The sequence below is a fragment of the Monodon monoceros genome, unplaced genomic scaffold (assembly GCF_005190385.1).
Source record: "Monodon monoceros isolate NGI ecotype Baffin Bay Population unplaced genomic scaffold, NGI_Narwhal_1 Super_Scaffold_6, whole genome shotgun sequence".
Lineage (NCBI taxonomy): Eukaryota > Metazoa > Chordata > Mammalia > Artiodactyla > Monodontidae > Monodon > Monodon monoceros.
Window position 1 is genome coordinate 24,533,449 of NW_021703783.1, and position 144,179 is coordinate 24,677,627.

The following is a 144,179-nucleotide window of genomic DNA, read 5'->3' on the forward strand; positions in this document are numbered from 1 at the left end:
CTACCTCATGAGGCTGTATTACCATTATTCCATTTTTGGAGTAAGGAAATAAACTATGTTCATACTACCCCTAAGTGATAAAGCTGAAACTTGACCCCAAGAACTTCTGACTCTAAGAGGCTAGCTGTGTACCTAGTCACTAAGCTATGCTACCCCATCATTATTAAAGATAACCAAGAAAGGAAATACCAGGACCATTTTTCAGAAAAGAAGCCCACCAGTACAACCCTTCAAGTCCTGATGCAATTTTCCTTATGTGAAAACTAAACTCTGTTTCTTACTATCCAAGCCCTAATTCAAAGAGCTTTGATACTAAAAGCCTTGTTGTATAATCTTTTTTTTTTTTTGCAGTACGCGGGCCTCTCACCGTTGTGGCCTCTCCTGTTGCGGAGCACAGGCTCCGGACACACAGGCTCATTGGCCATGTCTCACGGGCCTAGCCGCTCTGCGGCATGTGGGATCTTCCCGGACCGGGGCACGAACCCGTGTCCCCTGCATCAGCAGGTGGACTCTCAACCACTGCGCCACCAGGGAAGCCCTTGTCGTATAATCTTGATCAAAGTGAATTCTTGACAATTAATAGCTTTAGTCTCATACTGAGCTGCACCTGCTACATCATTTAAGAAAACGATCGACATTAGGTTAAAGACCTTCTTAATGATCAAGCCAGAAAAATATATTTATCTTACATGTGTCCATTTTCTTTTCCAAGTAAATAAGCAATCATCTCTTTAAGTACAAAGTTTACCAGCTGTCTGGAAGCAACAAGCATGAGTTAAATTCCAAGCCAAACCACAAATCGGTTGGGCTTTATATATCAACCAGGTACACAAGAATAATACAGATAGAAGTATGTTTAATAAATGGCCTTTATTTTAATTTTCACTGGCAGACCACTAATGAAATACAGTCTCTATTCTTTCTCCCCGTTCTTCAAGGGAATTCAGATGTACCTTTATCAATATAAACTAGCTGCCATTTCATTATTATAATACCATTATCAAAACTGGATAAAACGAACTTTGAAAATGAGGCTATGAATGCATAATGTGTTTGTAACAACAAGACATTACTGCCAATGTATTCATTCTACTTCGAATTATCAATTTTGTGAGGACATGTTTCTTCTCTTCTAAGGTCTCAAATCTCTCTGGCCAGTAGACAGCTCTCATTTTACCCAAATATATCCAACTGTGAGTGTTCAGAAGTGGCAAAATTAACAAGAAGCTAGAAATCAAATTATAAACAGAATATTGTGATAAGAAATTTCCCATCAGTTTTTATATTCTTTGGAGGGAAATGAAAATTTTTAGAGGCTCATTTCAATTAATAGGTATAAAAACTGGTATAGTTTCTCCATCCTGTGTGATAAAATTGCATCCTGAAGTCTCCTAATGCCATTTTTTAAATATTAAAATTCTTTCAAGCTACAGATAGGTATAAAGAAAATTTTATTGAAGAAATCGTCAATGTTGAGTTTTCACAGATATGCAGGATTCAGTTACGGTAAAAAAATCTCAGAACTGTGGCTTTGGCATTCTCAACCATTAATTGTCATTGTCAGTTAATTAAAAAGCAACAGTTAATATCAAGTGGCTTGAATATTTTTAACCTGCACACTCAAATAATATTTTCCTTCTGACTTTCGTCACTTTTTGCCACATAGGAATCTAACTCAAAGATGCGCATGCCGGGCTTCCCTGGTGGCGCAGTGGTTGAGAGTCCGCCTGCTGATGCAGAGGACACGAGTTCGTGCCCCGGTCCGGGAAGATCCCACATGCCACGGAGCGGCTGGGCCCGTGAGCCATGGCCGCTGAGCCTGCGCGTCCGGAACCTGTGCTCCGCAACGGAAGAGGCCACAACGGTGAGAGGCCTGCGTACCGCAAAAAAAAAAAAAAAGATGTCCATGCCACTGCACTTGTTGCCACTGACAGGAGTCCCCTTGGCATTTCCCTCAACTTCCTCCATGACAGGGCTCTTCCCTCTGTCTCCCACCTCATCCTGCTCACTACACAAATCCTGAGCTGTTTGTTGTCACGCGCACACATTCTGCAGCTGCATACCTCTCATGCTGCTCATGCCGAGACTTTCCCACCTTTCTGCAGCTCCCTATCTGTTAGGATGCAGCTCCAGCTAAACATCGTATGTTGGATAAGATGCTCCAAACTGTGGTCCCGTAGCACCTTGTGCATTTATCTATCAGTGCACTCTTTATTTACATAACTCTCCCACTAGAGAGACATCCAACCCATGTTGGGCCAATCAGTCTCTTTGATGAGAATCTGGAATCAGGACAATATAATTCTAGTTCATCTCTTCTCAAGACAAATGGAGAGACCATGCAAAGCTTAGAGGGAGGCAACGCTGCATTTACCAAATTAGGGAAAGCCGGTCTTTGAAGAGAGGGGGAAAAGAAAGACAACATGGACAAAAAGCAAAAGGGAGGTGACAAATCCCTGACAAGGTGAAAAATAAATCTATTTGACCTCCAATTGCTTGTGTCCAAAAACCACGATCACATATGCAACCTTGGGTTCGGTGAGATTCTCATGTATCCTTTCAATAAAACTTCAATTTTTGCTAAAATAATTTTGAAAATGATTTTGTTTCTAACAAGCAAATGATTCCTAGGACACTTACATACAATGAGTGATGAATATATGTCTGTTAACTAAATGAACCAATGACTGCCTTTTAATTTATTGGGACAGAACAAGGATTCCCTCTCAGCCACCAACACACAGTAGAACCTCCAATTTTGCACCCAACATTGCAAGAATAGCAATTTTAAAAAGAAGAAAAATGACAGTACAATTTTATAAGATTTTGGATATAGGACCTTAAAAGATATTTAAAACTTTTAACCTCCTCCAATTACCACCATTTTAAAGATGAGAAAATAGAGACACATATAGGTAAAATAATTGGCCCAAGGTCATATAGCAAGTCAGAATCACAATGGAGCTCATTTCTCCTCTCCCACCTAACATGCTTTTTTATACCTTTGACTTGAAGACAACCAGGAAAACACCTGTGCTATGACATGAGCTTTCAGAAGAACAAAACCAGTTGGTGGTTTTATATCCTGCAGATTTTTCAAAAATAGCAATGAGAGCCAAAGAAAAGAATTCAGGTCTTTGAAGACACCCTGTTCTCTTAGTCTTTAACCATGATAACACCTTAAAGAAGGTGTTGAAGAAGGACCAGAGGGGCTCTCCATCTCAGCTGTAAATTAGGTGATTTAATGAGGAATCATTAGAGACAGAAAAGACAATCTCTCATTTTGTTTGCATAAAAATCAAAATTACAGTTATCACTTTAAATAAGTAACCATTTTAAACAATAATATACGTCTTATACTTGAAGTATACATCATAATTCTTTTCACAATCAATCACAAAGAAAAAATACTTAAAGCTGAATGCAAAGTGTAAAAGAAAAATCTTTGAGAAAGACTTAACTCTCAGTCACATAAAGCTCTATAAATCAATAGCTAAAATGCATGGATTATTCACTAGTTGCAGTAGGATGCCAGCCCTTAACCTCAACACGAGAATTATCTTCTCACTCACCCAACTATGGATGGTTATTTGAATTTGTTTTCTTTCTTTTTCAAATTATGATAAATTAGTTGCCTCCATACCCTAGAAATCCAGATTTATGTTCCCTTTAAATACTTCAGCAATACTTTTGGAGGTTAAATCTTTAAAGGTAAATCTTTAATGTCAGTCTCCTCATAAGAACTGCTGCTTTAGAATGATTACAAAATCAATATACATTTTCTAGCTTATATGTAAATGATGACCATGATTTGCATAATGCAAAAAGTATTAATATTTGTAAATTTTCCATACAAAAAGCATAACTTCCTATATGAAAATAGTTGATTCATCTAGAAATTGGTAAACTATGTCTGTTTATTTCTTGCATTTCAACTTAATGAAATTGAAGCTAGTTGTCAATTGTTTATTTAACTAACGCTCTTTGTTCAGCAGAGACTCTAAACATCTCAAAAGAATATTTTTCTTGACTATTGTTAGTCACAGAAAAATAAAGAATAAACAGAAACAGTTCTTTTCAATCAATTTATAATGAGGATGGCATTCATCAGTTAAATAAATACACCCTTTGGTTAGGAATGAGTACTAATCCAGGCATTCTCTGAGCATCCTAAACACTGATGAACTTTACAACATTACCCTAAAATACTTTTTATTTTTTATTTCTTTATACTCTGTTTTTGTTCGCTTTCAAGTGTTATAAGCTCATTAAAAAGAGCAAATAACTTATAACAGGTCAAATCAAGATTATCCTATTTTCCCTGATGCACACAACAGAGAAAACAGGAACATTATAGGAAGAATATGGTTTTCAATAATAATTAAACACTGATTTGCCATAAAATAAACATGGGAAAATCCTAGCACTACCACTAATGAGTTGTCTCTATATATTGGATTATTTTAAGCCTTTTCATGCATTACTTCATTTATTCCTCACAACAAATGGGGTAGGTACTAGTATTTTTGCCTTGTGCACATGAGGACCCTGACGCAGAAAGAGTTTAAGGAATTTGCCCAAGATCATACACTTGATAAATAGTGGAACAGAACAGGAACCCAGGCACTCGGCATGAATCCATGCTCTAAACCACCCTGAGTACTGAAATCTTCATATGCTTTTGTAATAGTAAAATTAAAAAATATATGTAAAATAATTAGCATAGTTCCTGCCCTTTACTAAGTACACAGTCAAGTGTAACTATGTTGGTCACCATAACGCCATAATGGTTATTGCTTGCTACTGAATTCTAAAATGGTTTTTTAATTCTCAGCTATTTTTACATGTACAATCCTACTTTTTGGCTGAAAAAAAAATGGTCTTCTGAATTCTTCATTTTTTAAAAAAATGTTTCTAACATGCATTTCTGGTATTCTGTCATAAACATTCTACAAAACATAGATTACTCAGTGTTCCAAATGTGTGACATATGGTTTTCAGGGGAAAATATTGGAGCTTTTACCAAGTAATTAGGGATCATAAGGATTTGCTACCTGGTCTATAATTATGATCTCATGAGTGAACTACTACTATATCTTCTGAATTTGTACAATACAAAGATATGATGAGACTGCTTTTATTATAACCACAATCTTTTAGGAGGATACATTACAAGAAAGGAAGGAGGAAAAGAGGAAGACAGGGAGAGAGAAAGAGAAAATGCTAATTTGTGTTTTACAAAAGAATGGAGACATGTTTGGTGATCTTGAAATCATAGCTCTTAATCAAAGACAGAGAATTCCATATGGTGATTGTTTGATGGAAAAACTCAAGACCTGGAATATTCAACAAAGAAGCTGTTGACAGCGACTGAATTGTCTGTCAGTTAGAAATGCCTATATTTTGTTAGTATCTCTTTCAACATATGATCCTGGCCATTTATCAGATAGCTACATTTGATTAGTTTTAACTGAGAAAAAACTAATTTACCTTCTATTGATTGAAATTCATATGGGTGATCAAAAGTTGCCAAGCACCAGTACCCAATTAACGTTAAGCAAAATGAACCAAGGACAGCAGTAGCTAGAACTACCGCACAGATTACAGAAATTTTGCTACCAATAAATTAAAGAAATTTAGTCTCCTTAGCAAGTGATTTATTTGGAAGAAGCTTTTAGTGCTAATTTCTGAATGAAGCCAAGAAGATAAAACATTTTAGTGTAGAGTTCAGTTCAAGTACAAACACAGTTGCCAAAAAGCTTTCAAATGAATACTTTAGCATAATTCTTGTTTTACTACATATTCTGGGGACTCAGAAGATATATATAGAGAGTTTCTGCATTTCACCATAAAGAAATTTGAGTCCAGCTTGGGTTAAATCAACCAATCCAAAGAATAATAGAGGCAAGTGATTTTAGAAAAAACCCTTTTTCCTAATGATAATCCCCAATGGAAAGCGGTTGATAATTTAGAAAACTATCAATACTAGTCTAATATAGTTTCTTTTATAAATTTCCCAATGACTCCCATCATCTCTGCTTCTCCTATGCTAAAATTAAGTTATTTGATCATGTTCCTAGTTAAATATTTCCTTCCCTACTAAAGGACATTTGCCTGGGCATCAGTATACCCAACTACATCTCCAGTGCTTTAACATGCCCTAAGAATGTCTACCTCAGGGTACTCACAGTTAAAATCTATGGACAGTTCATTGTGTTCAAAAATTTAAAAAAAAAATATTTTGTAGTGGAGCTTCAAGATGGCGGAAGAGTAAGACACAGGGATCACCTTCCTCCCCACAAATACATCAGAAATACATCTACACGTGGAACAACTCCTACAGAACACCTACTGAACACTGGCAGAAGACCTCAGACCTCCCAAAAGGCAAGAAACTCCCCACGTACCTGGGTAGGGCAAAAGAAAAAAGAAAAAACAGAGAAAAAAGAATAGTGACGGGACCTGCACCAGTGGGAGGGAGCTGTGAAGGAGGAAAGATTTCCACACACTAAGAAGCCCCTTCGTGGGCGGAGACTGAGGGTGGCGGACGGGGGGAAGCTTCGGAGCTGCGGAGGAGAGCACAGCAACAGGGGTGCGGATGGCAAAGAGGAGAGATTCCCGCACAGAGGATCAGTGCCGACCAGCACTCACCAGCCCGAGAGGCTTGTCTGCTCACCCACCCAGGCGGCAGGGGCTGGGAGCTGAGGATTGGGCTTCGGAGGTTGGATCCCACGGAGAGGACTGGGGTTGGCAGCGTGAACACAGCCTGGATGGGGCTAGTGCGCCACAGCTAACCGGGAGGGAGTCCGGGAAAAAGTCTGGAGCTGCTGAAGAGGCAAGACACTTTTTCTTGCCTCTTTGTTTCCTGGTGCACAAAGAGAGGGGATTCAGAGCGCTGCTTAAAGGAGCTCCAAGATGGGCGTGAGCCACGGCTATCAGCGCAGACCCCAGAGACGGACATGAGACGCTAAGACTGCTGCTGCCGCCACCAAGAAGCCTGTGTGCAAGCACAGGTCACTGTCCACACCTCCCCTCCCGGGAGCCGGTGCGGCCCGCCACTGCCAGGGTCCCGTGATCCAGGGACAACCTCCCCGGGAGAACACACAGCGCGCCTCAGGCTGATGCAAAGTCATGCCGGCCTCTGCCGCTGCAGGATTACCCGGCACTCCGTGCCCCTCCCTCCCTCCGGGCTGAGTGAGCCGGAGACCCGAATCAGTGGCTCCATCAACCCCGTCCTGTCTAAGCGAAGAACAGACGCCCTCAGGCGACTTACATGCAGAGGCCAGGCCAAATCCAAAGCTGAGCCCCCGTAGCTGTGCAAACAAAGAAGAGAAAGGGAAATTTCTCCCAGCAGCCTCAGGAGCAAAGGATTAAATCTCCACAATCAACTTGATGTACCCTGCGTCTGTGGAATACCTGAATAGACAAGGAATCACCCCAAATTGAAGAGGGGAACTTTGGGAACAGCGATATATATATATATTTTTTCCATTTTTCTCTTTTTGTGAGTGTGTATGTGTATGCTTCTGTGTGTGATTTTGTCTGTATAGCTTTGCTATTACCATTTGTCCTAGGGTTCTGTCTGTCCTTTTTTTTTTTAACTTAAAATTTTGTTTTTCTTAATACTTATTTTTTATTTTAATAACTTTATTTTATTTTATCTTCTTCTTTCTTTCTTTTCTCCCTTTTATTCTGAGCCGTCTGGAGAACAGGCTTTTGGTGCTCCAGCCAGGCATCAGGGCTGTGCCACTGAGGTGGGAGAGCCAAGTTCAGGACACTTGTCCACAAGAGACCTCCGAGCTCCACATAATATCAAACAGAGAAAACCTCCCAGAGGTCTCCATCTCAACGCCAAGACCCAGCTCCACTCAACCACCAGCAAGCTATAGTGCAGGACGCCCTATGCCAAACAACAAGCAAGACAGGAACACAACCCCATCCATTAGCACAAAGGCTGCCTAAAATCATAAGACCACAGACACCCCAAAACACACCACCAGACATGGACCTGCCCACGAGAAAGAAAAGATCCAGCCTCATCCACCAGAACACAGGCACTAGTCCCCTCCACCAGGAAGTCTACACAACCCACTGAACCAATCTTAGCCACTGGGGGCAGACAGCAAAACTACGGGAACTATGAACCTGCAGCCTGTGAAATGGAGACCCCAAACACAGTAAGTTAAGCAAAATGAGAAGACAGAGAAACACACAGCAGATGAAGGAGCAAGGCAAAAACCCACCAGACCAAACAAATGTAGAGGAAATAGGCAGTCTACCTGAAAAAGAATTCAGAATAATGATAGTAAAGATGATCCAAAATCTTGGAAATAGAATGGAGAAAATACATGAAACCTTTAACAAGGACCTAGAAGAAATAAAGAGCAAACAAACAGAAATGAACAACACAATAAATGAAATTAAAAATTCTCTAGAAGGGATCAATAGCAGAATAACTGAGGCAGAAGAACGGATAAGTGACCTGGAAGATAAAATAGTGGAAATAACTACTGCAGACCAGAATAAGGAAAAAAGAATGAAAATAATTGAGGACAGTCTCAGAGACCTCTGGGACAACATTAAATGCACCAACATTCGAATTATAGGGATTCCAGAGGAAGAAGAGAAAAAGAAAGGGACTGACAAAATATTTGAAGAGATTATAGTTGAAAACTTCCCTAATATGGGAAAGGAAATAGTTAATCAAGTCCAGGAAGCACAGAGAGTCCCATACAAGATAAATCCAAGGAGAAACAGGCCAAGACACATATAAATCAAACTATCAAAAATTAAATACAAAGAACAAATATTAAAAGCAGCAAGGGAAAAACAACAGATAACACACAAGGGAATCCCCATAGGTTAACAGTTGACCTTTCAGCAGAAACTCTGCAAGCCAGAAGGGAGTGGCAGGACATATTTAAAGTGATGAAAGAGAAAAACCTACAACCAAGATTACTCTACCCAGCAAGGATCTCATTCAGATTTGATGGAGAAATTAAAAGCTTTACAGAGAAGCAAAAGCTAAGGGAATTCTGCACCACCAAGCCAGCTTTACAACAAATGCTAAAGGAACTTCTCTAGGCAGGAAATATAAGAGAAGGAAAAGACCTACAATAACGAACCCAAAACAATTAAGAAAATGGGAATAGGAACATACACATCGATAATTACTTTAAATGTAAATGGATTCAATGTTCCAACCAAAACACATACTGTCTGAATGGATACAAAAACAAGACCCGTATATATGCTGTCTACAAGAGACCCCCTTCAGACCTCGGGACACATACAGACTGAAAGTGAGGGTATGGAAAGATATTCCATGCAAATGGAAATCAAAAGAAAGCTGGAATAGCAATTCTCATATCAGACAAAATAGACTTTAAAACAAAGACTATTACAAGAGACAAAGAAGGACACTACAAAATGATGAAGGGATCAATCCAAGAAGAAGATATAACAATTGTAAATATTTATGCACTCAACATAGGAGCACCTCAATACAAAGGCAAATACTAACAGCCATAAAAGGGGGAATCGACAGGAACACAATCATAGTAGGGGACTTTAACACCCCACTTTCACTAATGGACAGATCATCCAAAATGAAAATACATAAGGAAACACAAGCTTTAACTGATACATTAAGCAAGATGAACTTAATTGATATTTATAGGACATTCCATCCAAAAACAACAGAATATACTTTCTTCTCAAGCGCTCATACAACATTTACCAGGATAGATCATATCTTGGGTATCAAATCAAGCCTTGGTAAATTTAAGAAAATTGAAATCATCTCAAGGATCTTTTCCAACCACAATGTATGAGACTAGATATCAATTATAAGAAAAAATCTGTAAGAAATACAAACACATGGAGGCTAAACAACACACTACTTAATAACCAAGAGATCACTGAAGAAATCAAAGAGGAAATCAAAAAATACCTAGAAACAAATGACCATGAAAACAAAATGGCCCAAATGTATGAAATGCAGCAAAAGCAGTTCTAAGAGGGAAGTTTACGGCTATACAATCCTACCTTAAGAAACAACAAACATCTCAAATAAACAACCTAACATTACACTTAAAGCAATTAGAGAAAGAAGAACAAATAAAAACCCCAAAGTTAGCAGAAGGAAAGAAATCATAAATACCAGGTCAGAAATAAATGAAAAAGAAATGAAGAAAACAATAGAGAGTGTCATACAGAGTGTAGTAGGTCAGAAAGAGAAAAGCAAATACCGTATGCTAACACATATATAAGGAATCTAAAAAAAAAAAAAAGAAAGAAAATGGTCCGAAGAACCTAGGGGCAAGATGGGAATAAAGATGCAGACCTACTAGAGAATGGACTTGAGGATACAGGGAGAGGGAAGGGTAAGCTGGGACAAAGTGAGAGAGTGTCATGGACAAATATACACTACCAAACGTAAAATAGATCACTAGTGGGTAGCAGCCGCATAGCACAGGGAGATCAGTTCGGTGCTTTGTGACCACCTAGAGCGGTGGAATAGGGAGGGTGGGAGGGAGGGAGACACAAGAGGGAAGAGATACGGGAACATATGTATATGTATAACTGATTCGCTTTGTTATAAAGCAGAAACTGACACACCATTGTAAAGCAATTATACTCTAATAAAAATGCTTAAAATTTTTTTAAACAATATAAAATCATTTTTATGCTATTGGATAAAGATTGCAAAAGGTCATAGAGGTATGTAAGTTATTAAATTCAAAAAATAATATATATTATAAAGGTTTTTTAATATAACAAATTAAAGCAGCCATTGAAATCCAATGGATGACAAACTCCTCTGCAGAAAGCTGAGACACACAGACTGTTTCACCTTTGGGATTATGGGAGGAAGAAATCACCACCATAAAAGTGAGAAAGAAAAAAAAGGTGAAATTTTAACAAATTCTGAAATGCTGAGTATGGAGTAGCCTGTCAGTTTATATAGCCGGGAGCCTCAGATATAAGGAGAGTCTGTGTTCATTCACCAGCTTTTAGCCAGGGGCCTCTACTGGGTGTTCACAAGATGGGATAGAGATGGTACCTGGCATAGGCGCCCTCACTGGAACACAGGCACTAAGCCACCTCTTGTTTGAAGCAAAACCTGGAAGACATGAGGAGTAAGGTAGGAAACCCTTTTGCCCCTGCTCTAGGACAAAGGTATGCTGCCAGGGAGGGAGGGCTAGGAAAAAAGTGATCTGCAGCTGAGGGAGGGATGAGACAGCTGTTTGAGCCCAGGCCCTTAAACTGAGTCCAGGACCCTAAAGCAGAGGCCTACTACCACTGGGAGAGGGCAGGACATGTGCCCACACTGGAGAGTTCCCTTCACGTCCCCCTCACTGATGCAGGGTAGACTATGGGAGAGGGCAGGACATGTGCCCACACTGGAGAGTTCCCTTCACGTCCCCCTCACTGATGCAGGGTAGACTATGGCTATGTGGCAGGGTAGGGTGGGGGAGGGTTGTAGTGAGGACAGAGGTCTGAAACACTAAGAGCACCCAAAATGCACATGAACAAGGCCTTCTAAGGACTGAGGCTACATCAAGAGAACCAAGAAACTCTATCTGCCCTGACCACAAGCCCTCACCAAATAACCAGCAATAGCAGTCTGCTGCTGGGGAGGAACAAAACCATGGGAAAATATCCACTTGTAGTTCAGGCCTGCTGGGCCTGCTGAGAGCTGAGAGCAGACGAGGAACCCTGAAAAAAGCCCTACAGTAATGGAGGCTGCATGCTAAGCACAAAGTGGCAGCAGCCCACCATTGGAGGAATTTGAAAAAAAAAATAGTGAAAAATAGAACAGATTATCCAAGAGATGCAAGACAATATCAAAGAGTCTAATGCACATGTACTTGGAGTACCAGAAGGATAAAAGATAGAGAAAAGGACAGAAAGATTATTGAAGAGATAACTTTCAAAATTAGTGAAAGACAACCATAGATCCAAGAAGTTCAGAGAGCTCTAGCAGTATAAATACCAAGAAAAACCCTACCTAGGCTCATCATGGTCAAACTGATGAAACCCAAAGATAAAGGGAAAATCTTGAGAGTAGTCAGAGAAAAAGACACATTTTCTAGAGGCACAAAGATAGGAAGCAGAACAGATTCACTGTCAGAAATTGGGCAAGCAGGAGACAATGGAGTCACATCTTTAAAAACTGAAAAAAAAAAAGAATTGATCTGGGGTTTCCCTGGTGGTGCAGTGGTTGAGAGTCCACCTGCTGATGCAGGGGACACGGGTTCGTGCCCCGGTCCGGGAAGATCCCACATGCCGCGGAGTGGTTAGGCCCGTGAGCCATGGCCGCTGAGCCTGCGTGTCCGGAGCCTGTGCTCCACAACGGGAGAGACCACAATAGTGAGAGGCCCGCGTACCGCAAAAAAAAAAAAAAGAATTGATCAACTCAAAATTCTGTGTCCAGTGAAAATACCTTTCAAAAATGAGGCTGAAGGGAAGATTTTTCCAGAGAAACAGAAACTGAGAGAATCAATTGCCAGCAGACTTATAGAATAAGAAATGTTAAAAGGAAGTTCTTCAGGCAGAAGAAATCTGATACAAGATAGACATAAAGAAATAAAGAGCATGGGAAAAGGAAAAATGTGGGTAACTATGACATACATATTTCTTGATTTTAATCTCTTTAAAAGACAACTGTCTGAAGTAAAAATACCTGTAAGGCATATGTTTCATAGAATATGTTGAAGTAAAATGTATGAGAACAGTAGCATAAGGGACAGGAAGGAGGAAATGAATAAATACTATGGTAAGATACTTGCACAATAAAGGAAGTACTGTAATATTATTTGAAGTGAACTCTCATAAGTTAAAACTATGTATTGAAAACAATAGAACAACCAAACTAATTAAAATGATGTATAACTAATAAGCTAGTAGGGAAGATAACATAGAATCATAAAAAAATACTCAAAAGAAGGTGGTGAAAGAGAGACAAAGGAATCAAGAACAAATGGGACACATGGAAAAGAACTAGAACTAGATAAAAAAATATATGGCAGATTTAAATACAAATGCATGAATAATTAAATTAATGTTATAAACACTTCAATTAAATGCAAAGACTGTGGGACTGGATGAAGAAAACAAGATCCAATTATATACTTTTTAAAGGAAACTGACTTTAAATATAAAGACATAGATTAAAATGATGGGAAAACTATGTCATGTAAATATACTAATAAAAGGAAAGCTAGTATAGCTATATTATCAGACTAATTAGATTCCTGAAAAAGAAATAATACTGTTGATAAAGAGGAAGTAAAGGGGTAAATTCATCAAGAAGACATGACAATCCTAAATGTGTATGTACTTAATTGCAAAATTCAAATATACAAATAATATAATGATATTACAATAGTTTTGTTAGTTGGTTTGGTTTGTACCAGTAACAAAGGCTGCAGCAAAGTCACTGTTCCCTTAATGCCCACCACCACCTTCCTGCTTTGCCGACTTCAGTGACAATGGTCTTGATGTAGCATCATAAGGTCTACAACAAAAGACTGGAATATTTCTATCTTCCAATAAAATAAAAACTTCCATAGCAACATATGTCCTAAGATATCTTTAAATAAAGAAACTTCAGGCTTCCCTGGTGGCGCAGTGGTTGAGAGTCTGCCTGCCAATGCAGGGGCACGGGTTCGTGCCCCGGTCCAGGAAGATCCCACATGCTGCGGAGCATCTGGGCCCATGAGCCATGGCCGCTGAGCCTGTGTGTCCAGAGCCTGTGCTCCGCAACGGGAGAGGCCACAACAGTGAGAAGCCCGTGTACCGAAAAAAATAAAAAAATAAATTTCACATGAAAATGAATAAAAGGAAATAGGAAGAAACTAGTAGTGACACAGAGGAGTTGGAAGGGGAAAAAGGCTTCAAAAAATCTGAAATTAGATCCCCTATTATGTCATCACCTGTGCTTTGAATTAAGAATATTTACTTATTAATTAGGCTTAAACTTTCATCGACACTTCAAAGTGAAGAGATTAGTCTATTAAGTAAATGACTTCACAAACATCACTTTAACTGGTGGCTGTATATTCTGTGTAGACTCATTATTTAACTTCACACTTTGTTCATTCCATTATTTCATTTTTGACAGGTAGCAGCTGAATAAAGTCAAGAACTACTCATCTGAATTCAGTCAACAAAGAAAGGTGTTTAAAATGTAGGAAGGAGGAATAATGGGTCAACAACAATTTCCATCAGAAGAAAATGTTATTATTTATTAACAACACATAATTTAGTCAAAGATTTTTTTTCTGTCTCTTACAAATCTCACTGCCCTAGCTCACCAAGTTTCTCTCACACCAGTATAATGCTATAAATAATGATCTGAAATGCATTTGGCCTCTCATAGCATCATAGGTATGGAATAAAACCTTAACATTCCCACTAAAGAGATTAAATAATATGAAGATAATTTATACAGTGTTTTCTACTTCAGGGAAAAAGAAAAAAGCACAAAGTCTATGAGAATAAAATATTAAAAGGACACAAAGGACTGAATGTTTGTGTCCCACCAAAATTCATATGTTGATGCTTAAATCCCCATGTGATGGTGTTTGTAGGTGGGAATTTTGGAAGGTAATTAGGTCATGAGGATGGATCCCTTATGAATGGGATTAGTGCCCTTATAAGGGGCTGAAGAGATGAGAGTTTCCCCCTTCCACCATGTGAGGACACAACAAGAATGAGCCAGGAAGTGAGCCTTCACCAGACATCAAATCTGTCAACACCTTGATCTTGGACTTCTAGACTCCAGAAATGTGAGAAGTAAATTTTTACTGTTTACAAGCCACCAAGTCGATGGTATCCTGTTATAGTAACTTGAATAGAACAAGACGGTTCCTCCTTACAGCAGTGCCAGTCAAAATATTTATATGCCTCCCTGTATCTCCTAATTTTTCAGACCATACAATTTCACCTTAGTGCCAAATGTATTACTGTTCTCTAAATCCAAACCTATCTCAGTAACTTGATTTGCATGCTTTTGTGCAAGGTAATTAAAATAAAGAGTTTTAAGACTCACTGAGTGGAAATTTAACCAATGTTTCATCCACAAAAGTTAGAAAATCAGCCAATTTTAAGCAAAACATCATGATCATCAAACAGCTAAGTTCCTTGAGGAGAGGATTTTGTTTCATTGACTCTGATATTTCCCCAACACCTGGAATGATGCCTGACATGTAACACACACTCAATACATATTGTTAAATTAATGAGGGAATATGAGAGACCCTGCAGCACAGACTGCTGCAGAGAAGAAAATAAATACCCATGAATTCTTTGAACAAAGAACTGTCTCAATGCATATTGTGGTGACTGTTGTTGAAATATGAAACATGCACTCACACATGGATCAGGAATAAGGAAAATAAAGATAAGACTTCATATACAAATCCCCAAGCTTTCTAATGTTAAAGGGAAAAGGTGTGTGCATTAATTTGACATATTGATACAGTGGGGAGAGAATATTTAAATACAAGGCATTTCTCATTTCACAAACAGCAATTCTCATTTCACAAACAGCAATTCACAAACCACAGTAAATGAATTTCTTCTGATCCAGAGCTGTGTATACCCACAGTCCAGGATTTCTAATACAATAAATTCTGCTTTTAAGCCAATCACAACAAAGAAAATAAAATTAGGCAACTAAATAAATGAAATGAGACGGAAAGGATTTTGCCCATACTTGGTGACATCTGTAACCCATATTTTATTTATCAGATAAAATATTTAGCCAGATTTGTGTCAGCCTTAGAGTAATGAGCTCCACATAATTTCACCCTAGGGTTTAACTCGGAAACAGCTCTCACAAATGAACTAAACAACAACAGTAACAAAAAGCCTCATACAACTTCATTACTTCATTCCCAAATTGTATAATCTCAGAATCTCAGAGCCACCATTACTCACAATGCATTCATGCTTTGCTAAGAACTGAATTGTGTTTCCACAAAATGTATATGTTTGAAGCTCTAACAGCCAGTGTGATGGTATTTGGGAGGTAGATAGATTTTGATGTGATCATGGGCTTGGGGTCCTCATGATGGGATTAGTGCCCTTATAAAAAGAAACACCAGAAAGCTTGTCTTCCCTCTCTCTGCCCTGTGAGGACACAATGAGAAGGTGGCCATCTGCAAGCTAGGAATAGAGCTCTCGTCAGGGAACTAAATCAGCCAGCATCTTGATTCTGGACTTCTCAGCTTCCAGAACTGTGAGAAATGAATTCCTATTGTTTAGAACACCCAGTTTATGGCATTCTATTACACCAGCTCAAGGTGACTAAGACACACTTACAGGAAAATAATAGGAATGAAAATAAAACAATGATAATGCTACGACCCCATTGCAGTATAGTTGTGCCTGGGTTAGGAGTTTAGAAATGCAACATCATATTTAGTCCTCACAGTCTCTCCTGAGGAAGGTCATATTTTCATTGTCATTTTACATGTGAAGAAACTGAATCTCAGAGAGATGAAACAAATTCCTAGAAGTACTGGAATCATGATTTAAGCCAAGGCCCTCTGCCTCCAGGCTCAGAACTGTTAAGTCTACATGTATCACCTCTTCAGACTTTTTATTAAGCTCAATTAATCCACCTCCTGATACAAAAGAACAAATAAAGAATCCCCAAATTACTTAAATCCTGTGACAATATACCCCAAATTTTGACAGGTTTCGTTTCAAAATAGGGCAGTTGCCCTCCTTGCTCATAAACATGACAACTTATAAACCTCTGTCCAGGTTTCAACATTGCTGTATATTGCAGTCCAGTTGGCTCGCTCTCCAGAATTGCTGGTGTTTGGGGTTAAACATGAAAGTAAGAATAAAAGCCCACCACCTGACTCCTCACCTATGCCAACTCCTTGCCAGGACTCTTTAGAATCCAACTGGCCTACACACAGCCTAACGGTAATAGCAGCTTCTAGATACAAATCCATGCTACTGCTAGCTCATCTTGGAACCTCACCTAGTGATTTCACCTCTCAGACCCTCAGTCACCTCACATGAAAGTGGAGAATATAACATCATCCCGAGTGGCCATTGCGATGGTTACATGAGAAAATACACCTAAGAGCCCAGTACACACCCTGGCCCTAGGGAGACTGTACCACATGCTTTTTCCCCTCCCCCTCTCCTCCCTTCTCCTTCCTTCTTTCTCCTCCCCCACCTGCTGCTCACCTTTCTCACCCCCTCTTCTAGGACCTCCTTCTATTAGTTGCCCTCCTGATCCAGCATCAGTTCTCCCTAGGGGGTTTCTTCCCTGAGACTATAGGAACCCCTTGTCCATTAAACTTGAAATAAATATAAAACCTGCCATTGCTCCAGCTAGCATCCTTTCCCTCATATCTTCATTGACACACTTAACTGAAAGTGTTCTACACTCAGTTCTCACACCGCCTTACCACCCTCCCATTCATTTATTTATTTTGAATATTTGGTACCTTCATTTGCCAGGCACTGTGCCAGGCCCTGGGTTACAACTGTGATCAGAGCCTGAGCTGGTCCCTCCCTGCCCTCACAGCGTTCACCATCCCCTTGCAGTATGACTTTCGTCTCTCATTCTGCTGAAATCCCCACACTGACAGCCACCAGCACCCTCCTAATTCCTCATTCCTCTCCTCCGTCAACCTCCTAAACAAATGAATGAGTCCCTTTTCTCTCTGCCTCAGGGATCTCACACCTTCCTGTGACTACATTCTCCCTCTTCCCCTAAGCCCTACCCCCCAAAATCCCTCCTCTAGTTTTCTGTCTCAATAAAGAGCTTCCCCATCCACCCAGTTGTTTGACCCAGAAACCCAGGAATTCTTGTTTTTTCCCTCCCCTTTCATCCCGTCCACTAGCAGGTCCTGTTGACCCTGTACCCAAAACATACCCTTCAACTATCCACATCCATTCGCTTCTCTCTCAAGCATGTAACTGCTTCCTACCTGGTCCCCTGCTTCATTCCAGCACATAGACTGCCCTCCGCCCCCCGCCCTCCAACTTGTCACACAGCAGTCAGAGTGATCTTTAAAGCTAATCAAGTAATGTCACCCCAACACTTTTAAAAGCTTTAAAAATATAAACTTCAAAGTCTTCTCCTTCCACTCAGAATAAAATCCAAACTTGCTTGTACAGTAAAATGGCCCAATATCACCTGGGCCTTCCACCCCCGAGCTCATTACCCTCAAGCCTGAGACCCTCTGACAGGTTCTTGCGGGGCTGGGCCTCCCCTCATTCAGTCTCAGCTCAGACCTCACCTGTTCAGGGCGGCTGACCCATCGCTCTCCATCACATCCTGTTTCACTCTCTTCACAGCACTTACAGTGGTCCCTCACTGTTGATTATTTAGTATCTGTCCTCTACTGGAAGGGAAGCTACACAGGGGCAAGGACCTTGTCCTCCTTATCTGCCAGGACATCCCTGGTGCCTGGAACATGCCAGACACATGGCAGGTGCTTAATAAATATTTGTTGAATGAATGGTCGATGGGATGGAAAAATAAAGGATAGAAATAGGCAAAGGAGGGAATAACTAGGAAAAAAGGCCCTGAAAAGAAGAGGTTTTTCTGGGACTTCACAGAAGACATAGCTTGAAGTGGTAAAGTACTAACACTATAAATAGAACTTTCATATTTATTAAAACTCTCGTCCCTTAGAAACAGCCTAATTTAGTGAGCACCCAAGCTGGTACATCTATGTCTATCTTCATAGCTGGATCACAGGAGACGACCCAAAATTATAAACGCTTTGGAAAATCCTGTGCTCTGAAAGCATCTCCCTGCCTGCTCACAAGCATGTCTTAAAGGCAGAGTCCTCTGGGCTTCCTTCCATACTTGTGCTGTAATAAATTCCTTTCTAACACAAGAAGAAAGGAGAGACAGCAGGGGAAGGTAGAGCTCTCCTTCCCCAGAGAATCAAGAGCACCTGCTCTCTAATGCTCGGGGCTCTTCCACCAAGGAAGCAGCAAAAGGTTTGTGCCTCCTAACTGAGGCTTCACAGACCCACACCTCCCCTTCCCTTGTTTCTAAGTAAGGCAGACAGCTGGGTTTCGGCTAGCTTCTCTTTCCCCCTTTCCACTACTCCTTTTTTCTCTAATCTAATATAGGAAAAGAAAGAAAGAAGGAAGGGAGATAGGGGAAGAGGTGGGTTAGGGAGGAGGGACACCACAAAGAACTGACTGAGAGCTTCACTCCTCGGGTCACCATGAGCTGCACTAAGCGCTGCTGAACACTGAAACTCAGGGAGATGCGGAGCCCGGCCCCGTACCTCATCGTGGAGCACACAGCTTTTGGATACACTGGGAATCCACTGCTCTGGGCTTCTGGTGGCAGTGGGGAGGCAGCCACCCCAAGCTCCTCTGTGAAGGGACCGCTGCTGCTTCCATTTTCCTGGAGAGGGTGTGCTGTCTATGACAAGGGACTGCGGGCTCCAGTGCTGCTGTGGGCTGTGCTGATGGATGACCACAGTGCCCCTGATTGCTCTTGAAATTGAGGGATAACAAAATCAAACAGAACAAGGCTTTCAACAAGAAACAGCAGTCCCCTGGCCCACCCATCCCAGTCTCAAGCTTCCTAGAAGCAAATATTTTCACATCTTTTCATCCCTTTATTTTTTTCTACTATTTACCTCCATGTTTTAATATAACACCATTATGCTACCAGTACCTGATTTTTCAGTTTTCAGCATTATCACATTGACTTTTTTTCTGTGGAAACTTGGATTTGGCCACCTTACATGATCATTACCAACGAACACCCCACATACATGCAAACACTCTTCCCTTCCCCTGCATCCTCCAAAGACTAATCTCTCAAGATATTCAGTTTACATTTCTTTATTATGACCATGTAAATATTGTTCACCACCGATCCACAGTTTACCCCACAGAAAATGTAAAAAATTACATTTTCTATCTTGAATTGCACTGGAATATAATTTGGTGCCTATCATATTGTCAAAAATTAAAAACCTGATATCACAAAGTATTGGTAGGAATGTAGCACAAAGGGAATTCTCACACAGTTCTGCTGTGAGGAGGAACAGCTACATTCAGACTGTGTGACTAGGGAGGTTATTTTCTTGCCTCTGTTTCCCCCTTTGTAAAAGGAGGCTAGCAACCTGATTGGGAGCATTCAGTGGCTTCATGCCTGAAATAGCGTGGCACGGTGCCGGGAATGTGGCCAAGACTCAAGAAATATTAACCTCTATCAGCCAAGTGTCCTGTTACATGCTCTCATTCTGCAATTGTAACAATGTAATCAAGTGTCCATACAGTTACTTATGTGATGTCCGTCTCCCCACCAGATCAAAAGCTCTTCAAGGATGAGAACCATATCTGCTTTGTTCTCATTTATACCCTTAATGCTAGCAGAGTGCTACACACAAAATAAATGTATTGAATGAATGATGAAGGAAGAAAGAATGAGTGAATGGGGGCCCCCACCAATGCAGAGATGCTGAATGTAAAGGCTAAAACTCTCTTTTGAAGTACAGATTGGAAACTCTGAGCTATGAGGCGCCTCAGCTACATATCAGCAGTGTAATTCCTCCCACGGACTTAATAGTTTGTTATGATGAAGGTCAAGGATGGTTCACAGAACAGAAGGAAGAATTATCCCTTTTTAAAAAGGAAGCCTGGCTCTACAGATATGGGGCGCGAAAGAGTAAAGAGCATAGATGCCATTTGGCTGGAGGGTCACAAGACCACAGGAGACACTAGTGCACAGGCAAAATTAAAACATCTCTGGACTGGACCAGCTGAGAGTGTTTGCAGTCCGTTGTCACATGCATTTGCTGTCTGAAGCAAAGCAGAAGGAAGTTAGGAGGCAGCTTTTGAGTGCATTTGAAAAGAAAGGGGAAAGCAAGGGAGATCAGTGGCTTGGTCTCTGGTAAGAAAGTGTGAACTGCCAATTTCTACATGACATTACATTAAATAGTTCTATTGGTTAAAAGGCAAGAAAGGAAAGAAAACCTAATGTGAGCACAAGGAAGGTCCTCGGACTCATGGCATTTGGATACTGGGGCATTTGGCATAAAATCCATGCTCAAGATGAGCTTGGGTTAAAGTGATAACTGGGCTTTTTGCCTTTTACAAATGGCTGGGATTTACAGAAAGCCAACAGAGCGGCAGGCTTTATTAAATGATCTCCAATTATCAGCTTCACAGGCAGGAAGATGATTAAAATTTAATGGCATATCCCAGCTTGTTCCCATTCAATTGAGCTGCTGTCATCTTCCTGTCAAGGAGGATAAAGAAGTGGGAAATGTTGAAAAGGAAATAAAAAAGAGGAATACTTTCAAGGTAAAATTCTTCATCTGACAAGGTAGGAGAATAAATCAGCCATGATAAGAAAAAGATCAAAAGTGATCTTTGCCTTATAATTACTGACTTAGAGTCTGCATGTCAAATGGTTGCTATTTATGGATTTAATAAGGAAAGAAATTCTCAGAAATGCTTCAACTCCTATTATCCTTAGTCAAGACTTTCTTGTCAATACCCCACATATGAAAATGCCTATGCTTTACACTTTGGTTTTGTTTTGTTTTTTAGTTAAATGGGCTACTGAATAAAGTTGTACTTCAATTTGAACATGATGTATGGCAATAAAATAACAGTGTGCCTACTTGCTTCAACTTGACCCTCTACAGAATTGCAATAGGAAACTCCCAGAACTGTTTGGGACAATTATTTTTCCAGCAGTGTCACTGGGGGAAGTAAATAGGCTCCAGGGTCAGCAACACTCCTTGTTGGACAGTACCCATTTGGAGGCATGAGTCACAGCTGAAGTGCCTGCCTGGGGCTCCACACTGGGAAGGCATAGGAGGCTCTAAGAAAGCCCATAAGACAATATATATCAGACTCTAGAGAAGGGCGGGGATTGGACAGTTGGCATGTAGAGCCGGAAGCAAAGGATGTGTATGTAGCAGCTTTCATTGGTGATCTTAAGCTATAAATTACATCAATTTGACGATGACATGTGAAAAACACGGTAGCTTATCCTGTGTGATCAGTTGCCTAAAAGGAATCTATACTGAATCTAATCATGCAGGCTGCAAGATGGATCTTTGAACGTCTTGATTATATCTAAACTTCATCCCAAGTTGTCACAGAGACAGATCTCAAGGCAACATCTACCTACTGGGAGCCAGCACCACCCAGTCTGGGGCAGCCATCCTTGCCCAGACCATGTGGTCCCTCGCCCAGCAGCAAATTGCTGCTCCAGTCAACAGAGGTACCTCTGTCTTTCTCTTTCCCACCCTCAGTCTCTCTTCCTCTCTGCTTGTATCTTGAGCCAATCAACTATCAGTAACACCTACAGCCTAGGCTTCTTAACCATACTTAGGTTTAGGAAGAGCCGTTGTGCCCGCAGAAAGCTCAGAAAGAGGATACAGAGCTCTTCAGTACAGGCACTGGTAATTAGTCACCATGGTGGTCAGTCTGACACGCACCAACATCCCCCTCTTTTTGTCCCTCTGGGACAAAAAAAGAAGCGTTTTTGTCCCAGCTGCTGAGACTGCCAAGGAACTCTTTAGAGATGGCTTCAGTGGCAGGCCTGCTAGCTAGCTCGGACCAGCTCAGGTGCACATGGAATTGTATTCTGAGGGTGCTTGGACAAGAGGGCCAGGACATAAAATTGGATAAAATGGAGATTATCATTTTAGTCACATTCTTCTGGGAAATAACATCTAATCCCTTTGCAAAGACTCCAGGGGATGGTTTGAACTCGCTACTAGCAAGCATGGAAAAAGCCACGCTCAATGCTAAATTAGGTAGAAATGTCAGAGTTGAATAACAGACAGTGGTGGAAAATGGCTTAAAAGGCTCAGAGAAGGGGCAAGCTGAAGTGGATACCCTATGTAAAACCTGAAAACCCATCAGATAATTATGTTCCCTAGGAAGGCCTGGAAGATATACCATTTGTTAAGGCCACAAAAAACAAACTAGTAAGAGGGTCATCAGTGTCTCTCCTCTGTGGGCCAGGACTGACAGGAGGAGAGGCCATTACGCAGGGAGCCTCACTGATTACAACGTGGAAGCTAGGATCTCAACGCAGTAGACGCCACTCGGCAGAGCGTGCATTTCAAAAGCCAGGTGAGAGCAATTATCATAATGAGCATGAAGTCTGGAGCCAGAGGGACTGGAGCCACAGAGAATTATTGGGATGGTTGATAGAAGGCAGTGTCCTAGGAACCAAAAAGATGGGCAGTTAACAAGGATACTACTCAGGTTTTACCATCAAAATAAATCAAGCATGGATCATCAGGAATCTGAAGGTAATGTCTCCAGTTTAAAGTCAGGATCCCTTGCAGAGTTTCCAGACATGAGCAAGTTTTCATACATGGAACCCGTTGATTGAAGAAGAGGGCAAGTCTCCAGAAGGAGGGAAATCTCCAGCACCTTCTACCACCACAGCCAAGTGAACACAAAAATGATTGCTCTGGGCCTTCCCCAAAGGAACCTATGGCTATTTACTTGGAAAAGTGTGCACTGAGAAAATGTCCAAACATTTTTGAGGACTGTTGGACCCAGTGTTAAATTGACACTGATACCTGGAGTCCTGAAGCATCATTATAGCCTATCTCTTAGAGTGAGGGTGTATGAGAACCAGGTAATAAGTGAATTCTTGGCCAAGGTTCTGCTCACAGTGAGTCTTCAGGATCCACAGACCCACCTTGTGATCATTTCCCAAGTCCTTGAATATATAATTGGAATAAACATACTTGGTAGGTGGCATACCACCCACATTAAGTCCTTGGCCAATGTAATAAACATTGTCATAATGGGGAATGCCAAGTGGACATAGACGTAGCTGCCTCATAGACAGCAGCTTTACTACAGCCCCATTCAGGGGTACCTTTTAAAAGTAGTGGAGAGAAAATCCTCCCAATGGGCAGAGCTTTGAGTAGTGCACCTGGTCATCTGCTTTGTGTTGAAGAGAACTAGCCCAAGATTAGAATATATATGGAATTATGGATAGTGGAAAATGGCTTGGCTTGGGTGGTCAGGAGGTTGGAAGGAGAAAAATTGGAAAATCAGGGACAAGGATGTCTTGGGTAGGGACATGTGGAAAGCCATACAGAAGTATAAAATATGATCATCATTTGCATAGTAATGCCCACCAGAGAGCAGTAAACAGCCAAGCACACACACACACACACACACACACACACACACAAAGATAACTCAGTAATCAGTTGACAACATTGAACCTCTGTAATCAACTACCCCAGGGTTGATATGACGGGCATAAGAGAGGAGTAGCCTTGGCAACAGAGACGGAGGCTATGTTGGGGACAACAGCATGGACCCAATAGCCCAACCAAGGCCGATCTAGCTAGTGCCACTAGCAAATAGAAAAAATCAACCTGACATCAACAGAGACCAATACTGAGTGGCAAGTTGACAACATTGGACCCCTTCTATCCCAGATGGGTAAGAAATTCATCCTGAGCCTTTCTTCCCACAGGGTCTCAGCCAGCATCACTATCTGAGGGCTTACAGAGTATCTGTTTTACTTGTACAGGATCCTACATATCACTGTATCGGACCAGGGGACACACTTTACAGTAAAGGAGACATGAAAGTGGACCCATGACCATAGGATCCATTGGTCATATCACATATCACAGGAACCAGATGTTGCCATCTTGATATAGGATTGGGATGGCAGATGGCTGGGATTAGAGGCCTAGCTGAAGCAATACTTTGGAATGCAATACTTTTACAAGAATGGGACACCATCCTCCAGGATGTAGTACACATGTTGAATCAAAAACTTACGTGTTGCTGTGTCTTCAAAAGAAGAACACAAGTTCAGACACCAAAAGCTGGAATCTGGGGTGACCCCACTTCCCATCAATCCCAGTAACCTACTTGAGAAATCTGTGCTTCTCTCCCACAACTGTAGGTTCTTAAACAGAGGTCCTGGTTCTTAAATAGAGATCCCTTCTGCTAAAGGATATACAAAGAATCCCATTGAATTATAAGCTATGACTGTTGCCTGAGCACTTCAGGCTCCTTGTGCCAAGGGACCAGCTGCAAGAAGAGTCACCATTCTAAGCAGGAGAAATTGCTCCAAGTCATCAAGAAGAGATAGTGTTGCTGTTTGCACAGAGAAGAATATATCTGCTGTCCAGGTGATCCACAAGGGTGCCTTTTGGAACTCCCTTGCCCAATTTTTACTATACCTGGACAAGTGTAGCAACCTGGAACTTAGAAGAGCATGATGATCAGGGCTCAGACTTCTGGGTGATAAGGGTCTGGGTCCTGCCACCAGGTAAGCCACTATGATGGGCAGAGGTGCTAGCTGAATGTAAGAGAAATCTAGAATGGGTACTGAGGGAGGGACATGAGTAGAAATTGTGGCCCTGAGGCCATCTCTGGCAGCGAAGCCATAGTTTTGTCCCACTCAGCTTTCTCTTCCAAGTTTCTCCCAGGAAGAGATCCACTGGAATCCTGAAGATCTGGTCCCAGAATGGATAGGCAAAACTGGATTCAAGTAGCATGAGGAATGGACCACCCAAATCTTCCCCCAGTGAGGAACTCACCTGATGCTGAGAATGCTGTCAGCAGAGAGCATTTAGCTGTCACACTGTTCAGGGATTGCTTTAGAAGCAGAACGCTGTCTCATCCAAGGTCATGTCCTTTCCCAGAGTGGCCCACACCCAATGACTGATTGATGCAGGGGTCTACAAGCATGGCCATCTCAACCCAACTCAGGACAACTCTGGAGGGCCACTCTAGCTAGAGAGCTCTCACCTAGGCTATCATTGGGCCTGCATCCCACATCAGTTGTTCCCTTGGCCCAATTCTCCTTCCTCCCCCTCCCTTCTGCAGGTATTAATCCCAGTGACACTCCTTAATAAACATCCTGCACACTACATTTTATCCCAGAGTCTGTGTCCCAGAAATCAACTGTCAGCAGGCAACTAACCTCAGTGTCCTCAGCTCTAAAATGGGGGAAATACCTGCCTTGTTCATTTCACAGGGGTAAAAGACAAATGACATAATCTATATGTAAGCACTCAATCAAGAGTTATACAATTAGAATGCTGTGATTACAGCATATTGTTATTATACGAATAATCATGTCCCCAATTCTTCCATTTCCTGTATTTTTCTAGTATGATCCAATTTTTGATAATGCTAAAACTTGAAAACTATTATGTAGCTCTAGCTCTAGGGTAGATTTGCTACACTGAAAAAGGCAAAAAGGGTTTTGAGTATAACATGAATCTTATTTCTCCTTCAGAAATTAAAAAGCTACCTAGTACCAGCATTTCTTTTCAGTTATGGGTTGGTATCATGTTGCTTATAAATTTCTATGGAGCAGGGAAAGAAATCTTTTATCTACCTTCATAGCTTTTAAAAATAAATAAGACAGGGGCTTCCCTGGTGGCGCAGTGGTTGAGAGTCCGCCTGCCGATGCAGGGGACGCGGGTTCGTGCCCCGGTCGGGGAGGATCCCACATGCCGCGGAGTGACTGGGCCCGTGAGCCATGGCCACTGAGCCTGCGCGTCCGGAGCCTGTGCTGCGCAACGGGAGAGGCCACAGCAGTGAGAGGCCCGCGTACCGCAAGAGAGGCAGTGAGAGGCCCACGTACCGCAAAAAATAAAATAAAATTAAATAAATAAATAAGACAAAGTATTAACCAAAACAAAACATATTAGCCTCAATCAGGTTGTTCTTTGCCATCAGTGCTAGCTCAGTGAAGCAGGAGTGCTCACCACCTGTTCTCTCCCTGGGGGTGATCAAACTGTCCAGCTCTGCTCTATTAATTAACTTATGGACAGGAAATGGGATGCCAAATAGGCTAACATGTCATCATTGTGGGCTGGTAATCTAAAATGGTAGCCTACTGGTTTGCAAATGGGTCCAGCTGCCTAAATCTATTACGGTTGCCCCCAGAGAGATGATGAGGTAAGAACTTTTTGGATGAGCTAGCTACTCTCAAAATATCCAATGGCCTGATAGATCACACATGAAGATGACATCATGCTACCCTTCACATTTGATTTAACTGTCATTTGTTTCATGCCAGACCCTGAGATCACAGACACTTTCCCTAAATTTAAGGAGCTCATAACTGAGCTGAGAATAGAGCCTCAGACATGATTTACCCATCTGCCAGACCACTTGATATTGAAACTCCCCAGAATACTCCCTCATTAATACTTTCCCATCCCCTGCATCACAGACAAGACAAAACCATCTGTGACGACAAACACTAGTCCTTACCCTCTCTCATCTGCACATTACAGGGTAGCAGCCCACAGTGGAGAATGGCAGCCGGTGGGAAAATGTTACTTAGAGTGTTTACCAGTACCCTGCACAGAGCCTGAATCATTGTAAGGGTGCCCATTAGAATATTCCACTGTTCATGAACAGTATCAAACCTCCATCCGCTAACAGCCAGAATCTCTCTAAAAACCTGGACAGTTAGTGACTAGTGATTGCATTAAATACTGAGAGCAAGCTGGAATTCTTGGTAGGTACTTCATTAACTAGTCTTGAAAAGAATTAGAATCAGATACAATAACTTTTTGTTAACTAATATTAATATTTTAGATCACAAGTTTTTAAACTGTGTTCTGTAGAAACTTTAGATTCTTAAATGTGCTCCAGATATTCTACACATTTTTCTTCCAGTTGTCTTGAGTTGTAATTGACATTTAGCACAATATAAGCTGAAGGTGTACAGCATAAGGATTTGACTTACGTACATCATGAAATGATTATCACAAGTTTAGTGAATATCCATCATGACATATGAATACAAAATTGAAGAAATGGGAAAACAACCCCTTATTCTGGTGATGACTTACTCTCTTAACAACTTTCGTATATAACATACAGGAGGGTTAGTGATATTTATCATGTTGTACATTACATCCCTAGTACAATACTTAGTTTATAACTGCAAGTTTGTTCCTTTTGACTGCCTTCATCCAGATCCCCCTGCCAACACCCCAATTTGGTAACCTCAAAACTGATCTCTTTTTCTATGAGTTATTTGTTTGTTTGATTTTGAAGTACAATTGACCTACAACACTGTGTTAGCTACTGGTACACAACATTCCATATTTCTACACATTTCAAAATAATCACCATGATAAGTCTAGTCAAAATATGTTGCACTGCAAAGATAGTTATTGACTATATTCCCCACACTGTACATTTCATAACTGTGACTTATTAATTTTGCAGCTGGAAATTTGTACCTCTTAATCTCCCTCACCTATTTCTTTCCTCCCCCTACCTTCTCCCCTCTAGCAACCACCTTTCTTTGAATCTATGACAATTCTCTTCTGTTTCATTTGTTCATGTGTATTGATTTTTGGGTTCCACTTATGAGTGAAATCACACAGTATTTGTCTTTCTCTGTCTGACATTTAACTTAGCATAATACCGTCTAGGTCCATCCATGTTGTCACAAATGACAAGATTTCATTCTTTTCTATGGCTAATAGTCAATATATATATATATCTCCCACATCTTCTTTATCAATTCATCTATCTATTGATGGGCACTTAGGTTACTTCCATATTTTGGCTATTGTAAATAATGATGCAATGAACATAGGGGTTCATACATCTTTTTGAATTTGTGTTTTCATTTTCTTTGTATAAATGTCCAGGAGTGGAGTTGTTAGATCATATGGTAGTTCTGTTTCTAAGTTTTGAGAACTCTCCATACTGTTTTCCAAAGTGACTACACCAATTTCCATTTCCGCCAACAATGCCCAAGTGTTCCTTTCCCTCCACATTCTTGCCAACACTTGTTATTTGTTGTCTTTTTGAAAATAGCCATCCTGACATGTGTGAGGTGATATCTCATCATGGTTTTGATTTGCATTTCCCTGATGATTAGTGATGTTGGGCAAATTTTCTTGTGCCTATTGGCCATCTGTATGTCTTCTTTGGAAAAATGTCTATTCAGGTCCTCTACCCATTTTTTAATCAGGTTGTTTGGGGATTTATTTTTGATATTGAGTCATATGAGTTTTTTATATACTTTGGATATTAACCCCTTTTCGGTTATATGCTTTGAATTATCTTCTCCCATTCAGTTGGTGGCCTTTATGTTTTGTTGGTATTTTCCTTCACTGTGCAAAAGCTTTTTACTTTGAGGTAGTCTCGTTTGTTTATTTATGCTTTTCTTTCCGCTTAACTGAGGAGATATATTCAAAAAACTATTTCTAAGTCAGTGTCAAAGAGTATACTGTCTCTGTTTTATTCTATGAGTTTTATGGTTTCAAGTCTCTTTAATCCATTTTGAACTTATTTTTTGTGCACGGTGTGAGAGAGTAGTCCAGTTTGATTCTTTTGCATATAGCTGTACAGTTTCCTAACACCACTTATTGAAGAGGCTATATTTTCCCCATTGTATTTCCTTATCTCCTTTATCATAGGTTAATTGGCCATATGAGTGTGGTTTCATTTCTGGGCTGTCCATTCTGTTCTGTTGACCTATGTATCTGTTTTTGTGCCAGTACCATACTGTTTATTACTGTAGCTTTGTAGTATAAGTTGAAATCAGGCAGCATGATCCCTCCTGTTTTGTTCTTTCTCAAGATCATTTTGGCTATTCGGCGTCTTTTGTGTTTCCATACAAATTTTAGAATTATTTGGTCTAACTCTGTGAAAAATGCCCATTTGATAATGATTGCATTGAATCTGTGGATTGCCTTGTGTAGTATGGTTATTTTGACAATATTAATTCTTCCAATAATAAGCACTATATATTTTTCCATTTGTTTGTGTCATCTAATTTCTTTCATCAGTGTCTCATAGTTTTATGAGTACAAGTCTTTTACTTCCTAAATTAGATTTATTCCTAGGTACTTTATTCTTTTTGATGCAATTATAAATGAAATTGTTTTCTTAATTTCCCTTTCTGATAGTTCATTGCTAGCATATAAAATTATAATAGATTTCTGTATATTAATTTTATATCCTGCAACTTACCAAATTCATTGCTGAGTCCTAGCCATTTTTTTGGTGGCGCCTTTAGGATTTTCTTTATCACAGCAAACCGGAACAGTTTTATTTCTTCCCTTCCAATTTGATTTCCATTTATTTCTTTTTCTTCTCTGCTTGCCAGGCCAGGACTTCCAATACAGTGTTGAATAAAAATGCTGAGAGTTGACATCCTTGTCCTGTCCTGATCTTAGAGCAAATGCATTCAGCTTTTCAGCATTGAGTATGATGTTAGCTGTGAGCTTGTCATATATGGTCTTTATTATTGAGGTATGTTCCCTCTATGCTCACTTTGTTGAGGATTTTTATCATAAAAGGATATTGAATCTTGTCAAAAGCTATTTCTGCATTTATTGAGATGCTCATATAATTTTTCTTCATCAGTTCATTAATGGGTTGATTTGCAGATATTGAATCATCCTTATATCCCTGGGATAAATCCCACTTGATCATAGTGTATAGTCTTATTAATGTATTGTTGAAATCAGTTTGCTAATATTTTGTTGAGGATTTTTGCATCTATGTTCATCAGTGATACTGGCCTGTAATTTTCTTTTATCGTGATATCTTTTTCTGGTTTTACTATCAGAATGATGCTGACCTCATAGAAAGAGTTTGGAAGTATTCCTTCCTCTGCATTTTTTTGGAACATTTTGAGAAGTATTGGTATTAACTCTTCCTTAAATGCTTGGTAGAATTCACCTGTGAAGCCTTCTGATCTTGGATTTTTGTTTACTGGAAGTTGTTTTATTACTGATCCAATTTTATTGCTGGTAATCAGTCTTTCATAGTTCCTGTTTCTTCTTGATTCAGTCTTGGGGAATTGTACATTTCTAGGAATTTGTCCCTTCTAAGTTGTCTATTTTACTGGTGTACAATTGTTCATAGTAACCTCTTAGGATCAATTGTATTTCTGTGGTATTGGTTGCAACTTCTCCCTTTTCATTTCTGATTTTAACTATACGAATTCTCTCTCTTTGTTTTTCTTGATGAGTATGACTAAAGATTTTTCAGCTTTATCTTTTCAAAGAATCAGCTCTTAGTTTCATTGATCTTTCCTATTGTTTTTTAATCTCTATTTCATGTATTTCTGTTCTAATTTTATGATTTCTTTCCTTCTCCTAGCATTAGGTTTTGTTTGGTCTTCTTTTTCTAGTTCTTTAGGTGTAAGGTTAGGCTGTACATTTGAGATTTTTCTTATTAAGGTAGGCTGTACCACTATAAACTTCCCTCTTAGAACTTCCTTTGCTGCATCCCATAGATTTTAGGCCATGTGTTTTCACTTTCACTTATCTCCAGGTGTTTTTTAATTTCTTCTTTGCTTTCTTCAGTGATCCATTTATTTTTCAGTAGCATTTGTTTTTGATTAGCCTCCATTTGTTTGAAGTTTTTTTTCTTATAGTTAATTTATAGTCTCACAGTTTTGTGGTCAGAAAAGATGCTTGATATGACTTCAATTTCCATAAATTTACTGAGACTTGTTTTGTGGACTATCATGTGATCTACCCTGGAGAATGTTCCATGTACACTTGAAAAGAAAGTGCATTCTGCTTCTTTGGGATGGAATGTTCTATACAGATCTGTTAAGTCCATCTGCTCTAATGTGTCATTTAAAGCCAGTGTTTCCTTATTGATTTTCTTGTCTGGATGATCTGTTCATTGAAGCAAGTGAGGTATTAAAGTCCCCTACCACTCTTGTGTTTCTGTCAATTTCTCCCTTATGTCTCTCAATATTTTCTTTATGTATTTAGGTGCTCCTATGTTGTGTGCATATATATTTACAACTGAGTGCATATTTATGTTTACAATTGTTATATCTTCTTGTTATATTGATCCCTTGATCAATATGTAAGGTCTCTTCTTACAGTCCTTGTTTTAAAGTCTATTTTTTCTGATATAAATATTGCTACCCTGGCTTTTTTTTCATTTCCATTTGCATGAAATACTTTTTCCATCCCCTCCCTTGGGTGTGTCTTTAGATCTGAAGTGAGTCACTTGTAGGCTGCATATATATGGGTCTTGCTTTTGTATCCATTCACGCAATATCCATTCAGCCACTGTATATCTTTTGATTGGAATATTCAATCCATTTACATTTAAAGTAATTATTGATAGATATATACGTTTTGCCATTTTGTTAGTTATTTTTTGGTTGTTTTTGCAGTTGTTTTTTTTTTCTTACTCCCTTTTTTGCTCCATTCCCTTGTGATTTGATGACTATTTTAGTGTTATGTTTGGATTATTTCTTTTTGTGTGTGTGTGTGTGTCTATTACAGAGTTTTGGTTTGTGGTTACCAAGCACATCTATATATATGTGATTATTTTAACTTGCTGGCCTCTTTAGTTCAAATGCATTTTAACAACCCTGAATTTTTATTCCCCCCCATACACGTTTACTGTCTTTGACATCACATTTTACATCTTTCTGTTTGTGTATCCCTTAACTACTTGCCACAGATATAGGCGATTTTACTCCTTTGTTCTTTTAACATTCCTACTAGCTTTAGAGGTAGTTGATTTACTAGGCTTACTGTATATTTACCTTTACCAATGAGAGTTTTCTGTTCATAGTTTCATATTTCTAGTTGTGGCCTTTTCTTGTTGCCTAGAGAAGTCCCTTTAACATTTCTTATAAAACTGGTATTGTGGTGCTGAACTCTTTTAGCTTTTCCTTGTCTATAAAACTTTTGATCTCTCCATCAAATCTGAATGAAAACCTTGCTGGGTAGAGTATTCTTGGTTGTAATTTTTTTCCCTTTTATCATTTTAAATATATCATGCCCTTTCCTTCTGGCCTGCAGAGTTTCTCCTGAAAAGTCAGCTGATAGACTTATGGGAGTTCCCTTGCACGTAACTTGTTTCTTTTCCCATACTGCTTTTACTATACTCTCTTTATCTTCATTTTTGCCATTTTAATTACAATGTGTCTTGATGTGGTCCTCCTTGGGTTGATCCTATTTGGAACTCTCTGTGTTTCCTGGACCTGGATGTCCATTAGGGGAGTTTTCAGCTATTATGTCTTCAAACACATTTTCTTCCTCTTTCTCGTCTTCTGAGACCCCTATAATGTGAATCTTAGTACACTTTATGTTGTACCAGAGGTCTCTTAAACTGTCTTCATTTCATTTTATTATTCTATTTTTTTTTGTTTTGTTCAGCTTCTGTGATTTTCACTGCTCTGTATTCTAGTGTTCTGATCCATTCTTCTGTATCATCTAATCTACTTTTGATTTCCTCTACTGTATTTTTCATTTCAGTTATTGTATTCTTCAACTCTGCTTGGTTCTTCCTTATATTTTCTCTTTCTTAAAAATGTCTAACTTCTCACTCTGTTCCTCCAATCTTCTCTTGAGTTCTTTTTTCATCTTTAAGATCATTACCTTGAACTCTTTATTGGATAGATTGCTTAACCCCACTTCACTTAGTTCTTCTTCTAGGTTTTATCTTGTCCCTTCATTTGGAACATGTGCCTCTGTTACTTCATTTTGCCTAATTTGATGTTTTTATTTCTGTTAGGCATGTTACTTTGGTAGGTATGTTACTTTTCCTAACCTTGGAGAAATGACCTTTTGTAGGAGATATCCTATGCGTCCCAGCGGTGCACTCCCCTCTGGTCACCAGAGCTATATGTTCTAGGAGTACCCCTCTGTGGGCTGCATGGGTCCTTCTGTTGTAGCGGGCTGACTACTGTAAGTGGGGCTGACCCCTGCTCTAGTTGATTGCAAGGCTCTGCCTTGTGCAGAGCCTGCCTGCTGGTGGGTGAGGCCAGGTCATGAGGCTGCTTGCTGTGGAGCCCCAGGTGGTGCTGTGGCTAGTGTTGGCTAACTGGTGTGTGGAGTTGGTTTCTGTGGTGGTTGGTTGCAAGGTTGGGGGCACTGGACCTAGTGCTGGCCTGTTGATGGACAGGGCCGATTCCTGACTCAGGTGTCTGTCGGGTCTGGAGTTTCCCAAATTTGGTTTCATCCCACTGGTTGGTAAGGCTGGCCCCAGGGCTAGTTCTGGCCCACTGATGAGCAGAACTGGGTCCTGGGGTCTCTGGCTACAGGGCCCTCGGGGCTGCAGGGCTAGTGCCAGCACACTGGTATGTGGGGCTAGGTCCTAAGCCCTCTGGTGGACAGAGGGGGTAGATGTGGGCTCAGTGGGTCTTAAGGCAGCAGGCCTGCTAATGGGTGGGGCTGTGTCCCCATCCTGGTAGTTTCTTGGCCAGAGGTCTCCCAGTACTTGTGCCAACAGGTTGATGTGCAGGTCCAGGTCCAGCTGCTAATAAGCTAGAGGGAGGATTCCAAAATGGTGCTTGTAAGCATCAGTGTCCTAATGGTAGAATAAGCTCCCCAAAACTGACTATGTCCCCAGAGTGAGCCTCACTTGCCTTTCACCTCTCCAGGAAGCTCTCCAAGATCAGCAGGTGGGTCTGACCCAGGCTCCTTTCAAATTACTGTTTCTACCTTGGGTCCTGAAGTGTGTGAGATTTTGTGCATGCCCTTTAAGAGTGGAGTCTATTTCCCACAGCCCTCTTGCTCTCCTAAAAGTAAGCTTCACTGGCCTTCAAAGCCAAATGTTCCAAGGGCTTGTCTTCTTGGTGCAGAAGCTCCCAGGCTGGGGAGACTGATGTGGGGCTTGGACTCCTTTCTCCTTGGAGAGAACTTTTGCAATTGTATTTTCCTCCTGGTTGTTCACCTTGGGGTATGGGTCTTGACTATTCCACATCTCTGCCCCTCTTACCATCTTGATGTGGTTCTTTCTTTATATTTTTAGTTGTAAATCTTTTGTGTTAGTTTCCTGTCATTTCTCATCAATAGGTGCTCTGTAAATAGTTGTAATTTTGGTGCGCCCATGGGAGGAGTTGAGCCCAACATCTTCCTGCTCTGCCATCTTGGCCACTCCTCCCCTGACCAACTTAATATGATGAAAATAGTGGCAGTTTCCATGTTCATAAGAGACTGGCAGCCTCGACTTCCTATGTCTTGGGACACTAACTCCTAGAGCCCTGGTCCTCCATGCAAGAAATCTAACTGTACTCCACTGCCTCTGGTTGTTCCAATCCTCAGCTATTTAAAGTAAAACAGATGAGGCCCCAAGAAATCTGAGGCAGAGGTGAATCCTCCCTGCTGTGCCCTGAGTTCCTGACCCATAGACACGGAGTAATAATAAAATATTTTTAAGTCACTAAGTTTTAGGTAGTCTGTAAAGTAACAGTAGATAATTGATCAACCAGGAAAACTCTGGACATAGCTCAATATTTTCTTTGGGAGCAGAGATGTGAAAACTATTACTATAGTGTTGCTGGTAGAACAAACACAGTCCATTGATGCATGAATCTGAGAGGAACTAGGAAATCAGGAAGGTGGGCAAGGGGAGTATAGTGTCATCACGGTGTTAAGACCCAGCTCCTACCCACAGGCTGAAGGCAATGGTTATAAGCAGGACAACTGTGAGGGCCAGATCTGCTCCATCTACACATGGGCTCCTTGAGCACTTACCTTGGCATCACCTGCAAGGCCTCCTGAAGGTTGAACAGAGAACCAGGCTCATCAGGTTCCTGATGGGGTCCTGGAGTGAAGCTGGGTCCCTGGGCTTGGATGAACACTCTCACTGCACATGTGGATATGCAAGCCATGGAGAACACCAGACCTGCAAGTGCTCCTGGGCATAACAAGTTGGAGTGAGGCAATCACAAACTGAGCAAACATGGCTCAGGTTTTAATGATGCCCTGAAGCCCTCACCCCTTCTCACCTCAGTAATTCTGCCTCAAACTGCAAGCTACCACTGCTAGGAAGAACTTCACATGCCCTTCACACCCCAACACCACCAGCAGGGTGGGGACTGGATCGGTCACAATCACTGCTGCATTTCAGCTCCTCTCAGTGCTGCTGGGTAGTGTGTACATGAATGTTTGCAAAGAAAAGCAGTAAATGAATTTTTCTCTATCTGCCCAAGTTGAAAGTTTTTCCTCTTGTATCACAACATACTGCTTATTCCTATAGCCATTTATATGCATTTTCTCTGAGATTTTAAGGAATTTATGGGCAAGGACCAGGCTATGTCTATTCACATACCACCCCCCAACACCTAGCAGAGTGCCTTGCAAACTCATTATTTGTTGATTGTATAAATAATATGGAAGATAAAATAGTCTAATTACATCACATTAACATTTCAGTTTAGACCACAAAGAAAACTATTTAAACCTGCTGTTCCACTTCTGGGAATATATCTGAAGCAAACAAAATCACTGTGTTAAAAAAGTATCTGCACCCCCGTGTTCATTGAGCATTATTTACAATGTGGAAACATTGTAACATGGAAACAACCTAAGTGTCCATCAGTGGATGAATGGATAAAGAAGATATAGATAGATAGATAGACAATGATGGAATATTATTCAGCCATGAAAAAAGAAATACTGATATTTGCTACAACATGAATGGATCTTGCAGACATTATGCTAAGTGAAATAAGTCTGACAGAGAAAGACAAATACTGTGTGTTCTCACTTATATGTGAGATCTACAGAACTGAACTCATAGAGAACAGATTGGTGGTTGCCAGAGGTAGGAGGCAGGGAATGGGTGAAATGGGTGAAAGGAGTCAAAATATACAAACTTCCAGTTATAAGATGAATAAATTCCAGGGATCTAATGTACAGCATGGTGACTATAGTTAACAATACTACATTGTATATTTGAAAATTGCTAAGAGAGTAGACCTTAAAAATTCTCTTCACAAAGAAAGAAAATGTGTAACTATGTGAGGTGATGGATGTCAACTAAATTGATTGTGATAATCATTTTGCAATGTATACATATATCAAATCATTATGTTGTACACCTTAAACTAAATTATATGTCAATTATATCTCAATAAAACTGGAAGTAGATAGGTTGATTAATAAATTGTCATCATGTCTGGTATCATTTAGGGTCTTTGTTTTTTTGTTCAGCACTTAACAATGAAAAAATAGTTCCCCTTACTCTCTTCCTCCCTATGATCTTTTTATGTGTGTGTGTACTTATATACTTTTCCATCCCTTTGTCATCTACAAAATGCATCTTTTTTTCCTATTTCATGTTCTCCTTCTTAGAAAACTGAACTGGGGTCTACTTAAATGAGTCTTTGGTTTTTCATTTCATAGTGTAACTTTATTCCTCAGACAAATTTTCTCACCTCCTTCCTACACCTCTCCCATCTTCTTGTAAATGCAAATGGCCTTCTCTAACATAGTTCCCTAAATAAATGTCCAAGTCTCCAATTACTTTGCTCTTCTATCTTGTTTCCATGGATTCTTTTCAATTAGTGCTAAAGTGTGTTGAAACCTTTTTAAAAGGTCATTTCACTAATAGGATATTCGCCTTTCTTAGTCTCCAATCTAAAGCCCATCAGCTTGTGATCATATTGCCTCAGCTTCCCTATGGTTTAAGGAACTCCCTCTCTGCAAACTTTAAACCAGGAGAGTTACCTGCCCTACTCATTTGTTTTTTCTTCCAGTAATTGTCCCCACACTGCTGTTAGCACAGATTTTTAACTGGGCTAAAAGCAAATCCCTTGGTAGAAGTATAATACTACTGTCTAATACTTTTATCCTACAGAGACTGTCATAAGGACATTATAAAGAACTTAGAATAGTGGTCTTTGGTCTTTTTTCCTCATTTATTTCCTAAAATAATTTTCTAAACAATGTATTAAATTTTACCATTTTAAACCGATGTCTAAACTTCTTCATGATTTTAGTTAGTTAAAAGAATGTTATTTCCAGCTTACCCTAAGTGTGGGCATTATAAAATAAGTGATATCACTGCTTTATATGTACGGCATGGTATCTAAATGCAATAACAATTAGAGCTGATGATCTTCTGTTTATACAAATGTGAACAAACTCATTTTATATCCTTTTTTCTCCTAAAACTCCTGTTTCCATTCCATTTCCCTCTCAACATTGTTTCTTACTGTAAACATATTTTTATGCTTGAAATTCTTTTGTTGATTTTCCTGTTTCTCTGCATCAAAATATGCACATAAATTAAAAATTTTCCTTTTGACCATAAGGCTTTATAAATGTTAAAAATTATTTTGGATTAAGTCATCTTTACAGTTATTAATACACAATCAACATAACATAAATATATTATAATCTTTTATAAATAAGTATTAATATAAAATATGCACCTCTCAGTAAGATGAATGTGGCTATTTTGAGTGTTTTAGGGTTTGTTTTGTTTTGTTTTGTTTGTTACTTGTATCTGAGAGCACTACTACTTGTTGTTAGAAGGAGAGAACATGCAGCACGCACTCTACTTCTAGTTTTTGTCTTTATAAATCATTCACATGAACTAGTGAAAGTGGAAGGAACGATTGTTTAAAGAATTGAGCAATAACTCAATTCTTTAAACTCCTTTCATGTTATATGCCAAAAATTATACAACGATCTATGTTGAACATATATTTGTTAAAGTATCAGCTGACAACTCAATATATCCACATTCCATTTTTTTGAAAGCACATAATTAGAACTCTCCATACGTGCAAACTGACTTCCTACCCTTTTCCTAGAGTCATTCACCTTCTCACCTTCTGGGAAGTATAAAAAAGACTTTTCCAAGACTTAACAAAATATCATTGCTTACACCTGTTACTCTTTTACTTAACAGCACTTTATTTAACTCACATATTCAGAAAGTGGCAGCATATCTTTAAATCCCACCTGATGGATATGCTATCTCTAGCTTCCAAAGCTGTTTGCTATTCAAACATGTCTTTGCTCAGAAAGTTCAGACTCTGCTGGAACATGAGCTATTTATGGAAAGTTGTCTCCCAAATACGTGCTTTGAATATAAGTTAACCAAAGTCTTGGTGCTGCAGATTCGTTTATTCAAATTATGGAAAATAGCAACCATACAACTTAACTGAAAAAGTCACTGTTCATTATCAAATCTATTGGCCAAATAAGACTTCTTTCTGTTGGAAATAAAAGGCTTGCTTCATTTTTTAAAATTCAAACAAATATATTTCCAGTAATCCCTATAACAATCAACTCCCTTCTGAATTCCATTCATGCCAATACCAACATGGGCCAAAACATCCTACTTCTAATGTCACGCTTTATCCTTTACAGAAGAAGAAAGAACAGAAGAGACACAAAGCTCTATGATGGTTTGTTGGTGCCTTAATGAATGGAGGGCTTGCTGACACCAGAATTTCAAATTGTTTGCTTGTTTGGGGCCTCAGCAGTTTTATACTTGTGATACAATCCCACTCGGGGTGAGAGGTATGCCTTATATTTATAAATTGAGAGAAGGGCAGTTTTGAAAGGGAGGCGAGAAAGGAGAACTAGTTTAATGTCATGATTACAGGTCGATGTTCAGGCAATTTTAGGAAAATGGACACTGAGGTATTGAAAATATGTTCATTTACATCTAAGTCCCATGTGTCCCTTAAAAAGCTTTTGTGTTCTCTCAGCAATACATGTACACCTGCTGACTTAGTGTAAACTAGCTGTGGGTACTGTGAGTGGAAAAAGTGGTCTCATAACACCGTCTTGGTTCATGATCACAGGAAGGTCATAGACGCAGAATCTCTATACTTTTTAGAAAAATAACTCTGTGTTATTACCCACAACAGCACTGTGCCAAAATTTTAATAACTTCAAATATAATGTATAGGTCACAGAATTCTGTCTTTCTAATTTGAAGAAAGTCATGCTAAATTTATCTGGTGATTGTAGAGCATAACAGTTCTACATTAAAATACTGTAAATATAAAGGAAGAGTGAGGGAAATGCACAAATTTAGAAGAGGAATAATAACTCAGTATGATAGGAACTCAGCTCCTAGGTGCTGCTTAGAACACCTAGGATCTTGAGATTTCTGCAGTAAAAACTGTGACCCTTATTCTTACTTATAATGATAATAGTGGTTAATTAGAAAAGCAGTTGGCCCTGGAGGTACAACAAAGGAAATTTTGAACTCTAATAAAGGAAAGCTGTGAAGTAGAGCCAGCTAGTGATTTATAATGATAAAGAAACTACCTTGATGAACTTTTGTTCACATATTATTTCATTTCAAGTGGAACATTTGATTTTGAAAGAAAAAAAAAAAGATCAATTTAGCTTTTCCCTTTCTTTTTCTTGGTCTATTTTCCATATTCCAATTACACTTACCACTCCATTGTGAATAGAGTACACAGCAATAAGCAGCACCATAACAAAAGTAAGTCCACAATTCTTTTTTTCTTTTTTAATAAATTTATTTATTTTATTTATTTATTTTTGGCTGCACCGGATCTTCGTTGCTGCGTGCGGTCTTTCTCTAGTTGCCGCGAGCGGGGCTGCTCTTCATTGTGGTGCGCATGCTTCTCATTGCAGTGGCTTCTCTTGTTGTGGAGCGCAGGCATTAGGTATGCGGGCTTCAGTAGTCATGGCATGTGGGCTCAGTAGTTGTGGCTCACGGGCTTAGTTGCTCCACGTCATGTGGGATCTTCCCGGACCAGGGATCAAACCCGTGTCCCCTGCATTGGCAGGCGGATTCTTAACCACTGCACCACCAGTGAAGTCCTCACAATTCTTGTAGCCAGTTTCATCACAGATATATATCAAAACAAGTCACTAGGCAGTGTAAAATAATATGTATTGCATGAAAATACATTAGATAACAACAATACGTGATTCTTGCATTTAAAGAATACCAGTAAATACCATAAGGAAAGCAGAGGAAATCTGTTCTTTTTAAATATAAGCTATTCAATTAATAAGTTAAAAATTACTTCCAACATCTGTTATTCTGTATGTTTGAGTAGATAGTACTTCTTGTCCTAAATTAAATGGTGGGGAATAACTGCAAATGCAGTACAATACAATTTCAAGAAACTTTGGTTTCACCTAAACAGCAAGTGGCAGCTGCTGACCCAGTTCCTCCCCTCACCCCACACATAATGCAATCCAAGCCCTCCTGCCCTTGAATTTACTCTGTTGGTTCTTCCTAAACTGCTGAATATTCAAAGACAAGTCCGGCAGTGCTCAAGGGTCAGAGTCACAGCAACCAGAGATGAGGCAGAAATCACTGAGCTGTCCTCCTATGATCATACCTGCAATTAGGAAAACCAGGCATGAATGTATCCTCTCACCTAGGGTGCCACTAGGAACCAGATTTCCAGATTATGCATCTGCAAGCATCATCTAATTACCACCCCACAAGTGAATCCTCAGGGCATCAAAAGGCGTATCTGTAGCTGCCGCTGAGATTTCAAAGAATAAAGCCATAACTATTTGGAATTTTTATTAAAGCCTGCCAATATAAATCACCACCGACTTGAGTAATGAATTTTAATATTAAAAATAAACTACAGGAAAAGAGAAAAATAAAATAAATCTACTTTTACTTTCTTTTAAAAAAAAAAAGAAATTTCATGAGATAGAAATGAGGAACAAAGAGACTTCTAAAGGTTATCAGATTTTTTAAAACAGGATATAATATCCCCAACTGAGAAATTTACATGTAGATGGTGGTGGGTAGGGGGTAGAGGGTGGGCAGGAGAGCACATACAATGTCCTTAAAGTTGCCTATACTGTCTACACTCCAGAACCATTTTCCAAAACAACAGTCCCATGTCTTTATTCTCACGCCCTTGACTTCCTTCTCTTGTGCAAACACTTCCTCTTTGCCAAATGATTTGAGAATGTGAAAGTCTAGACTTTACATATGGTGTATGCTTATGCTAAATACCTGATAGGTACATAACTTATAACCCACAGAATTTTGAACAACCCAGATTACTTTTGACAGATCAGTCTAAGAGGTATAGAAACCATCCTGTTTTCCATTCCATTTCCATTCCCACTGGAACAACTACACGTTGGGTGGGATCTAAGGCCAGTGCCCTGCAGTGAGACTTGACCCTATTGTGTGTTAACACAACCTCTGTATAACTCAACTCTCCTAAGAGACTGATGGGAAATAACTCACTTCAAAGACCCCACCCAGAGGAAATAAGAAAAGAGCAGTGGACAACTAGGAAGTCCAATTAAGGCACAGGTAAAGCATCACACTCAATCAAGTGAAATAGTGAGAGCCCTGTTGGATTCAGACAGCATTTGGAAAACAAACCTCTGAGAGAAGGGCAAGATGAGGTCCCAGGCCTCAGAGAATAGCCTCACCCCCCTCAGAGAACATTTGGCTGAGGTTCCCTGTGGCTGCCTTTCATGATTTTCCTCTTCATCAGGCTGAGCTTTCCAGAACAACAAAGCCATTTGTTTAAAATTCATTCACATTTATGATCATGTTGACTTAGAGAAATTCACACAACATGAGAGCTGTGAGTTTTAACTTTTAGTCAGGGTCTTACTGAGGACTGTAGTCTGCGATAAAGCCTCTCAGTAGCTCTGAGGGACTGCTCCGCTGAGGTAGAGGAGAGGCCAGTACGTATATGATTTGGCTAGGGAATACGTTCAGTCGAGCTTACATCTTGGTAAAAGGTTACTGCTAGCCACAAGGAACAGGTAGCTCAGTTAATAATTTTAGTGTTTTTTCTGGGTATGGGGAGATGCAAGAATCTGGGTTCATTATAATTCTTCCTGAGTTATACATCTATCTAGGGGCCTGTTTTTCCAAAGCACAGAATGCCTCGACCTGGTTTTCATCCTGAATTCTTCTCAGGATGCACTGTTGGTCAGTGACTGCAGTGGCTAATGACTTAATTCTTGGTTGAACCAGATGGTGAGCAACATTCTTTGTTTTACAATTACAGTGAGAGGAAACAGGCAATCTTATACCATTGGTGGATGTCCAAGTTGGAAACAAATATAGTGATGTGTATCAAAAGCTTTAAAAAGTACATAATGCTTCTACAATTTCACCTTCAGAAGTCTGATAAGAGGAAATAACTAGGGAAATGCACAAAGATATATATATATATACGGAATGCTCCTCACCTCATTAATTATAGGAGCAAAAGTTGAAAAATTAAAAACTGAAAGTCTATAACCAATCAAATTATTTTGGGTAACATCATACCATGAACTACTGGGCAATGAAAAATGATAATGTGAAACTATAATGACATAGAGATATATTTTCATTATATAACTAGTTTTAAAAGTAGATTATAAAAGAGTGCAGTGGGTTCCAATTTTGTGTTTAAAAGATATGAATGCACGGGAAAAGTCTCAAAGGTCTTACCTGCTGCTGAGGGGGAAGAAATTTTCCTCTACCCTACTAGGTTCTTCTGGCTGGTCTAAGAATTTAACGAATGTGAGACATTAATAAGAGAAAATCAAACAAAAGTTTACTAACGTGTATACCTGGTAGAGACCCAGGAAAACTGAGTAACTCACCAAAATGTCTGAAACCCACCCTCACCTTAAATACCATCTTCATCTAAAGATAAAAGAGAATGTTGAGAGTAGTGGTTTGGGACTTCAAAGGGGAGGAAGGCAATTCACATGGAGATAGAAAAACAGATGTTTGGTGAGCAAATATTTGCTGGGCCATGCAGAGACAATGGGACACAGAGTGGACTCAGATCTCTAGAACCCGCTGAGTTTCCCCACCACACTCAGCCCATATTTTTTGCAGACACCTCTGGTGATAGCTCTACTCTAGGGATAGACCCTTTATTTAAATTCTTTAGGCAGCTAAAGGGGAGTAAAAAGAAAGACTTCCTGAGTGTTCTGTTCCTTAAAAATAATCAGCTTAAAGTAACCCACTTGCCAAAAAAGACATCTTGGGGTGGCAAATTTTACTCCCCTACACTGTGTAACAAAACAAGTTATAAACTGAATTGTAAAAAGAAAAAAGTTGATTATCTATTATTAAGTTTAAAAAACAAATTGCAGAACAGTATTACATTATGATTCCCCATTAAATAAAACAATCACATATATATACAATATGTATACGTGTATATGGAAATCAAATTTTATGGGAAGACATGAAAATTTTTTCTCTGCCCTTTGGCCTCCTCTCCCCTCTATTGTGCATTGTTTATCTGCATTATGCATGGACCAAACCTCCCCCTTTGGCAGAAATACCTACTCAACCATAAAGAATGACATTCTCCTGGCATCTACAAGACAACTCCTGAAAATATAACTTTCCTTCTTGACCTTTGAGGGGTCACAATAACCCACTGCTTTGTACTTGCAGATCTGGATTGTGTAAACTCTCAATAATACATCATTTAATGTATAGTCTTCTGTCTCAAAAAATTTTATAACTGTGCTTTGACTTCTAATGGGTGGAACAATTCTCAGAGCTTTCTGAGATGCTGTTCCCGGGTTATAATCCTCAATTTGGCTTGAATAAAATTTTTCATTTCTTTCTTAGATCAACTGATTAAATTTTTCATGGGCAGTATGTCTATATATATAGTGTGTGTTCTTTAAATATATGATATATAATATATGTATCCTATATATGTATATAAATAAAGGATGGGAGGATATATACTTGGCCCACTGTATTCTAGGGTTCCACAACCTTGGATTCAACCAACCATGGATTGAAAATATTGGGAGAAAAATTCCGGAAAGTTCCCAAAACCCAAACTTGAATTTGCCATGTCAGCAACTATTTGCATAGCGTTTACATTGTATTTACAATATTAACATGGCATTTACATTGTGTTAGGTATTATAAATAATCTAGAGATGACAAAGTACACGGGGGGATTGCGTAGGTAATATGCAAATACTACACCGTTTTATATAAGGGACCGGAGCATCCAAGAATTTTGATAGCCAAAGGAGAAACAAATCATCCCTCAGGATGACTGTATACCAAAATGTTAGTGGTAGGATTATACATGGGTTTTGTTTTCACTTTCGTACATATCTGAATTTCCTAATTTTCTACAAGTACTTATTTTTCATGAACAGAAAAAGCAATAATTCTTTAAGTCTTACCTACAACATTCCTGCTCATTCTGAAACTGTGCACCTCAGATTGGGACTTAAACCCACGTGCTGAGACCAGAACCCAGCCTAAACCCAGATTAGAACTTAAACCCACACAGCCAGGACTCAAACCCAGCCAAAACCCACGGTCTTCCAACTGAGATCACACACCTGGTTTCAGGACTTAATAAGCTCAGGTTCTTGATGTCTCATCACAGAAAGTATTCAGTGAGAGACAAAGTGATAGGTAAGAAGTGGATTTATTTAGAGAGAAACACACTCCACAGACAAAGTGTGGGCCATCTCAGAAGGTGAGAAAGGTACCAGGGTATGTATGGGGTTGTCAGTTTTTATAGGGGTGGGTAATTTCATAAGCTAATGAGTGGGAGGAGAATTCCAGCTATTTCAAGAAGGGGTGGGGATTTCCAGGAATTGGGCCATCGCCACTTTTTGATCCTTATGGTCCGCCTTGGAACTGTCATGGCGCCTGTGGGTGTGTCATTTAGCTTGCTGATGTGTTACAGTGAGTGTGTACTGAGGCTTAAGGTCTACTGGAAATCGACTTGTCAGCAGTCTTGGACACATTTGGTTCTAATAAGTTTATGTCATGTCCTCGGGCTAAGTCATTCTTTCAAAGGTTGTGCCCTGTCCCCTTCCCTTTGTTTCAACCTTGCAAATGAAAGCCACAAAGAGCCAGCACTAGCTTCCCATATCATAATCTAAACACTGGTTATTTCACATTTCTTTTGGTAATGAAAGCCTAGGTGTGAAGGAGGGAAATAAAAGAAGACATCCATTAGGTCAAATCCTTGCTGTTATAACTGCTTCCCACAGACCAACATTTAGATTGCACAACATAGCACTTTTGTTACCAAACTCACGTTCGGCTGCTCACCGCCCGGAAGCCAATACTCAAGAGACAAGTGTTGGTTGGAAAGGAAAGATTGCTTTATTCAGGAGGCTGGCAACCCGGGGAGAAGGTGAACTCATGTCCAAGAACCAACTCCAAAGATTCTGCTTGATTATGAAAGCTTTTAAAGGGAGAAAGGGGAAGTTAATCACAATTAGCCATTTGGGGAGGAAGTCAAAGACTTCCTTATCTTCCATGGTGTGTAGACTGTGTGTAGACTTTCTTCTTACTGGTTGGTGGTGAGGTAACAGTGTGGTGTTCCAGGACTCTTGTGCTCAGTCTGAAGTTACCATCCTCCACCTGGGAGGGGGCCCTTAGTTCCTAAAGAAGAACTCAAAGACATTGTTATGTACATCCCTTGAGGAGGAACCAGGACACAGCCCCATTGCTGCATTATTGTTTCTTGATTGCTCCTCCTTTGTTTCTGCATTCTCTCACTTTTCTAATTAGCAGCTGTTTTGAATCTTCCCTTTGGAACTCTGGGAATGTCAAGGGGGCTGAATGAAGCCTATTTTCTCTAAACCAGAAATGGGGGACATGGAAAGGATTTGTACCTGGGTGGGCTCCACAGGGTCCTGCTTGGTTTCACTTTCATTTGAAAGAGACAAAGAACTTATTATATATCATATATGTGAAAAATAAAAACATGTTGATAGACGGTGTATATATCCTCCCATCCTTTATTTATATACATATATATGAGATATATATATATATATATATATAAAACTAAACTCATATGAGTTACATGAAATGATATAAAATAGAAGGTATGTATCACCTTTTGTGGTCCACACGCATCCTATCTAAAAATGTGCACATACAATCTGCATGGATTTCATTTTCCTACATGGATTTTTTTTCTGTATAGATTAAGGGAGAACACTTTGTGTTTGAAGTGTATTCAATTAGATTTTAGAATATCAAAAGGAATTGCCAAATACGAAAAAACTGCAGTAATGAGATAACATTGTGAAATAACTTCACATAGTTCTTGAGATACTGCAGAACTTAATATATAATATCATATATTAATTAACTAGTTAATTAATTTTACTTACATGAAGAAAAATCACTCAGAAATAAAGAGGGTCCAGAAACCTGGAATTCAAAAAATTTCCTAATTTTCTAAAATGTGGCAAATGGATTCTAGAACTATGGATGTGCTAGCAAGCTTGGCATCAGATGATAAAACATTCTGGAGTGGATTACTAATGAAATGGTTTGTGAACACTTAGAAAAGGATAGCTGATTAGACTGGAAGCCAATATGGTTCACAGAAAAAGATATAATTAACCTCATTTTAAAAAATAGGCTTCTTAAACTGGGGATGCTATAAATATATTTGCATATTTAGTTTTGAAAAAGCATTTATCAAAATCTGTCATAAAAATTTCTGCATACAAGATGGAGAAATGTGAACTAGATGAAAACCCAGGAAGGTAGACTGGTAGGATATGCAAAAAGTAGTGATTGGTGAGTCCACATCATCTTGAATGAAAACCTCCAGCGTGTGCATATGTGCTTATATGTATGTGAATGTATGGATGTGGGGATGTGGAGGGATGTGTGTATGTGTACATATGCATTAAGGGTGAGTGGACTTAATGGAGAGCTAATGCACACATGCACACACATACATACATTGCATCACAAATTTTCCTCAGTTCCTCTTTCTCTTACCCCACACATTAATACTTCATCATTTTAATGATGAAGTAATTCATCGTCATTTTAACTTCTCCAAAGCATTTACCCAATTTGGCTACCTCTCACCATCTCTATTGCTACCACCTAGTTGAAGCCACCACCACCTCTCACCTCGACCACAGCACACACCTTCTAGCCAGTCATCTATTTTGGTTCTCTACAAGCTATTCTCCACACAAAGCCAGAGTGAGCTTTTAAAACTTAACGTAGATCACTCTTTTCTTCTGCTTAAAATTCTCCAGCTTACTACAATCAAATGAAAACACCCTACCCTGATTGACAAAGCCCTTTCTCTGGCCACTGCCCACCTCTCCTCAACAACCAGGGACTGTAACACTCTTTCCCCCCCCTCACACTCCAGCTGCTCCCACCTTAATGCAACTCGATGCATCTTTTCCTGGAATAGCCTCCCTCAGCTTTTTGTCTTTGAGATTTTAGTTTAAACATCACCTCTGCAGAGGACTTCTCTGACCACTCAATTTTAACTAGTCATCCCTCATATCACCCTACTTTAATTCTCTGTGTGGCCCTCTAACAGTCAGGAGACAGAAGCCACACCAAGTATTTTGTTTTATTTTTTCCTTTCATGAGCAATATTTTATTTTTCAACCATATGAATTCAAACATAGCAGAAGAATCGATCATCAACAAAACAATATATAGATTTAGGTTTGGACATAGAAAGCTGATGTTAGTAGGGAAAGAGCCTCAGAGTCTTGGTGAATGTTCATGGTTATGTGACTGTTTTTTTTTTTTTGCCTGTAAAGATGCTTTCTGATTTTATTTTCTTTCTCTCTTTTTTTTTTTTAGTTGGGGTATAGATGCTTTACAATGTTGTGTTAGTTTCTGCTGTACATCGAAGTGAATCAGCTATGGGTTGCACCAAGTATTTTAAGAGAGAATTGGATATTCTGTTAACCAGGTATGAAGTTGTCAACTAGATAATTGGAAAGACAAATAGAGAACACTAAGGTATCAACCACTAGAAGCAGATTCCACCTCTAGGGCTGGAGAAACAAATTAAAGTGGTTGGAATTATTCTAAAGAAGAAGCTTGGAATGGGGACCTGGCAGAGTCGAAATTAAGACCTTGGAGGAAGAGGCACTGCTCAGCTGGCAACAATATTCCTGAGGGGCCACAATGAAGGTGATTCTGCACATATTAGAGAAAACTGCAAACTGGATTCAGCTGCTGCCACAGGAAGGCATTGTGCTGTGTGACATGAAGAAGCCTGATTGGAATTATGTTGGAAGGAACCCCAGCAGACAGGAAGGCACAGGGAGCAGACAGGAAGGAGAGAGTCCCTTCTTGCCCATTAGCCTTGCAGGCTGCCTCTTCTACCCTCCATTGGCAGGTCTAAATAGGATCCAGCTGGCAAAGCAAAACAGTGGTTTGCATAATCCCATCCCCAGCAACACAAAGCCGAGTAGAGAAGGGAGAGTAGAGAGGGTTTCAGATGAAAGAAGATAGCTTGGCATCTGGCACTGGCACTTCCCACTTTTATTTTACTTATTTATTCATTTATATATTTGTTCGTTGTTTGCCTCTCCCTACTATTAAGTTGAACCATATGAAATTGCCTTTTCTGAAATTCAAAAAGCTCTTAAGCATTAGCAATTTCATGTGGTTCAATCTAGTAGATTATTAAATTCCTGTGGGCAGAAACTTTATCTTTATATCCAACTATATTCGTAAATTAATATATTATTGAATTCCTGAAGTTGTTTTTAACATTAAAATGTATCATCTTTCTTTGATAATCTAAAAAAATACTTCAAAATCTTGCCTTGAAGATTTCTAACCCAGAAAGGTATGTGCAAAATGCTTCCTTAGGGTCCAGTCTCTCAGGCTTTTGCAGGCAGGTAATCTCAACCTCATTTTTGGAGAAGCAATAAAAATTCTCTTGAAAACTTCTTCCTCTTTCAATTGCAGAAGTCACTTTTCAAAATTAAGGCTCTCTCAGACTTTTACTGTCAAAATAAATGACAAATCCAAAGTTTTCCATTCAAGGTTGGTTTCACTCCATGCTTACACACATTTCACACACAGACAGGGAGGGCCTTAAGCAACTCATTAGCCTCTGTTTAAAAACAAAAAGAAAAGGTGAATTCACCTTTGACAAAAGTGGAGTGTAAACCACTTCCCCAGGCTGCTCCATCCCACGAGGCCGACAGGATTTCAAAGTTAAGCATCGTCAGAGAGGCCACCTGGCGTGGTGGTGAAGGGCCCAGAGTGAGAAGCCAGATGCCAGGTGAGGGAAATCCTGGCTCTGACGCTCCTTAGTCGTGTCAGCTGGGTTAGTCACTGACACTCTCTGTGCCTCAGTTTCCTCATATGTTTTAAATAATAATAGAACATAATTTATAGGGCTGCTGTGAGGATTAAACTGAGTTAATACAAGTAAACTACTTAAAACTGCTAGTGACACGTACACCCCCCGGTTCCTAAATTTCTAAGTATCTAAGAATGTCCTGGAGGACAGCCTCCAACTTCAGATTCCCTAAACCCAAATTCACAAATTCTAATTCAGCATCTCTGCAGAGGAGCCCAGGGATCTGCCTACTTACTAAGCATTTCAGGTAAATATAACAGGCAGTTCTGAGATAATAAGAAACACAGGTCTATACACTTCAGGGTGAGTTACAGAGAGCCAACTACCACACATTCCAGCCAAACTCAGCTCTCTCTGGTAACTCATCACACATTCACTACCATTTAAGCCAACATTCCAGCAAGAAAAAACTGAAATATAGTTTTATCATCTGTTTCTGGTGTCTCAAATGATGGGTTCTACTGCACTTTCCCAGTGAGTTTTCACAGCCCGATACAAAGCACACAGTGCATTCTCCTTCTTTCCTCTAAAGTAACTGGACTTTCTTCTTCCCCCTCTCTTGCCAACCTCTCATCTCTCAAATGCTTATAAGCGGTTTCCACACTCTTCTTAGATCATTCAGCCAATACATAACAATATCTGGTCTTCTTCCTTTTCCTCTAAGGCAACTCCTTCTAGCCCTTCATCATTCTGGTTGCTCTTCTGCATTCCCTCCAGTACCAGGAACAAATCAGCAAATCACCATCAACTCATGTCTCTGAAGTGCCAAAGGATGTAATTCCCAGGTACCAACGCAAACATATGGTGCACTTGGAGGGGAAAGCAAAGTTCAGGATTCAAGTTAATGCATGACATCCTCACATGGCTTTAAAGGAAAAGGGAAGGAGGGAGCATGTGGGAAAAGGAAGAGGAGGTGGTCAAGGGGAGCCCACACCCATGAACAAGTTCAGGGGTAGTTAGTGTCACTACTGTCACCTTAGTATTCACAGGACAACTGCACCAAAGAAAGGAAGATCACTAACCCCATGTAGGAAGAAGGTGGCAGATCCCAGAAGAAAACCCTCAGGAAAGGAAGAAGGCAAATAATACAAGTTAGATCAGAAAAATGTCAAGTATCTTCTTTAAAAGTGATTTCTGGGTTGATAGTTTTAACAAAGGTTTTCCGTTCTTTTAAAGGTCTGTGAAGGATTCATGTTAATTGCTTTTAGGAGAAGCTATTTTCAGATCCTTGTACTTTATTTAATCCAAGAGGGAAAAACAATTCCTTGGCTTCCTGCTCCTGGACTGAGAGAGAAAGAAAAATAAAACAAAAAAACAAAGACCCTCCTCAGGAAAGCAGGTTACCAATATGGCAGGAATTTAGTTCTTACTTAGTGGGTAGGAAGAGAACTCTCACTTATGGGTTTCCCCTCAGAGTATTTAGAGATTTGAACTTTACAGCGAGATCCATCAACAATCAATTTCAATGTGCTGTCCAATGCTGAAGAACCTCGTCCTCCACGAAGAGTCCCAGCCTCAGCAGATTCCAGCTGAGAGCCACAAGACCTACCCCCAACCAGGAATCAGACTCCTGAACTCCCCAGGTGTGTCCAGGAACATCCTAGCTAGAAAATAGGGCCAAGAAAATTTTATATCTGTATTAAAGAAAAAAAAAAAGGTAGAGATCAACCTTATAATTATCCAGAAAACTTCCTAAACATCCACGAAAAATATTCATTCACTAACATTTATTGAGCCTTGACTGTGTGCAAGGAACTGTTCTAGGGGCTAAGGATGCACTTCATCGAGCTTACACTGTATTGGGAGCAAACCTAGAAAACATCCGGGGGAAGAGAATTCCAGGAAGAGAAATCAGAAAGTACAAAAGGCCTGAAGGGGTAGTGCGTTTGATTGTGCTCAGCACCTACAAAGAACAATGGGTCTGGAATGTAATAGAGCTTGGAGTGACTGAGTTGGAGATGCATAGATTACATTACATCTCTGGGGTAACCAGAGGTCAAATCAGAACCTTGTGAAAAGAAAGCATCTATTACCGTGTGAGTGTGTTTCAGGGTGGGGAGAATGCCATTACTTTGGCATAATCAAGCTTTGGGTTTTTTTTAAGTGGGATAACTGAGTCCTCAAAGTGAGGGAAATTATGAATATTGCTCCAAAGGAACTTAGGAAATAAATTAGTTGATTAAAAAAAAAACAGACTGCTTCAAAAGATGCCTTCATCCAGGAACTCACTAGATGATACACAGGAATATCACCCTCCTGTTTTTCTCCCACACTGCAAGGAATCTAAAGCATACCATTTTAGTCTCTATTTATTAACTCATCCTCTCTTTTTCTCTGTAAAACTTCCATTGCAATCATATTTTACCAGAGCTATACCACTGGGGACCCTTATCCCCAGGGGCCAGAAGGGTACCTGCACATAAAGGTTATACTACAAGTATTTATTGAATGAATAAATGAACAGTGTATTTGACCAACTCTAACACAGAGACCTTGTTCCCTGTGCCTGTAAAATTTTTCTAAGCACTGAAGACAGTCTATGTACACTTAAGGCAAAAAACCTAAAGATCACCTGCACCCTCTATAATTCTTTCATGTATTGGAAGACTTCCACTCGCTCATAATGGCACTGCTAACAATCCAGCAAGGACTCCAATGAGGCCCTTTTCAAACGGGGGAAATGGGCATCATGGTTCCTCTATGCACTTGTAAATTATTCACACCAAAAATGCTGAAACAAAATAAACAAAAACTATTTCAGTTGGAAGGTCAGGAATGGGAAGACTGCAGCCTTCATGTTTCTTTACTTTGCATATTGTCAAGTCTGGATGGCGAACACTTTTTGACAGATCGTTGGGCTCGGTGACTACTGACAGGTCTGGATTTTCTCTTTTCTCCCAGGATTCTCCTCCTCATCTGCAAAGCTGCCCACAAACCTGCAAAGGTTCCCAGCTTGGAAGCAGCACCCCATCCCCAACAAAGGCGCTGAGTCCACACAGGTCCTCCTTTGCCATAGTGGGCCAGGTCTCAGGGTGAGGTGGGTGGACAGACACCAGGGAAACCTCCATTCCAACTCCCCAGCCTCTAGAGCCAGGAGCCAGGACACCCTGTGTTTTACCTGGCAAACCTGGTCTCAGAAGGCCAGACAGTTGGGCCCAAGGAACATTCAGGAGAGTGGTGTGGCAGTGGAGTGTGGAGTGAAGCATGGAGGGCTCAGAGAAAGAAAGGAAGGAAGGGAAGAAGGGAGGGAGGGAGAGAGAGAGGAAGGAAGGAAGGAAGGAGGGAGGGAGAAAGAGAAAAAGAAAGAAAGAAAGAAAGAGAGAGAGAGGGAGGGAGGGAAAGAGAGAGAGAGAGAAAGAAAGAAAGAAAGAAAGAAAGAAAGAAAGAAAGAAAGAAAGAAAGAAAGAAAGAAAGTCCCATAACCTCCAGACCCTGGGGGGCAGAAGGAAGGAAGGGAAAGAGAAAGAAAAAAAAAGAAAGGAAGGGAGGGAGGGAGGGAGGAAGGAAGGAGGAGAGAGAGAGAAAAATAAAGAAAGAAAGAAAGAAAGAGAGAGAGAGAGAGAGAGGAAGGAAGGAAGGAAGGAAGAAAGGAGGAAAGAAAGAAAGGAAGAAAGAAAGAGTCCCATAACCTCTAGACCCAGGGGGGCAGAAGGAAGGAAGGGAGAGAGAGAGAAGAAAAGAAAAGAAGGGAGGGAGGGAGGAAGGAAGGAAGGAAGGCCCATAACCTCCAGACCCCGGGGGGGGGGAGGGGGCGGGGGTGGGGCGCGAATTGCCAGCGCGCAGTGAGGCCCTCAAAGGTGAGGACGCAGAGCGGCCGGTAGGACTTGTGGCTGGTGTTCTTGGCCATGCCCTTGCCCCAGAAGTTGTTGGAGAAGATGCCCCAGCCCAGCGGGGCGCCGGGCTGCACGTCGGGGTTGTTGATGACCGCCCACACGTCGTCGTGCACGAACTCGCCCTGCAGGGAGTGGCCGTAGCACAGGCAGCTCGCCCGGCCAGCAGCGCCGCGGGCCCGGGCGCCGACAGTCCGCGCGCAGGTGGAGCGGGTCGCGGCGCGGGGCTGGCTGCCCGCAGCGGGGGAGAAGGGGAAGCCAGGGTCCCGCCAGCTGTGCCCTCGATGCTCTCCGCGCCCCCAGCATTTCCCCCAACGGGGTCTGTGTGTGGGGGGGGAGGTGGGTCCTCCTGGTGGGCACCTCCAGGCCCCGGGCCAGGACGGGCTTAGCAGGTGACCAGCCTGAACCCCACGCGCGCCCTCAGGGAGGGAGCAGTGGCTGCCGCCACCCAGGACATCCCCGGCTTTTCCGCACCCCGGACAACAGCAGGGGCGGCCTCCGGGCTGCGCTCTCGCTCCCGGCTTCGCGCTCGCGTCCCGTCGCCCCCTCTGCAGTCTCCTTCCCAGGCTTTCTGTCCCCAACGCTCTTATAAAAAGTCTCAGGTTCGATTTTTTGTTTGGGTTTGGGCGCCGAATTGCCCTCTGAAATATTTCTCCTCATTTTGTTTTCACTAAGGCTCTTAAAACAATCCGGGAGATGCGGGGCTAATTACTTTTTCTTCCTATCTAAGTGGATCACCTGAGTCTGATTATTATTTTCTGGGCTTTACACGTGTTTGAACTGTTCCTGCTAACATTATGTAAAAAACTGCGAAGGCCTTTGGCTTTGACTCCTAAACTTCCCTATCTTCTTCAAAGGTTGTTTGTCTTTTAAAAATAGTAGTTATAATCTATCAATATTTAGATATACCAGAACGTTGCTCACGAAATATGTCTTTATGTTTGAAAGTCTGTTAGCTCTTCCAGGCCCCTTGTAAATAGCATTTTTGCATGTTAACAGTAGTGGGCCTCTGATGAGCCTTCCAGATCCTCCTTCAGAACTGAAGGACTTACTCTCCCAGTTCCTGGGAGTATTGCAGGAAGGAACCCTCAGATGTCAGTTCTCTTCAGAACTGCCTTGGCTGAAAAGGGTCATTGCAACCAAGGTCACCTCCCCCTTCCAGGAGTAGCATATATCCAATGACTCTTGGATGTTGGGTTATGAAGGCCAACTTGACTCTGTTGCCCTAACTAGGGACAACTTTGATGGGCCATTCCAGCTTCAGGTCACCCTAGGAGGCCTTCACTGAGGCCACATCATGACCCAGCTTCTTCCTTTGCTCAGTCCTGATTTCTATCCTAAGAGCACTCCCAAGACAATGTGAGCAAAACAGCTTGTGCACCACTCAGGACCTGCTCCCACTTTACCTCTGGCCACTAAGGCTGGAGCCCTTGATAAGACACATGCCCTCCTGAAGGTGGGAGGAAAATCCTACAAAGATTCATAGACATGTCATATCAGTAAATATTGAAGCATCAAGTAGCCAGGATAGTCCCTCCAAAATAAAAGACAAATCACTGCATCTTTCACCTTCCCTCCCCCAAAAGAAAGCACAAGGCCCCATAGGCCTCTACTGGCTATGGAGGCAGCGTATTCCATACGTAGGATAATTGTTCTAGCCAAATACTGGGATGCAAAAGGCTACCAGCTTAAGCCCAAAGCAGGACAGCACTGTGCAGCAGGTCCTGGCTACAGTAGAATCTGCCCTCACCCTTGGGCCATGCATGTGACAGACCCTATGTTAGAAGTTTGTGGTGGGAGAAGACACTGTGTGAAGTGTTTGGCAAGGCCCTGGGAGAGAATCACAATACAGGCCCATAGGGCTCTGGGACAAGGCCATGCCATCTTTCATACCAATTATATACATGCTCAAAAACAGCTCCTGTTGGGTTACTGGGCCCTGGTAGAGTTCGGGTGCTAGACTCATGGGGCATCAAGTGACCATGGGCCAAAAATGCCCATGGTGATCTGGATTTGGCCAGACCCACCAAGTCACAGACTGGACAGACATAAAAACATTCTGACATATGATTAGAAGCGGTACATCTGTAGGGCCAGAGGTAGCAGAGCTGGCATGTACTGCCTCATAGAGCCAGTTCTTAAATTTCCAGGAACTTTGAAAGCACAGCCATTATTAAGAATTAACTTACATACAATTAAATACAGCATATTTAAAATAAAAGCAAGAAATACTCAAACTTTAATACTTCCTAATTATTTTACTACATTTTACTATTACCCATGCTCTGGTGACTATTTATGACTTTGTGTCTATATGGTGGACACACTACCTAATAGTGTGCTACAGTGCATCTTTTCACAACTGCACATTCAGTGCTGTCATGTTGGCAGTTTGAAATTAGCCATTTTAGAAATATTTCTACCCTATAAATCGATAAGTGCTACAAAATACAATTTGATTTATTGTTTTATTGATTGACCACACAGAATACAATAGGAAAAATTTTAATAACGTAGGTTAAATGTAAATGTGTGCCATTTCTATAGCCACTACATTGTGAGTAGCACAAAAAAAACCAACTGAGGAAATATTATTTCAGTATCAGAAAGCTATTATCCCTTTCAGCCAATAAGTCAGTCACATCATTAGCAAAGAAGTCAAGTTCTAGCATGCATCTTCGTGGTTTCATTTTTGTCTTATTAAAAAAAAATCAATCAACGTTCATGTCAGAACTATATTGATTTGTCAATTGCAACAACGTTGGCTGTGGAGGCAAGAATTTGACAAAAATCAACAAAAATATTCTGTAAGAATGATTTGGCTATATGTAATTTAAAATAAAGAGTATTGTTTATTTCATCATTAATTGTAAATTGGGTACTATACATCCTTCATATTAGTAAAATTTATAGTAAATCTATTTATGTGTATTGCTATAGACCAAATGTTTATATCCCCCCCCAAATTCATAGGTTGAAACCTAATCCCCAATTTGAGGAGGTGGGGATTTTGGGAGGTGATTAGGTCGTAAGGATGGAGTCCTCATGAATTAGATTACTATTATTATAAAAGAGATCCCAGAGAGCTCCCTTGCCCCATTCACCATTTGAGGACGCAGCAAGAAGACAGTCGGTGAACCAGGAAGAAGGCCTTACCAGACACTGAATCTGCTGGTACATTGCTTGGATTTCCCAGCCTCCAGGAGGTGTGAAAAGTAAATCTCTGTTGTTTATCAGCCATCCAGCATTCTGCTATAGCAGCCTGAATTGACTAAGATATATATACTTTTTTTGAGAGCCAGTGGTTAAACTGGCTAAAGGAAGCACAGACCTCAATGGCATCCACAACTCTGCACCGGTGCTGCCCTCCTTCTCACACCTATAGCCACATGAGGGACTCCTTTTGACCATCTGACAGAAGAGAAAAAACCCAGAACTTGCTTCATTCTGAATCTGCTTGGTTGACAGGTGTAAGCATTACAGTGCCACTCAAGAATGGCTACAAATGAGCCCAACATTCTGGGCACCTACTAACGAAGGTTGATCCAGCTGTTGTCACCTCTTAATATACAGTCTGACAGGAACGACGATCCAATATGGCACCATTCCTCTAGGACACCATCTGGCTCCTTGATGGCAAGTTTACTATATCAGGCCCTTTCTATCCTAGAAGGGCAAGTGGTTTATTCCCATAGGAATAAATCACTCTTCTAGGCCTTTGCTGCCCACAGAACCTCAGCCAGAATCACTATCCAGGGACTTACAAAATGCCTGTTTCCATACAACATAGCATCCAGCCAGGAATCCCACTTCATTGAAGGAGCTGTGGGCATGGGCCCATGTCATGGGGAGCATTGGTTGTATCACAAATCATACCATCCAGAAGGAGCCAGTCTAATAGAGTATTGTATTATCCCACTTGTAAGTGCAGCTGAAGTACCAGCTCTGAGGCAACTCCCTTTAGGTATAAAGTGCTATCCTCCAGAGACCTCTATATGATGCTCTGTCCTAATAGGAAAGCCACATGAATTCAGGAAACAAAGATTGGAAGCAGGAATGGCCCCACTTACCATCACTCTCCATGCTCCTGGGGAATATTGTGCTTCCTGTTCACAACCCCTGCTCTCCAATGCTTAGAGGTTTTCATCCTCAAAGGGGGCAAATCCAAAAAAAAAGCACAGAACCCATCAACCTATGACGGTTGCCCGGCACTTTGGACTCCTTGTGTCTAGGAACTGTCACATGAGAAGGGAGCCAGAGTCATAGCAAGGGTAATTGACCCTGATCAGTAGGATGAGATAAAGCTAAGGTAGAACAGAATATGTGTGAAACTCAGGTGACCCGCTTGGGTGCCTCTTGGTATTTCCTTGCCCAAGTGCTACTGTAAAGGGACATGCACAGCAACCCTGGCCTGAGAAGGAGATGATTACCAAGGCCTCAAACCACTCTGAAATGAGGATTTGAGTCACATTACCAGGCTGTGAAAGAGAACTCCCCTTTTTCCACACTCTACTCTCTTCTACTACTACACTTACACTTCTGACTACCAAATGTATAGGAGTTCTTCCCATACCAGGCAATTCTCTGACACCAGCTGAGTGTCCTATAATATAACTCAATTCTGACACTATTTTCCTGGAGACAGTGTTCAATCCCACAAGGTAAGGTCTTGGTCCCACAAGACTGCCCCCACTTCAGATGCCAGTCACAAGTCTGGTTGTCACCTGTGCTTCTGAGGAATGAGCTATAATTTGGAGGTTCCCGTGATCCCCACCTTCAGTTCCATAATATGCTAGAATGGCTCACAAAACTCAGGAAAACATTTTATTTAATAGATTATCATTATTTTATAAAAAGGATTCAACTCAAGAACAGTTAGATGGAAGAGATGCATAGGGCAAGGTATGGAGAGGGGACGCAGAGCAGACATGCCCTCTCCAAGCGCATCACCCACTCAGCACTCCACGTGTTCACCAACCTGGAAGCTCTCCAGTTTCCTTCAGTCAGGGTTTTTTATGGAGTTTATTAAGTAGGCATGATTGATTAAATGCTTGACCACTGAGGACTAACTCAACCTCCAACCCCTCTCCCCTCCCTAGAGGTTGGGAGGGTGGAGCTGAAAGTTCTAACCCTCTAATCACATGGGTGGTTCCTGGCAAGAAGCCCCCCATCCTTAGGGCTTTTCCAAAAGTCATCTCATTAACATAAACTCAGGCGTGGTTGAAAGACGCTCGTTATGAATAATGAAAATGCTCTTTTCATCCTTATCCCTCTTATCTTTGGAAAATACAAGGATTTTAGGAGCTCTGTGCCAGGAACAGAGACAAAGACCAAATATATATTTCCTATTATAAATCGCAGTATCACACAGGTAAACCACCAAGACCTGCAGAAGTGAGAGCTGAGGGTGAGAAGAATTTAGAATGGATAACAGAGGAGTAAAGACAATGAGTTGCAAGACTGAGAACAACTGCAAAAATGAGAGCTGTTGGTCATCCTACTAACCATCCTTTTCTGGGTATCATCTCGGGAAAAGAGACCAAATGGGAATCGTGGAGTCTGAATATGCATGAGAAGTAAATCTGTAGGGTGCAAGCAGTGGAATATGGAAGCCTTGTAGGTTTATTGTTCAGATCTTCCTTCAAGCAAACTGCACCAGGTCTGCACTAGCTACAGTGCCTAAGGAGCTCTTGCAGCATTGGGATAGAGGACACATTCTCCCTGGGGAGCTTCAGCCAAAGACTGAGCACAGTGGGAGCTCTAGGGTCTTGCCATATCTACCTAGTGCAGGAGGGTTCTAACAGTCATCATGCTATGAAGCTCTCCGTGGAATTGGCCAGGACTGCTCTCTGAGGCTGTTCTGCATTCCTCCTTTTTTCCCTCTCTTCTTTCATAAGTGTCAGATCTTCACAGGTATGAAGACTTCCCTTGCCTATTCCTATACCTTCTCCCATTTATTGATATCTTTATTACCTTTATCTTTTACCTCCAATAAATCTCTCATACTTCTAATTCCATCTTGGCATCTGCTTCCCAGATAAGCAAAGCTGATTCATATGGCCTTGATTTATGACAGATACCAGTGCAGTATAGTAAGAAAACATTTGTCCAATGGAACATTGGACAAATGAAATATGGGAAAAACATGAGTCTGACCCCTACTCTACTCCAAACACTGAAATAAATTCTAGATGGATTTTAAACCTAAATGTTGAGAGTAATAAATGGATTTTTTCAAACAAGACCTCAAAACACAACAATAAATGAAAAGTTCAATAAATTGGATTTCATTAAAAATAAGAACATCTAAACATGAAAAGACACGACTCAGAGAGTGAAAAGGCAAGGCCCTAAATGAAAGAAGATATTTTCAATTTATATATCCTATTAGAGAGCTCATGTCCAGAATGTATAACAAACTCCTTTAAACCAGTAACAAAAAGATCCCCCAAGTTTTAGAGAAGGAGTGTATTTGTTTCCTATGGCTACTATAACAAATTACCACAAACTTAGTGACTTAAAACAACAACAATTCCCTCACATTTCTAGAGGCCAAAGTACAACATCATGATCACTGGGCTGAGATCAAAGTGTTGGCAGGGCTGCCCTCCCTCCAGAGGCTGCAGAAGAGAATCCATTCCTTTCCTCTTCTAACTTCTAGTGACAGCCGGCACTCCTTGGTTTGTGGCCACATCACTCCAGTCTCTGCCCCTATGGTCACATTGCTTTCTCCTGTCTACCTTCTCTTCTGTCTGTGTCAAATCTTCCACTGCTTATCTTATAAGAACACATGTGATTGCACTTATACCTCACCCAGATAATCCAGAATTATTTTCCCATCACAAGATTCATAATCACATTTGCAGTACCCCCTTTTCCAAATAAGGTAACATTTACAGTTTCAGGGATATATTTGGGGACCATAATCCAACCTTCTTCAGGGCACAAAAGGTTAGAGCAAGCACTTGACAATAAGGACATCCAAATGTCTATCAGATTCTCTTATGTCACTTCCAATTCCAAAATTCTGTCATCCTATGAAAATCAGTATTCTTAAAGTTAAATATTATAAAAACAATTTGGCAAGGAAAAGAAATTAAAAAGATAGAAATAAAATCTTAGACACTGAGAATGAGAAAGATAATATGGAATCAAGGGTGTAAGAAAACTGAGGTACGAATAATATAAAAAGTTTTATACTTTGAGCTAAAGACTACAAGTTTCCCAGGATGGTGACTGTGAATAAATTTATTTCCCTGTGGAAAAATCTCAAAATCATCCCCTCAGTGTGACTGAATCTTAAGTAGATGAGGCAGCAGATTTAAATCCCTGTGTTTTACGGTGAGAGAGTAAACATTCTAATGTTTACTAATCCCGATTAGTCCCCTTACGAGGAATGCTTAGTTTAATATGATCACAAAAGCAAAGAACCACTAACTTAGGGAAGAAACTTGAACAGTTAAAACCTATATGAGAGATTGCAGAGGCATCTTCCCTTACACAATGGAAAACTGGCATCTGTGTTTTCTAACCACTGCCCCCGGTTGCATAAGGGACTGTGAGGGCTAAGGAGACAGTGAACAGGACTCTCCCTCAGAGCCTAGTGAACTGGAAGAGCAAACTTGCAGGAGCTTACCTGAGTAGACTCAGGTATCCTAACCATATTGTCACAGCCCCAAAACGCCTCACTTCCTTCAGAGAGTAGTTCAAGTATTAGATGATTAGAGAGTATTAGATCCAATCATTGAGAAAGTACTCCTGTTAAGATGATTATTAAATAAAGTCTTACTCACTTAGGTTGCTTTAATCTCCCCTCTTATGGGGTGAATAGGAACTGAAGATGATTTAGCCTGTAAATCCGTTTAATCTATTTTGTAACATAAAGTTAATGTAATATGGAAATGTCCATATTACAGCAGGCAATTTGATGCAAAGCTTCCAGCTGAGCACTGGGCCAGTCACCAGAGTAGGAGCCACACCCTCAAGAGGCTTAATTATACTTGAGATAAAACACACACTGATCTACAGAATAAGGTCTATGGTCCGGAGCCAAAAGGCACTGATTTTGGAGTTGGGGGACCCGGGCTCTAGTTCCAGAACCAGCACTGAGGAGCCGTCACCTCCCCAGCCCCTGTGCCATTTCTGAATGTGTAAGTGAGAGAATGTGATGGGACAGTTTCTAAGATCTCAAAGATCTAAGATTAAGTGATTCTCTTCTATGAAGATAAATCAAAGGATGTAGATTAATCAAGAGAGACAGAATAGCAATACTAATAGCTAACCTCTACTGAGTTCTTACTATGTGCCAGACATTGAGCTAAAAGTTTTACAAGGTTTGAACCATTTCAGCCTTAAACAACTATTTGGAGCATTACTATCATATTCCTTTTAGAAATGGAAAAAAGTTGAAAAAAAAACTTTCCAAGATCACACAACTAAAGTGGTGGCTCACACTGTTGGAAGAACTGGCTGTTAAAGTGGGATCTGACAGGACAAAGACTGTTTCTGGTGAGTCTGAGGGATATACACCCCCTAAGTCAGTTGCAAAGCAATTCCTTTCACCCCATCTCCAGTGCCAAGAGCCTGCCTCAAGCTGTCACCAGCTCCCACCCAGACTCCAGCACAGGCCCCAACCTTCCACAGCCAGCTTCTCTTGGTACACCCACCCCCATCCAGAGTTTCCAAAACCCTTGTCTGATGTTGCCTTTTCCTCAATAAATATTTGCTGAATTAATCCATGAAACTTGTAGTTTATTTATGTTAGAAAATTTAAAAAGCTGATTGTTGGTGAAAAGAAGAAAGAAGGCAGTGGTTGTACCAAAGGCAGGTCAAAGGGTTTAGATTCATGTAGTAAAACAAAGGGGAGCCTCTGTAGATTCTCCACCCAGAAGCGGCACAATGAACGTGTTCTACCAGTGGGCATAGAACACACTGACGAAGGAAGAACAGAAAAAAGCCTGGCCAAGGTGCTGTGGTGGCCACCAGGGTGGCGCCTGTGTAGCCTGAGGCAGGTGGGGACCAGGAAACACTCCCCAAGAAACTCTTGCAAGGAAAGGGGAAAAGAGAAAGGTTAAAGATGGTTGCATGGGCCTTACAAAGCATCAAAAATGGAAGCAAAAAGGAAATAAAGTCTTTGGGGGTTAGTCTTTTAGTACCTTAAACATCTGGAATTTCAAAGGAGCTGTAGTCCTGACAACATAACCCCAATGTTTTTGAGCTTTTCTACAATTTTGATGTTTCTAACAACCCAAATCTGTACCTAGAAATCCTTTTTAACAACAAAAAGAAACCTTAAAGAAAAATTTTATATCAAACTGATAGCTGACTGATGATGGACATCTTTAAATAATCCATTTCTCTGTTTTATTTTTCCACTAATGTCAGGTCACACCCAACATTTTATTTTCACAGCACACATATTCTTGGGGTAAACATTTTGTTGGAATCAAGTCAAAGACCCAAATCTCAGCCTTCACCTATATTTTAACACCCAAAATATTAGCATAATACCAATGTGAACATTAACTTCATCTTAATTTTAGAATAATTTCAACATATAAAACACATTCCCTTAAGCCCTAACCTTTTCATTCCAAGAAGAAAGTGATAACATTTTCTTTCTCATTGCTCTGTATTCTAAGTCAGGACAGAGTTCAGAATCACAAACATTACTTGAATCTCATACTGGACCAGGCAATCAATACAATTTCCAATATGTGTATTTTGGTTCAGTTGAGTTTCATTTCAATTCTTTTTCTCCTGTGTCTAGTTCCACAATATGATTAATGACCAAACTTGTCTTGGTCTCCCCACAATTACCTTGAGAATGTGCAATACTGGATTTTTCACTTACTATAAATGCAAAACAGAGATGCGATTTTCAATGTGATTTTCAATGCCCTTAAAATACACAGATATTTATCATTGACTGTTTTTTAATAAATTTCTTGGATTTTGCATACAGAAATGTTCTATGTGATAACCATTAACTTTTAAAAATAAAGCACTGTCAGTGATAAGTATCATATTAACCACATTGTAAGTTAAACTCTTCTTTACCTAGAGACAGAACAATGGTAGAAACTGGTCCTCACACTATATACATCCTCTGAACTCTACCTCAGAAGAACCACTTCTAACACCAAGAATTATTTTCTTAGGAGGGAAAAATATTAATTAATTTCAATAATAAAGTAATTTATAAAGTGATTGTTGTAAATTAATTGACATCATGCTATTCTGATACTGACCTGAGAAACCACTGGGTTTTTCCCCCCTGAATCCTCTTGCCAATCCACTGGAATTCAGTTCTCTGAATCTTCATACATAGGTGCCTGTAGAACATTACTACCATTCCATAGTGAGCAGCATTCAAAAGCCAGTCTTGGGCTTCCCTGGTGGGGCAGTGGTTGAGAGTCCGCCTGCCGATGCAGGGGACACGGGCTCGTGCCCCGGTCTGGGAAGATCCCACATCCTGCAGAGCGGCTGGGCCCGTGAGCCATGGCCGCTGAGCCTGTGCTCCACAATGGGAGAGGCCCCAACAGTGAGAGGCCCGCGAACCAAAAAACAAAAACAAACAAACAAAAACACCCAAAAACCCAGTCTTACTATCCCAAACCACAGGCTTCCACAACAGCTCCAATCCCAGCTCAGGTACAGCTTGGCTCAGCTGGCCCTACTCTGCCTTCACCTCTGGATTCCAAATACACACAATCTTTTATTAATTCCTTCTACCTGCCAGGACCTTTCTCACCTCCAAGCCTGCACACATATTGTTCCTGTTGGAATACTTATTCCCTTTTCTGGCTTGGCAAACCCTACTTGTCCTCCACGCCCCGGCTAAAAGGTCACTTCTTCAGCAAGGTCTTAGCTGCCTATATGTTCTTATAGCTTCCAATCTTAGCATAACAAGGATCATACTCTCATTAAAGTCAGCTTTCTCCTTTAGACCGTAAACTCCATGAGCACTGATTGACACTGAATGCTCGATAAGACTTGATTTGCAGGGCTATTACAAAGATTAAATGAGGTAAGGTATAGAGTGCTTAGCTACACAGACTGCTATTTTTATTATAGCAGTTTACATGCTTGATGCCAAAGTGTTAATATGATAGCAAAAAAAGCCATTGGAGCCGTTGGAGCCAAAAAAAGGCATTAGAGCCCCAAAAGCCATTGGAGCCAAAAGAAACCACCTCAGAATACCCCAGATATGAGTGATAGATATGCGTGGTCATATCGCTAGAAAATCATCAAAGTCAAGCTCAATTGCCATGGCATCCCATTGACCTAACTTTGGCAGACTCAGTGGCCCTTTAAGGACACTTTATAAAGCCTAACTTACAGTACATTTCCAACTTTCAGTTAGAAAATAGTAAGAAATATGATGAAAATAGGTTAAAGGACTACAAGATAATTATGAAATAAGTCTGTGTTTTTCATAGGACAAAATAAATGAGTAAATACAACAATGTTAGATGGGAAAGGAGATTTTCATAATGAGAAGACAAAGATTGCTTTCAACAACAAAGTGGAACCAGGCATTAACAAATATAACTGTATGGATGAATCTCAAAAACACTATGCATGGACTTCCCTGGTGGTTAAGAATCCGCCTGATAATGCAGCGAACATGGGTTCGAGCCCTGGTCCAGGAAGATCCCACATGCCATGGAGCAACTAAGCCAGTGAGCCACAACTACTGAGCCTGCATGCCACAACTCCTGAAGCCCACGTACCTAGAGCCCGTGCTCCACAACAAAAGAAGCCACTGCACACCACAACCAGAGAAAGCCCATGCACAGCAACGAAGACCCAATGCAGCCAAAATAAATAATTAATTTTAAAAAATCATTATGCAGAGTGCAAGAAGATAGACACAGAGTACATGATACTCCATTTGTGTGAATTTCTAGATGAGACATAATCTACGGTGGTGACAGAAAGCTGACTAGTAGTTAATGGGGCAAGGAGAGGTAGGATAGAATGTAAACAATATAAGGGAAGATTTGGGGATGATGCAAATATTCTATATCTTCACTGGAGAGGAACTTACATGGGGTATACTTTTGTCAAAACTTATTGAACTGTACACTTAACGAGGTACATTTTATCATCTATAAATTATACAACAAAAAGTTGAAAATTATATTCACAAAAGAGACTCTCTATGGTGCTAAAAGAATTAGAAAGATACTATCAAATTTTTAAAGAGATACAGAGATAATACTAACTTGTATCTTTTAAATGTTTATATTAATTACTGTGGAAAGTTTCATGTGTCTGCATGTATGTTTGTATGTTTCAGTTTGCTGTTATTCCTGAATTGTATCTTATTAGTAACTATGAATAAATTATCTCAACTAAAGCGACCTGACTCAGATCTCACTCACAGCCACAATTCTGTACTACCTCAGCTTTGTGGTCTGAATGCCTAGACATCCCATATGATCACTCACTCAGTAACGTAACAGGTCAGTGGTAATTGCTCTCATTGAGCCCAGGTCCTAACTTGTACATGTAGAACACAGAAATGCACAGTAATTAGAATCCTGTAGGCAGAGGCAACTTTCCATGTTTTCTTTCCCTTTTGGCACATTTTAAAAGATGGAAGATATAGTAATACCTCTGAAAAGCTGGGAAATATTTCAAAGCTTGTCAAGCCAAAGCCTGCAGCAAACACTTCTTTGACCTCACACAACAGCAGATGTTCCAGCACGTCTGCTCCAATGTGCTCAACAAGGGTGATGTGGATCACGGGGCCCCATACGCTGGGAAGCATGCTGGATTCCAAATGACATTGTCTTCCTTGTCTCCTACAACCTCAAGTACAGATGCAACCATCGATTAAAAAATAGTAACAGCATCCTAGTTCCAATGAGAAAAGCATTACAGGAGGGAAACTGTCCTTAGCTCAATATGATAATAATCAGATGTGAGGTTTTTTTATTTACATAAGTAGAGTTTCCATTGAAATTCATTACTGAGAGAGATTAGAAAAGATATGTTACACAGAAGTCTGGCTTTGCTGAAACTAAGGTATGCCAAGAGGGATGTTACCCGTCAAGTGCTCCATTCTAAGCCTGCTCCAGATGTTCCTTGTGCAAACTGGGGGACCAAAAGAAAAAAAAAATCTCAGTAGGAAGTAGATGGGTTACTTTGCTGTTGTAGTATCTGCTTAGCTGTTTTGTTCTAACTATATTTCAAATTAACTGACCAAGGGTTTTACTTGTTCTACTCTCATCAGGTAGATGAATTTGTGTATGGTATTTGCCATCATTTCATTATATAGTCACATTTAATATATTTAATAAATCTAGGTTCCTTAATCCACATTTTTATATGTATGGGATGGATATAAGTGTATACATGTGCATATATGTACATGATTCAAAAGGCAGTTTTCCTTTGAGACAAAAATTTCAGTTTTTACTTTTGGTGGTTGTTTTAGTTTGCTTGGTTGTCATAACAAAATACCATAGACTGAGTGTTTTAAGCAACAGAAATTTTTCTCACAATTCTGGAGGCTGGAAATTCAAGATCAAGGTCCCAGCATGGTCTGGTTCTGGTGAGGGATCTCTTCATGGCTTACATACAGCCACCTTCTCACTGTGGCCCACATGGCCTTTCCCTGGTGCACTGGGACAGTGAGAACTCTTTCTTCTTCTTCTTCTTCTGAAGCCACCAGTCCTATTGGATTAGGACCTCACCGTTATGACCCCATTTTACTTGAATTGCCTCCCTGCCCTATCTCCAAATACAATCACATTGGAAAATAAGGGTTTCAACATATCAGTTTTGAGGAGGACATAATACAGTCCATGGCAGTGGATTTTGAGCAGAATGTCTGTTTGTGTATCCAGCAAATATTTATTAAGCACAGGCTGAATGGCAGGTTCTGGAGACACAAAAGTTAAGGAAGACAAGATTCAAGTCCTCAACCTATGCACAGTCTTCATGTAACAGTCAATTGATTATAATGACAAAGAAGAATAATTTCTAAATTTAGAGTGTAAAATGAAGAAATTTTGGCTTTTGTTTCATTAGGCCTTTAATAAATGAGAATTAAATTGAAATAGAAGTGACTAAGGAGAAACCTTTTTTTTCAAGTTTTCATCTAGAGAAACAAGGCCATATTTTGGGGGAACTTGGTATTCATATTACAATTCAAACTGTGGGAGTGGACACCTGGACTTGATGTGCTGCATCCCTTCCTCCACCCTTCTCCTCCCCACTGGTGACAGTGATCCAGAATGCCAAGTTGTCAGTGGGATACGGAGGAAAATGTTCTAATTTGACACCCAAGAGGTCTTGATTCTGGTCACCAGATGAGGCACAAACCCTTCAGAGTGCTCTTAACTGTATCTGGTTTGCTTAGGAAATCTAGAGCTATTTGAATCTCACTAACCTCTTCCTGTTTTTCCCTAACACTAGGAAACTTGATCTGCAGAGAAAGAAGAGTGCATTTGAAGCTTAGTTGAAATGCAGTGACAGGAAAAGCATTCAACATAACAGAAAAAGCCTCTAAAAAATTCTAAGTTTTCTCAAATTGTAAGATGTATTTCATTGTTTTCATGCGATCTATAGTCATCATGATTTGAATCAAAACAGGTATTTTTTCAAGGTCTTAGGTTCTTAAAATTTTTTTATTGTTAAATAATCTGATCAAGGTAATTCCATCAGAAAGCAATTATACTCCAATAAAGATGTTAAAAAAAAGTATAACAATTAAAAAGAAAAAAGAAAATTTTAAAAAAGAAAAATTATTAAACTGGTACCAAAACAAATACTGAAATAAAAAAAAAAAAAAAGATAATTCCATCAGGAATTCTACATCTGCTGGCATATACTTGAGCCGGTCACTCAGCCTCTCCGAATTAAAGCACTTTGATGGTTAAAAAATAGGCCTGACACCTTCAGGGGCATGAGACATGGCTTTAAAACTGCAAACCAAAATATCTTTGAGCTTACATACATTTTTTTCCTCTTAATCCTTCAAACAGCTCTGAGATATAATACTTATTATATCCATTTTTACATATGAGGAAACTGAGGCCAAGAAAGGCTAAATGACTTTCCTGTAGCCACAAATTTGCTAAGAGGAGGGGCAAAGTCACTATGAAACACAGGCCGGTTCAATTCCAAAGCCCTTCCTTACTCTTCCCATTTTCTCCCCCTGCCTCTCTCCTCTTCTTTCTAATAAGAACAATCAGACCAACATAAAGCATTTTCATTTTTCAAAGGAGTCTCACATACCTGGTTTCATTTGATAATCACAGTGTCTCTGGATGATAGGAAAGGGCAGTGATAGTTTCTCTGTAACACAGGTGTGGAAACAGCACCTCAGAAACATTCCCAAGGTCACAACCATTTGAAATGTCAAATTAGGTGTTGAGTTCAGTTTTCCAATCTCCACTTCAATGTGCTTTTCATTACATCTCATTTTCAAACATTAAATTGACCCTAAATTTATAACACCTACGTGTTTCTTTTACTCTCGTCTGCGTGTTCTTGAACTCCGAGTGTTCCTCTGGGGGTGTTTTCCTTTCCAGTGAGGGCACAGACATTCTTGTGTATAAGGGTACAAATGTCTTCGCCAAGCACGTCTAAATATGAAACATATCAAAGCCAGCCAGAGGCAAAGTCGTTATTAGTAGTGAAGTCAGAAAGAAATTTGGGTCAAATTTATTTTTATGCACTTTAATATCTTAAACATTTGATTGATTCCTAGTGTTTTCCACAGGGCTTTCACTTTGATTCTGGTTCTCCACATTCTCTGCATTCACTATTCCTGGGAGCAAATCTTTGAGCACATCTGGATCTTTTCCTTCTGGATGTTTTGGAAGAGGCAACCACAAAATAAAATGTATACACTTGTTTATGCAGTTGGCACTGCTTTTCCCAAGATAGAGAGGGCTGCAGCTGTTTGTCATCTATTTCTAAAAACTCTTCTCCCTTGTTGTCATCACCAGTGCAAAGATTCAGTAGCTCCATACTATCCCAGGGTCATCGCCTATCTTTGCAAAATATAGTAAATGAGTGGGAGGTTCACTTAGGATGCTTGTCTTAAGAAGTAAATATACAACCACCCAACCACTCCTGAGTCATGTCCTAGCCAGTTCTTTTTAGATGCTTTTAGGGAGACACTTTCCTTAAAGCAAGCACTTTCATTACTCATCCCCACTGTCAGTGAGATACATAAAATATGAGTTTTGATTGAGGGCTTGTGAACTGTCAGTGCTTCCTCTTTACATATATTACCTTCACAGTCCTCATAAAAACTTCATCCTCAGACGGCATGGTAAGTATTTCTACTTTTTTTGAATTTTTAAATTTTATTATACAGCAGGTTATTATTAGTTATCTATTTTATACATATTAGTGTATATATGTCAATCCCAATCTCCCAGTTCATCATGGTAAGTATTTTTTAATCTTCATTTTTCAGATGTGGAAACTGAGGCTCAGAGGCACTAAGTAATATGCTCAAGACTGTACATTTTGTATGTGGTAGGACCACAATTTGAAACTAGGTCTGTGATTCTAAAGGCATTGTTCTAACTACTCTGCTATATAGATACTGTGCAGCTCTGTACTGTACTGTACTCTACCATACTATTTTAGACTATTCCTCTCTACACTGTTCCATACTATACCAGACCACTCTATACAGTACTATATTACACTGTGCTATAGTATATCACACTATGTTATACTATGGTGTAATATACCACACTAAGATAATATACAATAATATACTATACCAAAATATATTAACCATAATAACAATATGGATACTACACTTCATTATTCTATGCTATGTTATTTAGTATAATTTAACAATTAACTTTAAATCAGCATCTTTATAACTGGAACATGCACACAAGGTCATCATGGAAGAGATGCTTAACATTCTGGAATGGTTTACTGATCACATGATGCTTACAATGAAGTGGCAAAGCTGGGGCATTGGAGAATCTATTGCCTAGGAGATGTTTAATGCTTCCCTTCAGGAAACACCACAGCTCTTGACTAATGGGAGGTCCACTTTCACTTTGGGCTACAAACTGAAAGATTTGAGGGGAAATTCTTTCCCCAAAGAGAGATTTTTTATTTTAATTTTTTTTTTTTTTTTTTTTGCGGTATGCTGGCCTCTCACTGCTGTGGCCTCTCCCATTGCGGAGCACAGGCTCCGGACGCGCAGGTCCAGCGACCATGGCTCACGGGCCCAGCCACTCCATGGCATGTGGGATCTTCCCAGACCGGGGCACGAACCCGTGTCCCCCTGCATCGGCAGGCGGACTCTCAACCACTGTGCCATCAGGGAAGCCCCCCAAAAAGAGATTTTTAAACACCCATAATTTTCATAGTTTTGGAAGAACATATGGAATATGTAAAAGTATACTGCATAAATAACTCTTTATATAATAAGGAAATTATTCTAAAATAAAAAATAATTTACCCAGAGTTATGCAACTTCTGAAAATCAAGCTTTTTCCTTTGTTTTTTCTTTCAGCTTATGTTCAAATAAATATTTTTTTTATTGGAGTATAATTGCTTTACAGTGTTGTGTTAGTTTCTGCTGTATAATGAAATGAATCAGCTATATGTATACCTATATCCCCTCCTTCTTGGACCTCCCTCCCACCAACCCCACCATCCCACCCATCTAGGTCATCACAGAGCACTGAGCTGAGCTTCCTTTGCTTTATAGCATGTTCCTGCTAGCTATCTATTTTACGCATGGTAGTGTATATATGTCAATCCTAATATCCCAATTCATCCCACCATCCCTTTCGCCCCCTGTGTCCACATGTCCATTCTCTACATCCTGCCCTGCAAATAGGTGGATCTGTACCATTTTTCTAGATTCCACATATATGTGTTAATATACGATATTTGTTTTTCTTTTTCTGGCTTACTTCACTCTGTGTGACAGACTCTAGGTCCATCCACCACCCTACAAATGACCCAATTTCATTCCTTTTAATGGCTGAGTAATATTCCATTGTATATATATACCACATTTTCTTGATCCATTCATCTGTGATTGGACATTTAAGTTGTTTCCATGTCCTGGCTATTGTAAATAGTGGTGCAATGAACACTGGGGTACATGTGTCCTTTTGAATTACAGTTTCCTCAGGGTATGTGCCCAGTAGTGGGATTGCTGGGTCATATGGTAGTTCTATTTTTAGTTTTTTAAGGAACCTCCAACTGTTCTCTACAGTGGCTGTATCAATTTACACTCCCACCAACAGTGCAAAAGGGTTCCCTTTTCTTTACACCCTCTCCAACATTTATTGTTTGCAGATTTGTTGATGATGGCCATTCTGACTGGTGTGAGGTGATACCTCATTGTAGTTTTGATTTGTTTTTCTCTAATAATTAGTGATGCTGAGCATCTTTTCATATGTCTCTTGGCCATCTGTATGTCTTCTTTGGTGAAATGTCTATTTAGGTCTTCCACTCATTTTTTAATTGGGTTGTCTGTTTTTTTGATACTGAGCTTCATGAACTGTTTATATATTTTGGAGAATAATCCTTTGTCCTTTGCTTCATTTGCAAATATTTTCTCCCATTCTGAGGGTTGTCTTTTCATTTTGTTTATGGTTTCCTTTGCTGTGCAAAAACCTTTAAGTTTAATTATGTCCCATTAGTTTATTTTTGTTTTTATTTTCATTACTCTAGGAGGTGGGTCAAAAAAGATCTTGCTGTGGTTTATGTCAAAGAGTGTTTTTCCTATGTTTTCCTCGAAGAGTTTTATAGTGTCCAGTCTTATATCTAGGTCTTTAATCCATTTTGAGTTTATTTTTGTGTATGATGTTAGGTAGTGTTCTAATTTCACTTTTTACATGTATCTGTCCAGTTTTCCCAGCACTACTTATTGAAGAGGCTGTCTTTTCTCTATTGTATGTTCTTGCTTTCTTTGTCATCAATTAGGTGACCATATGTGTGTGGGTTTTGCTCTGGGCTTTCTATCCTGTTCCATCGATCAATATTTCTGTTTTTGTGCCAGTACCATACTGTCTTGATTACTGTAGCTTTGTAGTATACTTTGAAGTTGGAGAGTCTGATTCCTCCAGCTCTGTTTTTCTTTCTCAAGATTGCTTTGGCTATTTGGGGTCTTTTGTCTTTCCATTGTAAAATTTGGAAATTTTTGGTTCTAATTCTCTGAAGAATGCCATTGATAATTTGATAGGGATTGCATTGGATCTGTAGATTGCTTTGGGTAGTATAGTTATTTTCCAATATTGATCCTTCCAAATCCAACAGCATGGTATATTTCTCCATCTGTTTATGTCATCTTTGATTTCTTTCATCAGTATTGTATAGTTTTCTGAGTACAGGTTTTTGCGTCCTTAAGTAGGTTTATTCCTAGGTATTTTGTTCTTTTTGTTGCACTGGTAAATGGGATTGTTTCCTTAATTTCTCTTTCTGATTATTCATTGCTAGTGTATAGGAATGCAAGAGATTTCTGTGCATTAATCCTGTATCCTGCAACCTTGCCAGATTCATTGGTTAGTTCTAGTAGTTTTCTGCTGGCATCTTTAGAATTTTCTATGTATAGTATCATGTCATCCACAAACAGTGACAGTTTTACTTCTTCTTTTCCAATTTGGATTCCTCTAATTTCTTTTTCTTCTCTGATTGCCATGGCTAGGATTTCCAAAACTATGTTGAATAAGAGTGGTGAGAGTAGACATCCTTGTCTTGTTCCTAATCTTAGTGGAAATGCTTTCAGTTTTTCACCATTGAAAATGATGTTTGCTCTGGGTTTGTCATATATGAGCTTTATTATGTTGAGGTAGGTTTCCTCTATGCCCATTTTCTGGAGAGTTTTTATCATAAATTTGTGTTTAATTTTGTCAAAAGCTTTTTCTGCATCTATTAAGATGATCATATAGTTTTATTCCTCAGTTTGTTAATATGGTGTATCACACTGATTAATTTGCATATATTGAAGAATCCTTGCATTCCTGGGATAAATCCCACTTGATCATAGTGTATGATACTTTTAATGTGTTGCTGGAGTTTTTGCTAGCATTTTGTTGAGGATTTGTGTGTCTATGTTCATCAGTGATATTGGTCTGTAATTTTCTTTTTTGTGATATCTTTGTCTGGTTTTGGTATCAGGGTGCTGGTGGCCTCATAGAACAAATTTGGGGGTGTTCCACCCTCTGAAGGTTTTTGGAAGAGTTTGAGAAGGATAGGTGTTTGTTCTTCTCTAAATGTTTGATAAAATTCACCTGTGAAGGTATGTGGTCCTAGATTTTTGTTTGTTGGAAGATTTTTAATTACAGTTTCAATTTCATTACTTGTGATATGTCTGTTTATATTTTCTAATTCTTCCTGGTTCAGTCTTGGAAAATGGCACCTTTCCAAGAATTTGTCCATTTCTTCGAGGTTGTCCATTTTATTGGTATATGCTTGTTTGTAGTAGTGTCTTATAATCCTTTGTATTTCTGCAGTGTCAGTTGTGATTTCTCTATTTTCATTTCTAATTTTATTGATTTACATCCTCTCCCTTTTTTTCTTGATGAGTCTGGCTAAACGTTTATCAATTTTGTCTACCTTCTCAAAGAACCAACTTTTATTTTTATTGATCTTTGCTATTGTTTTCATTGTTTCTATTTCATTTCTTTCTGCTCTGATATTTATGTTTTCTTTCCTTCTACTGACTTTAGGTTTTCTTTGTTCTTCTTTCTCTTGTTGCTTTAAGTGTAAGCTTAGATGGTTTATTTGAGATTTTTCTTGTTTCTTGAAGTGAGCTTGAATTGCTATGAACTTTCCTCTTAGAACTGTTTTTGTTGCATTCCATAGGTTTTGGGTCATCGTGTTTTCATTGTCATTTGTTTCTAAGTATTTTTTTATTTCCTCTTTGATTTCTTCAGTGATCTCTTGGTTATTTAGTAGCACACTGTTTAGCCTCCATGTGTTTGTGTTTTTTACAGTTTTGTTCCTGTAATTGATTTCTAATATCATAGTGTTGTGGTCAGAAAAGTTGCTTGATATGCTTTCCATTTTGTTAAATTTACCACGGCTTAATTTGTGACCCAAGATGTGATCTATCCTGGAGAATGTTCCATGTGCACTTGAGAAGAAAGTGTATTTTTGTCACTTTCATATGGAATGTCCTATAAATATCAATTAAATCTGTCTGGTCTATTGTGTCATTTAAAGCTTGTGTTTCCTTATTTATTTTCTGTTTGAATGAACTGTCCATTGGTGTAGTGGGGTGTTAAAGTTCCCCACTATTATTGTTTTTATGTCAATTTCCCCTTTCATGGTTGTTAGCATTTGCCTTATGTATTGAAGTGCTCCTATGTTGGGTGCATAAATATTTATAATTGTTATATCTTCTTCTTGGATTGATCCCTTGATTATTATGTAGTGTCCTTCCTTATCTCTTATAACAGTCTTTATTTTAAAGTCTACTTTATCTGATATGAGTATTGCTGCTCTAGCTTTCTTTTGATTTCCATTTGCATGGAATATCTTTTTCCATCCCCTCACTTTCAGTCTGTATGTGTCTCTAGGTCTGAAGTGGGTCTTTTGTAGACAGGATATATATGGGTCTTGTTTTTGTATCCATTCAGCCAGTCTGTGTCTTTTGGTTGGGGCATTTAATCCATTTACATTCAAGGTTGTTGTCGACATGTATGTTCCTACTACCATTTTCTTAATTGTTTTGTGTTCTTAAGTGTTTTTTCTTCTCTTGTGTTTCCCGCTTAGAGAAGTTCCTTTAGCCTTTGCTGTAAAGCTTGTTTGGTGGTGCTGAATTCTCTTAGTTTTTGCTTCTCTATAAAGCTTTTGATTTCTCTGTTGAATCTGAATGAGATCCTTGCTGGGTGGAGTAATCTTGGTTGTAGATTTTTCTCTTTCATCACTTGAAGTATATTCTGCCACTCCCTCCTGGCATGCAGAGTTTCTACTGAAAAATCAGCTGATAATCTTATAGGGATTCCCTTGTAAGTTATTTTTTGCTTTTCCCTTGCTGTTTTTCATATTTTTTCTTTGAATTTAATTGTTAGTTTGACTAATATGTGTCTTAGTATGTTTCTCTTTGGCTTTGTCCTGTACAGGACTCTCTGTGCTTCCTGGACTTGGGTGGCTATTGCCTTTCCCATGTTAGGGAAGTTTTTGGCTATAATCTCTCCAAATATTTTCTCAGACCCTTTCTTTTTCTCTTCTTCTTCTGGGACCCCTATAATATGAATGTTGGTGCATGTAGTATTTTCCCAGAGGTCTCTGAGTTTGTCTTCAATTCTTTTCATTCTTTTATCTTTATTCTGCTCCTTGGCAGTTATTTCCACCATCTGTCTTCCTGCTCACTTATTCATTCCTCTGCTTCAGTTATTCTGTTTTTGATTCTTTCTAGTGTATTTTTCATTTCAGTTACTGTGTAGTTCATCTCTGTTTGTTCTTTAGTTCTTCTAGATCTTTTGTTAAACATTTCTTGTATTTTCTCAATTTGTGCCTCCATTCTATTTCTGAGTTTCTGGATCATCTTTACTATCATTACTCTGAATTCTTTTTCAAGTAGGTTGCCTATTTCCTCTTCATTTATTTGGTGCTGTAGGTTTTTCCCTTGCTCCTTCATCTGTGACATATTTTTTGTCATCTCATTTTTTTTTTTGATAGGTGGGATTGTGTTCCTGTCTTACTGGTAATTTGGCCTGAGTCTTCCAGAACTGGAATTTGTAGGCTGTGGGGTAGAGCCAGGTCTTGGTGTCGAGATGAGGACCTCTGGGAGACCTCACTCTGATGAATATTCCCTGGGGTCTGAGGTTCTCTGTTAGTCCAGTGTTTTGGACTTGGAGCTCCCACCACAGGAGCCAGGCCCTACCTCCAGCTTGTGAACCAAGATTATGCAAGGCACATGGGGAAGAAAAAAAAAAAGAAAGAAAAAAGAAGGGAGGGGGAAGGGTAAGCTGTGACAAAGTGAGAGAGAAGCATGGACATATATACACTACCAAACGTAAGGTAGATAGCTAGTGGGAAGCAGCCGCATAGCACAGGGAGATCAGCTCGGTGCTTTGTGACCACCTGGAGGGGTGGGATAGGGAGGGTGGGAGGGAGGGAGACACAAGAGGGAAGAGATATGGGAACATATGTATATGTATAACTGATTCACTTTGTTATAAAGCAGAAAGTAACACACCATTGTAAAGCAATTATACTCCAATAAAGATGTAAAAAAAAAATAAGTAAATAAAAAAAAAGAAAAAAAAGAGCAGAATAACAAAGAGTAAAAAATAAAATAAGATGAGAAAACTAACAGATATGTTAAAAAAAAATTAAGATATAGATGAAACTACAGCTGGAAGGTAAAACAGAACGACAATATCAAAGAAGAGGGAAAAAGAAAAAGCTGGAAAAGGCCCTGGCTGTGGGAGTGTGGCTTAAGAAGGGGCAGGGTTTATGGGGGCGGGGCATATGCTTAGGACCCACAGGGTTGGAAAACGCACTGTGGAGGGGGGGCGGAGACTTAGGCTCAGTGCACCAGAGGGGCCCAGAAGTGCCTCTGGCCTTGGAGTGTGGAGGACTGGCCCCGGAGCCCAGCAGTCTTCCTGAGGCCCAAGTGGGTGGGAGAAACACCCACTGTGCTCCCTCCTTATCCTCCAAGCCTCCAAGGGTGCCCCCAGGCGTGGGAACTCCTCCCTCTCCCAGCCACCCCTCAGGGCGTCAGTCACGTCCAGCCTCCACTTCTCCTCCCTCCACACTCCCCCAACATCCTACCTGGTCGCTAGGGGGTTCCTCCCATCTCCTTGGACATTGAGGTCCAAATGAATATTTTTAGGTGTTAAAATGAGAGGACAGATACAATTTTATATTTAGCTTTCATTTTATGAAGCTTTTCAAAGTATTTTAATAAAAGGAAGAAACGTGCTTCCAGTGGTCAATCAAACATGAAAGAGCTGGTAATGAGGCTTGCCTGGGACTTGCATATCTTCTGTACCTAGCAACCTATAAATAAAAAGAAAAGAAAATCAACTTCATCTAATAAATTATTTCCTTTGATTTAAGCCAGAGATTTAAAACCATATTTATTCTGAGAGTGGATGAAAACAGGCAAATAAAGCCCAGCAAATAATTCCTGCTCTTCTAGCCATGAAATTTTTGGCTTGTCCAAAGTTACCCGTTAGCTACCTGTGTAAGATCCACTGCCAGCCAATAACCTGCGAATATTCAGGAAATATCCTGAAGCCAGCCAGGAAGGTGTACTGAAATCAGAAGCTTCTGTCAAGTGTAACAGGTGCATCAGTGTACAAGTGTGAGTGCTGGAAGGACAGAAACAGCCTAGAGGATTATAGTCAAAGGATTGTAGTCAAATCCTTCTGCTCTTTAGACAAAATTGAGTGAATAAATGAGCCTGCACTGTATACTTAGTGGAGCTGGAATTTCATGGTTATGCGTATTGTGCTGTGTATCATTTGACCATTTGTCCATTCATCCCACAAACAGGAGCTTCTTGGGTAAATATTAATGTCAATATCCCAAAAAGTGTTCGAAAGTGAGCTAAGAACTATGTTAAAGTAGCTTGGGACAATGAAGGAGCTAGAAGGAGAGTGAAAAATGTCTCCCTGGGGAGCTCTCAGGGAAGCCAGCATTGACCCCTGGGAACTGGTGTTATGTCAAGTCAGAATCTGATGTCTTCACTAATGATCTGGAAAAGGGAGTGAATGGCTCATTAATAAAATGCACAGTTGAAGTGAAATGATAGATTGGATGCAAGAAAGTAGAGAAATCAGTGATGTTGGTAAAATGAGATGCAACTTACGGAAATGCTTGAGCATCTGTTAGACAGAAAATCAGCATCTGAAACTCATTTAATGGGAACTATCAGTTGGGAAAGCACCACTGCCAGCAGAGACCTGGAGGTGATGCTGGGAAGAAAATTAGACAGGAGATGAGAGGCTGAGCAGGCATGATTACAGTGTCTCTCTGGAAAGACCTCACGACAGCCGGCCTGTGTCCATGTGCTTCCCACAGGTCCTGACACCAAGCCACAGCCTCTGAAATCCACTCTGCTGCTGCCTGGTGGCCAGCCTGTCCTCTGCCTTCTGGTTCTGGCTGAGAAGATGGCTCCATGAGGGCTTCCACTTACTGCTCTGCACAATGAGAAGTTGACAATATTCAACATTTTGGTGCTTTGGGGCCAGAATCCAGGCCAAGGACAGAGGTGTGACTCAGACCCAGGACTGAAGGTTAGGAGTATTGCTGTGTAGACCTGGGAATTGCATCCTGATCTCTGGCCTATAGCTGATTATGAGTTTTCTGAGATAAAGTTGGAACCGACCAAAGCTCAAACTACTTTTCATTCCAGCATTTGTAGGAAGTAGATCACGAAGTCTCTGCTGTTTGCTACTGTGCATTACATCCATCAGCTGATGGGCAAACCCTAATTATTCTGAATACATTTGCATCTGGACTCACACTCGTAGCTTTGTGCTGACCTTGCTTCCGTTGGTTCCCTTATTAGTTGTCACTCTGCTGAGCTCCTGCAGAGACCACTGCTTGTTAGTTGAGAACAGCAATGTTTGCTGTGAGGTGCAAAAGTGGAAAAAAACCCACTATGTTAGCCTCATTAGTATGTATAAATTCTCTCCTCAATACATGGAGTAAGAATCATTGCATTCCTAAATTTTTCCAAATCAAGTTAAATTTGCATGCATTTTTATCGAAGATATTTAATATCTTAATTTACAAGAAGGTTGAGGGATATATTCAATCCAGAGAAATGAAGGAGGGCCTCTGGTCTTTTTTTTTTTTTTTTTCTCAGTGAAAGAGGTACATTTATTTGAACTGATAAGTCTATGCAAATACACTCAGTCACAATAGGGAGCTTCTTAGGCCTGATAATAACTTAAATTCTGAAAAGTATGCAGGACCATTAGAGACCTTCACCCTCATGGTAAACTATGTCCCTTGATATTGGAAGGGGACTTTAGTTCTCCCCTAGCTCCCTGCTCAGGATTAAATGAGAGACTTCAGCTTTAGTGTAAAGCTGTCAGCTGTCCTAATCCAGAATAACATACACAATTTGGACTCTAGGAATGAGGGACACAAGGGAGGGTGATCTAGAAAGTGGGTAGGGACAAAAGTGGGTAGGATTTCCGCTTCTGCAGAAAATGTCCAAGGATGGCAGACTCTAGTTAAGATCAATGGGGGAAGATGTCTTAGTGTGTAAGTAGAGAAATATGACAAGACAAAGATGACCTTAGCCATCGCGAATGAAGGAGTCAAGGGAAGGGATGTCTGTGTGCAGTAGACAACTGAATTAGAAAGAGCAGAAATGGAAACCAGCAATGATTCTGATCTAGGGCTTGGCTAGCTTAAATGTTCTGTCATTGGACACAAACTTTTCATGAACAGATCCAATCATTAATGCAACAAACTCAAATGAATTCTAGGTTGAGAGTGGTTCTCTTCTCAAACATGGGGCTGAACCAGTTACTGGGAGAGGAGGGGTGGAGGGGTGGAATCTGAGCATCTCAATAAGTCATCTAGTAGCTCTGGACACTTTGGACATTCCTGGGGGATATATAACAGCTCACTATAAAAACACAACACATACTGAAACCTGTTTGTTCCCCAAGACCAACACCACAGTGAGTTTTTACCATCTTAGGTTACAGAGATATTATTTAGCCCAGGTTACAAATGGATTTCACAAAAGAGAATTTGATTACATAGATATTTATAAAATGAATGTGGTTAAGAAAAAAGTACAGGGGCTGGAAGTCAAAAAAGCTACTACATTCCAGTCCTCTCTGCTGCTGCTCAGCTGTGTGAAACTAAGGAAATTCTCTAACATCTCTGGGCCTGTTTGTTCATCTATAAAGTGTGATGATGAACCCCTGTTACTCCCTCAGTGTTCTCAAGCAGATCCCAAGATGGTAGCTCACTGTGGAAACTTAAAAACAAACGTAAGATGTGGCACTGAAACAAAATGGACAGCTGCTTGAACTCTAATATAATCATCCATCCCCACAAAGGGACTTGTTGGCCACTGGTCAGTAAGTATTGTCAAGTGACATTTACTTGTAACTTTTGAGAAGAGTAATTTTCAGATGCTAGTCTTGGAATAAGCTCAAGAGGAGTCTCAGATCATTTCCAGTTTGAATGAACAATTCTTATTTTGGGTTTGGCTGGAGTGGGGGGCTAGATGAAACTGAGCTGCATATCCTTCTGAAGTCACAAGGAAAAGCCAGCCTTTATTCTAGCAGTGTTTGGTCTGGAACAGCTGCTCCATAGGTGTCAGCCCTATGCCCCATATCATACTTTAAATAATACCACTAATACTTTATCCAAAATACACTTGAGTTGTATATGCTTATTATAGGAGAGAAAAGAACTAATATTCACCAAGTGCCCTCTATGAGATAAGCACTTGCTAGTGTTTTACATACATTCTGTCATTTAATCCTCAAGGCAATTTCAAAGGTAGATATCACTGTCCCCATTTTATAGACGACAAGCCTGAGACTCAGAGTGCTTATGACTTGCCCAAGTTCACACCACTAGGGCATGACAGAGATCTGAAATAAAAATTCAGGTCTTCTGACTTCAGTCCATGCTTTTTTCTCCTATAATATCATGCTGCATAGAAGAAAAAGAAATGAAGGTGAATGAATAGCCAGCAAAGTCAGGGAAAAGGTATGCTACTAGTAAAGAGTTCACCCATTCTATATCATTCTGCAACGTCCAACTTTCAAGGAATCAGATTATGATAGAAATCTTCAGTATTAAATCATCACTAAACATAAGCAATCCGTCCTTGATGATCAAGAAGGTGCTTTCAGATCTTTCTCTGCCTTAAAGTTCTCATGAACAAAATTGATTATCAGTGCACTACAAATGTGTGGAAAAGAAAATGTCAGGTAACACCTGCAAGATGCTGTGCACTGTGTGGCTTTTTTCCACTTTTATTACTCCAGGTCAAGGAAACAACTAGAATCTATCAATATGGTCCTGCCTCTTGGGACATATATTCTAAACATACATCCATTCTTATGCCCAATGAGAAAGAAATCATTGCAAAAGAATCTCACCTTTCACCAAATTCTACCCTTAAAATCCTAAACCAGTCATATCACTGTGCACAATATTTTTGGCAGTCACAGACTCTATCGCGAAGCCGATCAATAAACAATTGTAGAATTTAAGTGGTATTTAAATGCCCCTTGTTGGGTGGGCCAGACTGCATGAGGCAGTGTGGCTGTGTGGAGGGCCAGAAGTCTGGACACATGGTGAACAGCTTGTTCCTGCCAGAGAGTTACCAAAGCCAAGGTGCTTGACTTGCATGTTCTTCGGTCATCCCAGTACCTATATCCCTAGCAAACTTAAAGCAATGAAATATCTGCAAGCAACCATGTCCAAAGAAAGAGCTCAATCGTTGCATCTCCAAGAAGTGGCCAATTCAGAAAGGCATTTCTTGGCAAGCTAGAGCAGACTGGGGTGAAAGTTGTACCGAAGGCTTGAGAAGAGCCTGATGTGTTTCACAAGATTGGGCTCCACCACATAGGCCCGCTCCCCCTTGGCCCTCAACAGTGAAAACAGTGCCATGTTCTTGCTGAAGCCCTTGTGGCAGTACACCTGGGACAGGTAGGTGAGGGTCCAGCGGGCCACCCGGGCAGGGAAAGGTATTGCCGGGGTGCAAACCTGCGAAGCAGGGACCACACTGTACAGGGAAGGAAGCAGCTGCCGCAGCTCCAGGGAATAGTGCCGGCCCACAAGCTCTACCTGACCCATGCTGTACAGGAAGAAGAAGAGCATGACGGGTTAGCTAAACCCCAGCTGGCTGGCAAACTGCATATATATCCAGGTTAGTAAGGGCCCCAGCAACATGCCGACACCAACCCGCTTCAGGATCCGCATGGGCTCCGGCTGATGTAGTGCTGGAGCCTCGCAGGGTGATAGAGCTTTAGATAAAGTGCATATCTGAGGTGCGGCTCAGAGGCCGAAGAAGGTGCTCCAAGACTGGGAAGATCTGCTCTTCTGAAACGGGGTCATCTTCCACCATCAGGATGTAGTCTGGGTTGTAGGTCTGCAGGGAGGATTCCAAACAACAGATGTAGTCCTGCTTCTCTTTCTCAAACGAATTGGTCATCCTCCGTGCCCTCGTAGCTATTGACCACAGAGACGTACTTGGACAGCAGCTTGGCATCTAAATGGCTCATGCTCCACTCCACGTTGCACAGGAAAAGTTGGTGCCCCTCGCGCTAGGGGCCTCATTGTTGAAGGAGCTGATGAAACTGGGGCATGACCTGCAGGACATAGTGGAAGCCAGGTTGCCTGTCCACTGTGATGATGGTGATGACCAGCCAGGGGCAAGGAGTGGCCTGCCAGACGATGGGCACCGCGCCGTTGACAGAGGGCAGCGGAGGGCAGCTTCACCCTCTCTCAAGCTTTGCTGCAGGAACTCTTGGTTCGTTCGGTTCAGATGCCAGTGGTGCAGGTAGAAGTAAAAGTTCAGAAGCCAGTGACAGGCCAGGGCGGCCAGCAGACCAAAGGTCGCCACCGTTAAGATGAAGAGCTGGACAGCAGTGCTGCCCCAGGAGAGCTTCCTCAGCCTCCGGAGTAGCATGGCAGCTGGAGAGGTTGAAATACTCATGAGGTCAACTTCTGGTCAGGTCTGGTCCCAAGAACAAACCATCCTGGACCACAGGCCAGAATCAGTGCAAGTCAAACCTGGACTCGCACGCTTCCAGCTCGTGCCTTTCTGTCGGCCTCACGGTGCCACAGAAGCAGGCGAGGGGTAGGGAGGTGCCCTCACTGTGACCTTCAGTCATCCCTGCACGGATGCTGGCCCTGGCTGCGCGGGGGACACCCTTCTGGGGTTCTGGCAGTCCTCCGGCAGGAAGCGGCCAACGCTACGAGTAAGGCCGCAGCGAAGCCTCTGGTCTTGAGCCCATTATGATTGCCACCCAGAGGATCACCTGATATTCACGGTCCTGCTATTCTGTGAACATGCGGTTTGGCCACTGGCCCTACTGAGACTTTCAAGGTGGCAGGACTGTGGGTTCATGCCCCAGGCATCCATGGACCATGCTGTTCAAATCCTGCACCTCCTGAGAATGGGCCAGATAGGTCCACACCAGTCAAAACCTAAGATTAGAAAAAAAGGAAAAATAAATGGTTTGCCCCTTCTCCTTCACCTTCTTGAGCCTAAGCTTTAAAAAGCCTCCTAACCCTGCCCCCAAATAAGGGGACCTTGTTCCTCTAGAACAACAGCCTGCTCACCCTCTTGAGTGGGGAAAGAGAAAACTTTCTCTCTCGTTGTTTAGTAAATGTCTCCATTGTGTCATCCTGCCACATGGCTGTATATGTAGACTCTGAGCTTAAGGCTTATGATTTTTAAACCCTAAAAAAATAGATTTTTCAGGGTAAGATCTGGTTCACTGTTTAACCAAAGTTATGTTGAAAGAAATTATTTTATTATTATTTTCTTAAGTCACTCAGATAGCTTATTTTAAGTTTATGGTTATTTAACGTTCGGAAGAAGCAAGGAGTACTGTGTGAACGTGAATATAAAATACATGCCAAAGTTTAGTTTGCCAAAGAAAAAATGGCAATGGTAGGCAAAATTCACATAGTTCTATGCATTCTAAATCAGAAAGTATCCAATGGGTTGTGGACTTGGATGTGGCATTTCAGGGTTAAGGTTACAATTAATTGATTACTGTTACAAAACTAACTTGGGGAACCAAGATCCCACTGGTAGCCCTTCACATCATTTTAGTCCAGGCCTCCTTAACCTTAATCCCTCTTTAGGGCTCTGAGTCCAGGATGCATATTCCTTCTTGTCTTGTGACATAAAGAGATACAGTTTTGAGGCTCAGCCCTCTAGAATGCAGTGGTGTGAACGATGCCCCCATGAATTTCAGACAGTCTGGCTCAGCTGTGATGGGCTTAGCTGGGGAGGAACCTTCCCTTGGTTTATAGCTGCTATTGGAGCTAGAACCATTGTTTGTCAAATCATGACTAGATGACCCCATCCAGCTTTTAAGAGAAAAGATCTGACATTTCCCAACCCCTGCAGCCTTTGCTTCCATTGTTCATGACACGAAGCCTCCACTCTGGCCAGACCGGAGCCCAGTTCTCTGATTCCTGCTCCAGTGGTCTTTCCCTTGGAGCCATCACAGCGGCTGCTCTCGAGATTACATTTAATGTCGCCCTCAGTTAACCTGACAGGATCCAGCTCTCCCAAACCCCTCCTGGACTGAGAGAAAAGAAGAAGCTTAAGGCAGGAAACTGAAAATGGCCTTTATGTTCCTGGCTTTTCCTGCAGGTAAATCTCTCAGAAAATTGCTGTTTTATTGTTTCCAGGCATTTGGCTCATATTATACCAACACAAGCCTGGAAGGCTCTGTCAGCCCATCTATCAGCTTTTACAGGGTGAGGACTTCTGGAAAACATGAAAACCACTCAACAAATTGGAAATGTTAATGACATGGTCCAAGTAAACACCAAATCTTGGACATTTCCTTCCTGTACCTTTCTCCAGCTAAAAATGATATGAAACACTATTGTGAAGGGAACTTTTAAAAAACATATGTGAGTGTGTGTGTGTGTGTGTGTGTGTGTGCATGCGCGCACACGCTCAAAGGGGAGAACCTAGTCAAAACCATGGAGAATTTCCAAAGGAAATGAGCCATTCTTTTTCTTTCTGGAAATTGGACTGTATACAACCCAAACTTATTACAAATTTTACTGCAGTAATGGGTCATCAGATATTTCCCCCTATATAACTGTGTTATTATTTAATCATTTATTAGTTTTTCTCCACACATCTGAACAGCATGAGCTGTCCAGAAAACAGCATCGATAATTTAGCTGAAAGATAAAAACCCTGTCTAAGTTTGGACTACACTGAGCATTTTTACAAATATTTAATGGATAATGAGCTACTATTTCCCTGAATAATATCCACCATCACAAGGTAATGAGACAGACTTCCCCTAAACTGCTTCTGGTGTACATTGCATATTAGCAATTTTTAAATGCCCTGGCTTGCCATTTAGACTTTAAACCACTCCTTGGCAAGTAATCCAAAACCTTGGATTCCACTGAGGAACACAGCAGGAAAAAATCGGGAAAGACTGAGTAGTAACTATGCTGTCATTGTTACTGCAGGTTGTCATAGTCACTTTTGCTGCGTTTACTCCAATAAAAGCAAATTTTATCCTAATTCTGTAATGATGTGCCTAGATGATTTGTTCCTATAAGATTCCCTGTCCACCGCAGGCACAGTGAATCTCTTAATTGCTCCAATGCAGCCACAGTGAGCATGTGCCAGAAAAAATATCAGAAATAAGAATTTCATGCAGGCATTTGGAATTGACTTCAGCTGCTGTAATTGTAAACTAAACACTAGCTGTTTTTTTAAATAAGTTGTCTAAGTTAATGTGGCATTACTGTTCCATACATGTTAAGAAGTTGATTTTTAAGTGTACATTCACACTGTGCTTGGGAAGCTTTCAGCAAATTGTCTGTAGACCGAAAGAAATGTGCATGTTTTATTTTCACTCAGAAGAAAAGAAAAAAATGTATTTTTATTTGTAAAATTATTATTAAAATCAGGTTGTAAGAAGTTTATGAGGATATTTTACTCAGAATATATGGCACTTGTGGTAGGAACAAAGAGCTACCAAGTGATAAAAGTCTAAAAGCTACTATCGAAATGGGATCAAAGATTTTTTTCCAGTTCCAATCACCCATCAGTAAGTGGGAAAAGGGATACTCTAAGGGAGTGAATATATCTGTAGTTTGAAAATGTTCTTCACATTAAGATACAAATTTTATTAAAGATGTTGGTAAACAACCTCTTTCAAAATGAATTGAAGTAATTATAGATAACATCTTCATTTGTTCATTATTAGGTTAAACCTTATGAAACTAATATTTTCAAAGGTCAAAATTCGTCAAATATGGGAAATTTTTTTAATGTTAAGCCTAATTTTTCTTCTTTTCATTTATCATTATGTATATCTTTGCTACATGTCAGTATTTGATCTGGGCTTATAATAAAATACATATATAATAAATCCATAGCACAAACGACAGGAGAACAAGGGCTGTGTAACAATATGGGAGTGATCATTGTTTTGGAAATTCAGTCTAAGGGCAACTTCCACAATTGAACAGAAAATCTAACCCAGAATTTCCTGGAAGCCAAAACAAAACTGCAACAAAAATTATATAACTCCTACCTAATAAAAATACATAACTATTCATAGATGAAAGTCAAGCTTCCTAGCTATTAAGAAAAATATATCAAGTTTTCATATGAGGTATTTCTAAATTTAATACTTAATATTTATGTAATGTTATATAGTTTATAAATCTTTCTCTTAATGAGCAATTTGATTGAAATTAATGAATCATTTAAGATGTTGAAAAGAAGAATGTGGAGGGGAACTGGAAGTAGCACATCTCTACTACTGGATGAAGAAAGGAGTACTCCTCCTAAGAAGTGCCCTTCCTCCAGGCATCCTCTGATTCATGTACTCAATAATTTGGTTTCTAAAATATGGTTCCATATTGGAAAAAAATTTTATATTATGAATTATTAAATTGATTTTCAGATGAAAATTAAACTAATGAGCACTAGGCCAGTTAATCTGGGTTTTTTTTCCCCAAGAATTTGGACAAACAGACATCAAATTTCCAGATTTGCTGAGTTGGGAAACCAAATTTGGAAATGCAAGAAGGTAAAAGCAAACTTGGGAACGTTTTTTATAGATTTACTTCTCTAGACGTTCCCACATCACATTACAATTTCAATATGGGTTAAAGAGAATAATTTTTCCACTTTTATTGAGATATAATTGATACGTAACAATGTGTAACTTCAAGATGTACAACATGTTGATTTGACACAGTTATGTATTGCAAAATGATTACCACCATAGTGTTAACTAATACCTGCATCATATTACATAATTACTATTTCTTTTTTTGTGATAAGAACATTTAAGATCTTATCTCTTAGCAACCTTCAAGTATATAATACAGTAATATTAACTATAATCATTATGCTGTACCTTAGATCGCCAGAACTTATTAATATTATAACTGGAAGTTTGTACTCTTTGCCCAATATGGCTCCTTCCCCTCCACCTCCCACCCCCTGACCTTGGCAACCACGATTCTAGTATCTGTTTCTATGAATTTGGCTTTTTTAGATTCCACATATAAGTGACATCAGACAGTATTTGTTTTTCTCTCTCTGACTTCATTCACTTAGCATAATGCTATCAAATTCAATCCACATTTTTGTACACAGCAGAATTTTCATCTTTCTCAAGGCTGAAATATATATATTTTTTTGCTGAACTTTATCCACTCAACTATTGACAGACACCACTTGGGCTGTTTCCATACCTTGACTATTATTATTGTGAAAAATGCTACAGTGAACATGAGAGTGAAGATATCTCTTCAATATCTTGTTTTCATTTACTTCATATATATCCAGAAGTGTTGCTTAATCATGTGGTAGTTCTATCTTTAATTTTTTGAGGAACATACATATTGTTTTCCATAGTGGCTGCACCAACTTACATTCCCACCAACAGTATATGAGATTTCCCTTTTCTCCATATCCTCACCAACACTTGTATTTCTTGTCTTTTTGATAATAGCCATTTTAACAGTTGTGAGGTAATATCTCATTGTGGTTTTGATTTGCATTTCCCTGATGATTAGTGATGCTGCGCACCTTTCCATGTACCTGTTTGCATTCATATGGCCATTTATTTGGAAAAATGTCTATTCAGTTCCTCTACCAAGTCATTAATTGGATTGTTTGTTTTTTGCTTTTGGGTGGTATGAGCTCTTTATGTATTTTGAATATTAACCCCTTATCAGATATTTGATTTGTGCATATTTTCTCCCACTCCACAGGTTGTCTTTTCATTTTGTTGATAATTTCATTGTTGTGCAGAAATTTTTAAATTGGATGTAGTCCCATTGTTTATTTTTGCTTTTGTTGCCTTTGCTTTGGTGTCAAATCCAAAAAATAATCACCAAGGCTTGTATCAAGGAGCTTACTATCTATGTTTACTTCTAGGAGTTTTTTGTTTCAGGTCTCACATTCAAGTCCTTAATCCATTTTGAATTGATGTTTGTGTATGGTGTAAGGTAGGGATTCAGTTTCATTCTTTTGCATGTGGTTTTCTCAGTATCTTTTATTGAAGAGACTATCTTTTCCTACCAAATGTTCTTGTTTCTTTGTCATACATTAATTGACCGTATATGCACGGATTTATTTCTGGGTTCTCTGTTCTTGTCCATTGATCCATGTGTGTGTTTTTATGTCGATACTGGTTTGATTACTATAGCTCTATAATACAGTTTGAAATTAGGATGCATTATGCTTTGTTCTTCTTTCTCAAGATTGCTTTGGCTATTCAGTGTTTATTGTGTTTCCATAAAAATTTTAAGATTATTTTTTCTATTTCTCTGAAAAATGCAATTGGAATTTTGACAGGGATTGCAATGAACCTGTAGATCACTTTGGGTAGTATGGACAATTTGACAATATTAATTTTTTCAAACCATGAACATGGAATATATTACTATTTATTTGTGTCTTCTTCAGTTTCTTTTATCAGTGTCTTATAGTTTTCAGTGTACAGATTTTTCACCTTCTTAGTTAAATTTATTCCTAAGTGTTTTATCTTTGTTGTAATGTAATTGTAAATGGGATTGCTCTCTTAATTTCTCTTTCTGATAGTTCCTTGTTGGTATGTAGAAACACAACTAATTTTTGTATATTGATCTTGTATACTACAACTTTACTGAATTCATTTATTAGTTCTAACAATTTTGGTGGAGGCTTTAGGGTTTTCTATTTGTAATATTATGTCACCTGCAAATAGAGACAATTTTACTTATTCCTTTCTAATTTGGATGTATTTTATTCTTTTTCTTGCCTCATTGCTCTTCCAGTAATGTGTTGAATAAGAGTGGTGAGACTGAGCATCCTTGTCTTGATCCTGATCTTAGAGGAAAAGCCTTCAGTTTTTCATCACTGAGTATGATGTTAGCTGTGGGTCTGTCATATGTATCCTTATTATGTTGAGGTACATTTCCTCCATGCCCACTTTGTTGAGATTTTTTATCATGAAAGGATATTGAATTTTGTCAAATGCTTTTCCTGCATCTATTTAAATGATCATGTGATTTTAATCCTTTATTTTATTAATGTGGTGTATTACATTGATTAGTTTGAGTATGTTGAACCATTCTTGCATTCCTGGAATAAATTTTACTTGATCATGGTGCATGATCCTTTTAATGTATTGTTGAATTCAGTTTGCTAATGTTTTGTTGAGGATTTTTGCATCTATGTTCATCAGGAATATTGGCCTCTAAATTTCTTTTTTTGTAGTGTCCTTATCTGGTTGTTGTATAAGAGTTGTGCTGGCCTTGTCAAATGAATTTGAAAGTGCTTCCCTCCTATTCTAATTTTTGAGAGAGTTTGAGAAGAATTGGTAATAATTTTCTTTAAATGTTTAGTAGAATCCACCAGTGAAGCCATCTTGTCCTGGACTTTTGTTTGTTGGTAGGTTTTTGATTTTGGTTCTACCTCCTTACTAGTAATTGGTCTGTTCAGATGTTCTATTTCTTCATGTTGCAGTCTTGGTAGGCTGTATATTTCTAGGAATTTATCCATTTCCTCTAGGTTGTCAAATTTGTCGACTCATAATTTTTCATAGTAGTCTCTTAAGATCCCTGTATTTGTGTGGTGCCAGTTGTAATGTTTTTTTTCATTTATAATTTTATTTATTTGAATCCTCTTTTTTTTCTGATAAGTCTACTAAAGTTTTGTCTTTTTTATTTATCTTTTAAAAAGTTCTTAGTTTCATTGATTTTTTTCTATTGTCTTTTTAGTCTCTATTTTATTTATTCCCTCTCTGATCTTTGTCATTTCCTTCTTTCTGCTAACTTTGGGCTTAGTTTTTTCCTTTTTTTCTACTTTCATATGGTCTAAAATTAGGTAGTTTATTTGAGCTCTTTACTTCTCCTTAATGTATGCATTTATCACTATAAACTTCCCTCTCAGAACTGCTTTTCCTGCATCTCATAAATTTTGGATTTTTGGTATGTTGTTTCAATTTTCATTTATCTCAAGGTATTTTTAAGTTTTTCTTTGCTTTCTTCTTTGATCCATTGGTTTTTCAAGAGCATGTTGTCTAAACTTCACATATTTTGAATTTACCAGTTTAATTCTTGTAACTGATTTTCAGTCTCATACATTTGTGGTTGAAATAGATGCTTGATATGATCAGTCTTCTTAAATATATCAAGAAAGCTTTGTGGTCTAGCATATGATCTATCCTGGAGAATTTTCCATGTGTGCTTGAGAAGAATGTGTATTCTGCTGCTGTTGAATGGAGTGTTCTCTAAATGTCTTTTAGGTTCATCTGGCCTAATGTGTAATTTAAGACCAATGTTTCCTTCTCGATTTTCTGTCTGAAGGATCTATCCATCGTTGAAAGTGAAGTACTGAAGTCCCCTACTATTATTGCATTGCTATCTGTTCCTCTCTTCAGTTCTGTTAGAATTTGTTTTATATATTTAGGTGTTCCTAAAGAGAGTGCTTTCTGATGTTAATGAAAGACTTCTATACAACCAACAGATTTCTCAGTGTGTTTAGATAAATCATTGGCCTCTGTAAATATCTAAGTAGAAAAGTAAAAAACATTCATAGTTCTTAAATTATAATCCCTTTAGTTTATTAACTCAACAATCTGGGACTATTTTGATGTTTAGATAAGAAATCTTGAAAGAATTGCCAACCACTGAACAAAATGTATGTGTGAGTCTTTAGGTATCTCACTCCCCTTTGAGCCAACAAGGGAAGTTAGATGTGTTCTAACTAGACGAAGGGTTGAAAGTATCCAAAGAAACAAAGTATTTGTGTTTAAACACTAGAAACAATGTTTTCCAATCATGGTCAATAATATTTCCAAAATATTCTTCTAAAGAGTTATTGATTGATCAAAAATTACAAATACATATAATTTATTTATATATTTACAACATATGTAGTACAAATATAAAACTGGTCGATATTCAAAGAGTAATAATCACTTACATCACTATCTGACAAAATCTATTTGCGTCATTCTCTATGAATGAAAATAATTTGCATTACCCTCAGTTTTCTACAAATTACAGAGTTTTAAAACTGCTGAAAATGACAAAAAGTATAAACTCCTACAGAATCAGATTACTCCAGCCAGGATGCCTATACAATGCCCAGCATTCTATTGAAAGGACACCGAGTAATTATTTTTCCATTTAAAAATCTTTCACATTTTTTTCCCTGAGAATTTAAATTCCAAATTAAAAGACTTTATAAATATACCTCCATGGGATATTTCTCAACAAAAACCAGTGACAACAAAAATATCCCCACCTCATGCTGCCTATTTTTCTTCTTATCACTGTTACTAAGTTTAGGTTAAATTTGCAGAGTTTTGTTTATTTAAATTTTAAATTTGGAGAAATAATTTAAAAGTTAGCATTATCAGTTTAACCAGAAAACAATTCATAATTATTCTGCTGATAACTTGAGATCTTCAACAAATCTGTACCTCCTTCCAATATTTTCAACAGGCAGAAAAGAATGGTTACAAAGTCTGGTATAAGGTAAAATTAGTCTACTTTTACTATTCTTCCTATTATAGGCGTTACTCCTTCCTTTTCTTCTGGTATCAAAGGGTATTTTGCAAGATTGGGCAAGGTTCAGCTCCAATAATCCTGACAATATTGGTAGAATTTTTCTCCCAGACGGAAGTTAAAGCTTCACAGAGTTCTTCAGTTTGTGTCTAATTTAAGCATAAATCTTGGAGTACGTCTGTGTCCAATTGAGCCAAACCTGATTATAATAGGGGAGTCCTCAGGGATTTTAAAGACCACTTAATTTGACAATTCCATTATAAAACAAATCCCTCCTGATTAATTTGGCTGGTGTGGTATTACAGAAGAGAGAAGACATGTTTCTGAGTCAAAGGACCAAGGGTACCAATTGTTGGCTGGGTGACCAGAAGTATCTGAGGGTTGCTGGATATGCCTACCAAGTGGGTTGTTTGCTGACTTTGAGGGAGAGGGATGAATATAGTAGTCGAGTTTATTGTCAAAAGTGTAGCACCTATATCTATAAGAAAGTGTAATTTTGGCCCTTAAGAGTAAATGACAATTCTCCATGTGAATTTATGGAAAGAAATTGTATTCCTCAGGGTTCTCCAGAGAAACAGAACCAATAGGAGATAGATAGATAGATAGATGATAGATATAAATATAGATATATAGATAGATATCTGTATGTATATACTGTATACACAGAGAGAGCAAGAGAGAGATTAATTATTAGTAATTAACCCACATAATTATGGAGGCTGAGCAGTTCCATGATATCTTGCCTGCAAGCTGGAGACCAAGGAAAGCCAGTGGTGTAGTTCCAGTCTGAGTCTGAAGGCCTGAGGACTAGGAGAGCTGATGGTAGATGTTGTAAGTTATAGTCTGAGGGCAAGAGAAGACCAATGTCTGAGTTCAACATTCAGGCAGAAAGAGTGAATTCCCTCTTCCTCTGCCTTTTTCTTCTTTCAGGTCCTAAACAAATTGTATGATGCCCACCTGTATTGGGGAGGGAAATCTACTTTATTCATTCTACGAATTTAAATGCATTGTGTGCTGGGAAGGCAAATCGGTATCAAGAGTAAGTGTCTATTTCAGTAAGAACACACACTGCCCTTCCATGAAGGAAGCAGCCCAAAGTAATCAACCTGCCACCATAGCTGGCTGATCACCCTGGGGAATGGTGCATGTTGGAGATTCTGTGTTGATTTCTGCTGTTGATAATTGTGAACTCAGCAGGGACTGTAGCCAAGGCCAGCCTTGGTTGGTGGAAGTCTATGTTGCTGAGCCAATGCATACCCTCCATCCCTGCCACCATGGCCACTTTGTTCATAAGCCCATTGGATGATGACAGGGGTGGCTGGGGAAAGAGGCTGATTGGTATCCACAGAACAGGTCATTCTATCGACTTGATTATTAAAATCCTTCTGAGTCACATTTCAGTGAGCATTCATATGAAACACGATATCTTCATGTTTTTGACTCATTCAGAGAGGTTTATTCACATACCTTTTCCCCAAATTTCTTTGTCACCAATTTTCCAATCATGTTTCTTCCAAGTCCCAGACCATCCAGCCAAACCATTGGTCATAGCACATGAAATGGTATGTAATTATATGTCTGGCCATTTCTCCTTCCAGGGGTGTGGATCATGGGCATCTGGGATGCTTCTTTATGTAACATATTTATATCTTCAGGGCCTACTTGAACCTGATCAGATACATACCCCAGCAATTTGATATGGAGTGCTATTGTGCACACCGAATTTTATAGCTTGGTAAGTCAGATAATACCCAGTTCATCATGGGCAGCTCAAGTCGCCATGATAACTTGGTGGCCCATGGTTAAGCATTCACTCTCTACTAAGGCTCAATAGCAGGCCAAGAGCTCTTTCTCTTTAATCTTCAGAGGATGGCAGGGCTTCAGTCCAAAATCCTAAAGGCCTGCACTATGATTCTCCTATAGGAACCTGCCAAAGTCTCCAAACAGCGTCCTCATCTACCACCAATACTTCAAGGACCACTGGATCTGCTGGATCATATGGTCCAAGTAACACAGCAGCTTTCACAGCAGCCTGGACCTGTGGCAGAGCCTTCTCCTGTTCTGGGTCCCAATTAAAACTAGCAGCTTCTTGGGTCACTCAGTAAATGGGCCACAATAACACACACCAAATGAGGAATATTTTACCTCCAAAATCCAAAAAGACCTAGTAGGCATTGTACCTCTTTCTTAGTTGTAGGAGGGGCCAAATGCAAAAACTTACCCTTCACCTTAGAAGGGATATCTTGACTTGCCCACACCACTGGACCCCTAGAAATTTCACTGAGGTTGAAGATCTCTAAATTTTTGTCAGATTTATTTCCCACCCTCTGAGATGCAAATGCCTAAAATAAACTTAGAATAGTTGCTTCTTGCTCACTAAGTCCAATCAGCATAATGTCACCAATATAATGGACCAGTGTGATATCCTATAGAAGAGAAAGGCAAAAGAGATGCCTGCAAACTAAACGATGACATAGTGCAGAGTTGATATACCCCAAGATTAACAGTGAAGGTATAAAAGCATTCTGGTGGCTCTTATTGACAGGGATAGAGGAAAAGGGACTTGCTAGATCAATAGCTTCACACCAGGTACCATGGATGTGCTAATTTGCAACAAAGCCACATCTGGTACAGCAGCTGCAACTGGAGTCACCTAGTTAAGCTTATGGCAATCAAAAATCAAGATCCATCTGCCTCCTGCACAGGCCAAATAGGTGAACCGAATGGAGATTTGGTGGAAACCACAACCCCCACATCCTTCAGGTTCTTGATGGTGGCACTAATCTCTGCAATCCCTTCAGGAATGCAGTATTGTTTTTGGTTTACTATTTTCTTGAGGCAGATCTAATGGCTTCCATTTGGCCTTTCCCATCATAACAGCTTTCACTCCACAGGTCATGGAGCCAATGTGGGGATTCTGCCAGCTGCTGGGTATATCTATTCCAATTATGCATTCTGGACCTGTGAAAATAACTACAGGATGGGTTTAAGGACCCACTGTTCCCCCTGTGAAAAGGACCTAAGCTAAAACTTCACTGATCACATGAACTACATAGTGCACGTGACTGGTAGACCACAATGATGTTTTGGGCTTCCTGGAATTAGTGTCATTTCAGAATCAGTGTCTGGTAGTTCCCCAAAGCTCTCATTGTTTCCTTTTCTCCAATGTACAGTTACCCTGGTAAAAGGCTGTAGGTCCCTCTTGGGAAGGCTGAAGAAAGATTAATAGTATACATTTTGATAGTGTATGGGGATCCTTCTTCAAAAGGATCCTGCCTCCTCTTTCAAGGGGTTGAGTTTATAAACTGTCTCAAGTGTGTAAATTGATTGAGGGGACATGACTCTGTTTCTATGATTCAGGTTAGACTTTTTGTTCAGTTGACCTAAATTTTTTCGCTTCTACAGATTAAATAAGAATGTACTAGGATTCATGTCTATTTCTCTAGGAACACCATGATCAACTAGCCAACAACATAGTCTTTATGAATCATATTATTTTGGTTACTGCTTTGATCCTGCTGCCTTTAGTAGATGAGTGCCACCACTTGGCCCTTCCACCCTGGAATCCATTTACTCCCATTGCATTTAAGTTTCCTAATTCAATGTCTTCTATTCCCTCTGTGAGGTCTGGACTACAGAGGAGAGCAATAACAGATCACTTCAAGGATGCCAGAACTCCCCTCACAAATTTATTTCTCATAGTACTGGGGAAAGGTATATCTTCTGAACCCTCCCAATGTGGGAGACTAGGTCTTAAATGACAAATCCACTCTAATATTTCAATCTAAGTCTTTGAATTCCCTTCTCTACATTAAACCAAGGCACATCCAGCATTTCCAGTTCACTCACACTGGGCCACCTTTTGGTCCATGTTTCAGAAAAAAACCTTAAAAAAACAGTTACAGCCCTTTCTAACTCCACAAGGTGCAATATTAAATGTAGAATCTGCATTAGTGAGCATATATCAATGAATTCTGCCTGATCCGGCTTTGTTTCTTCCAAAATTATCCCACACACTTAGTATTCATTTCACACATGTTCCTAGATTTTGGTCTGTATAAATTAGAAAATTCAAGTAGTTCTTTTGGAGTGTAGGGTACCTCCTCATGAGTCATATATATTTTTTTAACATCTTTATTGGAGTATAATTGCTTTACAATGGTGTGTTACTTTCTGCTTTATAACAAAGTGAATCAGTTATACATATACATGTATCCCCATATCTCTTCTCTCTTGCATCTCCCTCCCTCCCACCCTTCCTATCTCACCCCTCTAGGTGGTCACAAAGCACTGAGCTGATCTCCCTGTGCTATGTGGCTGCTTCCCACTAGCTATCTATTTTATATCTGGCAGTATATATATGTCAACGCCACTCTCTCACGTTGTCCCAGCGTACCCTTCCCCCTCCCTGTGTCCTCAAGTCCATTCTCTAGTAGGTCTGCATCTTTATTCCTGTCTTGCCCCTACGTTCTTCATGACTTTTTTTTTTTTTGAGAGTCCATATATATGTGTTAGCATGTGGTATTTGTTTTTCTCTTTCTGACTTACTTCACTCTGTATGACAGACTATAGGGCCATCCATCTCACTACAAATAACTCAATTTCATTTCTTTTATGGCTGAGTAATATTCCGTTGTATATATGTGCCACATCTTCTTTACCCATTCATCTGTCGATGGACACATAGGTTGTTTCCATGTCCTGGCTATTGTAAACAGAGCTACAATGAACATTGTGGTACATGACTCTTTTTGAATTATGGTCTTCTCAGGGTATATGCCCAGTAGTGGGATTGCTGGGTCATATGGTAGTTCTATTTCTGGTTTTTTAAGGAACTTCCATACTGTTCTCCATCGTGGCTGTATCAATTTACATTCCCACCAACAGTGCAAGAAGGTTCCCTTTTCTCCACACCCTCTCCAGCATTTATTGTTTGTAGATTTTTTGATGATGGCCATTCTTACTGGTGTGAGGTGATATCTCATTGTAATTTTGATTGGCATTTCTCTAATGATTAGTGATGTTGAACATTCTTTCACGTGTTTGTTGGCTGTCTGTATATCTTCTTTGGAGAAATGTCTATTTAGGGCTTCTGCCCATTTTTGGATTGCGTTGTTTGTTTTTTTGATATTGAGCTGCTTGTAAATTTTGGAGATTAGTCCTCTATTGGTTGCTTCATTTGCAAATATTTTGTCCCACTCTGAGGGTTGTCTTTTGGTCTTGTTTATGGTTTCCTTTGCTGAGCAAAGGATTTTGTTTCATTAAGTCCCATTTGTTTATTTTTAATTTTATTTCCATTTCTCTAGGAGGTGGGTCAAAAAGGATCTTGCTGTGATTTATGTCATAGACCGTTCTGCCCTTGTTTTCCTCTAAGATTTTTATAGTGTCTGGCCTTACATTTAGGTCTTTAATCCATTTTGAGTTTATTTTTGTGTATGGTGTTAGAGAGTGTTCTAATTTCATTCTTTTACATGTAGCTGTCCAGTTTTCCAGCACCACTTATTGAACAGGCTGTCTTCTCTCCATTGTATATTCGTGCCTCTTTTATCAAACATAAGGTGACCATATGTGTGTGGGTTTATCTTTGGGCTTTCTATCCTGCTCCATTGATCTATATTTCTGTTTTTGTGCCAGTACCATACTGTCTTGATTACTGTAGCTTTGCAGTATAGTCTGAAGTCAGGGAGCCTGATTCCTTCAGCTCCATTTTTCTTTCTCAAGATTGCTTTTGCTATTCGGGGTATCTTGTGTTTCCATACAACTTGTGAAACTTTTTGTTCTAGTTCTGTGAAAAATGCCAGTGGTAGTTTGATAGGGATTGCATTGAATCTGTAGATTGCTTTGGGTAGTATAGTCATTTTCACAATGTTGATTCTTCCAATCCAAAAACATGGTATATCTCTTCATCTATTTGTATCATTTGTAATTTCTTTCATCAGTGCCTTATAATTTTCTGCATACAGGTCTTTTGCCTCCTTAGGTAGGTGTATTCCTAGGTATTTTATTCTTTTTGTTGCAGTGGTAAATGGGAGTGTTTTCTTAATTTCACTTTCATATTTTTCATCATTAGTGTATAGGAATGCCATAGATTTCTGTGCATTAATTTTGTATCCTGCTACTTTACCAAATTCATTGATTAGCTCTAGTAGTTTTCTGGTAGCATCTTCAGGATTCTCTATGTACAGTATCATGTCATCTGCAAAGAGTGACAGCTTTACTTCTTCTTTTCTGATTTGGATTCCTTTTATTTCTTTTTCTTCTCTGATTGCTGTGGCTAAAACTTCCAAAACTATGTTGAATAATAGTGGTGAGAGTGAGCAACCTTGTCTTGTTCCTGATCTTAGTGGAAAAGTTTTCAGTTTTTCATCATTGAGGACGATGTTGGCTGTGGGTTTGTCATATATGGCCTTTATTATGTTTAGGTAAGTTCCCTCTATGCCTACATTCTGGAGGGTTTTTATCATAAATGGGTGTTGAATTTTGTCGAAAGCTTTAGCGGCACCTATTGAGATGATCATATGGTTTTCCTCCTTCAATTTGTTAATATGGTGTATCACGTTGATTGACTTGCATATTTTGAAGAATCCTTGCATTCGTGGGATAAACCCCACTTGATCATGCTGTATGATCCTTTTAATGTGCTGTTGGATTCCGTTTGCTAGTATTTTGTTGAGGATTTTTGCATCTATGTTCATCAGTGATATTGGCCTGTAGTTTTCTTTCTTTGTGACATCTTTCTCTGGTTTTGGCATCAGGTTGATGGTGACCTCGTAGAATGAGTTTGGGAGTGTTCCCCCCTCTGCTATATTTTGGAAGAGTTTGAGAAGGATAGCTGTTAAGTCTACTCTAAATATTTGATAGAATTTGCCTGCAGAGCCATCTAGTCCTGGGGTTTTGTTTGTTGGAAGATTTTTAATCACAGTTTCAATTTCAGTGCTTGTGATTGGCCTGCTCATATTATCTATTTCTTCCTGGTTCAATCTTGGCAGGTTGTGCATTTCTAGGAATTTGTCCATTTCTTCCAGGTTGTCCATTTTATTGGCATATAGTTGCTTGTAGTAATCTCTCATGATCCTTTGTATTTCTGCAGTGTCAGTTGTTACTTCTCCTTTTTCACTTCTAATTCTATTGATTTGAGTCTTCTCCCTTTTCTTCTTGATGAGTCTGGCTAATGGTTTATCAATTTTGTTTATCTTCTCAAAGAAGCAGTTTTTAGTTTTATTGACGTTTGCTATCATTTCCTTCATTTCTTTCTCATTTGTGTCTGATCTGATCTTTATGATTTTTTTCCTTCTGCTAACTTTGGTGTTTTTTTGCTCTTCTTTCTCTAATTGATTTAGGTGTAAGGTTAGGTTCTTTATTTGAGATGTTTGTTGTTTCTTAGGGTAGGATTGTTTTGCTATAAACTTCCCTCTTAGAACTGCTTTTGCTGCATCCCATAGGTTTTGGGTTCTCCTGTTTTCATGGTCATTTGCTTCTAGGTATTTCTTGATTTCCTCAGGAATATCTTGGTTATTAAGTAGTGTACTGTTTAGCCTCCATGTGTTTGTATTTTTCACAGATTTTTTCCTGTAATTGATATCTAGTCTCATAGAGTTATGGTCAGAAAAGATACTTGATACGAGTTCAATTTTCTTAAATTTACCAAGGCTTGATTTGTTACCCAAGATATGGTCTATCCTGGAGAATGTTCCATGAGCACTTGAGAAGAAAGTGTACTTTGTTGCTTTTGGATGGAATGTCCTATAAACATCAATTAAGTTCACCTTGTTTAATGTATCATTTAAAGTTTGTGTTTCCTTATTTATTTTCATTTTGGATTATCTGTCCATTGGTGAAAGTGGGGTGCTAAAGTCCCCTACTATGAATGTGTTACTGTCAATTTCCCCTTTAATGGCTGTTAGTATTTGCCTTATGTATTGAGGTGCTCCTATGTTGGGTGCATAAACATTTACAATTATTATATCTTCTTCTTGAATAGATCCCTTCATCATTATGTAGTGTCCTTCTTTGTCTCTTGTAATAGTCTTTATTTTAAAGTCTATTTTGTCTGATATGAGAATTGCTACTCCAGCTTTCTTTTGGTTTCCATTTTCATGGAATATCTTTTTCCATCCCTTCACTTTCAGTCTGTATGTGTCCCTAGGTCTGAAGTGGGTCTCTTGTAGACAGCATATATATGGGTCTTGTTTTTGTATCCATTCAGCAAGCCTATGTCTTTTGGTTGGAGCATTGAATCCATTTACATTTAAGGTAATTATCAATATGTAGTTTCCTATTATCATTTTCTTAATTGTTCTGGGTTTGTTATTGTAGGTCCTTTCCTTCTCTTGTGTTTCCTGCCTAGAGAAGTTCCTTTAGCATTTGTTGTAAAACTAGTTTGGTAGTGCTGAATTCTCTTAGCTTTTGCTTGTCTGTAAAGGTTTTAATTTCTCCATCGAAGCTGAATGAGATCGTTGCTGGGTAGAGTAATCTTGGTTGTAGGTTTTTCCCTTTCATCACTTTAAACATGCCCTGCCCCTCCCTTCTGGCTTGCAGAGTTTCTGCTGAAAGGTCAGCTGTTAAACCTTGCAGATTCCCTTGTATGTTATTTGTTGTTTTTCCCTTGCTGCTTTTAATATTTTTTCTTTGTATTGAAATTTTGATAGTTTGATTAATATGTGTCTTGCCATGTTTCTCCTTAGATTTATCCTGTATGGGACTCTCTGTGTTTCCTGGACTTGATTGACTATTTCCTTTCCCATATTAGGGAAGTTTTCAACTATAATCTCTAAATATTTTCTCAGTCCCTTTCTTTTTCTCTTCTTCTTCTAGGACCCCTATAATTCAAATGTTGGTGCATTTAATGTTGTCCCAGAGGTCTCTGAGACTGTCCTCAATTCTCCTCATTCCTTTTTCTTTATTCTTCTCTGCAGTAGTTATTTCCACTATTTTATCTTACAGGTCACTTATCAATTTTTCTTCCTTAGTTATTCTGCTATTGATCCCTTCAGGAGAATTTTAGTTTCATTTACTGTGTTGTTCATCGTTGTTTGTTTGCTATGTAGTTCTTTTTGGTCCTTGTTAAACGTTTCTTGTATTTTCTCCATTCTATTTCCAAGATTTTGGATCATCTTTACTATCATTATTCTGAATTCTTTTTCAGGTAGACTGCCTATTTCCTCTACATTTGTTTGGTCTGGTGGGTTTTTGCCTTGCTCCTTCATCTGCTGTGTGTTTCTCTGTCTTCTCATTTTGCTTAACTTACTGTGTTTGGGGTCTCCATTTCACAGGCTGCAGGTTCATAGTTCCCGTAGTTTTTGCTGTCTGCCCCCAGTGGCTAAGGTTGGTTCAGTGGGTTGTGTAGGCTTCCTGGTGGAGGCGACTAGTGCTTGTGTTCTGGTGGATGAGGCTGGATTTTGTCTTTCTGTTGGGCAGGTCCACATCTGGTGGTGTGTTTTGGGGTGTCTGTGACCTTATTATGATTTTAGCCAGCCTCTCTGCTAATGGATGGGATTGTGTTCCTGTCTTGCTAGTTGTTTGGCATAGGGTGTCTGGCACTGTAGCTTGCTGGTTATTGAGTGGAGCTGGGTCTTGGCATTGAGATGGAGATCTCTGGGAAATTTTCACCATTTGATATCACGTGGAGCTGGAGGTTTCTGGTGGACCAATGTCCTGAACCTGGCTTTCCCACCTCAGAGTCACAGCCCTGATGCCTGGCAGGAGCACCAAGAGCCTGTCATCCACACAACTCAGAATAAAAGGGAGGAAAAAAGAAAGAAAGAAGAAAATGATAAAATAAGATAAAGTAAAATAAAAGTTATTAAAATAAAAAATAATTATTAAAAAAATTTTAAGTAATAAAAATAAAAGAAAGAAAGAAGAGAGCAACCAAACCAGAAAGCAAATCCACCAATGATAAAAAGTGCTAGAAACTATATTAAAAAAAAAAAATGGACAGACAGAATCCTAGGACAAATGGTAAAAGGAAAGCTATACAGACAAAATCATACAGAGAAGCATACACACACACTCAAAAAAAGAGAAAAGGGAAAAAAAATATATATCATTGCTCCCAAAGTCTACCTCCTCAACTTGGGATGATTCGTGGTCTATTCAGGTATTCCACAGATGCAGGGTACATCAAGTTGATTGTGGAGATTTCATCCACTGCTCCTGAGGCTGCTGGAAGAGATTTCCCTTTCTCTTCTTTGTTTGCACAGCTCCTGGGGTTCAGCTTTGCATTTGGCCCCGCCTCTGCATGTAGCTGCCTTAAGGCGTCTGTTCTTCACTCAGACAGGACGGGGTTACAGGAGCAGCTGATTCGGGGGCTCTGGCTCACTCAAGCCGGGAGCAGGGGGAGGGGTACAGATGCAGGGTGAGCCTGCGGCGGCAGAGGCCGGCGTGACTTTGCACCAGCCTGAGGCGCGCCGTGCGTTCTCCCGGGGAAGTTGTCCCTGGATCACGGGACCCTGGCAGTGACGGGCATTACAGGCTCCTGGGAGGAGAGGTGTGGATAGTGACCTGTGCTTGCACACAGGCTTCTTGGTGGCTGCAGCAGCAGCCTTAGCGTCTCATGCCCGGCTCTGGGGTCTCGCTGATAGCCGCGGCTCGCGCCCGTCTCTGGAGTTCCTTTAAGCGGCACTCTTAATTCCCTCTCTTTACTCAACAGGAAACAAAGAGGCAAGAAGAAGTCTCTTGCCTCTTCGGCAGCTCCAGACTTCTCCCTGACTCCCTCCCGGCTAACTGTGGCACACCAGCCCTCTTCAGGCTGTGTTCACGCTGCCAACCCCAGTCCTCTCCCTGCACTCCGACCGAAGCCCGAGCCTCAGCTCCCAGCCCCGCCCGCCCTGGCGGGTGAGCAGACAAGCCTCTCAGGCTGGTGAGTGCCGGTCGGCACCGATCCTTTGTGCGGGAATCTCTCCGCTTTGCCCTCCACACCCCTGTGGCTGTGCTGTCCTCCGTGTGGCTCCGAAGCTTTCCCCCTCCACCACCCGCAGTCTCCACCCGCGAAGGGGCTCCTAGTGTGTGGACACCTTTCCTCCTTCACAGCTCCCTCCCACTGGTGCAGGTCCCGTCCCTATTCTTTTGTCTCTGTTTATTCTTTCTTCTTTTTCCCTACCCAGGTACATGGGGAGTTTCTTGCCTTTTGGGGGGTCTGAGGTCTTCTGCCAACATTCAGTAGGTGTTCTGTAGGAGTTGTTCCACATGTAGATGTATTTCTGATGTATTTGTGGAGAAGAAGGTGATCTCCACGTCTTTCTCTTCTGCCACCTTGATGCTCATAAGTCATACTTTATACCTCACCTTTAAGGGCCTACTGAGACCTGAGTTTAAGTCTAGGTCTAGAAGCAAAGAGTGGTGGTGGAAGTAGGTCCTAATGAGAATTATCATTGTCTTATCTTCCACCAGCATATGCTCACTTTGTGTCTCTGTTTCACATTTTGGTAATTCTCACTATATTTCAAACTTTTTCATTATTATATTTATTATGGTGATCTGGGATCAGTGCTCTTTGATGTTACTATTGTAATTATTTGGGGCATCACAAACCATACCTGTATAAGACAGTGAACTTAACTGATAAATGTGATGTGTGTTCTGAATGCTTCATTGACCAGCCATTCCCCCATCTCTCCCTCTCTCCTTGGGCCTCCAGATCCACTGAGATACAACAATATTGAAATTAGGCCAGCCAATAACCCCACCATGTCCTCTAAGTGTACAAATGAAAGGAAGTGTCACACATCTCTCACTTTAAATCAAAAGCTAGAAATGATTAAGCTCAGTGAGGAAGGTGTGTCAAAAGCCAAGGCAGACTGAAAGCTAGGCCTCTTGTGCCAAACAGTTAGCAAAGTTGTGAATGCAAAGGAAAAGTTCTTTAAGGAAAGTTAAAGTGATATTCCAGTGAACACACAAATGATAAACAAGTGAAATAGCCTTGTTGTTGATATGCAGAAAGTTGTAGTGGTCTGGAGAGAAGGTCAAACAAGCCACAAGCTTCCCGTAAGCCAAACCTTAATTAATCTATAGCAAGGCCTTAACTGTCTTCAATTCTATGAAGGTTGAGAAAGGTAAGGAAGATGCAGAAGAAAAGTTTGAAGCTAGCAGGTGTTGGTTCATGAGATTTAAGGAAAGAAGCTGTCACCATAACATAAAAATGTAAGAGGAAGCAGCAAGTGCTGATGTAGAAGCTGCAGCAAGTCATTCAGAAGACCTAGCTAAAAAAATTAGTGAAGGTGACTATACTAAACAACAGATTTTCAAGGTAGGTAAAGAGCCTTCTAGGACTTTCATAGCTAAAGAGAATTCAATGCCTGGCTTCAAACTTCAAAAGACAGGCTGACTCTCTTTTTAGGGGCTAATGCAGTTAGTGATTTTCAGTTGAGGTCAATGCTCCTTTGCCATTCCAAAAATTCTACGGCCCTTAAGAATTATGCAAAATCAACTCTATAAACAGGATAACAAAGCCTTGATGATAGCACATCTATTTACAACATGATTTACTGAATATTTTAAGCCTACTGTTGAGACCTACTGCTCAGTAAAAAAAGATACCTTTTGAAATATTACTGCTCATTGACAGTGCACCTGGTCACCCAAGAGCTCTGATGTAGACATGCAATGAGATTAACGTTGTTTCATGGGTGCTAACGCAACATCCATTCTGCAGCCCATGGATCAAGGAGCAATTTCAAGTCTTATTATTTAAGAAATACATTTTGTGAGGCTATAGCAGCCATAGTCTGATGGATCAGGGCAAACTAAATTGAAAGCCTTTAGAAAGGATTCACCATTGTAGATGTCATTAAGAACATTCATGATTAATAGGAAGAAATCAAAATATCAACATTAACAGAAGTTTGGAAAAAGTTGATTCCAACCCTCACGGATGACTTTGAGGGGTTCAAGACTTCAGTGAAGGAAGTAACTACAAGTGTGGTGTAAATAGCAAGAAAGAATTAGAAGCAGCGTCTGAAGATGTGACTAAATTGCTGCAATCTCATGATAAAACATGAACGGATGAGAAGTTTCTTGTTATGGGTGAGCAAAAAAGGTGGTTTTTTGAGTTGGAATCTACTCCTGGTGAAGATGCTGTGAAGATTGTGGAAATGACAACAAATTACTTAAAATTAATATTCAACATAAACTTAGTTGATAAAGCAGCAGCAGGGTTTGAGAGAATTGATTCCAATTTTGAAAGAAGTTCTACTGTGGGCAAAATGTTATCAAGCAACATTGCATGCTACAGAGAAATCATCCATGAAAGAAAGAGTTAATTGATGCAGCAAACTTCATTGAACTCTTATTTTAAGAAATTTCCACAGCCACCCCAGCTATCAACAAGCACTACCTTGATTAGTCAGCAGCCATCAACATTGAGGCAAGGACTTACACCAGCAAAAGATAATGATTTGCTGAAGGCTCAGATGATGGTTAGCACTTTTTAGCAATAAGACATTTTTTGTACATTTTTTTAGACATAAAAAACAGTTTTTTTAAACTACAGTATACTGTAAACAAAATTTTATATGCACTGAGAAACAAAAGTTCATGTGACTCACTTTATTGTGATATTGGCTTCATTGTGGTTGTCTAGAACCAATCCCACAATATCTCTGAAGTATGCCTATAGATTTAATGTTTTATCTTTCACATCTACGATCCATCTAGAATGGCTTTTTGTGTAAGATGTAATAGTCAAGATTTCTTTGCTTTTTCATATTGATATCTAACTGACCAGCATCATTTACTTAAAAGATGACACTTTTCCCCAAAGTGCAATGGCACCTTTAAAATAAATCAACCATCTGCATAGAAGTAGGTCTGTTTCTGTTTCTGCCTTAATTATTGTTCAGGGATGACAAATACCAAATAACATGAGAATAAGGGCTAAGGAGAAGATATATCACTATCTTGAATCTTAGGGGCTTACATGTTGGGCAAAGACAAAATATGAGGGGGAGGAGTGAGACTGGGAAGCACTAGAACTCTGATGTCAAATTCTGGTTGGTGGAGTTATAACAGAGGGAGAGCACAACACACTTGGACTTGTTCAGATTGAGGGGAGAGTTGATCTAGTCAGTAGTTTATCCATATAGAGTAGATATTAAAATTGAAACTAAAGATTGTAATGTGCTATTGGACAATAATTACTAGAGAACAATTCATACCAGATAAATTTCCATCAGAATATAGGATAAATATATGCTATAATTGTGAGAATAATTGAATTATTACAATTACATGGGTTTGATCTTGGACATGTTTTTTATATAACAAAGACAAATAATGAAACTTAAGAAAAATATGATTGTTTATCTTACTTATGGTTCATTCATATGATGTAATACTATACAATTGTTAGCTATCATTTCATAACAGAATGATTGCATGGAATAACTTAATATCTATTAACAAAAAAAAAAAGATTTTTACAGAATAGCCATATAATCCCAGTTTACATTAAAGAAAATGTATTTCTATGGATTGATAAGACTAAAATTAATATACCTAAGTATTTACATTTGTTAATTCTGTGTGATAGAATGAGAATGTTTCTATTTTCTTTTTTTATATTCTTCTGTATTTCTTCAAGAATCAGTAATATTTTAATTATTATAAGAAAAATAATTGCTTTTTTTACATTGTAGATTCTACATTCATCCTTTCTGCCATTATGACAGTGGGATAAGACATTTATTAGTGATATAGGGTATACCTGAACTGTGTATATAATTATGCAGAGAAAGCACAAAAGGCAATAATTACATGAAATAATAATAGGACAAATTACAAATTTAATAAAATGTTCTTGCCCTTGGCTTATATTAGCCTCATTTTCACTTCTTTCAGGAACATAGTTCTTCCTCATTTACCATGTCTCCAAGATCAGGAAAAGTAACTGACCTACTAAATACATAGAAAAAAAACAGCAAATTAGGAAAAATGAGGTGATAGAGGAATAGGTTCCAAATGAAGGAACAAGATAAAACCTCAAAAGAAGAGAAGTGGAGATAAGCAATCTATGTGATTAACAGTTCAAGGTAACGATCAAAAAAATGCACAAAGAATGCAGGAGAAGAATGTATGCACACAGTGAGAATTTTAACAGAGTAAGAAGAACCAGAGCTGAAGAATACAATAACTGAAATTTTAAAATATACTAGAAGAAACCAATAGTAGATTAGATAATACAGAGGAATGGATCATCAAACTGGAAGATAGAGTAGTGGAAGTCATTCAAGTTGACCAAAAAAGGAATTTTAAAAAATGAAGACAGTTTGAGACTTCTGGGACAACACAAAGCATACTAACATTCACATTATAGGGTCCCAGAAGGAGAAGAGAGAAAGAAAAGGCAGAGAAAATATTTGAAGACATAATAGCTGAAAAAATCCCTAACCTGGAAAAAGAAACACACCTCCAGGTCCAGTAGGGACAGACTCCCATACAGGATCAACCCAAAGAGGACCACACCAAGACACATTGTAATTAAAATAACAAAAATTAAAAGTAAAGAGAGAATATTAGAAGCAGCAAGGGAAAAGCAACAAGTTACATACAAGGAAACTCCCCAAAGACTGTCAACTGACTTTTCAGCAGAAACTCTGCAGTCCAGAAGGAAGTGGAATGGTACCTTTAAAATGATGAAAGGGAAAAACCTACAACCAAGAGTACTCTACCTGGCAAGGTTTTCATTCAGATTTGAAGAAGAGATCAAAAGTTTTATAGAAAATCAAAACCTAAAAGAGTTCAGCACCACAATACCAGTTTTACAAGGAAAGTTACAGGAACTTCTCTAAGTGGAAGAGAAAAGATGACAGCTAAAATATGAAAATTACAAAAGAAAAAATGTCATGCATAAAAGCAAATATACATTAAATGTAGTAGATCAACCTCTTATAAAGCTAGTAAGAAGGTTAAAAGAAAAAATACTAAAATCATCTACATCCACAATAAGAAGTTAAGGGATACACAAAACAAAAGGATGTAAAATAGGATGTCACAAGCAGTAAACATGGAGGGAGGAGTAAAAATGCAGAGTTGTTAAAATGCATTCAAATTTAGAGATCAGCAACTTAGTGATTATATATATACATATATTATATATATTGCTAATATATAAACCTCATGGTAACCACAAACCAAAAATTTATATAGATACACACACAGAAAATAGAAAGAAATCCAAGCATAACACTAAAGATAGTCTTCAAATCACAAGGGAATAAAGCAAAAGAAGAAAGGAACAAAAACGAACTCCAAAAACAACCCCAAAACAATGAACAAAATGGCAACAAGTACATACCTATCAATAATTAATTTAAATGTAAATGAACTTAACGCTCCAGTCAAAAGAGATAGAGTGGCTGAATGGATATAAAAACAAAACCCATGCATATGCTGCCTACAAGAGACTCGTTTCAGATCTAAAAACACACAAAAACAGGCTGAAAATGAGGGGATGGGAGAAGTTATTCCATGCAAATGGAAGTGAAAAGAAAGCCTAGATAGCAATACTTATATCAGACAAGTAGACTTTAAAACACAGACCATAACAAGAGACAAAGAAAGACATTACATAATGATAAAGAGATCAATCAAGGAAGGTATAAAAGTTATAAGTGCACTCATCATAGGAGCAATCTAAATACATAAAGAAAATATTAACAGACGTAAGGGGAGAAATTGACAGTAACACAATAATAGTAGAGGACTTTATCACCCACTGACAGCAATGGACAGATTATTCAGACAGGAAATCATAATGAAACACTGGCCTTAAGTGAAACATTAGATCAGATGAACCTAATAAAAATATACAGAACACTGCAAGCAAAAACAGCAGAATATACAATGTTTCCAAGTGCACATGGAAAATTCTCCAGGATAGATCACACACACTAGGCCACAAAACAAGTCTCAATAAATTTAAGCATCTTTTCCAATACAACACTATGAGACTAGAAAGCAACTACAAGAAAAAAACTGCAAAAAACTCAGAAACCTGAAAGCTAAACAATATGTTACTAAACAACAAATGGGTCAGTGAAAAATATCAAAGAGAATATTTTAAAATACCTGGAAACAAATTAAAACAAAAACACAATGATCCAACTAATGGGGCACAAGAAGAAGAGTTCAAAGAGGGAAGTATATGTTGATACAAGCCTACCTCAGGAAACAAGCAAAATCTCAAACAACCTAACCTTATACCTAAAGGAACTAGAAGAAGCAGAACAAACAAAACCCGCAATTAGTAGAAGGAAAGAAAGCCTAAAGAACAGAGCAGAAGTAAGGGAAAGAGAGACAAAAAAGTAGAAAAGATCAATGAAACTAAGAGCTCGTTCTGAGAAAGATAAACAAAGTTGATAAACCTTTAGCAAGACTCATCAAGAATAAAAGAGAGAGCACCCAAATAAATTCATAAATGAAAAAAGAGAAGTTACAATGGGCACCGCTGAAATATAAATGATTATAAGAGATTATTATGAACAATTATGTGTGAATAAAATGAACAACCCAGAAGAAATGGAAAAATTTCTAGAAATGTACAATCTCTCAAAACTGAAAGAAAAATAGAAATATGAATAGACTAATTATCAGAAATGAAATTGAATCAGTAATTTAAAAGAAAAACAAAAAACTTCCAACAAACAAAAGTCCAGGATCAGACAGCTTCACAGGTGAATTCTACCAAACATTGAGAGAAGAGTTAATGCCTATCTTTTACAAACTATCCCCCAAACTTGCAGAGGAAGGGCACTTCTGTATTCATTCTGCTAGGCCAGCATCACCCTGATATGAAAACCAAAGATATCACAAAAAAGAAAATTACAAGTTCATAGCACTGAAGAACATAGATGTAAAAATCCTCAATAAAATATTAGCAAACCAAATACAAGAATACATTAAAAAAATCATATATCCATAAATAAAACAATTTAATACACTACATTAACAAATTGAAAGACGAAAATTCATATGATCATCTCAGTAAATGCAGAAAAACTTCTGACAAAATTCAACATCTTTTCATGATAAAAAATATCAAATAGGTAGAGAGTGAACATACCTCAACACAATAAAGGCCATATATGACAACCCCACAATTATCATATTCAAAGTGAAAAGCTGAACGTATTTCCTGTAAAATCAGGAACAAGACAAGGATGCCCACTCTGACCACCTTTATTAAACATAGTTTTGGAAGCCCTAGCCACAACAATCAGACAAAAAAAAAGAAATAAAATAGGAGGACCTTCAAGATGGCGGAGGAGTAAGACATGAAGATCACCTTCCTCCTCAAAAATACAGCCATATGGGGAACAGCTCCTACAGAACACGTACAGAATGCTGGCAGAAGACCTCAGACTTCCAAAAAGGCAAGAAACTCCCCACATACCTGGGTAGGGAAAAGAAAAAAGAATAAACAGAGACAAAAGAATAAGGGCGGGACCTGCATCTCTGGGAGGGAGCTGTGAAGGAAGAAAAGTTTCTACATGCTAGGAAGTCCCTTCACTGGCAGAATTGGGGAGTGGGCAGGGGGAAGTTTCAGAGATACAGAGGAAAGCACAGCAACAGGGGTGCAGAGGGCAAATCAGAGAGATTCCCGCACAGAGGATTGGAGCCAAACAGCTCTCACCAGCCTGAGAGGCTTGTCTGCTCACCTGCCAGGGCAGGTGGGAATTGGGAGATGATGCTTGGGCTTCGGAGGTCAGACCCCAGGGAGAGGACAGGGGTTGGCTGCATGAACACAGCCTGAAGGGGGTTAGTGCAGCACAACTAGCGGGGTGGGAGTCCAGGAAAAAGTCTGGACCTGCCGGAAGAGTCAAGAGACCATTGTTTTGGGGTGCATGAGAAGAGGGGATTCAGAGCACCGCCTAAACAAGCTCCAGGGATGGGCACAAGCTGCAGCTATCAGCGTGGACACCAGAGATGAGCATGAAATGCTAATGCGGCTGCTGCAGCCACCAAGAATCCTGTGTGCAAGCACAAGTCACTATCCACACCTCCCCTCCTGGGAGCCTGTGCAGCCTGCCACTGCCAGGGTCCTGTGATCCAGGGACAACTTCCCCGGGAGAACACATGGCACGCATCAGGCTGTTGCAATGTCACGCCAGACTCTGCTGCCACAAGCACGCCCTGCATTACGTAACCCTCCCTCTCCCAGGCCTGAGTGAGCCAGAGCCCCCTAATCAGCTGCTCCTTTAACCCCCTCCTGTCTGGGTGAAAAACAGATGCCAGAGGGCGAACTACATGCAGAGGTGGGGCCAAATCCAAAGCTGAACCCCAGGAGGTGTGTAAACAATGGAGAGAAAGGGAACTTTCTCCATGCAACCTCAGAAGCAGTGGATTAAATCTCCACATACAACCTGATGTACCCTGCATCTGTGGAATACCTAAATAGAAAACAAATCATCCCAAAATTGAGATGGTTGACTTTGGGAGCAACTGTACACTTGAGGTTTGCTGTATGCGACCAGCCAGATTCTGATTTTTATGTTTATCTTAGTTTGGATTTTAGTGCTTGTTATCATTGGTGGATTTGTTTATTGGTTTGGTTGCTCTCTTCTTTTTTGTTTTTTATTTTTATTACTTTTAATTTTTTATTTTAATAATATTTTTAAAAACTTTTTATTTTAATAACTTTATCTTATTTATTTATTTTTCTCTTTTTTTCTCACTTTTCTTCTGAGCCGTGTGGTTGACAGGGTCTTGGTGTTCCAGCCGGCTGTCAGGCCTGAGCCTCTGAGGTTGGAGAGATGAGTTCAGGACATTGGACGACCAGAGAATTCCTGCCCCCATGTAATATCAATCGGCTAGAGCTCTCCCAGAGATCTCAGTCTCAATGCTAAAACCCAGCTCCACTCAATAACCAGCAGGCTCCAGTGCTGGACACCCCATGCCAAACAGCTAGAAAGACAGGAACACAACACCAGCCATTAGCAGAGAGGTTGCCTAAAATCATACTAACTTAACAGACACGCCAAAACACACCACCAGACATGGTCCTGCCCAACAGCAAGACAAGATCCAGCATCATCCACCAGAACACAGGCACCAGTGCCCTCCACCAGGAAGCCTACACAACCCACTGAACCAACCTTAGCCACTGGGGGCAGACACCAAAAACAATGGGAACTTTGAACCTGCAGCCTGCAAAAAGTAGAACCCAAACACAGTAAGTTAAGCAAAATGGGAAGACAGAGAAATACACAGCAAACGAAGGAGCAAGGTAAAAACCCACCAGACCAAAAAAATGAAGAGGAAATAGGCAGTCTACCTGAGAAAGAATTCAGAGTAACCGTGGTAAAGATGATCCAAAATCTTAGAAATAGAATGGAGGAAATACAAGAAATGTTTAATAAGGACATAGAGGAACTAAAGAACAAACAAACAATGACGAAATACACAATAAAAAATTTAAAAGTCTCTACAAGGAATCCATAGCAGAATAACTGAGGAAGAAGAATGGATAAGTAACCTGGAAGATAAAATAGTGGAAATAACTACCGCAGAGCAGAATTTTAAAAAAGGATGAAAAGAATTGAACACAGTCTCAGGGGCCTCTGGGAAACATTAAATGCACCAACATTTGAATTATAGGGGTCCCAGAAGACGAAGAGAAAAAGAAAGGGACTGAGAAAATATTTGAAGAGATTATAGTTGAAAACTTCCCTAATATGGGAAAGGAAATAGTCAATCAAGTCCAGGAAACACAGAGAGTCCGATACAGGATAAATCCAAGGAGAAACACACTGAGACACATATTAAACAAACTATCAAAAATTCAATACCAAGAAAAAATATTAAAAGCAGCAAGGGAAAAATAACAAATAACATACAAGGGAATCCCCATAAGGTTAACAGCTGATCTTTCAGCAGAAACTCGGCAAGCCAGAAGGGAGGGGAAGGACATATTTAAAGTGATGAAAGGGAAGAACCTACAACCAAGATTACTCTACCCAGCAAGGATATCATTCAGATTCGACAGGGAAATTAAAAGATTTACAGACAAGCAAAAGATAAGAGAAATCAGCACCACTAAACCAGCTTTACAACAAATGCTAAAGGAACTTCTCTACGCAGGAAACAGACAGAAAAGATCTACAATTAGAAACTAATTAAAGATCTACAATTAGAAAAACAATTAAGAAAATGGTAATAGGAACATACATATCAATAATTACCTTAAATATAAATGGATTAAATGCTCCAACTGAAAGGCATAGAGTGGCTGAATGGATACAAAAACAAGACCCGTATATATGCTGTCTACAACAGGCCCACTTCAGACCTAGGGACACATACAGACTAAAAGTGAGGGGATGGAAAAAGATATTCCATGCAAATAGAAATCAAAAGAAAGATGGAGTAGCAATTCTCATATCAGACAAAATAGACTTTAAAATAAAGACTAATACAAGAGACAAATAATGGCACTACATAATGATCAAGGGATCAATGCAAGAAGAAGATGGAAAAGTTGTAAATATTTATGCACCCAACATAGGAGCACCTCAATACATAAGGCAAATACTAACAGCCATAAAAGGGGAGATTGACAGTAACACATTCATAGTAGGGGACTTTAACACCCCACTTTCACCCATGGACAGATGAACCAAAACGAAAATAAATAAGGAAACACAAGATTTAAATGACACATTAAACAAGATGGATTTACTTGATATTTATAGGACATTCCAGACAAAAAGAGTAGAATACACTTTCTTCTCAAGTGCTCATGGAACAATCTCAAAAATAGATCATATTCTGGGTCACAAATCAAGCCTTGGTAAATTTCAATCTTCAATTGAAATTGTGTCACGTATCCTTTCCGACCACAGTGTTATGAGACTAGATATCAATTACAGGAAAAAAAAACTGTTAAAAATACAAACACATGGAGGCTAAACAATACACTACTAAATAAACAAGAGATCACTGAAGAAATCAAAGAGGAAATCAAATAATACCTAGAAACAAATGACCAAGAAAACCCGACAGCCCAAAGCCTATGGGATGCAGCAAAAGCAGTTCTAAGAGGGAAGTTTACAGCAGTACAATCCTACCTTAAGAAACAATAAACATCTCAAATAAACAACCTAACCTTACACCTAAAGAAAAATAGAGAAAGAAGAAAAACAACAACAACAAAAAAACCAAAGTTAGAGGAAGGAAAGAAATCATAAAGATCAGATCAGACACCAATGATAAAGAAATGAAGGAAACAATAGCAAAGGTCAATAAAACTAAAAGCTGGTTCTTTGAGAATATAAACAAAATTGATAAACCATTAGCAAGACTCATTAAGAAAAAAAGGGAGAAGACTCAAATCAACAGAATTAGAAACAAAAAAGGACCAGTAACAACTGACACCATAGAAATACAAAGGATGATGAAAGACTACTGCAAGCAACTAAATGCCAATAAAATGGACAACCTGGAAGAAATGGAAAAATTCTTAGAAAAGCACAACTTTCCAAGACTGAACCAGGAAGAAATAGAAAATATAAACAGACCAATCACAAACACTGAAACTGAAAATGTGATTAAAAATCTTCCAACAAACAAAACCCCATGACCAGATAGCTTCACAGGCGAATTCTGTCAAACATTTAGAGAAGAGCTAACACCTATTCTTCTCAAACTCTTCCAAAATGCAGCAGAGGGAGAAACACTCCCAAACTCATCGTACAAAGCCACCATCACCCTGATACCAAAACCAGACAAAGAGGTTACAAAAAACAAAAACTACAGGCCAATATCACTGATGGACATATATGCAAATTCCTCAACAAAATACTAGCAAACAGAAGCCAAGAGCACATTAAAAGTATCATACACCATGATCAAGTGGGGTTTTTCCCAGAGATGCAAGGATTCTTCAATATACACAAATCGATCAATGTGATACACCCGATTAACAAACTGAAGGAGAAAAACCATATGATTATCTCAATAGATGCAGAAAAAGCTTTTGACAAAATTCAACACCCATTTATTATAAAAACTCTCCAGAAAGTAGGCATAGAGGGAACTTACCTCGACATATTAAAGGCCATATATGACAAAACCACAGCCAGCATAATTTTCAATGGTGAAACATTGAAACCTTTTCCACTAAGATCAGGAACAAGACAAGGTTGCCCATTCTCACCACTCTTATTCAACATAGTTTTGGAAGTTTTAGCCACAGCAATCAGAGAAGAAAAAGAAATAAAAATCCAAATCCAAATCAGAAAAGAAGAAGTAAATCTGTTTGCAGATTACATGATACTATACATAGAGAACCCTAAAGATGCTACCAGAAGACTACTAGAGCTAATCAATGAATTTGGTAAAGTAGCAGGATACAAAGTTAATGCACAGAAATCTCTTGCATTCCTATACACTAATGATGAAAAATATGAAAGAGAAATTAAGAAAACCCTCCCATTTACCACTGCAACAAAAAGAATAAAATACCTAGGAATAAACCTACCTAAGGAGACAAAAGACCTGTATGCAGAAAACTATAAGGAACTGATGAAAGAAATTAAAGATGATACAAACAGATGGAGCGATATATCATGTTCTTGGATTGGAGGAATCAACATTGTGAAAATGACTATACTACCCAAAGCAATCTACACATTCAATGCAATCCCTATCAATCTCCCACTTGCATTTTTCACAGAAGTAGAACAAAAAGTTTCACAATTTGTATGGAATACAAAAGACCCCGAATAGCCAAAGCAATCTTGAGAAAGAAAAACGGAGCTGGAGGAAACAGGCTCCCTAACTTCAGACTATATTACAAAGCTACAGTAATCAAGACAGTATGGTACTGGCACAAAAACAGAAATATAGATCAATGGAACAGGATAGAAAACCCAGAGATAAACCCACACACATATGGTCACCTTATGTTTGATATAAGAGGCAAGATTATACAATGGAGAAAAGACAGCCTCTTCAATAAGTGGTGCTAGGAAAACTGGACAGCTACATGTAAAGGAATGAAATTAGAACACTCCCTAACACCACACACAAAAATAAACTCAAAATGGATTAAAGACCTAAATGTAAGGTCAGACACTATAAAACTTTTAGAGGAAAACAACAGCAGAACACTCTATGACATAAATCATAGCAAGATCCTTTTTGACCCACCTCCTAGAGGAATGGAAATAAAAACATAAATAAACAAATGGGATCTAATGAAACTTAAAAGCTTTTGCACAGCAAAGGGAGCCATAAACAAGACGAAAAGGCAACCCTCAGAATGGGAGAAAATATCTGCAAATGAAGCAACTGTCAAAGGATTAATCTCCAAAATTTACAAGCAGCTCATGCAGCTAAATATCAAAAAAAACAAACAACCCAATCCAAAAATGGGCAGAAGACCTAAATAGACATTTCTCCAAAGAAGATATACAGATTGCCAAGAAACATAAAAGGATGCTCAACATCACTAATCATTAGAGAAATGCAAATCAAAACTACAAATTACCTCACACTGGTCAGAATGGCCATCATCAAAAAATCTACAAACAGTAAATGCTAGAGAGGGTGTGGAGAAAAAGGAACCCTCCTACACTGTTGGTGGGAATGTAAATTGATACCACCACTATGGAGAACAGTATGGAGGTTCCTTAAAAAACTAAAAATAGAACTACCATATGATCAGCAATCCCACTACTGGGCATATACCCTGAGAAAACCATAATTCAAAAAGAGTCATGTACCACAATGTTCACTGCAGCTCTATTTACAATAGCCAGGACATGGAAGCAATCTAAGTGTTCATCGACAGATGAATGGATAAAGAAGATGTGGCACATATATACAATGGAATATTACTCAGCCATAAAAAGAAAAGAAATTGAGTTATTTGTAGTGAGGTGGATGGACCTAGAGCCTGTCATACAGAGTGAAGTAAGTCAGAAAGAGAAAAACAAATATCATATGCTAACACACATATATGGAATCTAAAAAACAGAAAATCATTCTGAAGAACGTAGGTGCAGGACAGGAGTAAAGATGCAGACATAGAGAATGGACTTAAGGACATGGGGAGGGGGAAGGGTAAGCTAGAATGAATTGAGAGAGTGGCATTGACATATATACACTACAAAATATAAAATAGTTAGTGGGAAGCAGCCGCATAGCACAGGGAGGTCAATTCAGCACTTTGTGACCACCTAGAGGAGTGGGATAGGGAGGGTGGGAGGGAGATGCAAGAGGGAGGGGACGTGGGGATATAAGTATACGAATAGCTGATTCACTTTGTTATACAGCAGCAACTAACACAACAAAGTAAAGCAATTATACTCCAATAAAGATGTTAAAAATAAAAGAAATAAAATAATTTGAAATTGAAAAGGAAGAAGTAAAACTTATAGGAGAGTTTAAGACACTGATGAATGAAATTGAAGATGACACAAACAAATGGAAAACTATGCAGTGCTCATTGATTCAAAGAATTAATATTGCTAAAATGACCATACTATCTAAGGCAATCTACAGATTCAATGCAATCTTCATCAAAATGGCATTTTTCACAGAATTAGAACAAATGAGTATAAAATCTGTATGGAAACACAAAAGACCCAAAATGGCCAACATGATCTTGAGAAAGAAGAACAAAGATGGAGGTATCACACTCCCTGATTTCAAACTATACTACAAAGCTACAGTAATCAAAACAGGACTATTCTCTCACACCATACACAAAAATAAAGTCAAAATGGAATAAAGACTTAAATGTAAGGCTTGGAACCATAAAACTCCTCGAAATAAAACCTAGGCAGTATGCTCTGATATTGGTCTTAGCAATACTTTTTGGATATTTCTCCTCAGGCAAGGAAAACAAAAATTTAAAAATTAAATAAACAAATGGGAACACATCAAACTAGGAAGCTTTTGCACAGTGAAGGAAAAAAATCAACAAAATGAATAGTCCACCTCTTGAATGAAAGAAGTTATTGCAAATGTTATCTCTGACAAGGGATGAATATTCAAAATATATAAAGGACTCATACAACTCCACACCAAAACAAACAAACAACCCAATTAAAAACATGGGCAGGGCTTCCCTGGTGGCGCAGTGGTTGAGAGTCCGCTTGCCAATGCAGAGGACATGGGTTCGTGCCCCGGTCTGGGAAGATGCCACATGCCGCGGAGCGGCTGGGCCCGTGAGCCATGGCCACTGAGCCTGCATGTCTGGAGCCTGTGCTCTGCAACGGGAGAGGCCACAACAGTGAGAGGCCCACGTACCGCAAATAAAATAAAATAAACGTGGGCAGAGGACCTCAATAAACATTTTCCAAAGAAGGCATACAAATATCCAATAGGTACATGAAAAGATGCTTAACATCACTAATCATCAGGGAAATGCAAATCAAAACCACTTTAAGGCATCACATCACACCTGTCAGATTGCTATTATCAAAACGACAGCAAATAACAAGTGTTGTCAAGGATGTGGAGAAAAGGGAGCCCTCATGCAGTGTTGGTGGGAATGTAAATTGGTGCAGCCACCATGGAAAACAGTATGGAGATTCCTCAAAAAATTAAAAATAAAACTGCCATAAGACCCATGAATTCCCTCGTTATTTATCCAAAGAAAATGAAAACACTAATTAGAAAGAATATATCCACCCCACATTCATTGCAGCATTATTTACAATAGCCAAGATATGAAAACTACCAAAGTGTGCATCAATTGTTAAATGGATGAAGAAGTGGAATATATATATATATTTGTATGTATATATATATATACATACACACAATGGAATATTACTCAGCCATAGAAAAGAATGAAATCTTGCCATTTACAACATGGGTGGACTTAGACAGTATTAAGGTAAGTGAAATAAGTCCAACAGAGAAAGACAAATCTTGTATGATTTCACTTATATGTGCAATCTAAAAAATAAAACAAATGAACAAACATAACTAAACAGAACAGAATCATAGATACAAAGAATAAACAGGTGGTTGCCAGAGGGAGGGGGGAGGAGAGAAATAGGTGAGGGAGATTAAGAGGTACTGACTTTCACTTACAAAATAAATGAGTCACAAGTATGTAATGTATAGTGTGGGTAATATAGTCAATAAACATGTAATATCTTTGCATGGTGAAGGATGACTCCTAGACTCATCATGATGATCATTTTAAAAGGTCTAGAAATATCGAATCACTATGTGGTATACCAAGAACTAAAACAGTGTGTAGGTCAGTTACACTTCAAAAACAAACAAACACACTCACAGAAAAAGAGATCAGATTTGTAGTTACCAGAGGGGGTATTGGGGAGGGAGAATTGGCTGAAGATAGAAACTTCCAGTTATAAGATAAATACTAAGGATGTGATATACAACATGATAAATATAATGACCACTGCTATATGTTGTATATGAAAGTTTTTGAGAGAGCAAACCCTAAGGGTTCTCGTCACAAGAAAAGAACTTTTTTTCTATTTCTTTAATGTGTATCTGTATGAGATGGTGGATATTCACTAAACTTATTGTGGTAATCATTTCATGATCTAAGTCAAATCATTATGCTGTATACATTAGTGCTATATGTCAATTACATCTCAATAAAACTAGAAAAAAATTGCTATGGGTGGGCAAAAGTTGTCTCAGAAGGTAGTAGTACTATAGCAATAAATGCTTAAGTTTAGACAGAGGCCAAGTAAGAGGGCTTAAATCTAATTCCTGGGCAGTCCCTTCTGTAGCTAAATTAAGTTTCTCATACTTTAAGAGAGAAGAAGACAACTTAATGGGCTAGCATATAAGTGTAAACTTATTCTATCAGACACCAACACTTTTACACTATTTCTCTTAACACAGAGCAGTACTGAACCAAGGAAAAATGAGGATGCAAAACAAAAAAGTTTAATATATTAAAATATTTATTTACTGCTTTGTCTCTGAGAAGATGTTAAGACATATTAGCATCTTAAATAAAAGCAATTCCAAATCCATCATGTGAACAAGATAGAATACAGATGTCAATGAATCTAGAGGAAAGCTTAATGAAACACCAAGTGCTCAGCAACCTGAAATCAAGCTTTGAAGTTTCTTTTCTCTCTGCTCCTCCAGTCATCTGTCTGGCCTTGAGTACCCTTCTTTACTTCTGTTCATTGTCAAGGAAACTCATTTCTCTTTCTTCTGAAAAATGACACAACTCAGAGAAGAGAAAGAGCTGGGCAGGGCTGGTTCTATGGTGATTTGAGGAAGAGGAAAAGGCCTGCTCTCTTTACAAAAACAAAACAAACAAACAAAAAAGCTAGTATTTGAATCACTCTTTGGGGATAAGACTTTGTCTCTAGAAAGCTCCTGAAAAAAATATTAGCATGTTTCTGAAATTCTCAACACACCAACCTGCTTACAAGGACAATTTTACTATTCTATTTAGCTGTCAACTTAGAAACTGCTACAGTCAATTTTATGTGTGAACTTAACTGAGCCACAGGGCTAGACAATTGGTCAAAGATTATTCCGGGTGTTTCTGTAAGGGCGTTTTTGGATGACTCTAACATTTAAATTAATAGACTGAGTAAAGCGGATTGCTCTTCCTAATGTGGGTGGGCCTCATCCAATCAGTTGAAAGCCTGAGGAGAACAAAAAGACTGCCTCTCCGCCTGAATAAGAGGGAATTCCTCCTGTCTGACTGCCTTCAGACTCAAACTGAAACATCAGCTCTTCCTGGGTCTCAAGCCTGCCCCCCTTTAGATTGAAACTCCATCATTGTCTTTCCTGGGTCTCCAGCTTTTCTGGGACTTGTCTCCATAATTGAGTGAGTCAATCCCTTATTATATATATATATTACATGTATATCCTGTTGGTTCAATTTCTCTGGAAAACCCTGACTAATATAGAAATCGAGAGTATTATGGAATTAATTACACCCACAACCACACATACACACATACTTTGAACAGGTTCAGTAACCCAGTTCAGTCCACTGCACATTTTAGCACAGATTGTGCCATAATATTAGTGTATTAGGCTGATAGGCAGGAAAGAGGCCTAGGTGCAGTGCAGGCTGTCCGAAGGAGACAGAGGTCCTGCATGTGGAGACAGACCCAGCCCAAAGGAAGAGCTAAAGCTACCAGTGTGAAATTATTTGATGAAAAGATGAAAACATTCAGCTCCAAATTTTCAATCTCATTCTCATTCACTAATTTTTAAGTCACCAAAAATGAGCCCCAAAAATGGATAAAATGTCGCCTGTCTTGGAATATTTTTATTCCAGGTGAATGTGTCACTCCGTTTAGTGAGTGTTCAACTACTCAAACAGTTTGCCTCGAATTTTTTTTTTGGAATAAATTTAGGTGGTAAACAGCCAAATTATGGTGAATAAGGCATTTTAAGGTTTTCTATTTGTCATTTTAAGGTTTTCTATTTGGCATTTCACCAAATCATGGTGAATAAGGCATTTTAAGGTTTGCAAATTCCTGGTAGCTAAATATAATAACATCTAGCAATGGTAAGCTTCAAGGGGTTTGAAAGACTCAACAAATTTTCAAACCTCCGTAAAGATCGAGTAATCAGCACCCTGGGATATCTAATTTGTTTATATGTGATAATTAACGTTTAAAATGCAAAACAATCTTTCAGACAGGTAAGTTTAGGAGCCAGAGGACAAGCAGTTCTTTACATAATGTTGGCAGGAACAGTTCAAACACGTGCAAAGCCCAGAAAATAATACTCAAACACAAGAGATACACTTGGGAGAGAAGAAAGACGAATTTGCTCTGCATCTCCCGCATCATCTCAAGAGTTTAGAAGTAAAATGAGGAGAAATGTTTCAGAAATCAACAGCCCCCAAACCCAAACCAAAAATCGAACGTGAGACTTTTATTTATAAGAGCGCGCAAAGCACTGGGCGGTAAAGGAAAACAGCCTGTGACTCCTCGGAACAAACCGGGGCAGGGCGGGCAGGAGACGCCCCCGCCAGGGAGACCCTTTCTCCGCTTTGAGAAAGATGCTTCGGAAGCTCCATTTCCGTGCGGTCTCCACCTCCAGAGGCTGCAACCGCGGGAGGCGGAGCGGTGGGGACCGAAAGCCCGGGAAGGAGACCGCGGAGGTGGCGACGGGACGCGAGCGCGAAGCCGGGAGCGAGAGCGCAGCCCGGAGGCCGCCCCTGCTGTTGTCCGGGGTGCGGAAAAGCCGGGGACGTCCCGGGCGGCGGCAGCCACTGCTCCCTCCCTGAGGGAGGGCGTGGGGTTCAGGCTGGTCACCTGCTAAGCCCGTCCTGGCCCGGGGTCTGGAGGTGCCCACCAGGAGGACCCCACCCCCCCACACACACACAGAGACCCCGTTGGGGGAAATGTTGGGGGGAGGGGCGGAGAGCATCGAGGGCACAGCTGGTGGGACCCCGGCTTCCCCTTCTCCCCCGCTGCGGGCAGCCAGCCCCGCGCCGCGACCCCGCTCCACCTGCGCGCGGACTCTCGGCGCCCGGGGCCGCGGCGCTGCTGGCCCGGGCGAGGGGCCTGTGCTACGGCCGCTCCCTGCAGGGCGAGTTCGTGCACGACGACGTGTAGGCGATCGTCAACAATCCCGACGTGCGGCCCGGCGCCCCGCTGCGCTGGGGCATCTTCTCCAACGACTTCTGGGGCAAGGGCATGGCCAAGAACACCAGCCACAAGTCCTACCAGCCGCTCTGCGTCCTCACCTTCAAATTCTCTCGCTGGTGCCCTGAGAAGTTGCCAGACTGGCTTGAGGAGAGTTTCTGTATCATGCTGCGCCTTCCCCTCCACGCTTCCCTCCTCTTCACACTGTCCACGCCCCTCAGCTCCGTGGTCCTGAGCCCCCGCCTCTTTGAGCCCCTGCGGTGGTTCGGGAGGCGCGGGCTGGGGAGTCGGGACGTTTTCCCCAAGCATCTTTGATGTAGGAGAGGGTTCTCTCCGGATAGAGCTGGGTGAAGGCTCTCATCTGCTCCACCCCCATCTCCGGCCCCACAGTGACCAAGCGGACCAGCCAAGTACAGCCTCTCCAGAGGGGGGTGTCTAAGGGGGCGGGCAGCGGGTAACGCTCTTACCAGGGTGGTCATTTCTTAGGGTCCTGTGGACAACTTTGCAGATGGGGGAATGTATGGGCGCCTTTGAGGTCGCTTTCCATTGCAAGGGGAGGTAGCTGCGATGTGCCGCTGCCTGGGTTTGGGAGAAGCAGAGAAGGTGTCAAAAACTGTAAAGGGTCTGACTACCCTTTACTACCTTGCCAGTTTTATAGATGTTGGCAGAAAACAGAAGCTGCCTGGGTCAGACGAAAAGTACTTTATCACTTTATTATTCAGGACAGAACAGTCGGCATGGGCTTCGTGTTGACTTGCTTCCTTTTGCCCCCAGAGTCCCATGGGGGTGATGCAGAAGTGGGCCTAGATGGATGTGTCACCCACAGTGGGTCTGTGTCACAGCCAGTGAACCAATCTTTTAAAGGGGATCTTAGCAAGCCCACCCCACCCCAGCCTTTTCCCCAGAGGAGACATTATCTTTATTATCCTGGTCAGGAAACAAATCTGGCCTCTGTTCCAAAGAGAGACACTATCTCAAATATCCTTGAAAAGACAGTATGGGACAAAACTGTAACAAGAGGTATGGAAATGACTTGGAGAATTTCTCTCCAACAGGAGATAGGAGTGGACCCCACCCCTCGCACTACCCTCGGTAGGGGGATAACAAAGAAAGGGTCATATTCCTGGATCATGGCAGTTTGTGTATATCACGTAGATGAGTCTGTGAATGGAGCCATGGGAGACTTCTCATGAAGAAATCTTTTGTAATCAATAAATTATTTTTACCTTCCTTTAGAGCCACGGGTATGTTTTTTTTCTACCTTTGAGTACCCAGTTATCCCACTTTTAAAGTCATTGACTGTATTACCCACACTATACATTATCCCACTTTGGCTTGATGATGCCAAAGTAATGGCATTGTTTTTCTAATGACAGTAGAAACGCGTTCTGTATAATCTGACCCCTGGTTACGTCTCCAACTTCATCTCTACCTCATTTACTCACTCCAAACCCAAACTTGAGGTCCTTTGTTGTTCCTCAAGCACACCAAACCCGCTGCCACATCAGGGCCTTTGACTTGCTGTTTTCCTCGTGGAAAGTTCTTCCTGCCGATGTTCACACGGCTTGCTCAGGCTTTGCTTTAAGGACCCATCATCAGAGAACACTTCCCAGATTATCCTATCTCAAACAGAAAGCACTCCTCCCTGACCTCATCCACACCCTCTTTTGCTTTTTCTCAAAAGCACTCATCACAATCTGGCATTAAATTTTCATATGTTTACTCCTACCCTGCCTCGCCCAGCTACAGTGTAAGCTCCATGAGGGCTACCTCTGCCATTTAGAACAGTTCTTGCCACATGAAGCAGATACTCAATAAAGGAATCATTGGGGGAATATTCAGTTGTCCAGATAATTTTTAAGACAGGGCCCTCTCTCTCTCTCTCTTTCTTTTCCTTTTTTTTTTAATGTGAGAATAAAGTAGGCTTGGTCTTATTTTTTGGCTCCTTGCCTTTCTCCCACTTGCAGCAAAAGAAAGTGGAAAGAACCTAAGAGCACCCTGATTCTAGAACACCGCTGATTCAGGGTCTCTCAGCTGGAAACTGCTGGGTGATGACTCTGTGAAGAAGAGGCGGATCTTCAGCACTTTCAGATCTTACTCCTCATGGAGGGAATACTAAAGCATAATAACTGGGGGTACTTCCCAAATACGCAAGGCTGTAGTCATCCTACTTCCCAAGGTCAAACCCACAACCACAGGGGTTCTCTCCACACCCTCTGTTAGCAAACTACTTTCCATTAGTGGTGTCCAGCCGGTGTCCAGCTTTCTCTAAGGAGTGGTCACTTTTATTTCAAGCAAAATAAGGGGGAGTAGCCATGGAATACTGTCTTCTGTCAGATTAAATGGAATAAAAGGACCTGTAAATACTCCGTCCCCATAGGAATTAACATGCCTCTCTCCCCTCAGCCCTCCAGCAAACACACACCTCTAAAGGACAACTAGTTTATTGCTAAAATGAATCGCTCAACAACCAGTTATAAAGAAGATATCTGGCACTGATATGATCTAATTTTAAAACATTTGTTGACTTCCTTTTATGAGAGCTTTCTTCTGGGGCTTGCCACTTTCTACATAGGATTAGTGATTTTCTTTGTCCTTGGTTTTCACATCCTTTCTTTGGTGCAGCTGTTAATCTGAATACTAAGGCAACAATAGTGACAGTAACTACTCCTGAACTTGGTCATGAGTGTGGACTCCTCTTGACCATTCCCCTTTCCTCTTCCCTCATGCTCCCTCCCTCCCCTTGCCTTTAAAGCCGTGTGAGGATGCCATGCTTTAAACTTGAACTACAACCATGAACCTTGCTTTAGCCTCCAAGTATGTGTGCACTGGTGCATTGGTTCCTGCGAATCGCATCCTTTGGTACTTCAGAGACGTAAAGGGTGATGATTTGCTGATTTATTCCTGGTACTGGAGGGAATGCAGAAGAGCAACCAGAATGATTAAAGAGCCAGAGGGACTTGCCTTAGAGGAAAGCAAGAAGAACCAGATGTTGTTATTTATTGGTTGAATGATCTAAGAAGACTATGGAAACCACTTACAAGCATTTGAGCTGAGATGATGGCAAGAGATGGGAAAGAATAAAGACCAGCAGCTTTACAGAAAGACAGAAGGAAGGGCTGGGTGTTTAGTATCGGGCTGTGAAAACCCCCTGAGAAAGTGTTATAGAACCCATTGTTTCAGACACCAGAAACTGATGATGAAGGAGTATATTTCAATTTTTTCTTCCCTGGATTTTAGCTTAAATTGCAGGTGGATGTATGTTCAGTTACCAGAGAGTTGGGTTTGGCTGAAAGGTGTGGCAGTTAGCTCTCTGCATCCTTCTCTAAAACTTGCAGATCTCTGGGCCCCTATTAAATTAAATTAAATTAAATTAAAATTTATGGAGGGTAGCTCAGAGGATCTGCATCATAACAAGCACACTAGGTGATTCTCAGATACTCAAAAGTTGGGAACCACTGGTTATGGTAATAGCTAACACTTATTTGTGTAGCATATACTGGGTGCAGTGTCTACTGTTTTAAATATTCAATCATTTTATTCCTGAAGAATTATGCTTTAGCCCAAAGAATTAGGTATTATTATTGCTACAGTTTTACAGATAAAGGAAACTGAGGCACAGAGAGGGTCAGTAACTTGCCCAGCTGACACAACTAAGGAGCATCAGAGTCAGGACTGCCCTCACCTGGCATCTGGCTTCTCACTCTGGGCCCTTCACCACCACACCAGGCTGCCACTCTGAGGATGGTTAACTCTGAAATACTGTGGGCCTCGTGGGATAGAACAGCCAGGGGAAGTGGTTTACACTCTCCTTTTATCAAAGGTGAATTCACCTTTTCTTTTTGTTTTCTGTAAACAGAAGAGAATGAACAGTTTAAGGCCCTGGGTGCACATATGAAATACGTGCGAGCACCTAGTGATCTGGAAACTCTGATTTGCTCTCTGACAACTTGATCGTGGAGCTTATGTCTTTTTGTTTCGACTGTTAAAGGCTGGGAGAGATTTAATTTTGAAAAGCACCTCCTTCATTTGAAATAGTGAAAAGCTTTTATGAGAATTTTTGTTGTTCTTCTTCAAAAAAACTAGGTTGAGATTGCCTGCCTGCAAGAGGACTTCAATTTAAGGCTTAAGAGACTGGACCTCAAAGAACTTTCCAAGTTGGCATTCTTTAAATGGTAACACTCATATTTTAAATGTTCTGAGTTCTTTTGTGGGATTGGGGGGGAAGGGTTTGGTGTCATGTTATTAATGAAGATTCTTTCAGCCATTATGTCCATATTTTTCAACTGATACTGTATAACAGAATAATAATATTTATAACGATGAACTCTAAGAGCTTGAATTGCTATCTACATTATCACAAATGAAGCCTCTGCCCAATGGGAACTTATATGCTAGTAGTGGGAGGCAAAAAATAAACAAATGTATGAATAAATGCTCACAAGAAACCCTTGGCCTACTACTCCTCCAGACCATGGAGAGAATAGACAAATCCTAGAAAAACACAGAAAGAAAGAGCACACAGAGCGAGTTTCTTGAAATGAATGAATACATAATGTAACATTGGAAAACACAGCACTGGGATAATTGAGCAATTTGACTCTCACTCAGGAACGTCCACTCTAGTACTTTTTTGCTGGTCTCTTGTATCGAGCTTCCCAGGACACGCCTGCTCTGCATCCTGTTTGGACATTCTTGATTCCCACCCTGAGCTGTTTTCTCTCCCTAGGCTGGGCACATTCTCTAATCACCCACTAAGTCAATAAAATGCAACTCAGTTTATTTATACCCTTTTCCCTTGAATGGGAAGGAGACTTTCCTGCTGATTGGGATCATTAGAAATTCCCCAGGGAGACATGGACACATTATATTCTTTCTGTGTGTTGATGTGGATTTACCAGAAGCCCCGGGAGCCATGTGTTTGCATGCACAATCCTGTTTTAGGAGGGTAACTACCTGCAGTGTTTACAATGCACAGGCCTTCAGAAATGGTTTCCAAGTGATTTTAAATAAATAGAAGTGAGTTGCTGAAGCATGTTATTTATTCTGGTTATCTCCCCAGGGAAGGCTGAACTGATGCTATGTTGAACTCCCTTCATCCAAGGAGGAAGTTTTCTGGGAGCCTTGGTGCAGGGGGGGAGGGGGAGGGGTGGGGGGAGGAGGGAGGGCCAAAGAAGGGCCTCCTTGGCCACTGGGGTTTGTTGCTGTCTGTGAAGCAGATGGGGAGAGAAGTGGGGTTTTCTAAGCCTTCCAAGGCCTGGAATTAAAATTTAGGGATTGTTACCCTTAGGAACATCAGGATGATGTGGAACATTCAAGTAAAGAGACATTCAGAGTATTTCCAGCAGGACTTCTTAACTTGGGCTCTGAGGTTTGGCCCCAGAGGGAGGTAATCTTTGAATTCCTTGAAAATAGAGGCATAATGTTGTTCATGTGAGCACATGCACATTTCTCTGGGGAGAATATTCTTAGCCTTCATCACACAAAGGGATCTGAAAGAAACCATCTTGCTCTTTGCTCATCCCCTTGAGAGCAGCTGTTTTTGTATTCCCCGGTACAGGTCTCTCTTCCAGGGTTACAGCCTTTTTTTTTTTTTTTTTTTTTAACCTGAGCTATTGTTCAAAGAAGATTTAAAGAGAAAGATGTACTATATCTAAAGCACCAGGTTTCTGAGAGTGTGAAGAAGACAATATATATCTGTTCTTCCCTTTCTCTTCATATACTGTTCCCGTGACTTTCCAGAATGTGTGCCCCTGAGAACTTCCCTGGAAAATGGTGCCCTCCCCTGGGAATGGTGCCCTCTGGCATCAGTCAGCTCACTGTGCCCCTCCTTCCTGGGCTGTTTTCCAAGGAGGCAGGCAGAATTTTACATGGGACAAAGGTTATTTGCATTCATATTTGCCACTGTCTAGAAGGCTCTCAGTTTGTAAGAGACTGCTATCAAGATTATTTCAAGAAAAAACAAATTCTTTTCCTACTACCTAGCCTATTTTTTACTGAGAAAAGGACACTAAACCAAATAGAGTTAGAGACTCATAGAACTGAGAAACAATCATTTCCAACTTCCAACTCAATACAATAATTATTCATTCATTCAATAAACTTTCTTAGAACCTACTCTGTGCTGAGTGTGGAGGATACCATGATGAACAAGATAAAGAATGACAAAATTACTCATGATCCATTAAAAGAGACAGTTAAGGAGTTTTAAAAGTTGGTTATGTACCTTAACGGAGGTCTGTTCAGGTATTATGAGACCTGAGATACTTTCCTCTTTGGATGGTATTTCAGGTGGACTGTTGTCAAGCTTTTGCCTGGACATTTTTGGTGGTATAAACATCTGTCCCAGTTTTTAAACATCAAGTCTTTCTTCGATTGAAATGAAATTACTTCCTGGTTACCAGTACATTAAGTATAAATACCCAAAGTGTCAGTCTGCTGTATAATTGAGCTGAGTGTTGGATTTATTCTTTTGATTCAGGGCAGTTTATATAGTGAACACATGAAAATACTTTCCTCTTTTAAAGAAAATATACTTCCTTCCATTTTTCTTCTCAAGGCATTTTCCACTGAGATGGCTAGCCATTTTGGCCTATAGTTTGATTTCTCATGTTTAACAGTAATATAGACTCCAACATTATTCCACTCTTTTCTTTCCTGTAAGAACAATAATGCGTGTATAATAATAAATGACAGCTTCTAGTTGGGAACACAAAAAGATCTGCAGAGACTGTGGCAAATTGTGGACACCTGCCTCATCTGAATGAGTGCCTAAATGATCCATACAGGCTGGCCCAGTGTTACCAGTTCTTCTCATATTTCAAGAGAGATCAGAAATAAAAATCTTTAATGTAAAATCTGACTTTTAGATGTTGGCTTATTAAACATTTAACAACTAATCAAAATAAGTTCACAGGCTAGACCTGCACCTGGAGCAGCCTATTTGCCACATCTGAATAGATAACAATCTTAGCAGGTCCAAAGAGGGAATTTCCCCTTTGAGAGTTACTCAAACAAGTATACTCCTTCAGTATTTCACTCATTCATTCATTCTTCTATCCTTGTATTCGTTCCAATATTTATTGAGTGCATACTATGAGCCAAGCACTATGCTAGGCACTAGATATATCGCTGAAAATATGATAAAGGCTCTGACACCCACAAAATTTGCTCTTTTTCCTATCTTTCATATTTTCTATGCTGAGCCTTTTACAACAAACTTGAGCCTTTGAGAGTACCTGTTTCTTCTTATCATCACCTGACTTTAAGTGAATGGCTTAATTGGTCAGGAAGAATTAGCCTGAAGAAGTATAAAACAGTGTCAATTTGGCCACCCTGAGGGAACTGAGCCTAAATGTTTTTCTCTTAGGACAGGGACCTTTGTTCATGTCCTTCTCTCCAGGGTCTCCCAGATTTTTGAAGGCATCCCACCATGCAGGACCCTCCTGATAGGGAATGTGGAGGCTTTGGTTAGTCCTCCCACTAGTGCAGTCTACTACTCTTTGGATGTATACCCAGGAGTGGAATCGCTGGGTACTTCATATGGTACTTCTATTTTCCATTTATTTCCATCATTTTCAGTTTCTTTCATCAGTGCTTATGGTTTTCAGAGTATGGGTCTTTCATCTCCTTCATTAAGTTTATTCCTAAATATTTTATTCTTTTTGATGCAATTTTAAACAAGATTTTTTTTCTTGCCTTCTCTTTCTGATAGTTCATTATTAACGTACAGAAAAGCAACAGATTTCATTCATTATTAACGTACAGAAAAGCAACAGATTTCGGTATATTAATCTTGTATCCTGCAACTTTATTGAACTTATTTATTAGTTCTAATAGTTTTTTGGTGGAGACTTTGGAGTTTTCTGTATGTAGTATCATGTCATCTGCAAACAGTCACAGTTTTACTTTCTCCCTTCCAATTTAGATGCTTTTTATTTCTTGTTCTTGTCTGATTACTGTGGATAGGACTTGAGGACAATGTTAGCTGTGGGTTTGTCATAAATGGCCTTTATTGTATTGAGATACAACCTCTCTATAACAACTTTGATGAGAGCTTTTTTACCATAAATTTGAATTTTGTCAAATGCTTTTCCTGTGTCTATTGAGATGACCATGTGGTTTTAATCCTTCCTTTTGTTAATGTAGTGTATCACATTGATTGATTTGTGGATATTAAACATCCTTGCATCCCTGAAATAAATCCCACTTGATCATGGTGTATGATCTTTTTTATATATAATTGAATTCAGTTTACTAATATTTTGTTGATGACTTTTGCATCTATATACATCAGAGATATTGACCTGTAATTTTGTTTTTTTCTAGTGTCTTTGTCTGGTTTTGGTATCAGGGTAATAGTGACCTCATAGAATAAATTTGGGAGTGTTTCCTCCTCTTTAATTTTTTGGAATATTTGAGAAGGATATGTATTAGCTCTTCTTTATGTTTGGTAGAATTCCCCCTGCAAAGCTGTCCAGTCCTTGACTTTTGTTTGCTGGGAGTTTTTTGATTACTGATTCAAGTTCACCACTAGTGATGGCTCTGTTCAGATTACCTATTTCTTCCTGATGCAGTCTTGGAAGATTGTGTGTTTCTAGAAATTTATCCATTTTTTCTAGGTTGTCCAGTTTGTTGACATATAACTGTTCATAGTATTCTCTTATAACTTTTTGTACCTCTGTGATATTAGTTGTAATTTTTCCTCTTTTATTTCTTATTTTGTTTATTTGGGTCCTCTTTCTTTTTTTTTAATGAGCTTGGCTAAAGGTTTATCAATTTTGTTTAACTTTTCAAAAATCAGCTCTTGGGTTCATTGATCTTTTCTATTGGTTTTTTGTTTGTTTCTGTTTTATTTATTTTTGCTCTGATCTTTATGTTTCCTTTCTTCTGACTTTGGGCTTTGTTTGTTCTTTTTCTACTTCCTTTAGATGGTAGGTTAGGCTGTTGATTTGAGATTTTTCTTATTTCTGGAGGTAGGCCTGTATCAATATAAACTTCTGATTTATAACTGTGTCCCATAGACTTTGGGAAGTCGTATTTTTGTTTTCATTTGTCTCAAGGTATTTTCAGATTTCCTCTTTTATTTCTTCTTTGACCCATTATTATTTTAGTAGCATGTTGTTTTGTCTCTTTGTGTTTGTTTTGCCCATTTTTCTTCCTGTAATTGATTTCTAGTTTAATACCATTATGGTCAGAAAAAATGCTTGATATAATTTCTCTCCTCTGAAATTTGTTGAGACTTGTTTTGTGGTCTAGTATGTTATCTATCCTGGAGAATGTTCTATGTACACTTGAAAAGAATGTGTATTCTGCTGTTTTGGATGGAATGTTGTAGGTATCTATTAAGTCCAACTGGTCTAATATGTCATTTAAGGCCACTGTTTCCTTATTGATTTTCTATCTGGATGATCTATCCAATGTTGTAAGTGGGGTGTTAAAGTCCCCTACTATTAATTTCTCCCTTTATGTCTGTTAATATTTGCTTTATATACAGGTGCTCCTATATTAGGTACATACATATATGTTAACCAATGTTATAGTCTCTTCTTGTGTTGATCCCTTTATCATTAGGTAGTGCCCTTCTTTTGTTTTAAAGTCTACTTTGTCTGATATGAGTATTGCTATCCCCACTTTCTTGTCATTTCCATTTGCATGAAATATATTTTTTCCATCCCCACACTTTCCATCTGTGTGTGTCTATAGTTCTGAATTGAATCCTTTGTAAGCAACATATAGATGGGTCTTGTTTTTTAATCCAATCAGTCACCCTATGTCTTTTGATTAGAGTATTTAGTTCATTGACATTTAAAGTAATTATTGATAGGTATGCACTTCTTGCCATTTTGTTACTTGTTTTCTGGTTGTTTTTGTAGTTCTTCTCTGATCTTTTCTTCTTATTTTAGTTTCTTCCCTTGTGGTTTGAAAATTTTCTTTAGTGGTATGCTTGTGCTCCTTTCTTTCCCATTTTTGTGTATCTATTGTAAGGTTTTGATTTGTGGTTACCATTGGGTTCATATATGTTGATCTATAACTATATCTACTTGTTTTAAACTGATAGTCATTTAAGTTTAAAAACATACTAAGAAATATACACTTTTTACTCCCCCCACGTTTAGTTTTTTGATATTATTATTTTTCATCTTAATGTTTATCCCTTAACTGTTTATTGTAGTTATAGCTGATTTTACAATTTTTGTCTTTTAATCTTAAGTGGCTGATCCACAGCATTTATTATATATTTGCCTGTACTAGTGAGATTTTTCTTTTCCTATAAATTCTTATTTCTTGTGGTAACCTTTTTTTTTTCAATTAAAGAAGACCCTTTAATACTTATATTAAGATTGATTTAGTGGAGATGAATTCTTTTAGTTTTTGCATGTCTGAGAAGCTCTTTTTCTCTCCTTCAATTCTGAATGATAACCTTGCAGGGCAGAATATTCTAGGCTGTAGGTTTTTCCCTTTCAGCACTTTAAATACATCATGACACTCTCTTCTGGCCTGCAAATCTCCTGCAGAAAAATCATCTGATAGCGTTATGGGGGTTCCCTTGTATGTGACTCTTTGTTTTTCTCTTACTGCCCATAGAATTATCTTTAATTTTGCCATTTTAATTATGATACATCTTGGTGTGTGTCTCTTTCGGTTTATCTTGTTTGGGACTCTTTGTCCTTCCTGTACCTGGAAATCTGCTTCTTCCTTCAAATTTGTGAAGTTTTCAGCCATAATTTCATCAAATATATTTTCATCTCTTTTCTCTCTCTCTTTTCCTTCTGGGACACCTATAATGCAAATGTTAGTACACTGAATGTCCCAGGGGCCCCTTAAACTGCTCTCATTTTTTATTTGTTTTTCTTTTTGCTATGCTGATTGGATGATTTCCATTATTCTATCTTCCCAATCACATATGCATTCTCTCTATCACCCATTCTGCTGTTAATTCCTTTTAGTTCGTTTTTCATTCCAGTTATTGTATTCTTCAGCTCTGACTGGTTCTTTTCTATATTTTCTGTTCCTTATTAAAATTCTCACTCTTTATTTATTCTTTTCCCAAATTCAATTAGTATTCTTATTACTAATGCTTTGAACTCTTTATCTGGTAAATTATCTTTGTTTCATTAGGTATTTTTTCCAGGGGGGGTTTCTTATTCTTTCATTTGAAACACACTCCTCTGTCTTCTCATTGTGTTTAACTTTCTCTGTCTCTATGAAATTAGATGAAACAGTTACCTATCACAGTCTTGAAGAGATGTCCTTGCGTGGGAGAGTCCCTATGCCGTCTGCATGTGTCCAGAGTCCCTATGCCGTCTGCATGTGTCCCCATAGTGGAAAGCTGCTTGGGAACTAGAGTGGCCTGGGCTTGTGCTGGGGCACTTGTGGGAAACTGGCCAGAGCCCAGGTAGTTTCAGTCTACTTCCTCCATCTTATTCTTGGGAGTAAGCAAATGTATACGTGATCTTCAAGAGTGGAGTCTCGATTTCTTATAGCCCTCCTGTAGGTCCCACTGGTTTCAAACCAAGTAAGGGGACTCATCAGTTTCAGGCCCTAGGCTGGGTTGCCCAATATGTGGTCCAAACCCCTCACTCCCCAGGGAGGATCTCTGAGCCCATGTAATCCCCCTCCTTTTTTGTGTCCCCTCCTCCCTTCCTACCCAACTCTGTGTGGATCTTTCTTTACAGCCTTGGTTGTAGAAGCATCTTTCTGCCAGTCTCCAATTTGTTTTCCGTGAGAATTGCTCCACATGTAGGTGTATTTTTGATGTGTTTGTGGATGGAGGTAAGCTCAGCATCCTCCTACTCTGTCATCTTGATCTCTACCCCTTGGCTAAACCTTTTTTGACAGGCATGAACCCATTCTATTTCCAAGCAGTAAATATAATTTTATACTACTTCATGACTCTTGAGCTCATGTATACCTGTGACAAAGCTGTCTTCAGGAATCATGGACTTGCTTTTATTACATGTTGCTTTTCACTGTGTACTCTATTCTCACTCAGGAACTCAGTGAAATAATGGACTAAAAAATAAGTACAGGCTAGTTTGGTTTTTTCCTCTACTTGAATTCAAGTAATCACTGGTGACCAGGAAAAAAAAGCCACTAAAATATTTTCTTTATCTTCATAAATAATATACCATGTATCTGCTTGGAAACTTTCCTTTGTAATCACAATTGCCTTCATTGAACATCCAAAGTGAACAGGTTTTTAAAAATTATTAAACATCATTAGAAATATGACTAAGACCCACAGTCCTTTATTGTAGAAAATTGATACCCCAAGATTTATTAAGCAGAAAACATCATTTGAGGTGCCTATGATAATGCTTATTCATTATACTTGTTCTAAATTTATATTTTACTTTTTCCTCACCCTGCCTTTTCACTTGTAGTATTTATGATGCAGAAGTGTGAATGTTCTGAGAGGACCATAAAAAAGTTAGCAGCCCATTCTTCAAGTTAGAATGACAGACTACGTGACCTAGACATTATTTTCCGAATTATTTTTATAAGAAGTCAAGTTATTTTGTGGAGACAGAAAAGTTATTGATTTATAACGTAGAAATATCCTGGTCCTACAACCCTCTTTTGATGATGCATTGAGTTGGAATTGTCCAGTCCACTTGTGCCCATCACAATAACCATAGTCAGTCCACTCTCAGCCAGCTAGAATGGGTCCCAAACACCTTAGGTGGGACAAACATTTCCCCAGGGGCACATGGACCTGAATTTTTTTAGGGAGTCAGTTCCCAGAGCTTTAATTTCCATCTGTACACTCTCCTAAAACTGACCTGACTGAGAATGTGCCCGTGTCATGGCACCAGGATGATTCTCTTTTCCCTCTTCACTGCTCACAATAAGCTTTTCTTCTTTACATACATAAGTCATCATTCTCACTCAACCAGAATCATACTAATCCCTTACTTATGACTCTAGTATAAAAACATAAGGCAAAGCAAAAGGATGATTTGAAGTACTGGGGTCCCCAAAAAACACTTTAATCAAGGCCCCATAAAACGAAAGTAAACCTCATCTCTTTCTCCCAGTCTCTTTCTCAAAAGGGTAAAATATGGCATTAGAAATAGGGTATTTGGGCCTGTGCTGGGGATGTTCTCAATTCAGAAGGGAGTCACTTCTCATGGGAATGGGTATCATAGGTTTATTTGAATTAAAAGCACAAAACCAGAGTTTGTGACAGAAAGCACATTGGTTTGCAGTTGGTTTGATAATGAGGACAGGCTTTGTCAGTTAACCTGGTAGATATATTTCATAAACTGAACGAGTTAAATCTCCACATTTTGATGAAAATATTGAAAACATAATACTTATATAATTACAAAACGTAATAATATATTAACAGTATTTATTTAAAATATTTTTTAAAGTATTATTTTGGCAAAGGTGTTTCCATTTTACAATCCGTTCTAAGTTTGTTGGATTAATTAAGGTGTCTATGTGAAGAAGTAACAGATACCAGTAAAAACTCCTTTAATAAAGGTAGAACCTTACGGGGTATTTCCCAGGAACTGGGCATATGAATGACTCATAACGAGTTACAAATCACTTTATGTCAGGTGGGTTCCAGTTATTTTCTTCCTACAAAGGAATTGAGTTGTCAGCTGCTACCACATTAAGAACTGGTTTTGATAATAAATCACTGTGTGAATTTTGGCATTCTGAAAGGAGTTCAAAGAACTGAGTCATTGCTGGAACACAACTTCTCCCTATTCTCATACACATGAACAACTGGTAAAGAAAAAATTGGGAATATTGTTGATTTTGCCCACTGTTTTATACTAGCAATAGGTAATATTCACCCACAGATACAAGAGCAACAGCCCCCAAAGTACATTTTTACATTTAATATTTAGTTATAAAAATGTATTATGTGTATGTGGTTTGACCAAATCTGTATCAATAACAAAAATAACAACTCAATCCAAATTGAAAATTTTTAATGCTTAAAGCCTTATAGCTATATAAAATTGAATTTTTTAAATTTATATACATATTTATGATATTGAGAGATGAAGCAATTAATAAGAGATTTTCTAGGATAAATATATATTAAGCAAGCTAAAATTCTGTGGGAGAAATGGGAAAGAAATATTTCTTTCAAGACAAAAGGAAGGATATAAAATATTCCACCTGTTACAGAAGAGCTTCTTCATGTTTGTACAAATGGAAGATGATTGAGTGTCATAGTACTATGGCATTTAGATTCCACGTAAATGCCATATTACTATGGCATTTAGATTCTGGGCACGTTTAACACAGTGATATTAAAGTTTTATTTTTAAATGTCAGATACACAATGAACTGAAATCCTTTCTATTTAAAATTATGATACAAATTTAAATATTAACCTAAAAGATGAGAGAGGATGCATAGTTTTTAAAAATTCTCTTATGAGGCAAAAAGGTAAAACGCTTCTACTATAAATGCTGTAGAATTTCTGACAGTGGGTCATTGGCAGCATGTCACATTGCTCTAAATGTCAGCATTATACTTCTGACAAGTGATTTGTTGTTTTAGTCCAGCTGAAAGTCCATGTTTGGAGTACCTTGGAGTCAATTATTAAAAGAAAGAACAAATCAGCAGGACAGATAGCCATCTGAATTCAGCGCTTGCAGAGAGGGGGTGCATGAAACTGCAGGTCACTTTGGGCAGAGGGATCACAAGCTGGTGGACTTGAGGTTGGTTTCTAAGAAAAAAGGAAAATCCTATTAGTAAAATAATCTTAATTGTTTTTTTTTCAGTAGGCTTTAGGACTAAATGAAAAAATCCATGAAAATGAGATAAAAAGGGCAATGGAGACTGGGAGCAGATAATCATTTAGGGAAGGATGTTAGAGAAGGCCATTTGCAGTCACAAGATGGGAGAGGTGTGAGAAGAAGTCATGAAAATTGTTCTGTTAGACAAATCACACTGGAAAATAAAAAAACAAGAGACTCATTTGAAAAGGTAGACCTCAGTTCAGGTTCTAAGGAGGAAGAAAGAGAAAAAAAGGAAAAGAGATGCACTTACACAAAACATAAGGATGAATTATATTTTAAAAATTGAAGATCATGCAGGAACAAAGGGGTAATGAGAATAATTCCCCTTTGTTGAATTGGGGGATAAAAAATAGACCATAACTAATGAAAGGAAAGATAGGAAAATTTTTTAAAAACCCTTTCTTTTTGGTATTCATGTGACTTCACTAGAGTATTTCATCTGCAATACTAATTAGACACTCAACCACTATTCAGTAAGTGCCCACTGGGTACAAGGCACTGTCTAGGTACCAGGAGGTACATGAATAGGCACAGACTGGTCCCTGCCCACGAGTTGTTCACAGTCTCACAGGAAAGCAAAAGAACACAAAAATAACTACAAGATCTAGCAGCTTGTGATATAAACAAGAACCTCAGCAGGGAGAGAATTTGATTCCAACTTGGATAGGCAGGGAAGAGTTAATTCATTTGCTCTTTCTTCCCACGAATATTCATGCACACGTTTCGTGCCAGCATAGACTGCTTGGTGCAGCAGCGACCCTGTCCCTTCCCTGATGTCAAGCCTGATGATACACGGAGGAGTTTCATGAAAATGCTGATGGCATCTGAAATTTGCCCAGCTCAGTCCACCTCCCTGGTGATGGCAGCCTGCAGTTGAGGCAGAAATATGTGTTACTCATTTGCATGTGTTTTTCTTTGACTGTGAGTAGACCAAGCCCTTTCTGTATTTCTCAGTATCCCACAGTTTAGCATTTCTTTATAATAAAGTCCACCCGTTTTAGTGTGGCATTCAAGGGTTTTCATATTCTAGCCCCAATTTCTCTTCTACCTTTGCCTCCCATGGCCCGCCTCCCACTTTCATTCACTCCATGTCTTGTCACTTTGTGCCTCCCCTCTGGAAACTCCTACATTGCTTTAGATCCCTGTTCCTTTGCTCCTGTCGATTCCTCTGCCTGGAAGGTATCTTTTTCCTTCTGGCCTCGAATGCATGTTTCCTTCACTTCTGCTTCCTGGAAGCCTCAGCATCTGTCCTGAAGTCTCAGTTCACAGGCCACCTCCTCCACAAGGCCTTCCCAGATCCTCCGGTCCAAATTACTCCCCTTCTTCTGTCTTCCTGTGGCAATTATTTCTTCTCTTCATGGCATGTGCAGTTTCCTGGTACCACACTTAGTACTCTCCTTTGCCTCCGCACCGGAGGGTGAACTCAGGTGTGACTGAAGAGGCCAAATGAACAGCTCCTTCTCTTTCATGGTAATTGGTTTTAGGTCTGGCCTCAGTGTTAGCAGCTCTGACACTATTTTCCTGTCCGAGTCTCTGCTCCAAGGGATGCTACATTCTTTACAGCAGGGTTCATTGGGCTAGCAGTTTCTGCTGCTGGTGAGGCTTCCCAGTAGAGCCTGACTGGACTACGGGGTGAGAAGCAGGGCTTCGAGGCATCACTAAAGCCTGAGCCATGCTTGCCCTGTTTGTGATTGCTTCCTTCCAACTTGCTACCCCCAGGAGCACTTGCAGGTCTGGTGTTCTCCGTGGCTTGCATATCCACATGTGCAGTGAGAGTGTTCATGCAAGCCCAGGGACCCAGCTTCACTCCAGGACTTCATCACTGATGAGGCTGGTTCTCTATTTAAACTTCAGGAGGCCTTGCAGGTGATGCTGAGCTAAGTGTCCTTGTGTAGACAGAGCAGATCTGGACCTCACAGCTGCTCTGCTCATAATCATTGTCTTCAGCCTGTGGGTCAGAGCTGGGTCTTGACACCTTGGTGACATTAAACTCCCCTTCCCCACCTTCCTGATTTCCTAGTTCTTCTCAGATTCACAAATCAATGGACTGTGGTTCAACTAGCAGCTCTGTGGTAATAGCTTTCAGTTCTCTGCTCCTAATGAAAATATTTTTCTGTGTTCAAAGTTCTTTGGGTATAGATCAGTAGAGAATTTCTTTTTATATGTGACTTGATGTCAATCTATATGTGTGCATATAATTTAATTCCTTTTTATTTACATTTATAATCAGTTTATTACACTATGTACTGAAGGTAATTTAAGGCAATATCCAGGTGAACTTTAATAAAATGATTTTTCAAAACACTCAGTGAAGCAGATGAAATGTTTATGGCCCCACCCTCTTCCTCTGAAGTGGAAAGGAGGAGAGAGAGAGCCATCAAGATTTATGGAGCATCTACTATGTGTGTGTTCTCTCATTAAATATAATGATCATGTAAGGTAGGAGATAGGAGGTGTTCCTCTCATTTTAAGATGACAAGCTGAGGTTTCGAAAGTTAAGATCAAATTGTCCATGGATAGACAACTAGCAGGTGAAGGAGTGTGGATTCAAACCCTGGGTGATTTAGCACCAACACCCATGCTCATTAAACCATCCCTCCTTTGTAACTGCAAAGCGAGCGGGTTTATCTTATGAGGATAATTTCCAGTATATTTGCCAGAAAATTATTATCTGCTATTAATTGATTCTCTATTCCTGCTCTTTTCTCTGCTTGAAATGTCACCCGAGCTCTCTCCTTTGGTGAACTCTGGTTCACCCTTTAAGAATTAGGTCAGGGGCTTCCCTGGTGGCGCAGTGGTTGGGAGTCTGCCTGCCGATGCAGGGGACACGGGTTCGTGCCCCAGTCCAGGAAGATCCCACATGCCGCGGAGCGGCTGTGCCCGTGAGCCATGGCCGCTGAGCCTGCGCGTCCGGAGCCTGTGCTCCACAGCGGGAGAGGCCACAACAGTGAGAAGCCCGCGTACCGCAAAAAAAAAAAAAAAAAAAAAGAATTAGCTCAAAATGTGACTTCATCTTTGAAGCACTTCCTGAACCATATCCCACCTCCATTCTTGCCAGAATTATTTCATTCTTCCACTACATAGTTCTTTGTAAATGTGCCTTAATTTTAGCACAGCATTAAGGTCAGTCATTTATGCCTCTCTCTTCTCAACCATTTATTCAAATCGCCCTGATACCCTAGGGTCCAGTAAGATGGCTGCACTCAGTATTTGCTCAAAAGCTACTTTTGAAAAAATAGTTGAATGAATAAATTTTGGTGATATAAATTGACTCTCCATAGAAGGATGTTAAAAATTAAATATTAAAATTCTGCATCATCCTCCCTCAAATCCTCCTTATGTAAAGCCGTTGTTAAATTTATATGACTGTGACCATCTGTCCAAGACAGGGATACGGTTCTTCTGCAGGGAAAGGGTTAGAGAGCTTCCTGGGAACCAGGGACAGGACACTTGAGCAAATGATGCTGGCGTGCTTCCTGGAGGGGCATCTGATTCCACTTTGTGAACGTTGATCTTTAGCTTAGCTTATTGACCCACATCTGTATGATATACTCCATGAATGAGCCAGCGTTTCTATTTAAGAAACACTGTTCTAAACCAGTTTCTAATTATGTGAAGTGGTGCTATGGAAATCTTAAATCGAAATAAGCCTACAGTCCCAGATTACAAAAGAGGATCAATCCCCACTCTTTAGTCTGACCATGTTCTTTCAGGCTTTCCCAATGGGTGGCTGTTATATTCTAGAGGCACCATGAGGCCTTGGGGGCTGAGATCTGTGTAATAACAAGCTACGTGACTGGAAGTGTCTATTTTGTGTACCATTCTCACTTTTAGAAACAAAGGCATTTCTAAATGAGCTGATCTTTAACTGTTTCATTGAAATTATGGAATCTCTCCCTAGAAAAATGCATATCTACCCAATATTATGACTGTAATTTTAGGGATGTATGGAACTGTAGCAGGTAAAGAAACAAGGGTAAGATGTCCCAACTACAGAACTAATGACCTTCACTTCAAAACAGGAGGAGCAGGTAAGCATGGCCACCACTGAAGGGAACAGGACCATTTCTTGATATGGAAACAATTCTATCTTAAACGTAAAAGGAAGGCTTTGCAGCTCTGAAGTGCTTTTAGAACTATCTCTTCAAAAATACACTTAGAAATATAAATTTTACCAAGCTAGTAAATGTTCATTGAAAAAAAATTAGAAAGTACAGTTAAACCATCCCCAAATAAAAGTATCCATGGTCTCAAAACCAAAGAGAACTGCTGTTAATATTTTATTATGTGTCTTTACTGACTTTTTCTATGACACATTCTTATCAAAATAACTATAGTGATGATATTTACTAATACTTACTGAGCATTTAATATGTTCTAATCATGTTAGATGCATTAGTTAGTTAAACCCCAAATAACCTTATATGGTAGTTTCTATTATTTAAGCTATTTTCACATGGTAGAATTGAGGCACAATGTACTTAGCTTGCTTAGAGTACACGGCTAGTAAATGCCAGAACTGGGATTTGAACTTCAGGAGCCTATCACCAGAGCCCATGAGAGCATGGTGTGAATACTATTTGGAAATCTACTTATTCACTTAAAAGCTTATTGTGAACATCTTCCCATGTCACTAAAATTGTATATCTACATCATTTTTAAATGACTGTGTAGGGCTTACTTATAGGCATGCATCATAATTTATTTACCCAATGCCCTACTGCAGAGTAGCCAACTATTTCAAGGAGGAAATTTTAAATAATTCACGCTGTACATTCTCGAAGCGAAATCACTGCTCATCTACTTATTAATTAGGTTAGAACAGAGTTAAAATACTAATAGACCTTATATTTACAATATGTTATTTCTTAGCAACTCACAATTCTTCTTAGAGTAAAAGAATCTCAGCCTTGTTTTTCAGTAGTGTAGGCCGGTGCTGTGTTGGGGAATGCTTCCCTCCCATGGCTTCTTCCTTCTTCCCGATACTCGATTTATTTCTGGGGACCTGAGCAATGCTGGTGAAAGAGACAGGCATCACAGTGTTTGGACTGTGCTTGGTGTATGATCTCAAAGCAAGAGAAACCATAAGTTGCTTTCCTATTTTGATATCAAGTAGCAGGAAAAATGTACAAAGGAATTTTCTTAAAACAATGGTTTTCAAACTTTCACTAAAAATACAGCAATAGGGACTTCCCTAGTGGTGCAGTGGTTAAAAATCTGCCTGCCAATGCAGGAGACATGGGTTTGATCCCTGGTCCAGGAAGATCCTACATGCTGCGGAGCAACTAAGCCCATGCGCCTCAACTACTGAGCCTGCGCTCTAGAGCCCGCAAGCCCCAACTACGGAGCCTGTGTGCTCTAGGACCCGCGTGCCACAACTACTGAGCCTGCATGCTGCATCTGCTGAAGCCCGCGTGCCTAGAGCCCGTGCTCTGCAACAAGAGAAGCCACCACAACGAAGAGTAGCCCCCACTCACCACAACTAGAGAAAGCCTGTGTGCAGCAATACACAAGACCCAACACAGCCAAAAAAAAAAAAAATACAGCAATAGAACTTTTCTCAAATGTAATCTCATAGGGGACCCTATCATAATAAAAATATTTATTTTACTAGTATAAATTTATTTTATAAATCAAAGTTTCAACATTTACTTTTTATAAAATTTATGAAGAATTATGAAGCATTTTTGGTGAACAAAAATTTTGAGTTAAAATTTAGCTGCAAACTTATATCTGTATCAGTTTATTTCAGTTTTTGTTTCGGTTGTACAGTACTGAGAAAACTCTTGGTTTGCACAGGTAAGTATTTGCAAAAATTTTTTATAGCTTACCATGAATCTCCGAATAGTCTTCAATTAAACAGATCCAAACATTTGAAAAAAGATTAAATAAGAAAGTTTGGTTTCAGAGTTGTGTCCTTACACATAAATAACAACTGCTGTCATTACTTATTATAAAAATAATAGTAGAATGCCACATTTATAATGATCATTGCAACTATTTGTAATAAAATATTATCAAAATGTGTGTTAATTACCTTGACTGTGGTGATCAATTCACAATGTATATGTATATCAAAACATCAAGTTATTTCACCTTAATTAAATAAATTTTTATTTGTCAATTATACAAAGAGGTGGCAGGAAAGAGAAATCTGGGGCTTGTCCCACTGAGGATCAATGAGCTGGGATCACGTGAAGGCAAGGATGACAACCCAGGACTGCCCAGACTGGTGATGCTGGCTCCCGACAGATGGACACGGCCCCAAGGCCTGCTTTTGTGGTACTTCCGCATGAGGATTAGGTGTAACCATGTCTTTCAGAGATCTCTCCTGTATCCTGTTTGATTTGGCTTCAGGCAAATGAGCACAGAAAGAAAGCTCTGGTGTTTGTCACCTGCCAAAACCACAGAGACACATTTTATACCAATGAGAAGCCACACATCCTTTGCCCTAAGCTCTTTTTCCTCATTCCCAGGCCCTTGA

General features: G+C 39.5%; 1 pseudogene; it reads right to left on the reverse strand.

The window, feature by feature from the left end:
* Positions 1-82,110: 82,110 nt before the first annotated feature.
* On the reverse strand, positions 82,111-83,281 carry LOC114885064 (annotated as a pseudogene).
* Positions 83,282-144,179: the final 60,898 nt, after the last annotated feature.